The 144,179-nt window shown below is 41.5% G+C and overlaps 2 protein-coding genes and 1 non-coding gene across 17 annotated transcripts; 1 reads left to right on the top strand and 2 right to left on the bottom strand.

The window, feature by feature from the left end:
- Positions 1-18,307: 18,307 nt before the first annotated feature.
- On the bottom strand, positions 18,308-18,414 carry LOC133091556 (U6 spliceosomal RNA). Its single transcript, XR_009700901.1, has one exon. It is a non-coding gene; the product is annotated as a U6 spliceosomal RNA (small nuclear RNA).
- Positions 18,415-75,747: 57,333 nt separating this feature from the next.
- Positions 75,748-133,117, top strand: RUFY1 (RUN and FYVE domain containing 1). 4 transcript variants are annotated; one of them, XM_061190080.1, is made up of 18 exons: positions 75,751-76,042; positions 85,142-85,315; positions 86,707-86,824; positions 91,589-91,690; positions 93,129-93,252; positions 97,967-98,028; positions 101,094-101,159; positions 103,343-103,412; positions 107,318-107,419; positions 108,165-108,281; positions 108,683-108,850; positions 117,787-117,884; positions 123,343-123,462; positions 124,149-124,278; positions 125,973-126,067; positions 129,491-129,539; positions 131,271-131,348; positions 132,452-133,117. In XM_061190080.1, the coding sequence occupies exons 2-18, from the start codon at positions 85,156-85,158 to the stop codon at positions 132,596-132,598; spliced, it is 1,806 nt and encodes a 601-aa protein (XP_061046063.1). In that variant the 5' UTR covers positions 75,751-76,042; positions 85,142-85,155; the 3' UTR covers positions 132,599-133,117. The 4 variants fall into 4 exon arrangements, with proteins under 4 accessions (XP_061046061.1, XP_061046063.1, XP_061046062.1 ...); XM_061190079.1 differs by lacking the exon at positions 75,751-76,042 and adding an exon at positions 84,868-84,884; XM_061190078.1 differs by lacking the exon at positions 132,452-133,117 and having other exon boundaries at positions 75,748-76,042; positions 131,271-131,624.
- A 1,695-nt stretch (positions 133,118-134,812) lies between these two features.
- Positions 134,813-143,955, bottom strand: HNRNPH1 (heterogeneous nuclear ribonucleoprotein H1). Of its 12 annotated transcripts, none has more exons than XM_061190074.1 (14): positions 143,857-143,955; positions 143,243-143,371; positions 141,815-141,970; positions 141,462-141,605; positions 139,837-139,975; positions 138,705-138,883; positions 138,554-138,625; positions 138,365-138,498; positions 138,084-138,219; positions 137,619-137,678; positions 137,468-137,527; positions 136,677-136,769; positions 136,165-136,214; positions 135,479-135,567 (listed from the first exon to the last, which is right to left on the bottom strand). In XM_061190074.1, exons 2-13 carry the CDS (start codon positions 143,337-143,339, stop codon positions 136,165-136,167), a joined length of 1,320 nt encoding a protein of 439 aa, XP_061046057.1. In that variant the 5' UTR covers positions 143,340-143,371; positions 143,857-143,955; the 3' UTR covers positions 135,479-135,567. The 12 variants fall into 12 exon arrangements, with proteins under 12 accessions (XP_061046052.1, XP_061046049.1, XP_061046051.1 ...); XM_061190071.1 differs by having other exon boundaries at positions 137,438-137,527; positions 143,857-143,954; XM_061190073.1 differs by having other exon boundaries at positions 137,438-137,527; positions 138,365-138,477; positions 143,857-143,954.
- Positions 143,956-144,179: the final 224 nt, after the last annotated feature.

Below are 144,179 nucleotides of genomic sequence, written 5' to 3'. Positions count from 1 at the left end.
GCAACTAGAGAAAGCCCTTGCACAGACCCAACACAGCCAAAAATAAATAAATAAATTTATTTTAAAAATTTAAAAAGTTTAAAGAAAATAATGTATATATGTGTATAACTGAGTCACTTGGCATACAGCAGAAATTAACACAACATTGTAAATCAACCATACTTCCATTTTTTTTTTCTTTTTTTTTTTTTTAAACATCTTTATTGAAGTATAATTGCTTTACAATGGTGTGCTAGCTTCTGCTTTACAACAAAGTGAATCAGTTACACATATACATATGTTGCCATATCTCTTCCCTCTTGCATCTCCCTCCCTCCCACCCTCCCTATCCCACCCCTCTAGGTGGTCACAAAGCACCGAGCTGATCTCCCTGTGCTATGCGGCTGCTTCCCACTAGCTATCTATTTTACGTTTGGTAGTGTATATATGTCCATGCCACTCTCTCACTTTGTCCCAGCTTACCCTTCCCCCTCCCCATGTCCTCAAGTCCATTCTCTAGTAGGTCTGTGTCTTTATTCCCATCTTGCCACTAGGTTCTTCATGACCTCTTTTTTTTTTTTTTTTTTTTTTCCCTTAGATTCCATATATATGTGTTAGCATACTGTATTTGTTTTTCTCTTTCTGACTTACTTCACTCTGTATGACAGACTCTAACTCCATCCACCTCATTACAAACACCTCCATTTCATTTCTTTTTATGGCTGAGTAATATTCCATTGTATATATGTGCCACATCTTCTTTATCCATTCATCCGATGATGGACACCTAGGTTGCTTCCATGTCCTGGCTATTGTAAACAGAGCTGCAATGAATATTTTGGTACATGACTCTTTCTGAATTATGGTTTTCTCAGGGTATATGCCCAGTAGTGGGATTGCTGGGTCATATGGTAGTTCTATTTTTAGATTTTTAAGGAACCTCCATACTGTTCTCCATAGTGGCTGTATCAATTTACATTCCCACCAACAGTGCAAGAGTGTTCCCTTTTCTCCACACCCTCTCCAGCATTTATTGTTTCTAGATTTTTTGATGATGGCCATTCTGACCGGTGTGAGATGATACCTCATTGTAGTTTTGATTTGCATTTCTCTAATGATTAATGATGTTGAGCATTCTTTCATGTGTCTGTTGGCAATCTGTATCTCTTCTTTGGAGAAATGTCTATTTAGGTCTTCTGCCCATTTTTGGATTGGGTTGTTTGTTTTTTTGTTATTGAGCTGCATGAGCTGCTTGTAAATCTTGGAGATTAATCCTTTGTCCGTTGCTTCATTTGCAAATATTTTCTCCCATTCTGAGGGTTGTCTTTTGGTCTTGTTTATGGTTTCCTTTGCTGTGCAAAAGCTTTTAAGTTTCATTAGGTCCCATTTGTTTATTTGTGTTTTTATTTCCATTTCTCTAGGACCTGGGTCAAAAAGGATCTTGCTGTGACTTATGTCATACAGTGTTCTGCCTATGTTTTCCTCTAAGAGTTTGATAGTGTCTGGCCTTACACTTAGGTCTTTAATCCATTTTGAGTTTATTTTTGTGTATGGTGTTAGGGAGTGTTCTAATTTCATACTTTTACATGTACCTGTCCAATTTTCCCAGCACCACTTATTGAAGAGGCTGTCTTTTCTCCACTGTATATGCTTGCCTCCTTTATCAAAGATAAGGTGACCATATGTGCGTGGGCTTATCTCTGGGCTTTCTATCCTGTTCCATTGATCTATATTTCTGTTTTTCTGCCAGTACCAAACTGTCTTGATTACTGTAGCTTTGTAATATAGTCTGAAGTCAGGGAGCCTGATTCCTCCAGCTCCATTTTTCATTCTCAAGATTGCTTTGGCTATTCGGGGTCTTTTGTGTTTCCATACAAATTGTGAAATTTTTTGTTCTAGTTCTGTGAAAAATGCCAGTGGTAGTTTGATAGGGATTGCATTGAATCTGTAGATTGCTTTGGGTAGCAGAGTCATTTTCACAATGTTTATTCTTCCAATCCAAGAACATGGTATATCTCTCCATCTATTTGTATCATCTTTAATTTCTTTCATCAGTGTCCTATAATTTTCTGCATACAGGTCTTTTGTCTCCTTAGGTAGGTTTATTCCTAGGTATTTTATTCTTTTTGTTGCAATGGTAAACGGGAGTGTTTTCTTAATTTCACTTTCAGATTTTTCATCGTTAGTATACAGGAATGCAAGAGATTTCTGTGCATTAATTTTGTATCCTGCTACTTTACCAAATTCATTGATTAGCTCTAGTAGTTTTCTGGTAGCATCTTTTGGATTCTCTATGTATAGTATCATGTCATCTGCAAACAGTGACAGCTTTACTTCTTCTTTTCCGATTTGGATTCCTTTTATTTCTTTTTCGTCTCTGATTGCTGTGGCTAACACTTCCAAAACTATGTTGAATAATAGTGGTGAGAGTGGGCAACCTTGTCTTGTTCCTGATCTTAGTGGAAATGGTTTCAGTTTTTCACCATTGAGGACAATGTTGGCTGTGGGTTTGTCATATACGGCCTTTATTATGTTGAGGAAAGTTCCCTCTATGCCTACTTTCTGCAGGACTTTTATCATAAATGGGTGTTGAATTTTGTCGAAAGCTTTCTCTGCATCTATTGAGATGATCATATGGTTTTTCTCCTTCAATTTGTTAATATGATGTATCACGTTGATTGATTTGCGTATATTGAAGAATCCTTGCATTCCTGGAATAAACCCCACTTGATCATGGTGTATGATCCTTTTAATGTGCTGTTGGATTCTGTTTGCTAGTATTTTGTTGAGGATTTTTGCATCTATGTTCATCAGTGATATTGGCCTGTAGTTTTCTTTCTTTGTGACATCTTTGCCTGGTTTTGGTATCAGGGTGATGGTGGCCTCGTAGAATGAGTTGGGGAGTGTTCCTCCCTCTGCAATATTTTGGAAGAGTTTGAGAAGGATAGGTGTTAGCTCTTCTCTAAATGTTTGATAGAATTCGCCTGTGAACCCATCTGGTCCTGGGCTTTTGTTTGTTGGAAGATTTTTAATCACAGTTTCAATTTCAGTGCTTGTGATTGGTCTGTTCATATTTTCTATTTCTTCCTGGTTCAGTCTCGGCAGGTTGTGCATTTCTAAGAATCTGTCCATTTCTTCCAGGTTGTCCATTTTATTAGCATAGAGTTGCTTGTAGTAATCTCTTATGATCGTTTGTATTTCTGCAGTGTCAGTGGTTACTTCTCCTTTTTCATTTCTAATTCTATTAATTTGAGTCTTCTCCTTTTTTCTCTTGATGAGTCTGGCTAATGGTTTATCAATTTTGTTTATCTTCTCAAAGAACCAGCTTTTAGTTTCATTGATTTTTGCTATTGTTTCCTTCATTTCTTTTTCATTTATTTCTGATCTGATCTTTATGATTTCTTTCCTTCTGCTAGCTTTGGGGTTTTTTTGTTCTTCTTTCTCTAATTGCTTCAGGTGCAAGGTTAGGTTGTTTATTCGAGATGTTTCCTGTTTCTTGATGTAGGCTTGTATTGCTATAAACTTCCCTCTTAGAACTGCTTTTGCTGCATCCCATAGGTTTTGGATCGTCGTGTCTCCATTGTCATTTGTTTCTAGGTATTTTTTGATTTCCCCTTTGATTTCTTCAGTGATCACTTCGTTATTAAGTAGTGTATTGTGTAGCCTCCATGTGTTTGTATTTTTTACAGATCTTTTCCTGTAATTGATATCTAGTCTCATAGCGTTGTGGTCGGAAAAGATACTTGATACGATTTCAATTTTTTTAAATTTACCAAGGCTTGATTTGTGACCCAAGATATGATCTATCCTGGAGAATGTTCCATGAGCACTTGAGAAAAATGTGTATTCTGTTGTTTTTGGGTGGAATGTCCTATAAATATCAATTAAGTCCATCTTGTTTAATGTATCATTTAAAGCTTGTGTTTCCTTATTTATTTTCATTTTGGATGATCTGTCCATTGGTGAAAGTGGGGTGTTAAAGTCCCCTACTATGATTGTGTTACTGTCGATTTCCCCTTTTATGGCTGTTAGTATTTGCCTTATGTATTGAGGTGCTCCTATGTTGGGTGCATAAATATTTACAATTGTTATACCTTCCTCTTGGATCGATCCCTTGATCATTATATAGTGTCCGTCTTTGTCTCTTGTAATTGTCTTTATTTTAAAGTCTATTTTGTCTGATATGAGAATTGCTACTCCAGCTTTCTTTTGATTTCCATTTGCATGGAATATCTTTTTCCATCCCCTCACTTTCAGTCTGTATGTGTCTCTAGGTCTGAAGTGGGTCTCTTGTAGACAGCATATATATGGGTCTTGTTTTTGTATCCATTCAGCCAGTCTGTGTCTTTTGGTGGGAGCATTTAATCCATTTACATTTAAGGTAATTATCGATATGTATGTTCCTATTCCCATTTTCTTAAATGTTTTGGGTTTGTTATTGTAGGTGTTTTCCTTCTCTTGTGTTTCTTGCCTAGAGAAGTTCCTTTAGCATTTGTTGTAAAGCTGGTTTGGTGGTGCTGAACTCTCTCAGCTTTTGCTTGTCTGTAAAGGTTTTAATTTCTCCATCAAATCTGAATGAGATCCTTGCTGGGTAGAGTAATCTTGGTTGTAGGTTTTTCTCCTTCATCACTTTAAGTATATCCTGCCACTCCCTTCTGGCTTGCAGCGTTTCTGCTGAAAGATCAGCTGTTAACCTTATGGGGATGCCCTTGTGTGTTATCTGTTGTTTTTCCCTTGCTGCTTTTAATATGTTTTCTTTATATTTAATTTTTGATAGTTTGATTAATATGTGTCTTGGTGTGTTTCTCCTTGGATTTATCCTGTATGGGACTCTCTGTGCTTCCAGGACTTGATTAACTATTTCCTTTCCCATATTAGGGAAGTTTTCAACTATAATCTCTTCAAATATTTTCTCAGTCCCTTTCTTTTTCTCTTCTTCTTCTGGGACCCCTATAATTCGAATGTTGGTGCGTTTAATGTTGTCCCAGAGGTCTCTGAGACTGTCCTCAGTTCTTTTCATTCTTTTTTCTTTATTCTGGTCTGCAGTAGTTATTTCCACCATTTTATCTTCCAGGTCACTTATCCGTTCTTCTGCCTCAGTTATTCTGCTATTGATCCCATCTAGAGTATTTTTAATTTCATTTATTGTGCTTGTCATCGTTTCTTGATTCCTCTTTAGTTCTTCTACGTCCTTGTTAAATGTTTCTTGCATTTTGTCTATTCTATTTCCAAGACTTTGGATCATCCTTACTATCATTATTCTGAATTCTTTTTCAGGTAGACTACCTATTTCCTCTTCATTTGTTAGGTCTGGTGTGTTTTGACCCTGCTCCTTCATCTGCTGTGTGTTTTTCTGTCTTCTCATTTTGCTTATCTTACTGTGTTTGGGGTCTCCTTTTCACAGGCTGCAGGTTCGTAGTTCCCGTTGTTTTTGGTATCTGTCCCCAGTGGCTAAGGTTGGTTCAGTGGGTTGTGTAGGTTTCCTGGTGGAGGGAACTAGTGCCTGTGTTCTGGTGGATGAGGCTGGATGTTGTCTTTCTGGTGGATTCGTCCACGTCTGGTGGTGTGTTTTGGGGTGTCTGTGGCCTTATTATGATTTTAGGCAGCCTCTCTGTTAATGGATGGGGCTGTGTTCCTCTCTTGCTAGTTGTTTGGCATAGGGTGTCCAGCACTGTAGCTTGCTGCTCGTTGAGTGAAGCTGGGTCTTGATGTTGAGATGGAGATCTGTGAGAGATTTTCGCCGTTTGGTATTACGTGGAGCTGGGAGGTCTCTTGTGGACCAGTGTCCTGAAGTTGGCTCTCCCACCTCAGAGGCACAGCCCTGATGCCTGGCTGGAGCACCAAGAGCCTTTCATCCACACGGCTCAGAATAAAAGGGAGAAAAAATGGAAAGAAAGAAAAAAAGAGGATAAAATAAAATAAAATAAAGCAATTATAATAAAAAATAAGAAAAAAAATTATTAAGAGTAAATTTATTAAGAAAAAAAATTTTTTTTAATTTTTAAAAATAGATTTATTAATTTTTTATACTAAAAATAAGAAAAAAATTATTTAGAAAAAATTTATTAAGAAAAAAATTTTTTTAATTTTTTAAAATAAAAAATATGAAAAAACTTGTTAAAAATTTTTTTAAAAATAGAAAATAAGGAAAAAATTATTAAGAAAACATTTATTAGGGGAAAAAAAAATTTTTTAAGCCAAAAAAAAAAAAAAAACGGACGGACCTAACCCTAGGACTAACGGTGAGAGCAAAGCTATACAGACAAAATCTCACCCAGAAGCATACACATCTACACTCACAAAAAAAAGGAAAAGGGGAAAAGTTAATATATCCTGCTCCCAAAGTCCATCTCCTAAATTTGGAATGATTCGTTGTCTATTCAGGTATTCAACAGATGCAGGCACATCAAGTTGTTTGTGGAGCTTTAATCCGCTGCTTCTGAGGCTGCTGGGAGAGATTTCCCTTTCTCTTCTTTGTTCGTACAGCTCCCGGGGTTCAGCTTTGGATTTGGACCCGCCTCTGCATGTAGGTCCCCTGAGGGCGTCTGTTCCCCGCCCAGACAGAACGGGGTTAAAGGAGCAGCTGATTCGGGGGCTCTGGCTCAGTCAGGCTGGGGGGAGGGAGCGGTACGGAGGAGGCGGGGCGAGCCTGCGGCGTCAGAGGCGTCGTGACGTTGCAGCAGCCTGAGGCGCGCCGTGCGCTCTCCCGGGGAAGTTGTCCCCGGATTACGGGAGCCTGGCCGTGGCGGGCTGCACAGGCTCCCCGGAGGGGCGGTGTGGAGAATGACCTGTGCTCGCCCACAGGCTTTTTGGTGGCGGCAGCAGCAGCCTCAGCGTCTCATGCCCGTCTCTGGGGTCCGCGCTGATAGCCGCGGCTCGCGCCCGTCTCTGGAGTTCGTTTAAGTGGCGCTCTGAATCCCCTCTCCTTGCACGCCGCGAAACAAAGAGGCAAGAAAAAGTCTCCTGCCTCTTCGGCAGCTGCAGACTTTTTCTCGTGCACCCTCCCAGCTAGTTGTGGTGCGCTAGACCCTTCAGGCTGTGTTCACGCAGCCAACCCCAGTCCTCTCCCTGGGATCCGACTGAAGCCCGCGCCTCAGCTCCCAGCCCCCGCCCGCCCCGGCGGGTGAGCAGACAAGCCTCTCGGGCTGGTGAGTGCTGCTCGGCGCCGAGCCTCTGTGCGGGAATCTCTCCGTTTTTCCCTCTGCGTCCCTGTTGCTGTGGGATCCGCGCTGATAGCCGCGGCTCACGCCCGTCTCTGGAGCTTGTTTAGGCGGCGCTCTGAATCCCCTCTCCTTGCGCGCCGCGAAACAAAGAGGCAAGAAAAATTCTCTTGCCTCTTTGGCAGCTGCAGTCTTTTTCCCGGACTCCCTCCCGGCTAGCACCGAAGCCCGAGCCCCAGCTCCCAGGCCCCGCCCGCCCCGGCGGCTGAGCAGACAAGCCTCTCGGGCTGGTGAGTGCTGGTCGGCACCGCTCCTCTGTGCGGGAATCTCCGCTTTGCCCTCCGCACCAATGTGGGTGCGCTCTCCTCCGTGGCTCTGAAGCTTCCCCCCTCTGCTACCCGCAGTCTCTGCCCACGAAGGGGCTTCCTAGTGTGTGGAAACCTTTCCTCCTTCACAGCTCCCTCCCACTGGTGCAGGTCCCGTCCCTATTCTTTTGTCTCTGTTATTTCTTTTTTCTTTTGCCCTACCCAAGTACGTGGGGATTTTCTTGCCTTTTGGGAGGTCTGACATCTTCTGCCAGCGTTCAGTGGGTGTTCTGTAGGAGCAGTTCCACGTGTAGATGTATTTCTCATGTATCTGTGGGGAGGAAGGTGATCTCCGCGTCTTACTCTTCCGCCATCTTGCCTCATTCCATACTTCCATTTTAAAAATCAATGTAAAGAAAAGAGTTAAGTAGCTTGACGGTGATCCCCAGCCACAGCTCTCAAAGGAAAAGGAGCATTCATTGAAGGTAGGGAGGACTGTTCAGAGGCTTTTCATTTGTTGGTTTGTTTTCAAATTCCATTTTGAGTTTTTCTGTCATCTTTTCCAATTAAAATAAAATCAAGAAAGCTGTGAAAAGATTAGCACCTTCCACCTGGCTCTCAAATCCACCTCCTTTTCCCCGTGCCTGGCACCTACTGCCCCAGTTCAGCCCTGGCCTCAGCCACACACTCTTCATTCTGGAGTAGTCTTTCTTCTGCTTGCCACCCTCCTGTTCATGTTTTTCACTGGGCCATCATGGCCTTCAAAGAAAATCCAGACACCACAGCCTGTGTGCTCCAGCCCATGCCCACTGCTCTCGTCTTCTGCCACACCAGTGCCCCTCCACTCACTGCCAGCTGCCATCATCACATCAAATGTTCCAAGTTCCCAAACACACCCATTTATAATGCCGTTCCCCAGCCCAGCATGCTCTTCTTACTGCTGAGTGAATTCTTTTTTTATTAACAATTTTTTTGAGATACAATTAATATACCATGAAGTTCACCTTTTTAAAGTATACAATTCAATGGTTTTTAGTGTGTCACAGAGTTATGAACCATCAACAAAATCAATTTTAGAACATTTTCATTACTCTCCCCAAAACCTCCATACCCATTAGCCTTCACCCCCTTTTCCCCTCCAGTCCTAAACAACCAGTAATCTACTTTCTGTCTCTGTAAATTTGCCTCTTCTGAACATTTCATATAAATGGAATCATATAATTGGTCTTTTATGACTGATTTCTTTCACATAACATAATGTTTTCAAGGTTTATCCATGCTGTCACATATATCAGAACTTTATTCCTTTTTATTGCGAAATAATATTCTACGGTATGAGTATACCATATTTTGTTCCATTCATCAGTTGATGGATTTTGGAGTTGTTTCCACTTTGGGGCTATTACGAATAAAACTACTATGAATATTCCTGTACAGGCATACCTCATTTTATTGTACTTCATTTTATTGCCTTCATGGATATTGAAATTTTTACAAATTGAAGGTTTATGGCAACCTGTGTTGAGCAAGTCTATTGGTGCCATTTTTCCAACAGCATTTGCTCACTTCGTGTCTCTGTGTCACATTTTAGTAATTCTCCCAATATGTCAAAATTTTTCATTATTATATTTGTTATGGTGACCTGTGATCAGTGATCTTTGACGTTACTATTGCAAAAAGATTATGATTCACTGAAGGCTCAGATTATGGTTAGCATTTTTTAGTGTTAAAGTATTTTTCAATTAAGGTATAGAAATTGTTTTTTTAATGTAAGGCTATTACACACTTAATAGACTAGAGTATAGTGTTAACATAACTTTTATATGCACTGGGAAACCAAAACATTCATGTGACTCACTATATTATGATATTCAGGAACCGAACCCACAATATCTCCAAGGTATGCCTGTACAAGCTTTTGTGTGACCGTGTCTTTATTTTTGTTGGGTATATACCTAGGAGTGGAATTGTTGGGTCATATTGTAACTCCACGTTTCACCTTTCAAGGAATTGCCATATTGTCTTCCCAAATGACTGTACTGTTTTATGTTCCCACCATCAGTATATGAGGGTTCCAATTTCTCCACATTCTCACCAACACTTGTTGTTATATGACTTTTTTATTCTAGCCAAGCCAAGTATGAAGTGGTTCTCATTGTGTTGTTTTTTTTTTTTTGATAGATCTTTATTGGAGTATAATTGCTTTACAATGTTGTGTTAGTTTCTGCTGTATAACAAAGTGAATCAGCTATATGTATACATATATCCCCATATCCCCTCCCTCTTGAGCCTCCCTCCCACCCTCCCTATCCCACCCCTCTAGGTCGTCGCAAAGCACCGAGCTGATCTCCCTGTGCTATGTTGCTGTTTCCCACTAGCTATCTATTTTACATTGGTAGAGTATATATGTCGATGCTACTCTCATTTCCATGATAGCTAATGATGTTGAACATCTTTTTATGTGTTTATTAGCCACTTGTATATCTTCTTTGAAGAAATGTATATTCTGATCATTTGTCCTTTTTTTTTTTTTTTTTTTTTTTGGCCACGCAGTGCAGCATGCGGGATCTTAGTTCCCCGACCAGGGATCAAACCTGTGCCCCTTGCAGTGGAAGCATGGAGTCCTAACCACTGGACCATCAGGGAATTCCCCATTTGCCCATTTTAATTGGGTTATTTGTCTTTTCTTAGTAAAATGTAAGAGTTCTTCAATATTTTAAATACAGGGCCCTATCATATATACAAATATTTTTACATGTTTGATGGTGTCCTTCACAACACAAAAGTTCTTGACAAAGTACAACTTATCTCTTTTTCCTTTTGCTGCCTGTGCTTTTGTTGTCAATCTGTCTATGTGCTATAGGTCTATTCAGATTTTCGAGTTCCTCCTGAGTCAGTTTTTGCAGTTTGTCTCCTAGAATTTGTTCATTTCATATGTTATCTAATTTATTGACAAATAGCTGTTCGTAGTATTCCTTTATAATCTTTTTATTTCTGTAACGTCGATAGTAATATCCCCTCTTTTGCTTAGTAAAGTCTTATTCATCTTGTAAAATCCAGCTCTTACTTAGTGAGTTCACCACCTTCCCAACACACACACTCACACACCTTCCTGAGTGTTCTTCTGTGTTCACTGCCTACCTCAGTCACACTGTAGCCAGGGCACCTTGTCACTCAGTGTCACAGTCAGCTTGCTTACACATCAGGAGACCATGAGTTCTTCAAAGGATAAGATATCCCCACTCATCTTTGAGTACCCAGCTACCAGGGCAGGGCTGGCTGGACTGTCACTGAACTGGATGAGTCTTTGCTGGCATCAAAGAAGGGGATATCCTTGGCTTTCTCTGGCAGTGCTGAGGACTCAAAGAGTGGGAGTAGAGAAATCAGGTGTGGGGGAAAATGAAGTAAGAACTAGTAAGGGGGCTCCTTTCCAAATGTGAGTGGCTCCCCAAGCCCTCAAAGAACAAATTCTTTGTAGACCATATAAATTAACTGCTAAGGAAGCACAGTGCATGGAAGGCCCTAGGGACAACACTACACTATTAGGTATTCATAAAGTGCCTTTATGCAGCCCTCTTTCTTTCTCCAGAGGTATTTGGCATAAGGGACTTGACAGATAAGGTTTGAAAGTTAAAACCAGTTCCCACTAACACAGTCCCGAGGTCCTTTGGATACTATCACCAGCCATCTGAGTATGTAATAAACACCGGGGTTGAACAAAGCCTGGCATGGCTGCTTCATCAGGGCTGGTGAGATTTTATGGGATCCCTTTGCTAATTAAAATTCACTCTTCCAGACAGCTGTGATCTTTGGTGTCTTATGCACCTGAAAAATATATCTTGACATTTAAGCCACACTCCCTGGGATGGTTCTAGTGGCAGTAATAAGCCCTAAATTCCAATCAGAATGAAAATGCTAAATTCTATGTTGGGGCTTGATTTAAAGGGCAAGGACACCCAGACTCCTAAGGTTTGTCATTAATCCATCACTACCCAGAGGAACAACCCCTCTCCCTGTCCTTGGAATGACAGGGCCAACAACCCAAGGCCACTGCCCACTCCAGAAATTTGAGGCTATTATCACAACATACCACCTTCTTGCTCTGGACAATTTGGGGTGCTTTTAATGGGCAGTTGGAATATAGTTCAGAAACTCACTGGGCCACACAAGGTCAGGAGACTGGGTGAGCAGAGCCCCCAGCCCTGCTCCAGGCTCAGTCCCAAGACCACGGTGACAACTAGCTGCCACCTCTGCCCAGGATCCCAGGGTCCCAAACAGGATCCAAGTGACTGTGGGGGAGGAGGCTCCTCGCTTTCTGCCAGATCTCTGCTCTCAGGCTCTCCTATCCTGGGACCCTGGCCTTTCAGCCACCCACACAGGCCTCCTCCCCAGTCCCTCCCAGGTCCCCAGGAGGGAGCCCACGTGGAAAGGAAACACCGTGAGTGCAATAGTCCTCTTCTGTCTGTGCAGGCCAGGCAGTGCATTCCTGACCAGGAAGGCTTTGAACCCTGTCTGAAATGTGGGCCCCAAGCACACTTTGCCTTCATGCCTTTGCAGTGCTGCTGTTGGACCAAAATGCCCCTCCCCATCTGCCCCTAGACCAGGACTGCACCCCTCACGGTGGCTTCCCTCACCTGCACCCCAGCAACCAAAGAAGATCAACTACCTCCATTCTGGGGTCCCCCACATCTCTGGTGTAGACAGCCCTGACGGGCTAGTCGTGCTCCCATGGTCAGCCGTTGCCTGTCCCCTCATGTAGGGAAGGCAATAATGGCTCACAGGGTAGGGCTGGGGTCAGGAACACAAGGAGAAATCTGCCCTGGAGGTTAGCTAGACCCATCACCTGCCTCTTGGTCACATCAGGCCCAGGGAACAGGAGGAGCTGGGCTGTCTTCTCAGGTGGAAGAGCAGTTTAAGGAAATGCTGTCTTTGTTCTTCCTTCCTCTAGGAGACTGCCAGAGAATGCAGTTTTTACAGGAGACAGAGTCAAAGGATAAAGGGAAGAGTGAGAGAATGAGGCAGAAGACAACCGCAAAGGAAAGGGACACTGGGACAGCAGCCCTGAGACAGTCAGTGATGCTCACTGCAAATAAGCTGCTTCCTGCTCCAAGCTCTGTATCCCATCTGTAACCCATCACCAAGGTTTTTGGTTTGGTTTGGTTAACAATACAAATGTATTACCTATTCACAAAATTAAATTTATCTTAAAAATATGTGTGGAAGCTTGAGGCTGGAACATACCAGGCCGGCCGCCAAAGCCCTTTGTTGCCCTTGGGCCCGGCAGGCATGTCTGGTGAGGGTGAGTGGTCTAGGTATGATTGGAGATGCCCCTGCTGGGTCAACGCCACCAGCTGCAACTAGGGGAAAGCAGGATGAAGTGGTCCAGCTTTTAGGATAGTCGCTGCTGGGCAGCTTCCTACACCCTCTACTTCAGGGATCCCCAACCCCCATACCGGCCCGCAGCCTGTTAGAAACTGGCTGCGCAGCAGGAGGTGAGCGGTGGGCGAGTGAGCGAAGCTTCATCTGCTGCTCTCCATCACTCGCATTACCGCCTGAACCATCATATCCCCCCGCCACCAGGTCCGTGGAAAAATTGTCTTCCACGAAACCGGTCCCTGGTGCCAAAAAGGTTGGGGACCGCTGCTATACTTAATATTCTCTTTAACTCAAGACATTCTGACTCTATCTTGGAGGCTGGTACCAGAAAATCCCACAACAGAAGACTGTGTCTGAGGTGACAGCCCCAGGCTCCACCTTTTCTCTCCTCCATTGCCATGCTTGGGTTGGACCCAAGGCTGTTGGAACTGTGACATTTAAAAGTCCCTTGCAAAATATTTGTTGACTTTATTGTTAACCACCCCATCTTTTTGTTGCCTTAGTAGATTTATTTATTTTCATTGTTTTTTGGAGTATATACAAAGGCAATTGATTTTTGTTTATTGATTATATATCCAGCAGCTTGCTAAACTACCTTATTAATTCCAGTCTTCTGTCAATGGAGGGAGGGGGTCTATTTATACAAGCATATCGTCAGACAATAATTACTATTTGGTTTCCTTTTTCTAATCCTTTATGTTGAATTTCTTTTTCTTCTTTGTCTGCACTGTCTGGGACCTATAGGACAATACTGGATGGAAAGAGCACACTGGGTATCCAATCTTATTCCTGATTGGCTAAGAACTACGTCTAGCATTTCACCCTGGAGTGTAATGTTTGCCATGTAGTATATAGCTTCTTCTATTTCTAATTTGCCAGAAGTTCATTAGGGGTTTTTTTTTTTTAATCTATTTATTTATTTATTTATTTTTGGCTGTGTTGGGTCTTCGTTGCTGTGCGTGGGCTTTTTCTAGTTGCCGAGCGGGGGCTACCCCTCGTTGTGGTGCACGGGCCCCTCACCACCGCGGCCTCTCCTGTTGCGGAGCACGGGCTCTAGGCGTATGGGCTTCAGTAGTTGTGGCTCACGGGCTTAGTTGCTCTGTGGCATGTGGGATCTCCCTGAACCAGGGCTCAAACCCGTGTCCCCTGCATTGGCAGGTGGATTCTTAACCACCGCGCCACCAGAATAGCCCAGGTTTTTTTTTTTTTTAATCATGAGCAGCTTTGAATTTTATCAAATTCTTTGTCTGCATCTATTGAGAATATCATTTGCTATTTTCTCCCTCAGCCTATTAATGTGTTGAATTCACTAGTAGACTTTCTAATTCAACATTGAGTTTCTGGAATATTACAACCTAGACATGCTTATATTTTTATATATATTGCTTTGATTCAGTTTCCTGATATTTTACTTAGAAGGGTTTTGCACCCATGTTCAGGAGTAGATTGGCCTATGATTTACTTTTCTTCTAATTTTGTCTAGTTTTAGTATCTTGGTTATTTTAGTATTAAAATTTGAATTGGAGAGTATTTTTTTCCAGATTTTATATAACCCTGAAATGATCTTCTCCTTCAAAGTTTTCTTAAACTTACCTCAGTCTGTTGTTTCATTACAAAGTATTGTTTACTAATAATTTAGTTTCTCTAAGTATTATTAGGTTTTTTTCTTCCTCCTTGAGCCAGTGTTGTTTAATTGTATTTTCTAGATGTTTTTAGAAAGTTCTGGATTTAAGGGCATCAAATCTTCCATGTTATTTTCCTATTGTCTTTGCTTTATCTTGAGTCTATCTTCTCTTCATTCCTGAAATTTTTGGTGTGCATGTGTGCCTTTTTTTTCCAACTTTATCAGGATATATTTCATATACCATAAAATTCACCATTTAAAGTGTAGAGTTCTGTGGTTTTAGCATATTTACAGAGTTGTGCAACCATCTCCACCATCTAATTTTAGAACATTTTCAATATCATTAAGAGAAACCCCATTCACATCAACAGTCATTCCCCATTCCCACTCCCTCCTTACCACCTGAATTGCCTTTTAATATGTTGAATGTTTACATTGGTTCAAAAGTCAAAAGAACATTAAGTGGTATAAAATAAGTATAAAAATATACACAGAGAATTCTAACTCCCACCCTCTCTTTATAGGTAATCATTTCATTAGTTTTCTATTTATTTTTTCTGTATTTCTTTATGCAAACATAAGGAAATGCAAATATATTTATTCCTGTTTTCCATACTTCCCTTACAGAAAGATAACATAATTTACGCACTATCTTGCACCTTGTTTTTTCACTTAGTAGCTAGAACTGCTGGTACTATGTTGAATAGCAGTGGTGAGAGCAGACATCTTTGCCTTGGTCCTGATCTTAAGGGGAAAGGATCTAATCTTTCACCATTAAGTACAATGTTAGCTACAGGTTTTTTGTAAATGTTCTCTTTCAAGTTGAAGAAGTTCTCCTCTATTCCTAGTTACCTAGGAGTTTTTATCATGAATAGATGTTGAAATGTGTCAAATGCTTTTCTATATCAATTGATACAATCTTGTGATTTTATTGATATAGCAGATTACATTAATTGATTTTTGAATGTTGAACCAACCTTGCATCCTTAGAACAAACTTTATATGATCATGGTGTATAATTGTTTTTATATATTGTTGAAATCTGTTTGCTAATATTTTGTTAAGAATTTTTGAAATATCTTACAATTCTATATGTCAGTTATACCTCAGTTAAACTGAAATTGTAAAATAAAACTAAATTAGCAGAGAAAAAAGAATTTTTGCATCTATATGCATGAGGGATATATACATTATGTCTATACACATGAAGGATATATACACTAGTCTGTAGGTTTTTCTTTTTCTTTTTCTTTTTCGTTTTCTTTTCCATTTTTTTTGGCATTGTCTTTGTTTTTGGTATCAGGGTAATACTGACTTCATTAAATGAGTTGGGAGGTATTCTTTCCTCCTCTGTTTTCTGGAAGAGATTGTGTAAAATTGGTGTTAATTCTTCTTTAAATATTTGATAGAATTCAGGAGTGAAATCATGGTCCTAGAGATTCCCTTTGGGGGAGTTTTTTGATTATGAACTAAATTTTGTTAATAGTGATAGAGCTAATTAACTATTTAATATTGGGTGAGTATGGAATTTGTGTTTTCAAGGAAGCAGTCCATTTCATGTAAGTTGTCAAATGTATGTATTTACAGTTGTTCATAGTATTCCCCTTTCATTCTTTCAATGTCCACAGGGTCTGTTTTATTCCTGATATTAGTAATATGTGTCATCTCTCTTTTTTCTTTGTCAGCCTTGCCAGTGCTTTGTCAATTTTATTGATCATTTCAAAGAACTAGCTTTTTGTTAATTGATTTCCTCTGTTGTTTTTCTCTTTTAAGTTTCACTAATTTCAGATCTTATCACTATTATTTCCTTCATTCTGCTTGCTTTGGATTCTTTTTCTCTTCTTTTTCTAAGTTCTTGAGTGAAAACTTAAACTATTGATCTGAGACTTTCCCTCTTTTCTAATGTAAGCATTTGGTGCTACAAATTTCCTTTTCAGCACTGCTTTAGCAGCATCCCATGAATGTTGATGCTATATTTTCATTTTCAATGTATTTTTTTAATTTGCTTTAAGATTCCCTCTTTAATCCATGGATTATTTACAAGTGTGTTGTTTAGTTTCCAAGTGTTTGGAGATTTTCCTGTTATTTTTCTGTTACTGATCTCTAGTTTGATTCCAGCATAGTTGGAGAACATACTCTGTATGATTTCAGTTATTTTACATTTGTTGAGGTTTATTTTATGACACAAGATATGGTCTATCTTGGTATATAATCTGTGGGTGCTTGAGAAGAACGTGTATTCTGCTGTTGTTGGGTGGAAGGTTATATAAATGTCAATTAGATCTTATTTGTTGATGGTATTACTGAATTCTTCTATATCTTTAATGCTTTTCTGTCTAACTGTTCTATTAATTGTTCAGAAGGGGTGTTGACCTCTCTAACTGTAATTGTGGTGTTGTCTATTCTTTCCATTTTTTCAGTTTTTGGTATGCATGTTTTACAGTTCTGTTATTTGATGCATACACATTTAGGACTGATATGTCTTCTTGACAGATTGGTACTTTTGTTTGGTGGATTGGCTTTATTATCATTATGTGATTTCTCTCTCTGTCCCTGGTAATTTTATTTGCTCTGAACTCTACTTTATTTAATGTAAATATAGCCACTCTTGCTTTTTTTTAAATTAATGTTTGCATGGTATATATTTTTCTACACTTTTACTTTCAACTATATCATTATAGCTGAAGTGAGTTTCTTGTAAATAGATATAGTTGGGTCATGTTTTTTAATCCACTTTGCCAATCTCTGCCTTGTAGTTGGTATATTTAGACCATTTATATTTAATGTAAGTATTTACATGTTAGGGCTTAGGTCTGCCATTTTATTTTTTCTGTTTATTCTCTCTTTTTCATTTCTGTTTTCCTATTCCCATTTTCCTTTGGGTTACCAGGACTTTTTTTGTTTTTTGTTTTTTAGAATTCCATTTTGATATATCTCTGATGTTTTTGAATGTATATTTTTATAGAGCCCTTTGGTGGTTGCTGTAAGTATTACATTATATATACATAATTTATCACAGTCTAATGGTATTGCCATTTTACCAGTTTGAGTGAAAGAAACCTTACCTCCTTTAAAGTTCCTTTACCCTCCACCATTTATAGTTGTCTTAAATGTTACCTCTATATACATTGAGACCCACATTAGACAGTGTTATAATTTTTACTTCAACCATCAAAACTAATTTGGAAAACTCAAGAAGGAAAGTCTATTGTATTTATCTATATTTTTGTTCTTTCCATTGTTCTTGTTTTTCGATGTTCCAAGATTCCATCATTTTTAATTTCCTTTCTGTTTGGGGAACTTCCTTAGCCATTCTTTTATGTTAGGTCTGCTGGCAACAAATTCTCTTAGTTTTCCTTCGTCTGAGAATATCTTGATTATCCCTCTATTCCTGAAGCATATTTTCATTGGGTTGACAGAATTCTGGGTTGACAGGCATTCTTTTTCAGCTCTTGAAAAATATTGTACCACTTTCTTCTAGTCTCCATGGTTTCTGGTGAGAAATCTGCTGTAATTTGAATTGTTTTTCTCCACAGGTAATACATTGTTTCTCTCTAGCTGCTTTCAAGATTTTTTATTTGTCTTTATTTTTCAGATGTTTGACTCTAATGTGTATTGACATGGCTTTCTTCAGGTTTATCTTATTTAGAGTTGTTTCTTACATCTAGATGTATGCTTTTTGCCAAGTATGGGGATTTTTCAGCCATTATTTCTTCAAATACTTTTCAGTCCCATGCCTTCTCCTCTCCTGGGACTCTGATGTTATAGTCCCACATGTCCCTGAAGCTCTGTTCTTTTTTTTCCCTCTGTATTTTCTCTCTGTTATTTCAATTGGGTAATATATGTCATTCTATCTTTTTTTTTTTAATATGGAGCACTTCATGAATTTGCACATCATCCTTGCACAGGGGCCATGCTAATCTTCTCTGTATCATTCCAATTTTAGTATATGTGTTGCTGAAGTGAGCACTATATCATTCTATCTTTAAGTTAACTGATTTAATTGATTCTTTCCCCTATCCTCTCCAATCTGCTATTAAGCCCATCCACTGAGGTTTTTGTTGCTGTTGTTATTGTATATTTTAGTTATAAAATTTTGCACTTAGTTCTCCTTTATATCTTCTATTTCTTTGCTGAGGCTTCCTATTTTCTCATTTGTTTCAAGCATATTCATAATTTGCACACTGCAGCATTTTTATGAAGGCTGCTTTAAATTTCTTGTCAAATAATTCTAACATCCATGTCATCTTGGTGTTGGTGTCTGTTGATTGGCTTTTCTCACTCGTGTTGAGATCTTATTGTTTCTTGGTGTGATGAATGATTTTCTGTTGAAACTTGGATGTTTTGGTGATTATGCTATAGGGCTCTGGATCTTATTTAAATATTGTATTTTAGCAGATTGCCTCTGACACTACTCCAGTGGGGAAGGGAATGCTGCCTCATTAATACCAAGTGGGGTAAAAGTTCAGGTTCTCCACTCAGCCTCCATTGACACCCAGGTTGGAGAAGGGGCTCCTTGTTACTGCTGGGCAGGGATGGGAGTTCAAGCTCCTTACTAAGCCTCCAATGAACCACCCTGCCAGGAGGGCAAGGATTACCTCATTACTGCAACCCACATCTGATAACTTGAGGAGGCGGCCTCATTACTGCTGAGCAATTGTTAAATTCCTGACCCTCCCTCAGGCCTCCTCTGACAACACCCCAACAAGGAGGCAAAGGTGTGCCTTGTTACTGCTGAAATGGAGGTGGAAGTCCAGGCTCCCCATGTGGTCTCCACTGACAAGCAGGGTGTTGGGGTGGCAATGCTTTGTTTTCACCCAACAAGGATAGAAGTCCTGGCTCCTCACTTGGCCTTCTCTGCCATGAAGCTTCTGATGGGGGCATAGATCGAGCTGTCTCATTACAGCCTGGCAAGAATGAAGTCTAGGCTTTCTTCACAGCCTTTAATGATGGAGGTGGGGGTGAGGCCATCATTTTTTTTCTGTGGAGTTTGGCTGAAGTAAGGGGTTATTGTCTAAAAGTTTCTGTCTTGCTAGGCTGTCTCTTTCTGGTCCTTTGGCCACAGAGAGCAGGCTTTGTTTAGTCTTTTAGTCAGTCTGCTTTTATCTCTCCACCTTTCAGAGTCTTCTTACATCTGTTTTATAAATAACTTCCAGGAGTTTTAGTTGTACTTAGCAGGAGGAGTAGGGAAAATTATATCTACTCCATCTTTCCAGAAGCAGACTGGAAGACTGTTTTAATATTGTCAAATGTATTTTACATTCCTACCAGCAATGTACAAGGGTTGCATTTTCTCCATGTCCATACTAACACTTGTTTTCTGTTTTTTCGATCATAGCCATTCTAATAGGTGTAAAGTGATATCTCATTGTGATTTTTATTTGCATTTCCCTTATGATTACTGATATTAAGCATCTTTCCATGTGCTTACTGGTCATTTATATATCTTCTTTGGATAAATGTCTATTCAAGTCTTTTGCTTATTTTTGAATTGGGTTGTTTGGGGGTTTTGTTATTGAAGTTTAGGAGTTCTCCATACGTTCTGGATATCAATCTTTTATCAAACCAGTGCTTGCAAATATTTTCTCCCATCCCATTACTTTTTTACTTTGTTGGTGGTATCCTTTGATGCATAAAAGTTTTTAATTCTGATGAAATCTAATTTGTCCATTTTTTTCTTTTGGTGCCTGTTCCTTTGGTCTCATATCCAAGAAATCATTACCAAATCCAATGTCATGAAAATTCTCCCTATGTTTTCATCTAAGAGTTTTATAGTTGGGAGTTCCCTGGTAGTCTAGTGGTTAGGAATCTTTGCTTTCACTGCTGTGACCCAGGTTCAATTCCTGGTCAGGGAACTGAGATCCCACAAGCCATGCAGCCAAAAAAATAAATAAGAGTTTTATAGTTTTAGTTCTTACATTTAGGTCTTTTATTCATTTTGACTTAATTTTTGCCTATATTAGGTAAGGGTAGAGTTCATTCTTTTTCATGTTGATATCCAATTTTCCCAGCACCATTTCACAACACTACTGAAAAGACTGCCCTTTCCCCAATTGAATGGTCTTGGCAACATCGTCAAAAATAACTTTTTTAAAAGACTGAAATCATGAATTCATAAAAATATAAAATAAATACATTTAAAATATTTAATTTAACTCATTGACTAATGATAAAATCGATAAGATGTTACAACCAGTTTAAAGGAGAATTCAAAGGACAGAGACATACATAGAACATGAAATGAATCTACAAATAGATATAAAATTGACCTTTTTAGGGGTGTATGTATTAGTTTCTTACTGCTGCTATCACAAATTTACTGGCTTAAAACAACAAATTTATTATCTTACAATTCCAGAGGTCAAGAAGTCTAAAATGGGTGGACAGGTCTGTTTCCCTCTGGAGGCTCTAGGGGAGAATCTATTTCCTGCCTTTTCCAGCTTAGGCAGGTTGCCTTCATTCTTTGGCTCATGCCTGTGCATCACTCCAACCTCAGCTTCCATTGTCATGTCTCCTTCTCTAACACTGACCCTACCAGTCAAAAGGACCCTTATGATTACATTGGGCCCTCCTGGATAATTCAGGAGACTCTCCTCATCTCAAGATCATTAACTTATCACATCTGCAAAACCGCTTCGGCTATGGAAAGTAACACATTCACAGGTTACAAGGATTAGGACATGAACATTTGGGGAGGGCATTATTCTGCCTACCAAAATGGGGAGTCAATTGTTCCTTCCATCATAAAGAATTAATTTGCATATGTACAGATTAAAATCATTTGCATTGTTATTGGTTATCTTTAATTTACAAAATTATAAAATAGCACAAAGACAATGAAAGGCGCAGACACAGGAGGTAATAATCCAGAAGGTAGTGCTTAGTTTTCTATCCCACTCCAAAGCATAGTTTTCCATTGAAGATACCCAATAATTCTTTTGGCCCATTTCAAAGTCTTTCACAGTTTGTACTGATTCTCTAATCTGTTTTATCACTTTATTTCTGTTTCAAGTTCTTTCCTCATTGATAACCTCTATATGCCTTTTCATGCTTTCTGCTCTATTCTCCTTTGAGCTCCTTTTAATTTTGTGTTCATTTCTGATTTTGTATTTTCTTCTGCTTCTCTCCTAACTTCTACCAGGCCCTAATGTCCACTGACTATCGGCCCATCTCTTCCTCTTGTCTGGCTTTTTCTTTCCTAAGGTCTTAAATTTCTGCTTTGCTGTCTTTCTTCAAAGCTGCAAATACTTCACTGAGGTATTGTTATTATTATTAATATATGTTTTAAGGTTAGGGTACAATTTTCCCCCTCCTTTAGCAGCATTTTTTCTGATGTATTTTCTTCATCTGCAGAATAATTCTGTTGTCCCTTTTCAGGATTTTTCTTATGGTATTCTTATGAATGTGCTGCAATACCTATTATGTTGCTGATATTTAGGTGAGTTCTATTTTCTTGGACTAGCTATTAGCAGGGGAGTCCTGGGTTTAGTGGGATTGGGGGACATGGCTCCAGGGCTCCCTCCTCTGTGACTACAAAGGACAGTTTCTTTCACCTATATCTCTGCAGAGCCAGGCCACCAGACTAGAAGGGCTCCCCCAAGCTCACAAATACAACTAAACAACACACTCCCAGATAACCAATGGGTCAAAGAAGGAATTGAAAGTAAAATCAGAAAGTACTTTGAGATGAATAAAAAAGAAGACACAACATACCACAACTTATGGTATGCAGCTAAAGCGTGCTTAGAGGGAAATTTATAGCTATTACTACCTATATTAAGAAAGAAGAAAGATCTAAAATCAATAACCTAATGGTTTACATTAAGACACTGGAAAAAGGAGAGCAAACCATCCTAAGGAAGGGTGTCTTCCCAGCCTCTGAGCTCCTTCAGTTCCTTCACCAGCAGCTGCTGTTTCCAAGGGACACTGAGCCTGCCTTCCAGAGATCTACTCTTTCTCCAAAGCAGTTATCCCTAGGTTGGCCACATCTGGGCCTCCTCCAGGCCCATCCACATCTTCTCTCAACCTCCTCCAGCTGATTTTCAATCTTTATCACAGCAGCTTCTCCTCAGGGTGAGGCCTTCTCTTTCTAGGACCTGCTCGTTAGACTCTTCCCCACTCGCCCTGCATCTCTGCCAGTCCTAGTGCTCCACTGTGAGAGCTTTTGGTCACAGTTAAATGCAGTTTGAGGCTTGGAGCTTTCTTCTTGTTCTTGGAGGGACAGTGGTCTTGAAGAAGGATCTTACTTCCCTGTTCAGGGATTGAACCTAGCTGCCAGTCTACCAGGGGCTAGAGGCTAGAAGCAAAGTTCCCTGATTCTTACCCCATTTGAAAGCAAAAATGTTTCAAGGAGACAAAAACTGCAAAACAGGTACAAAGTTTATTATTTAGAGACAGAGCACAACATATGGGAGAGCACACAGAGAAACAGTTTATTTATTTAAAGCAGAAATACACACCCGGAGAGGAGTGCGAGCATCCTGAATGAAGAGTGCCTGAAGAGGTGATTTAAATCACTTATATAGGACAGTTCTTCTGGGTCTTTTTTTACATTTGGCCAATTATCTCATTTCTTTTTTTCACACCTGACTAGTCTTAGGACCCTCCCCAAGATGCCTGCACAACTCTTTTCTAAGATGGATCCCACTGCAGAGGCCTATGGGTGTATGTCCATACATATTATGGGGTGGCACCACCTCCCTTTCTGATCCCCAAGGAGCCTTCCTGCACGTGTGCAGACAGGGAAGTTTTCCTTGACCCCAGGGGTGGGCACCTTATCTCTTTACTTTAGCAGAGCTCAGCTTCTGCCACTAGCTTTGTCCTTGGAGAGTCTGGGTGAGAACAAAGCTTCAGTTTTACTCCACCTGACAAACACCAGCTGTCTGGCCCAGGGCCCCATCTATCTCCTACCTCACTCTGTCTCCTAGATTCACCGAAGGTGGAGCTTTGTTTTGTTATTGGGGGATGGGGGAAAGTTCAGGGTCTCCACTGTTCTGCGTGGTTTTTAGGACAAAATGTGAAGGTCTGAACCCTCAGAATGGGAGAAAATATTCGCAAACGAATGAACGGACAAAGGATTAGTCTCCAAAATATATAAACAGCTCATGCAGCTCAATATTAAAGAAACAAACAACCCAATCCAAAAATGGGCAGAAGACCTAAATAGACATTTCTCCAAAGAAGTTATACAGATTACCAACAAACACATGAAAGAATGCTCAACATCACTAATCATTAGAGAAATGCAAATCAAAACTACAATGAGGTATCACCTCACACCAGTTAGAATGGGCATCATCAGAAAATCTACAAACAACAAATGCTGGAGAGGGTGTGGAGAAAAGGGAACCCTCTTGCACTGTTGGTGGGAATGTAAATTGATACAGCCACTATGGAGAACAGTATGGAGGTTCCTTAAAAAACTAAAAATAGAATTACCATATGATCCAGCAATCCCACTACTGGGCATATACCCAGAGAAAACCATAATCAAAAAGACACATGCACCCCAATGTTCATTGCAGCACTATTTACAATAGCCAGGTCATGGAAGCAACCTAAATGCCCATCGACAGACGAATGGATAAAGAAGATGTGGTACATATATACAATGGAATATTACTCAGCCATAAAAAAGAATAAAATTGAGTCATTTGTTGAGACGTGGATGGATCTAGAGACTGTCATACAGAGTGAAGTAAGTCAGAAAGAGAAAAACAAATATCGTATATTAACACATGTATGTGGAACCTAGAAAAATGGTACAGATGAACTGGTTTGCAGGGCAGAAGTTGAGACACAGATGTAGAGAACAAACGTATGGACACCAAGGGGGGGAAACCACGGTGGGGTGGGGATGGTGGTGTGCTGAATTGGGCAATTGGGATTGACATGTATACACTGATGTGTATAAAATTGATGACTAATTAGAACCTGCAGTATAAAAAAACAAAACAAAACAAAAAAAAACCTGGGCCCTGCAGTGAAAGCGCCAAGTCCTAATCTCTGGACCACCAGAGAATTCCCTATAACCTCTCATTTATTTATGGCAAATCAAGGTTTTTTCTTTTTTTTCTTTTTTTTTAATTTTAAAAGTCCACTAAGTGTATACTCATAAAAGAAATCATTTCTGGAGTAATAAATGTTCTGAACAGCTCAAAATAAATAAATAAAGCTAAAGTGAGCCCCTCCCCCCCAAAAAAAGTGTGAAGGTCTGGAACTAACCTGCTGCCAAACTCCTGCCTGAGCCCCTGCAGGTGTTCCAAGGAGCTTTATCACCACATAACTCAGTCTTGACCACAGCTCATGTGAGAGGGAACAGGGGGCTGTCCCAGCCCATGGTATTGGGGGTACCCTAGGTTACACTAACATGGCTCCCACACCAAGGAACAGAGTCTACTGTCCCCTTGCATGCTCAAGGCCACATTTTTACTGGGATTATTGAGCCAGAGTGCAATACTTCAGTTAAGTTCTGATGCTAACCACCAAGAGCTAACATCAGATTCCACAAGCCTTTCCTTACTTCAGACACAAGCTGGCTACAAATTTGGGGGTTCTCATGACCCCCTCAGTTTCAGTAATTTACTAGAATGACTCAGATCTCAGGAAAGCACTAGACTTATAGTTTTATTATAAAGGATACAAATCAGGATCAGCCAAATGAAGAGACACATAAAACAAGGTCTGGGAGAGGCTCAAATGCAGAGCTTCTATAGCCTTTCCCCTGGAATCAGGACACATCACCCTCCTGTCACATCAAGGTGTTCACCAACCAGGAAGTTCACCTGAACTTCAGTGTCCAGAGTTTTTACTGGGGTTTCATTACATAGGGATGGTTGACTGAATCATTGGCCATGTGATTAAACTCAGTCTCCAGCCCCTCTTCCATCCCCGGAGGTTGGGAGTTTGGGCTAATATCCCATGGCTCAAAGCCCCAATCCCATGGTCTTCCTGGCATGACCAGCTCATCCTGAGTCATCTTTTTTTTTTTAAGTTTTTGTTTGTTTGTTTGTTTTTTATTTTGGCTGCATTGGGTCTTCGTTGCTGCATGCGGGCTTTCTCTAGTTGCGGCAAGCAGGGGCTACTCTTCGTTGCAGTGCCCAGGTTTCTCATTGTGGTGGCTTCTCTTGTTGCAGAGCACAGGCTCTAGGTGTGCAGGCTTCAGTAGTTGCAGAGCGTGGGCTCAGTAGTTGTGGCGCATGAGCTTAGTTGCTCCGCAGCATGTGGGATCTTCCTGGACCAAGGCTCAAACCCATGTCCCCTGCATTGGCAGGCAGATTCTTATCCACTGTGCCACCAGGGAAGTCCCCTGAGTCATCTTATTAGCATAAACTCAGGTGTGGTTCAAGGGACACCATTAATAACAAAGACTCTCCTGTCATTTGGAAATTTTCAAGAGTTTAGAAGCTTCATCCCAGAAACCCAAGACAAAAACCAGACAAGTTCTTTATCATAGAACATAAGGACTACCAGATAAGCATGCCCAAGACAGTGAGAAGCTGAAATCTGTCTTCAGAGCAGTCAAGGGGACCAAGAAAGAAGGCCTGGGAAAGAAAGGATGGCAGACAAGAGAGCTGTGTCCATAAGAAGCTACAAGGGACTTATTCCTCTGGACTCAGAAGAATAGGCAATTCCAGGCCCAGGAAACAGGCTGGTCACTAGGAGAAAATGTCCCTCCTACTTGAACCCCTCTGAGACAACAATGGACTAGCATGTAAGCCAGTGGCTGCCATCTCTGGGCTCCCATGTGATGGGAGGCTAGAAAAGACCCTCCTTCAGGAGAGGAACCAGGTGACCTCTAAGGATCACTGAAACTCACAGGGGCCCAGCACAGTGCCCAGACCTCAATGCACACTCAGTAAACGTTTTGTTAGTCTGTGCTAACCTGCCCCTCCCGCTTTTGGAGTAATGGGGGAGCCACTGTTGTATACAACAGGATGCAGCATCAAAATTGCATTGTCTGCAAAAGCCCCTCTGAGCAGAGCTCACTGGCCATCTATCCTCCTCACACCTCCTCTTGCCATGGTCTGGGTCTACTCTCTTCTTCTCCCACAGTATCAGCCTCTTATCCTCAAATTCCTGTACAAAACCGCAAATAAGGTTCCAGGACAACCTCTACTCAACTATGAACTCACTAAGGTGAACCTTAAGCAAAACACCAAGGACCCTTGGTCTCTGCCCTCAGCAGCACAGAAAGGAAGATTTGACCCCTCCTCCTTCAACACACCTGGGTCTGTTCTTAGTAGGGCCCCCACTGCAAGGGTGGGCTAGGGTGAGGTGTTTCCTCCCACTTTACCAGCCAGACCAGAGACAAATAACACCATCCTCCCAGGGGCTCTTCTGTCTGTCCTTCTGCTGCTCACCCAGCCTGGTTTCTTGGGTACTTGCTCTGGACTTGCTCGCCATGCACAAGCTGATTGGAATTCTGCTCCATGATGCCCCCTCTCTTGGTCCCCTGCCTGTCAAGTCCCCACCTGTGGTATCCTCAGAGTCTGCCCTTCTCTTCCTGTGTCTGTGACTTTCACACTCTCCTTAGGTGCTCCTACCCAGTCCTATGGCTTCGCATCCTCCCCAAATGCTAAAGACCTCTATTTTCTGCCCAGGTCTCTCTCCCATCTGTAGATGGACATACAGGAACTGTTAACTGTGGTTTCCTCTGGGGAGAAGTTCCAGGAGTTTGGGATGGGAGGAACACCCTTTTTACTTTACTCATTCCCTACTACTTGAATACTTCACGATTCTGTGGTTTCCCATCTAAGAAGGTTAGTGTTATGTATCAACTTGGCTAAGCTGTAGTATCCAGTTATTCAACCCAACACTAATTGAGATATTGCTGTGAAAATATTTTGCAGATATGATTCACTTCTACAGTCAAGTGACTTTAAGTAAAGGGGATTATCCTTGATAACCTGGATGGGCCTCATCCAATCGGATGGAAGTCTTTAGAGTAAAACTGAAGTTTCCCTGAGGAAGAAATTCTGCCTGTGGATGCAGTGTCAGCTCCTCCCTGATGGTTGCAGCCTGCCGTTCCTCACAGCCTGCCCTACAGATTTCAGACTTGCCTAGGCAGCTCTACATGTAAGCCTTGCAATAAATCGACCTCTCTCTCTTTCTCTCTCTCTCTCTCTCTTTAATATCTTGCTGATTCTGTTTCTCTGGCAGAACCCTGATACACTGCTTAATACCATTAATTAAACTCAAACTCATTATTCTCGCTCCCTCTGCCCCACCACTGCTCCCACCCAGGTGCCCTCCCACGGTCCTATCCTGATGGACTGCACGGCCTGCCTGGCAGCTCCCCAAGTCAGAAGCCCTGGGGTGTGACCTGACTCCTCCCTCCTGCCCCTCATATACCCAGTCAGCCGGGCAGAGGGAGGGGGTGAGGGAGTGTGGTTCTCTCGAATCTGTGCCCACCCCTCCACCCCTACCCCAACCTCTTTTCCCTCTGGCTCTGGCAGTAGCCGTCTCACTGGACTCCCTGCCCCCATGACAGCTTCACCCTCCCCATCCACCCACCAGCCACAGTGGCCTCTGAGAAACCCACTTTCCCTATTTAAAGACACCTCCCTTGCACAGCATGGAGTCCACACCCCTAAGCCAGTGAGCTCTGCCCACCTCTCACCACACCTCCTACTTCAGCCGCTGCCCGCTTCAGTTCCGTGCCTGGAATGGGCCTCCCTCTCTCACCTCTGCACCTTTTCTTCAACTTTCCCGCCTCCCCAACTGCTCCACGGGTCTAAGCCCAAGTTGTCAGGCCTTGGGCTAACACCTGGCTGGTTGCTTACTTCCCTGAATCCCCAGCAAACTCAGCCCCTGGTGGCAAGGGCTTGGGCTGGCTTCACTCAGTTCCTACTTCAGAGTCAAGAACCACAGTAAGTGCTCAAAAAATGTCTACCCAAGGAGTCATCAAATGGACTAATTTACTCGCTCTTCCCTTCTCTCATTTTCCTTTTACTGGTCATGATACAGAACCAAAGAAATGTGTTTAATTAGTTTAGGGGGTTACCAAAGGGAATTTCATTGTCTCTGTTCATGACCTAACTGCAGATGATTTAGGATGAAGAATATTTTGTCCCTGAAGAAAACTAAATAAATTGCTTTTACTCATATATGGGCTTAAAATGAGTTTAATTTTTTGTTTCCCAGTGGCACTTGATACTAAAATATGTTCCACTCTGTTCAGTGATCCTTCAGTATGTCCAAGGAGAATTTGTGGCTTCAGGGCCACTTCTTTAGGGTCTTAAGCAGTTGAGAAGAGCTTTGTTGTGCTCCATGTCCTGAAGGCCCCTGCTGTTTGTGCCACCATGACTGTTTTGGATGGAACCCACTCCATCTTCATTTCCCAAGCCAAAGTCTTGTCCCTTACCTCAAGCCTTTGTCTCCATCCCCATCATGGAATTCTTTTAAGCGTTAACTCATCAGATAAAGCCTGGTCCACCAGAACTTACCCCGAGGGCAGAGCCCTGAGCCTGGTGTCCTTGCTGGGCAGAGCCCACAGGGTCCCATGCCTGCAGAGCTGGCTGGTCCCGGACACCACAGGGCTGAAAACATAGCAACTGCAGCCTGCCGACATGGAAACCAGAAGCACTTGCTGAAAAAGCGTTGGGGAACTGGGACCTGACTTTGACATCCTTCTCCATTTGAGATCCTTCATTTCCCTTGCATGACCCTGAGTTCCTAGTAATCCTGTGATAATGTGTCCTCACTGGAAAATTATGGACAATGATTGAATTGACATTTCTGTCAGCAAGTAACTGCAACACATACAATCTTCTGAAGTTAAATTTTTTTTTTTTTTGCCTTGCCTTGCCTTGCCTTGCCTTGCCTTGCCTTGCCTTGCCTTGCCTTGCCGCGGGGCCTGAGGGATCCCAGTTCCCTGACCAGAGATCTAACCCAGGCCCCCTGCAGTGGAAGCACGGGGTCCTAACCACTGGACTGCCAGGGAATTCCCTGAAGTTAATTAAATGAAGAGATCCTATGAAACAAAGATGGCCAGACTCTTAATTCTAACAGCCCACGTGCTAATGACATCTGTGAAGAGAACCCCGTGGCCCTTTGGGGGCGACTCTGTTTTTCCTGCCACCCTTTGCTGGAAGCTCAGCCCTCAGAATCGGCCTCACCTCGGAGTTCCAGCCTCCATTCAGAGAGACGTGCTATCTCCCGGTACTTTTCCACCCTCGCATTCTGAATTCCTGCCATTCAATCGCTTAAAGTCGCACTTTTTATAAGCTCAGAACTTTAAGGTTCTCTCACACAGAGACCAGACTTATAAAGGGAGTAACAAAAGAAATTCTAAAGCTCCAGGAACTAAGAGGAGCGAAGAGGGCGGCTACCAACAGCAAAGCAGGTGAGCCAGCTCCGAGCGGAACGAGACAGCCACCTGGCCGGTCCCCGCGGGCCTCCGCAGCCCACTGCCATGGAAACCGCACACAGCCTCGCGGCTTCTCGCACCCTCATGGAGCAGGCGACAGCGTTTGGCAAGGCCACTCGGTGGATAGAAAACAGCTGAGCGAAACCTTGGGAAGCTGGCCTTCTTTTCTCCGGTCTGACACCCTCTCTTCTTATGTCTGGAACGAGGGATTGCCCCATCAGGAGGACCGCCTCTCTCTGGAGGATGGGAAATAATATCAAAAGAAGAGCGGATAAGAAATCCTGATTCAAAGGCACCAGCTGCTCTGTGAGCTTAAAGGGACTCAGTGTTTCGATTATTATGCATTGAATGACAATGATGAGGCCAACCCTTGAGGGGCCAAGTGGGAAAGTGGCCCCTTGCCCCTTCCAGTCAGAAAGCATAATAGAGAAATTACCCCTCCTGACTAATGAATTCTCCCCGAACCCCCTGCATGCGATGTAACAGACAACTGCTAAATAGCAATATTACACATTTCTTACCATAGCAAGCCACAGCAAGTACATGTAAGAATTAAGAATTGCAGTCTTTAGTCTCTTCCCCCGTCCTGAGGCCACTGGAATTAAAATCTGCCTTGACATGGCTCTAACCATCTCCTCCCTCTACTGTGAAACCTTCAATGACTGCCTGTTGCCTGCAGGAAAAATCCAAAGCTTTTGGTGTCTGGCAGCCCAAGTTCTCCACAATCTGTCCCTGAGCTTCCTTCTCACTATTCAGCAGCTTGAACATGGACCCCAGCCACCCTGAACTCCACATCATCCCTTAAATATTCTGAGTTCAACAATTCCTCATCTGGCGTACCACAAAGCAAATATAACACATTGTCTACTTATGAGCAGCTATAAGAAACTTGTACTAAAAGAAACCTGGACAATACTGGAGAACAAAGACAACACTGCAAAGAAAAGGGGAAAAGGTATTATTTGGTACTAGATGACAAGAAAGGATTAGAAATATTCTCACCCAGGAGAAAGAGGTGCTGTCAGACATTGCTGGGAGAGGGGAAGATGTAAAGGGACAGCTCTGAAGGGACAGCTGGCAAAACCTGCCAAAGTATAGATGCAAGTACATTTTAATGCACCAATCCCACTTCCGGAAATCAATTCTGCAATTACCCCTGCACACATACAAATGACAGACACAAGATTATTCATTGGGGTGTTCACTGTAATTGCAAAAGACTGGAAACATCCCAAGTGGCCCTCAATAGGGGGCTGGTTAATGTACTATGATACATCCACCAAGGGGACTACTAAGAGCTGTGAAAGACAACGAGGGAGATCTCTGTGGACTGATATGAAAAGATCTGCAGGGTATTTTGGTAAGTATATTGCATGTCACCCTTGTTAGGAAGGGAAAATTAAAATACGTTTCCATATATTATGCATAAGGAAATATTAGAAGTAGAAATAAGAATCTAATAAAAAATGGTTAGCTAGAGGGAGTGGAAGATGAGGAAAGAGTGGATGGGGATAACTTTTCATGTCATTTTGATTTTTGAACCCTGTAAGGTACCTCCCATTTGAAAATTAAACATTATTTTTAAAGGATTATACCTACACAAACAAAACATTTTTAAATTCAGGAACCACAAAAATGTGTCAAGTTGGGCTGCACTTGCTGATGATCCATGGAATCTACGCATTTTGCGTTTTCTTCCCTTGAGGGAAAGCATTTTGTCCTATTGATCTTTGTGTCTCTCGGTCCAAGCACATAGTAGGCATTCAACAAGTATTTATTGGTTAGATGGCAGTTGTTTTGTGGAAACTGACAGCCACAGATAAAATGCCAAATAAGGGCCATTCACATGATTAGGACTGTTCACTTTATTTAACGAGAATCTCCATAGTGATGAGAGACAAGTGAGAGAAATGGCTCTGTGGTTGCTAACAGCAGCAGCCTGAGGCCAGCAGGCCCTCTGAGGCAAAACCTGGACAGCATTCGAATGAGGGGCTAATCACTGGCTAGAACTTATGCTTTGGGGGGATTTTATTGTAAAGTTTTATTCATTTTAACAGCAAATGCTGAAAATGTTTAAATATGTATTATCCCTTAAAATGTGTAGCTAAAATATAGGAGCTTTGGTTTTCTTGCCATTTTTCCTTTGCTGATTAAAAAAAAAAACAGGAAATGAAATCTGGTTTATATATAATTTGTCACACATGTAATATATCCAACTTTGTAAGCACTCCAAGTTTTCATTAACTCTGCTGAAATATATTTACATTAAGAAATCTCTCAGCCCTAGTGTCGTTAGTTTCAACCTTCCAAACTTAGTTGTTTTGCTAAAAATGCAGATCAGACCCAGATGGAGGACCAAGCACCCCCATTTGACCTCCTTCCTAATCAAAATCCCATAAATGACAGAAAAGACTTGTTTAATTAAAAGAAGCAAAAAAAGGGGGGGGGGAGAAAAGGAAAGGAAAAAGAAATACATAATGGTAACCAAGAATCTCCAAACATTTGAGAAAAATCAACACCATGATTAAAAGATATCAAATATAACATAGAAGAACTACAACCAGTCAATAGGGAAAGTAAAGACATTATAATAACTATAATTTCTATCTTCAGAGAGATAAGAGAGGATATTTTACCCATAAAAATTAATTGCAAATAGTAAAAACTGAAGATTAAGTTCAAAAATAGGGTGTTGGGGCTTCCCTGGTGGCGCAGTGGTTGAGAGTCTGCCTGCCAATGCAGGGGACGCGGGTTCGAGCCCTGGTCTGGGAAGATCCCACATGCTGCGGAGCAACTAGGCCCGTGAGCCACAGTTACTGAGCCTGCGTGTCTGGAGCCTGTGCTCCGCAACAAGAGAGGCCGCGATAGTGAGAGGCCCGCACACCGCGATGAAGAGTGGCCCCCGCTTGCCACAACTGGAGAAAGCCCTCGCACAGAAACAAAGACCCAACACAGCCAAAAATAAATAAATTAATTAAAAAAACAAAAACAAAAAACAAAAAGAAAAGAAAAAAGATTTCCTTTAAAAAAAAAAAAAGAATCCGCCTGCCGATCCTTTTTGACCCACCTCATAGAGAAATGGAAATAAAAACAAAAATAAACAAATGGGACCTAATGAAACTTAGAAGCTTTTGCACAGCAAAGGAAACCATAAACAAGACGAAAAGACAACCCACAGAATGGGAGAAAATATTTGCAAGTGAAGCAACTGACGAAGGATTAATCTCCAAATTTTACAAGCAGCTCATGCAGCTCAATATCAAAAAAACAAACAACCCAATCCAAAAATGGGCAGAAGACCTAAATAGACATTTCTCCAAAGAAGATATATAGATTGCCAACAAACACGTAAAAGGATGCTCAACGTCACTAATCATTAGAGAAATGCAAATCAAAACTACAATGAGGTATCACCTCACACCAGTCAGAATGGCCCTCATCAAAAAATCCAAACAATAAATGCTGGAGAGGGTGTGGAGAAAAGGGAACCCTCTTGCACTGTTGGTGAGAAAGTAAATTGATACAGCCACTATGGAGAAGAGTATGGAGGTTCCTTAGAAAACTAAAAATAGAACTACCATACGACCCAGCAATCCCACTACTGGGCATATACCTTGAGAAAACCATAATTCAAAAAGAGTCATGTACCACAATGTTCATTGCAGCTCTATTTACAATAGCCAGGACATGGAAGCAATCTAAGTGTCCGTCAACAGATGACTGGATAAAGAAGATGTGGCACATATATACAATGGAATATTACTCAGCCATAAAAAGAAACGAAATTGAGTTATTTGTAGTGAGGTGGATGGACCTGGAGTCTGTCATACAGAGTGAAGTCAGAAAGAGAAACATAAATACTGTATGCTAACACATATATATGGAATCTAAAAAAAAAAAACAAAAAATGATTCTGAGGAACCCAGGGGCAGGACAGGAATAAAGACGCAGACGTAGAGAATGGACTTGAGGACACAGGGAGGGGGAAGCATAAGCTAGGACGAAGTGAGAGAGTGGCATGGACATATATACATTATCAAATGTAAAATTGATAGCTAGTGGGAAGCAGCCACATAGCACAGGGAGATCAGCTTGGTGCTTTGTGACCACCTAGAGGGGTGGGATAGAGAGGGTGGGAGGGAGACACAAGAGGGAGGAGATATGGGGATATATGTATATGTATGGCTGATTCACTTTGTTATAAAACAGAAACTAACACACCATTGTAGAGCAATTATACTCCAATAAAGATGTTAAAAAAAAAAAAGAATCCGCCTGCCAATGCAGGGGACATGTGTTTGAGCCCTGGTCCGGGAAGATCCCACATGTCGCAGAGCAACTAAGCCCCGTGCGCCACAACTACTGAGCCTGCACTCTAAAGCCCACAAGCCACAACTACTGAGCCTGCACTCTAAAGCCCGCAAGCCACAACTACTGAGCTCGCATGCTACAACTACTGAAGGCTGCTTGCCTAGAGCCCATGCTCTGCAACAAGAGAAGCCACCACAATGAGAAACCCATGCACTGCAACGAAGAGTAGCCCCTGCTCTCTGCAACTAGAGAAAGCCCGCACACAGCAACGAAGACCCAATGCAGCCAAAAATAAATAAATTAAATAAATAAATTTTGAAAAATAGGCAAACTGAATTATACCTTTAAAAAAAAAAAATAGGGTGTTACCAGAATACCACAGCTCAGAAGAAACTAGTGACATGAAGATCAAACAAAGGAATTCTCCTAAAGCTAAGTTTGAAGGACAAAAAAATAGAAAATATGAGTTAAAAGTCATGAGATATGAACAGTAGACCCAGAAATTCCAGTATGTGTGTAACAGGAGTACCAAAAGGAAAGAACAGGTAAAATGGAAGTGAAGAAATACTCAAAGAAATAATGGGATGATGGGTGACAATTCAACAGCTGAAGAAAGACATCCATCTTCAGACTAATAGGGTTCATTGAGTGCTAAGCAGAGTGAATGAAAAGTAAAATAGAATTTCAAAAATCTAGACATATTGTGGTAAAATTTTGGAACACCAAGGGTGGAAGGAAAATCCTACTAGCTTCCAAAGAGAGAAAATAGGTTATCCCAATAGAATGAAAATCTGCTTGACATCAGATATCTCCATTATCAACCCTGAATGCTAGAAGATGGTAGGGCAATTTCTCTAATAATCTGAAGGAAAAATCATTTTTAACCTAGAATCTAATACCCAGCCAAACTAGCATCCAAGTGGGGATGCTAAATAAAGACATCTTCAAGCATGTGTCAGTTCACACTATTTAAAGCTTGCCCCAAAGAATCAAAGAAAGTGGAAGATATAGAATCCAATAAATAGTGGAGGGGGAAGTAAAGTAAAAACTTAGAGTTGGTGCCCTAGGTTTAACAAAAAGTTAAATTTCAATCTGGAATTAAAATCTCAAATGAGCTCACTGTGGTAGGGAACTGGTTGCAGGGTTAATGGGAGCAGCTAGGAGGGAAAGAAGTGAAATCATTCTCAAAGTTCATATGATACTGACCGACTGCAAGAACAAATCTTTTACAAAGCATCCAATTATAACTGCCATGCTCTGTAAAAATAACTCAATTTTTGATTTTCAATAAATTGTTCTGATTTACTAAATAATTGGGCTAGTAAACCAGGTTTGCTCTTTTAAGCTAATGAACGTGTTTATAAATTTTGTCTTTGAACTCACTCAAGGCCAGAAGTAAGGTGGGGAGTACATCTAAGATATTCGTTTAAATTATCACATATCCTTTTCAGTAAATCAGATCATGCTAGGTGGAGAGCTGCCTGGGATCGAAGAGAGATCATATATGATCAGGAACTGTACAGGAAAAGTTGTATCCTGACAGGTTCTCTTAAAGAGAGTGTTGAATTGCTGAAGTATGAAAAACTTCTAAAATAACTAATATATATTATATATATTACTAATATATCAACATATTAAGGTTAAAAGAAATCTATCCTTTATCCTTTTAAATCCAATAAAGAAGTTTCTTTTAACTTACAACAACAGGAAGCAGGGAGTGGTAAATTGAACTACTGGCCCCAGTTCTTCATCCTCCCTGCATCCACACCCTTGCCACAGTCTCCTTGTGAGTGAGATCCACTTTCCCACCACTTGACTTTGGTCTCAGCCAATGAGATATTAGCAGCTATGACACAAGCAAAAATTTCAAATGTGTTTGAGTGGTCAGGTGTGCCCTCTCTCAGGTGCCTGTGATGAGTATGTCCCTGTTAGTCCCAGGAGGAGGGTGAGAGTCCCAGGAAGAATGAAACGGAGCCACACAAGCCAATTTGCAAACTAATCAGTAGGAAATACTTATTACTGTATGTCATTGACATGTAGGGATGTTTTGTTAAGCAGCTTAACTGTGGCAATAGCTAACTGATACTGAACAGGTGTCAGGTGTCACTGCAGCAGATGTAGGGAGTAATTCCTGAGTCACTGCCTATTAACATGACTTCTCCCACTGTAGATAGAACATTCCACTATGGTAAAAAGTCACCACTTCTAGGAATGTTGTGGTGACAAAGACACTCTCATATGCTGCTGGTGGGAGGGTAAATGGGTTCCTTTTAGAGAGCAATTTGGGCATAGATATCAAGATTCTTAAAAATGCTCACATCTACTGACCCAGTAATTTCACTTTTGAATATTGATCCTAAAGGAGTAATCTTAAATAAGGGAAAAAGCTTTGTGCACAAGGGTAATGTGGTTTATAACAGAAAGAAGCATTTACTGCACATTACTCCACTAAGGTTTTCACATGCATTTTCTTATTCTATGCTCACAACATGCTCCCTGTAGAGGCTCAGAGAGATTGAGTCACTTTCCCTTCAAACCCAGACTGCTGTTTCCAGGGCCCATTGTTCTAACCTCCACGCATACTGCCTAAAACAGCCAAAAGAAAGTATACTATTCACTCACGTTCTGGATTATTATGCAACCATTTAAAAATGCACAATAATTTTGTTCTTTTTGATGCAATGGTAAATGGGATTGTTTCCTTAATTTCTCTTTCTGATAGTTCGTTGTTAGTGTATAGAAACGCAACAAATTTCAGTATATTAATTTTGTAACCTGCAACTTTACCAAATTTATTGATGAGCTCTAGTAGTTTTCTGGTGGCATCTTTAGGATTTTCTGTGTACAGTATCATGTCATCTGCGAAGAGTGAAAGTTTTGCTTCTTCCTTTCCCACTTAGATTCCTTTTCTTTTTCTTCTCTGATTGCTGTGGCTAGGACTTCCAAAACTATGTTGAATAAAAGTGGTGAGAATAGGCATCGTTGTCCTATTCCTGATCTTAGAGGAAATGCTTTCAGCTTTTCACCACTGAGTATGATGTTAGCTGTGGGTTTGTTATCTGTGGCCTTTATTATGTTGAGGTATGTTTCCTCTATGCTCACTTTCTGGAGAGTTTTTATCATAAATGGACTTTGAATTTTGTCAAAATCAAAAGCTTTTTCTGCATCTATTGTGATGATCATATGGTTTTTATTCTTCAATTTGTTAATGTGGTGTACCACATTAATTGATTTGTGGATATTAAAAAATCCTTGCATCCCTGGGAATACCTAAAAATAGACCTACCTAAGGAGGTAAAGGACCTGTACTCGGAAAAGTATAAGACACTGATGAAATAAATTGACACAAACAGATGGAAGGATAAACCATGTTCTTGGATTAGAAGAATTAATATTGTTAAAATGACCATACTACCCAAGGCAATCTACAGATTCAATGCAATTCCTATCAAAATACCAATGGCATTTTTCACAAAACTAGAACAAATAATTTTAAAATCTGTATGGAAGCACAAAAAACCCCGAATAGCCAAAACATCTTGAGAAAGAAGAACAGAGCTAGAGGAATCACACTCCCTGACTTCAGACTATACTACAACACTACAGTAAGCAAAACAGAATGGTACTGGCACAAAAACAGACCCATAGATCAATGGAACAGAATAGAGACCCCAGAAATAAATCCACGCACTTATGGTCAATTAATCTACAACAAAGAAGGCAAAAATATACAATGGAGAAAAGACAGTCTCTTCAATAAGTGGTGCTCGGGACTTCCTTGGTGGTGCAGTGGTTGAGAATCTGCCTGCTAATGCAGGGGACAAGGGTTCGAGCCCTGGTCTGGGAAGATCTCACATGCCGCGGAGCAACTAAGCCCGTGCGCCACAACTACTGAAGCCTGAGCACCTAGAGCCTGTGCTCCGCAACAAGAGAAGCCACCACAATGAGAAGCCCACGCATCGCAATGAAGAGTAGTCCCCGCTCGCCACAACTAGAAAAAGCCCGCATGCAGCAACAAAGACCCAACACAGCCAAAAATAAATAAATAAATTTATCACAAAAAAAAAAAAAAAGGGACTTCCCTGGTGGCACAGTGGTTAACAATCCACGTGCCAATGCAGGGAACACAGGTTTGAGCCCTGGTCCGGGAAGATCCCACATGCTGTGGAGCAACTAAGCCTGTGCATCACAACTACTGAGCCTGCGCTCTAGAGCCTGCGAGCCTCAACTACTGAGCCCACGTGCCACAACTACTGAAGCCCACATGCCTAGAGCCCGTGCTCTGCAACAAGAGAAGCCACCACAATGAGAAGCCCGCACACCGCAAAGAAGAGTAGCCCCTGCTCACCACAACTAGAGAAAGCCTGCGCTCAGCAACAAAGACCCAATGCAGACAAAAAAAAATAAAATATTAAATAAATAAATAAATCTTAAAAAAATGATAAGTGGTGCTGGAAAAACTGGACAGCCACATGTAAAAGAATAAAATTAGAACATTCTCTAACACCATATAAAAAATGAACGCACAATGGATTAAAGACCTAAATATAAGGCCAAATACTATAAAACTCCTAGAAGAAAACATAGGCAGAACACTTTTTGACATAAATTGTAGGAATATTTTTTTGGATCTGTCTCCTAAAGCAAAGGAAATAAAAGCAAAAATAAACAAATGGGACCCAATTAAACTTAAAAGCTTTTGCACAGCAAAGGAAACCACCAACAAAATGAAAAGACAACCTAATGAATGGGAGAAAATATTTGCAAATGATGTGACCTATAAGGGGTTAATATCCAACATATTAACCCCTAATACAACAGCTCATAAAACTCAACATCGGGCTTCCCTGGTGGCGCAGTGGTTGAGAATCTGCCTGCTAATGCAGGGGACACGGGTTCGAGCCCTGGTCTGGGAAGATCCCACATGCCGCGGAGCAACTAGGCCCGTGAGCCACAACTACTGAGCCTGCGCGTCTGGAGCCTGTGCTCTGCAACAACAGAGACTACAATAGTGAGAGGCCCGCGCATCGCGATGAAGAGTGGCCCCCACTTGCCACAACTAGAGGAAGCCCTCGCACAGAAACGAAGACCCAACACAATCAAAAAAAATAAATAAATAAATAAATAAGTAAATAAATAATAATTAAAAAAAAAAAAAACTCAACATCAAAAAAAACAACTGATTTTAAAATGGACAGAAGAACTGAATAGACATTTTTCCAAAGAGGAAATGCAGATGGCCAACAGGCACATGAAAAAATCCTCAACATCGCTAATCATCAGGGAAATGTAAATCAAAACCACAATGATATATCACCTAACACCTGTCAGAATGGCTATCATCAAAAAGACCAAAGATAACAAATGTCGACAAGGATGTGGAGAAAAGGGAACCCTTGTACACTGTTGGTGGGAGTGTAAAGTGGTGCAGCCACTGTGAAAAACACTATGGAGGTTTCTCAAGAAACTAAAAATAGAAATACCATATGACCCAGCAATTCTACTCCTGGGTATATATATGAAAAAAAACACTAATTCAAAAAGATACATGCACCACAATGTTCATAGCAGCATTATTTACAATTGCAAAGATATGGAAGCAACCTAAGTGTCCATCAACAGATGAATGGATCAAGAAGATGTGGCGTATATATACAATGGAATACTACTCAGCCGTTAAAAAGGAGTGAAATATTACCATTTGCAGCAAAATGGATGGACTTGGACGTTCTTATGCTAGGTGAAATAAGTCAGACAGAGAAAGACAAATACTGTATGATATCACTTATATGTGGAATCTAAAAAATACAATAAACTAGTGAATATAACAAAAAAGAAGTAGACTCACAGATATAGAGAACAAATTAGTGGTTACCATTGGGAAGAGGGAAGGGGGGAGGAGCATTACAGGGGATTAAGAGGTACAAACTGTTCTAAAAAGTACACAATCATTTTTTAAATACTTTGAAAATACATTATGATATAAGGCAGTATATTATAGAAAAAATATAGAAAGCAAATTAACTGCCTGAAATCCTTCTTAGAATAAGGCAGAGTTTAAATACACTAATAAGTAAAAAATATATATATAAAATTGAACACATGTGCAAACTAAAACTATAAGATATTACTACACACACACTAAGATGTTCACATTAAAAAGATGTATAGGGGCTTCCCTGGTGGCGCAGTGGTTGAGAATCTGCCTGCCAATGCAGGGGACGCGGGTTCGAGCCCTGGTCTGGGAAGATCCCACATGCCGTGGAGCAACTCGGCCCGTGAGCCACAATTACTGAGCCTGCGCGTCTGGAGCCTGTGCTCCGCAACAAGAGAGGCCGCGATAGTGAGAGCCCCGCGCACCGCGATGAAGAGTGGCCCCCGCTTGCCACAACTAGAGAAAGCCCTCGCACAGAAACGAAGACCCAACACAGCCATACATACATACATACATACATACATAAAAGAATGTAAGCAGACAAGAATCTCATTAAAAATATTTTTTTAAAAAGATGTATAAATTGATACAAGTATTGTGGAAAAGTTTGACAGCTTTTTATACTGTTAAACATTCTCTTACCTTATGACCCAGCAATTCTACCCCTAGGTATTGACCCAAGAGAAATGAAAACATGTGTCCACACAAATCCTGTACAAGAATGTTGATTGCAACTTTATTCCTAATCGAAAAAATTGAAAACAACTCAAATGCTCCTCAACAAGAAAATGGATAAACAAATTGTGGTATATTCATACGATGGAACACTACTTGACAATTTTAAAAAGAAATGATTTACTGATACAAGCAAAAACAAGGAAGAACCTTAAAAACAGTGTTTTGAGCTAAAGGAGTCAGATCCAAAAGAGTACATACTTTATGATACATTAATATGAAGTTCAAACCAGGAAAAAAAAAAAACTAATCTTTTGGAATAGAAATCAGAATAGTGGTTGCTTGGGGAGCAGGATGGGGGCAGGGGGGAGATGGATACACTGGAAAGGGGCTGATGGAAATTTTTCTAGAGTGATGACAATGTTCTGTATCTTGATTGGGGAGTTGGCTACACAGATATATAAATATTTGTCAAAAATCATCTATCTGTACACTTAAGATCTGTGCATTTGACTGAACTATACCTCAATTTAAAAATGTATATGTGTGGAGTTGGATATGGTGTCCGGCTGAAGCTGAGGGACAGACAGGCCCATCTGTGGAGCTGGACAGCCCCCAACACACAGCGGGCTCTCAGCAGACAAAGCTCGGTGCTCTCGTGAAGAGTCTGGGCCCACTTTTCGTGGGGTTCAGGGTCTGGGCCCATCTCTAGATTTTTCTGAGAGCCCAGACGAATCATAGGAAAGAACTTCAACTGGGCTCACAATGACATTGAAACATGTCTGCTGCATGGTAGGGAAGGAGGCTGAAGAAGGCAGGTGAGCAGAGGAAACAACAGGGCATGGGCTGGCGAGCAGAAGTATCAATAGCAGGAGGTCGGCCCTGAACCCTCCTGGGCAGCCCTACCTGGAGTCCCATGGGCCCTGGGGAGGCAGGGTGGAGTCCCCCTTCACTGGCTGCTCTGTTCAAGGAACCTCCTTCCCACCTTGGCTCGCCAAGAGTCTTATGTAACTCTGCAGTTCCAGCAATCTATACCCTCTGAGAGGTGAACGTGGGCCAGGCAGGCTTTTCTCAGCTCTGTCATAGAAGAGAGATGCATGGGAAGGTCCTGGGAGCTGGCTCTGCCACAGGTGCTAAAGAAGTGGACACCATGGGGCCCACACAGAGCCTGAAAATAGCATCAGTGGAGCAGCAGGTCATGGCAGGGGACCCGACCCGGGAGGGCAGAGTGAGCAGAGGCCAGAGGAGCAGGAACAGGGCACCACAAGGCCATGGCCCCCTCACAGGATGGCAGACACCCTCCACACCCCACAGAGGCCAAGAGGGACAAAGGCAGGGGGCCTGAGGGCTGCTGCCTGCAGGTAAAAACACCTGGGGACACGCCTTAGCCAGAACGCACAGGTGACAACCTAGAGGCAACTAGGGTTATTCAAGTAAGACCCATTGAAGGTCATTAAAATACTGAGGGGCATGGCCCGCCTAGGATCCTGGGCTGCAGCTTGAGCAGGTGAAGGCTCCAAGCTGCCTCATGCACATGTCAACATCAACAAGACGGGACTTGGCTGATGCAACCTGGGACTCTGAGCTTATATCCAGAACACCTCAGCTGTGCAGAAATATGTGCAGAAACACTGGGTCAAAACATGGCAAAACATCAATAGCAATTGTCTCTCATTTCTTGGCCATACCCTAGAACCAGTCCACCCCTGTGTGTCTTCCCATGAACAGGAGACCTTCCCAAGTGGCCTCCAAATGGGTAGGCAAGTCACAGCCATCATAGCAAATAACTCATATTAATTTTGCATACGATCTTAATTTGTATATTTTTGTGATTTATTTTGGCATTGTTATGAGTTTGATTCTCAGGGAGTTTTGTTGTTACAACCCTTGTGTCTTTTGTCACAAAACAATGATAATATTTGCTAGACAATATATGGAATTTATTTTTGGTTGGTAATAAAGAATGAAATGTGTATTTTCTAAAAGTGATTTTCCCTTTCTCTGTAATGTGTTGGTACTTTATAAATTTATAATAAAAGAGAAACCTTGAAATGTATCTATGGATGTGTGATTACATATAGAACAGTGACTGTCAAATGTTTTTGCCTCAGGATACATTTATACTCTTAAAAAAATATATTGCAGATCCCCTAAATAACTTTTGTTTATGTGAGTTACATCTATCAATTTTAACTGTATTAGTAAAACTGAGGAGATTTTGAAATATTTATTTATTTATTTTAAAATATCAATAATAAACCCGGTACATGTTAATATAAATAACACTTTTATGAAAAATAACTATGTCTTCTAAAAATGTAGTGAGAAGGGTGGCGTTGTTTTACATTTACAAACCTCTTTAATGTCTGGCTTAGTAGAAGACAGCTGGATTCTCAGATCTGCCTCAGCCTTCAATCTGTTGCAATGTCACACAACATGGAGTCTCTGGAAAATTCCACTGTATACTCCTGGGAGAAACAGTGAAAAAAGGCAAATGGCATCTTAGTGTTATTAGGAAAATAGTTTTGGCCACATTTGAGAACTAATAGAGAGTATAATCACAACTATATAAAAACAGACAAGTAAAAATGCCTGATTAAAAGTGTCATGATGCCACTTGGTGGTATCTCTAATTATTGCAATTCCTGGTTACCACACTTGTGTGTATGCATGGAGTGTATGGAGTGTATGTACGTGTGTGTGGTGGAGTATGTGCATGTGTGTGTTCACATAGGTCATATGTGTGATGTGTATTGTGTGTGCATGTGATACAAGTGTGTGGGTGGGTGGTATGTGATATATGTGAGGTTGTGGCATGTGTGCATGTGTTGCATGTGTGTGGTGTGTGTGCATGTGTTGTATATCTAGGTGTCTGTGTGTGCATGCACGTATGTGGTGTCTGTGTATGCACATGCACCATGTCTATAGTATGCATGTTTGTGGTATGTGTGCCTGCAGTGTGTACTGCTGGGGTGCACGTGTTGTGTGTATGTGGTGTGTGTGCATGTGGTGTGTGTGTTGTGTGTGTACATGGGAGAACAGAATTACTCTTTCACTGTCTTCTGCATGTGTGCCTGGTCCTATGCTAGTTGCTCTACTGTTTAAAAAACTCCTATTAAATTGCCTAGCACGCTCCAGGTAGGTAGGTATAAGCCATCAAGAGACATTCATTGCTGTCCACCAGCTTCGTGAATCAGGCATTATCTCCATTGACAAGGAAGCCTTTTGGAGATAAAGTACTTGCTCAAGGTTCCACACCTAGTGAGTGGTGAGCCCAGGATTCAGACCTAGGTCTTCTGATCAACTAGGAATTTAATCATCTGTACTGATTACCTCTAAGTTATAAAAATCATCTACACAGTATGATCCAAAATGTGCTAAATGGCAAACAAATTTCTGAATGAAAATAGTATGACAGGGGCTTCCCTGGTGGAGCAGTGGTTAAGAATCCGCCTGCCAATGCAGGGAACACGGGTTTGAGCCCTGGTCCGGGAAGATCCCACATGCCGCGGAACAACTAAGCCCATGCGCCACAACTACTGAGCCTGTGCTCCAGAGCCCGTGAGCCACAACTACTGAGCCCGCGTGCCACAACTACTGAAGCCCGCATGCCTAGAGCCCGTGCTCCACAACAAGAGAAGCCATCGCAATGGGAAGCCCGCGTACCACAACGAAGAGTGGCCCCCGCTCACCGCAACTAGAGAAAGCCTGTGCACAGCAACAAAAGACCCAACGCAGCCAAAATAAATAAATAAATAAATAATAAAATAAATAAATTTATTTTAAAAAAAATAGTATGACAGCATCACCTGGGCATTTTCTCTGCTCCATTACCCTTTCCACTGATGTGTGGGCACATATCTAGGCTCTGTGCATAAATGAAAAGACATTAACTAGCACCTACTGGGCACCAACTGTATGCATGATATTTTCACATTCAAGTATAAATATAACAAGTACAAATTCTCAGTCTCAAAGTTACACGTTCAAAACCTAATGCTCTATTTTTCATAATGCAATCTGAATTTCTGATTCCAGTTTCTGTACACCTCATCTAGTCCCCTGAAGGAAAACTCAGTCCCATCTAAGGTTACTCAGACATTTCAGGCAGATTCATCCCACCCTGTCCCCCTTTCCTCAGGTGGAGCCCCGGCTGCAAGGAGATGGATGCCTGGTCCCAGCTCCACCAGCATCCTCCAAGGCAGCACAAGATGGACTGGTATCTGTGCCCACTGCATCCACTGAAGCTCACCCCCAGCCATGGCCACCTGCTGGGGAAGCACTCTTCGTGTTTTGTCACCACTGAGAACGTCCCTGAGGTTCTCTCTCAAGAGACCCAGGCTGTTCAGCTGCTCTCCCTGTCCCCAGCCCTTGGGGTGCTGGAGTGCTGGGACCCTGCAGCCAGCAGGCTTTCCAGGCTCATGGCACTTCTTGCACACACTCACAGCCCACACACAGTCCCGCCAGGCTCCCAGCCAGTGGACTTATCTCTCAGCTCCTACATCAACCTGCAATCTTCCCCACTCAGTTCTTCACACAGAAAAATGTTTAGACAAGAGTCCTTCAGGATTAGCCTAAGCAAATCAAAAAAAAAACAACTTGATTTTCAAATTAGTCTTTCCTCGGTTGTAAGTTCTTTTTTTTTTTTTAATTTATTTTATCTATTTATTTTGGCTGCGTTGGGTCTTCATTGCTGCGCGCAGGCTTTCTCTAGTTGCGGCGAGTGGGGGCTACTCTTCGTTGCGGTGCGGGGGCTTCTCATTGCGGTGGCTTCTCTTGTTGTGGAGCATGGGCTCTAGGCGCCTGGGCTTCAGTAGTTGTGGCACGTGGCTCAGTAGTTGTGGCTCGTGGGCTCTAGAGTACAGGCTCAGTAGTTGTGGCGCATGGGCTTAGTTGCTCCGTGGCATGTGGGATCTTCCCGGACCAGGGCTCGAAACCATGTCCCCTACATTGGCAGGTGGATTCTTAACCACTGCACCACCAGGGAAGCCCGTAAGTTCTTTAAATCCATTTCGAAACTCAGCTGACTTTGTGTTATATCTGGGTCTGAGACCTCAGTGTCCTACCTTTGTTGGGCCAGGAAGAGGCCTGAGAAAGCCCTCAAGGATCACAGTGAGAACAGTGAGGTAAGAACAGTAATTAACATGCACAGGGCTGGCTAGGTGCCAGCTCAACCCAAAACATACACATGGAGAAGTGGAGAAATGGGGAGCCAGACCTTTGTTGGCCAGCTCACTCACCATTCTCTTGTCCCCACACCCCTAAGAAAAGGAAGGACTTGCTTCCATGCCTCATGCCAGCTCCCCAGTGCAGCTGGCCAAGAGCCCCCGATCCTCACTAGTGCAGGTCTGGAGGGGCCCACATTCCTCACATGAGTAGGAGAGTAAAGGCCACAGGGATATAAGCAGCAGTTCTCAACAGAATCCCTGGGGAGCTAGTAAATATGCACATTCCTGGGCCTCGCCCCCAGAGATTTGATTCAGGGGGTCTCCAGCGGACCCTGAGCATCCGCATTCCCAACAAGCTCCCAAGTGATGCTAAAGTCCTGGTCCAGGACCACAGCGAGAGCACTGATACAAAGGACCCAGTGGCTTGAGGGAAGGGGACAGAGGCCCACCATCAGAGCAGGTGGCTCCAGGAGAGGCAGACTTCAGAGAGGAAACAAAAATAGCTTTGAGAGAAACACGAGAAACACTGTAATGAGAACCCTTAAGAAGATAGTTATGTCTATATAGGTAGATAGAGATAGAGACAGAAATTAGATATAGATTTGGAATAGATATATTCCAAAATCTTTGTTTTTTCTTATTGTTTCTTTGTGATATCTTCTTGACTCTCCTTAAGAGTTCTCATTACAATTATTTTTTAGATTTTTATTACAATTTTAACTTTATTTATACATTTTTATATATTTGTATACTTTATATTTTATTTTATTTTATTTTATTTTATTTTATTTATTTATTTTTATTTTTGGCTGTGTTGGGTCTTCGTTTCTGTGCGAGGGCTTCCTCTAGTTGCGGCAAGCAGGGGCCACTCTTCATCACGGTGCGCGGGCCTCTCACTATCGTGGCCCCTCCCGTTGCAGAGCACAGGCTCCAGACGCGCAGGCTCAGTAGTTATGGCTCACAGGCCTAGTTGCTCCGCGGCATGTGGGATCTTCCCAGACCAGGGCGCGAACCCGTGTCCCCTGCATTGGCAGGCAGATTCTCAACCACTGCACCACCAGGGAAGCCCTATATTTTATTTTTAATACAGTTTTTATTCTATATACATACATACATAACATATATACATACATTCAAATTATAAAATTCAGTAGAGGTAATGGAAAATAAAATGGATGCTGCTGGCAACATAATTCATGATCCAAAGGTCGAAAAGAAGAGCTAACATTATCATGATTATCACTCCCTTGCATACACCCCAAACTCCTGCCCCTCCTCACTTCCTTGAACTCTCTTGACGAAATCTTAACCATGTTAAATCCAACTCTCCAGCAGAAGATGGCTGGGAAAATCACAAGCCACATGGACCTGACGGGCTTCACTCCAATTCCAGACCGTGAACCTCAAGAGGCAATTTGTCCTGCCCAGGTCACGTTGCATTTCCCTGGTCTGTCCAATCCCCAGTCTCCAGAGGCTGTTTCACACTTTCCCCTCTCTTCCCAAACCCCCAATATTCTGCCTTTGCCAGCCCCGTTCCACCAGAGTCTGTCCACCTTTTCTACCTTCCACCCACTCCCTGAGATGGACTGTCCAGGCTGCCACCCACAGACAGTCCCTCCTTACCTATTCAAGTGCCCTGTTCCAACAACATTGCTCTCTCTCTGCTACATCATCATTTCTCATTCTTTCATTCTACTAGATCTTCTTCAACAGTATATAAAAATGTTGTTACCTCTCCCAGCTGAAAAGAACCAGCAAAAACACCCTAGTCTTTTTTGTTTGTTTTGTTTTGTTTTTCGGGGTTTTTATTTTGGCCACGCAGCACAGCATGAGGGATCTTAGTTCCCCGACCAAGGATCGAACCCACACCCACTGCAGTGGAAGCGAGGAGTCTTAACCACTGGACCACCAGGGAAGTCCCCAAAACACCCTAGTCTTGAACTTACTTCTGCTGCCAACATCTGTCCCATTTCTTGTCTACACTTGTCTCAAACTCCTTCCCACCCACCATCTCTCTTTAACTCACTTCAACCAGGCTTTTGCACACGGCAGTAATAAATTTCTCTCCTCAAGGTTACAGATCATTTCCACCTAGATCCAATGGCCTGTCCTCATCTTACTGTCCCATCTTGGTCACCCCCTCCTCCTTGTAACATTTTCATCCTTGGGTTCCAGGATACCATCTCCTGGAACTCCTTCCACCCCCTGAACATTTCTTCTCTGTCTCCTTTGCTGGTTCCTCTTCCTCTCCATGACCTTCTTTTCCCTCTATCTACTTGCCTTCCCTGGGGATATCCACATCTCCTCCCACATCTTCCCAGCAAATAGAAAACCATATGGGACTGGTTCTGGCCAATAGACTGAGCAGAAGAGATGGGTCACTTCCCAGCAAAGCCTGGCATACAACTCTCCAGCTGTCTTTTCTCCTGCTGCAGCTGTATAGAGAAATCCTCATGTTGATGTGTGGGACCAAAAAACCAAAGCAGCCTGATCACTGAGTCACTCTATAAGACAGATGTCCTGGAAGTGAGCCCAGACCTGCATCAAGCTTCATATCATTGAGCAATAAACATCTGTGTGTCAGCCACTGGGATTTGGGAGCTATTTGTTACCAAGGCAGAAGCCTAGCCTATCCTGAGCAATAAAGTTACCTCATCCAGTTTTATAGCTTTAAATACTATCTCTATGCCAATAACTCCCAAATTTGTAGATTCAGCCAAATTTGTCTCCTGGATTCTAGAGTCAAATATCCAACTACCTACTCAACATCTCCACTTGGGATGTTAGACTTCTCAAACTTAACATATTCAAAACCAAATTCTTGGGCTTCCCTGGTGGTGCAGTGGTTAAGAATCCGCCTGCCAACACAGGGAACATAGGTTCAAGCCCTGGTCTGGGACAATCCCACATGCCTTTGAACAACTAAGCCCATGTGCCACAACTACTGAGCCTGCACTCTGAAGCCCACGAGCCACAACTACTGAGCCCACGTGCCACAACTACTGAGTCCACGTGCCACAACTACTGAAGCCTGCGCGCCTAGAGCCCGTGCTCCGCAACAAGAGAAGCCACCGCAATGAGAAGCACGCGCACCGCAGTGAAGAGTAACCCCCGCTTGCTGCAACTAGAGAAAGCCCGCGCTCAGCAACAAAGACCCAACGCAGCCAAAAATAAAATAAATAAATTTATTTTTTTTTAATTATTGATTTACTCTCATAGCATTCCTCATTTCAGCTGGTGGCAACTCTACTAACCATTAGAGTCCACTGCTACCAACCTCCACAGCTACCACCCTGATCCCAGCCACTATCACCTATTGTTAAAGAAGCACCTCCTATTAGGTCTCCTGCTTCTACCTTTACAATCTATTCCTATACAATCTATACTTGTACAGTCTATGCCTAATATGTTAGCCAGAGAGATCCTCTGATTTTTTTATGAAACTATACTACAAAGTTTTTTTTACTGAAGTGTAGTTGATTTACAATGTTGTGTTAATTTCTGCTGTACAGCAAAGTGACTCAGTTATACACATATATGCATTCTTTTTTTATATTCTTTTCCATTATGGTTTATCATAGGATATTGAATACAGTTCTTTGTGCTATACAGTAGGACCTTGTTGTTTATCCATTCTATATATAATACCTTACATCTGCTAACCCCAACCTCCCACTCCATCCCTCCCCTAATCTCCTCCCCCTTTTATAATAAGTCAGATCAAGTTATTCTTCTGTCTCAAAACACTACAATGGCTTCCCATTTTAGCCAGAGTAAATGCAAAGTCTTTACTGTGGCCTACAAGACCCTACAGGTTCTGTTACCCATCAGAACCCCCATACCCTCTCTGTATCAGTCACACCAGCATCCTTGCTCTTCATCCAACACACAAGGTACACTCCCTTCTTAGGGCCTTTGCACTAGCTGCCTCATAGAATGTTCTTCCCCCAGGTCCTACAAGGCTCACTCCTTCACCTTGTTTTATTAACTCTCACCTTCTCAAGAGGCCTACGCTGAACACCCCATTTTAAACTGTAGATCATCCCTATATCACCACTCCCAACCATCCTTACCCTCCCCTACTTGTCTCTTTCTTCCTTAGTACTCATCATCTTCAAATATTGAATATATTATGGAATCTACTTCTTTACTTATCATCTGTTTCTTCCCACTAAAATGTAAGTTCCATGACGGCAGGGTTCTCTGTATTGTTCATGATATAACCCAAGTGCCTGAATTTGGGCAAAGAGGAGGTGCTCAAAAATGTTTGTTAAGTAAATACATAAATAAATAACTCCACAAACACAATAAAAGGTAAAGAAATCATTCATGAAAAGAAAAGAAACACGGAGAACAAACAATGAATAATAGTAGTTCCAAAATGAAAGAAAGGAACAGTAGAGAAAATAATAAGATATAATACATGAGAACTTCCCTTATCTGAAAATAAGGCTTGAATTTTTTGATTGAAAATGCCAAGCTAAGTACCAAGCAGAGTTAATTTTTAAAGTCATAAGTATAGACATTTCCTGTAAAATTTTTGAACTATGATTGTCAAAAGAAAATCTTAGGAGTTTCCAGGAAGAAAGAACAGGATACTTGCCAAAGATAATCACGCACTTCCAACATATTTCTCATAAAGTCCACCATAAATATGCCCTTTCTGAGGAAATAACTCAAGAATAGTCTCATGAACATGAAAATTAAATCAGAACAATGACCTCAAGATAGGAGAAGCCAAACTATACAAGAAATATCAGTGAATGATAAATCTAATTAAAAATATAACCTCTTTATGAAATAATTTTACCAAACTGCCCATTAGGAACTGGGTGCTATCTGACCCACCAAACCATAAAATTGGGTGTTCCCAGAAGCATTCCATTATAACATGGAAGTGGTACATACTAGACAGGTCTGAGTGGCTCCAGAAGTCCCAAATAAACTACCTATGGGTCACATCCCACAGGACCTGCCCCTACTGCTTTGCTGCCATGCCTGCAGCTATTCCATGATCTCATGGGGACTCCCTGTGACCATAAAATGAAGAGGAAAAAAGCACAATATGCCAGCACCAGCTTGAAGTGGACAGCCACTCAGGGAAAACTCTGAAAGACAGTAGGGAGGGGAGATCTTCCCAAAGGCAGAATTTCAGACAAGGCATCTGGTGGTCCATGTTGTATGGAAGGAAAGATGGCCTATGATATGGGTCTACAGTGGTTCATGGGCAGTGGCTAACAGACTGGTCAGCTGGTCAGGGACTTGGAATGAAGCAGACTACCTAGAAGACGGCACCCATCCCCTGAAGAGAATGTTCTCATAACCCTTCTATGGATGTCAGTCAGCCTCTTCCCCAGCCGCCCAGTGCTTGTTCATTAGGTCTAGGTACAAAGTGGCCATGGAAGTAAGGTGCAGGCTCTTGTGTAGACTTTCCTTCATAGAGACTGCTCTGGCCACAGCCACTGCTGAGTGCCTACCCTGCCAAAGGCGGATGCAATGATAGCACCACTTCCCAGGGAGACCACTCAGCCCACACCAGGTGATTACACTGGGCACTTCTATCATGGAGGGGACAGAGATTTGTCCTAACAGAGACAGACACATATTTGGGGTATAAATTTGCCTTCCCTGACCACAAGATTCTTGGAGGCTGCCATAATCACGACACCAAAACTAGACAAACAAAGATGTTTTTTAAAAGTAAGAAAGATGGGGCTTCCCTGGTGGCGCAGTGGTTGAGAATCCGCCTGCCAATGCAGGGGACACGGGTTCGAGCCCTGGTCTGGGAAGATCCCACATGCCACGGAGCAACTGGGCCCGTGAGCCACAACTACTGAGCCTGCGCGTCTGGAGCCTGTGCTCCACAACAAGAGAGGCCGCGACAGTGAGAGGCCCACGCACCGCGATGAAGAGTGCCCTCCGCTCGCCGCAACTAGAGAAAGCCCTCGCACAGAAACGAAGACCCAACGCAGCCAAAAATAAATAATAAATAAAAAATTTTTTTTTAAAAAAAGTAAGAAAGATGGACAGAGGGAAGAAAAGAAAGAGAAGAAGGAAGGAGGGAAGGAAGGAAGAAAGGGAAGACAGGGGGAAGGGAGGAAGAAAGGGAAAGGAGGAAAAACAAATCTCCTTACAAACCAAATGCAAAATTTCTAAATAAAATATTAGTAAATAGAATCCAGCATTCTATTAAAAGAATAATAGTAATAACCAAGTGGAACTTATTTCAAGAATATAAGGATGGGGCTTCCCTGGCGGCGCAGTGGTTAAGAATCCACCTGCCAATGCAGGGGACATGGGTTCAAGCCCTGGTCCAGGAAGATCCCACATGCCGTGGAGCAACTAAGCCCGTGCGCCACAACTACTGAGCCTGCATGCCACAACCACTGAAGCTCGCGCGCCTAGAGCCTGTGCTCCGCAACAAGAGAAGCCACCACAATGAGAAGCCCGCGCACCGCAACAAAGAGTAGCCCCCACTCGCCTCAACTAGAAAAAGCCCGTGCACAGCAACAAAGACCCAACGCAGCCAAAAATAAATAAATTTTTTAAAAAGAGGAATATAAGAATGGTTCAACAGTAAAAACTATCTTCTTACCACATTAACAGATCAGTGAGAAAAATTTCATTACTATCTTTTTTTTTTTTTTTTTTTTTTAATTTTATTTATTTATTTATTTATGGCTGTGTTGGGTCTTCGTTTCTGTGCCAGGGCTTCCTCCAGTTGCGGCAAGCGGGGGCCACCCCCCATCGCGGTGCGCGGGCCTCCCACCACCGCGGCCTCTCCCGCTGCAGAGCACAGGCTCCAGACGCGCAGGCTCAGTAATTGTGGCTCACGGACCCAGTTGCTCCGCGGCATGTGGGATCCTCCCAGACCAGGGCCCGAACCCATGTTCCCTGCATCGGCAGGCAGACCCTCAACCACTGCGCCACCAGGGAAGCCCTCATTACTATCTTGATAAACACAGGTTTCTCCTACTATCCAAAAGTAGAGCGTTCCTACGAAACCTTTCATAAAACAAAAAAAGGGGGCAATAAAGCTAGGAAGCGATTACCTTAGGATACATCTTGCTAAAGGACGCACAGAATAAATCGAGATAAAGCACAGATGCTGGGCTTCCCTGGTGGCGCAGTGGTTGGGAATCTGCCTGCCAATGCAGGGGACACGGGTTCGAGCCCTGGTCTGGGAAGATCCCACATGCCGCGGAGCAACTGGGCCCGTGAGCCACAACTGCTGAGCCTGCGCGTCTGGAGCTTGTGCTCCGCAACAAGAGAGGCCGCGACAGTGAGAGGCCCACGCACCGTGATGAAGAGTGGCCACCACTCGCCGCAACTAGAGAAAGCCCTCGCACAGAAACGAAGACCCAACACAGCCAAAAATAAATAAATAAATAAATAAATAATTTTTTTTTAAAAAAAGCACAGATGCTCACAGACATGGTTCACAGCTTCAGCAGCTCCATGCTGAGGTGCTGAGTATCTTTCCCAGGGAGGGAGCTTGGTGGGGCCGTTCTATGCTCAGGGAAGCGGCTGCCTCTATAACAGCTCATCTGGCTGCAAAACAAATGCTGAATGCTATTTTCGATTCTAGCCTGTTTTGTAAAAGCAAAAATCCTCTTCAGATTTCTTTCAGTTCAAAGCAAAAACAGGTCTTTGTAATGCAAGTCTTTGTAAAAGTGAAGTGGTGTAAAGCGGGGGATACCTGTGTCTATAAGGCATTTTATACTGGTTGATCCCATTCCTGATTTTATTTTAAAGTTGAAGAAGAGAAAGAAGCTTGTTTAACTTCATAAAATTAAAAAATGTCTCCCCACAAACCTATAGCAAGAAACAAATGCCATAGCCTGAAGTATTCAATCAGCAAAAGACAAAGATATAAATGTTGGAAAAGAAAAAAAAACTGACAATATTTTGCAAAAGATGTGATTGCCTGCCTAGAAAGTTCAAGAGAATCAATTGGCCAGTGAAGAATTAATAAAAGAATAAAATAGAGAGCTATAATCTCAACATACAAAATATCAATATTTTGCATTTCAAGTAAGTGGAAGAAAGATGGACTATTGAATAAATGTTTTGAATAAATGTGTTTGAATAAATGGCTAACATTTGGGGGAGAAGTTTATATCTTGTATCATATCAGACACAAAAATAAATTTCAGACAGATCAAAATATCGATATAAAGAATAAAACTATAATAGTACTAAAGCAAAATATAGGAGTGTTTAGAATCTTGAGATGGTGGGGCAGGGGGATGGATTTTAAGAAAACCCCAAAGACATAAAATAAAAGAATAATATAAATTCCAGAAACAGAAATCCAAGAAAACTAAGCAGGCAGGATTATCAAAGATATAATCTGAAACCATTCCCAGAAAAGCAGGATACGAGTTTCCAGATTAAAAGTGTCCACTAGATGGAAGAAAGGCCTTTCAAACCATAATTCAAAATCCACTGGGGATGAAATATACAACATCATGACTATAGTTTACACTGCTGTATAGTCTATTTGAAAGCTAAGATAAGAGAGTAGATCCTAAAGTTTTCATCACAAGAAAAAAAATTTTTTTCTCTTTTTTTCTTCTATCTATATGAGATGATGGATGTTAAGTAAACTTATTATTTTGCAATATATGTAAGTCAAGTTATCACACTGTATACCTTAAACTTATACAATGCAGTATGTCAATTATATCTCAATAAAACTGAAATTAAAAAAATAAAATAAAATTGGAATTTTAAAGATAAAGAAAAAATCCAGAGGCCACAATGGCCCTGCTTCCTGCCAACTTGGCAAGCCAAAGCTGCAGACTTGCTCCCAAGAATGGAGAAGGAAGCATGAATACCAGGAACTAACCATCCCCCTCCCCCAAAAAAATCTCTGAGAAAGCTCTGAAAAGACAAAAACTTAAGTAAAGCCAGAAGTTGCAATGAGAAGGCAGGTTGGAGAGAGCTTTTTACTTCATCCCCCAGCCCCCAACCCACCCATTTCCTTGGGACACCACGTCCTCCCTAGAAACCTGTGGTAACTGCCTGGACCATGGGTGCTACAGATCGTGAGGTGGTGTCAGGGCAGTGTAAAACTCTGCTGAGATAAAAGCTGATGGAGAAATACTATTCCACCATAAAAAGGAATGAAAATTTTCCAGCAGTATTGAAACATTATTGATATATAACATTGTATTAGTTTAAGGTGTATAACATAATGGCTTGAAATACGTATATATTGCAAAATGATTGCCACAATCAATTTAGTTAAATTTTGACATGGATGGATCTTGAAAATATGCTTAGTGAAATACGCCAGACACAGAAGAACAAATATTATCTGATTCCACTTACATCAGGTACCTAGAATACGCAAATTCATAGAGACAGAAAGTGGAATAGAGGTTATCAGCGGCTGTGGGGAGGGGGAAAGGGAAACTAGTGTTTAATGGGTACAGAGTTTATGTTGGCCATGATGAAAAAATTTGTGGTATAGATACTGGTGCTGGATATACAACATTGTGAATGTATTTAATTATTTAAGGCCACTGAATTCTATGCTTACAAATGGTTAAAATGATAACTGTTATCACATTATAAAATATTGTGTATATTTTATCACAATAAGAAACATATTGCTAGGAAAAAAAGTTGATGAAGAGAGGTGTAGGCTCACAGGGCATCACTTCTCCACTTTTCCGCTCCAGTCCTCATGGCTAGAGGATTACAACCTATAGAAACTGCCTCTTCTTGGTGCTGCCTTTAAACACGGGGATTCGAAGGTAAAATTCAGAGCTGAGGAGATGCCCGGTGGTGGCAGCAAACAAGGAGTGATCAGTGGTGGTTCTGTGGTATCTCAGAGTCCATCTTGGGGCCCATCCCCTTTCACTCCTTAATCACCAGTCTAGAACCTCACCTTCAGCCAGCCCTTCTTCAATCTCATGGCCAGCTTAAGTGTCCGATACCCTCAAAATAGCTAGACATGCAAGGAGTACAACCAGCTCAAAAGGCACCAACATGTACTAGAGAGAGAGAGAGAGAGATGGATAACATATATCATCTGAAGCAAAAGTGTTAGAGAGGACAAACAGAGACTTTAAATAAGCTTAAGGAAACTTCAGGGGACTATATTAGCAACAGGAAATGAGAACAAAAAGTACTATAAAACATAAGTGGAAATATTAGGTATCAAAAATGTAATAGTAGAAATAAAGATCACAATAGATGGTGTAAATAATACAAGAGGTAGTACTGAAAAGAGAATTGGTCATTTGGAATATCACATGAAGGAGTTCTCCCAGAAGGAAGCTGGAAAGGGTAATGGGTTAGAAAATATTAAAAGGAACAGAAAGAGATTTAGAGGATAGAGGTAGAAATGTCAATATTTAGATGATAACAGACGCACAAAAGAAAGATAAGAAGGAATCAGAAGAAATTCCTGAAAACAAAAATGGATATAAATTTCCCAGAATCAAAGCAAGATGGAAGTTCTTGAATTGAAAAAGTCACAGGGTGACACAGAGGAGATGTAAGGAAAAACACCACGCTAGATACAGTATAATGACATTTAAGCAGATCAAAGACAATGAGAATATTTGAAAACTTCTAAACAAAAGAACAGTTCACCTACTACTGAATAAGAGTCTGATTGACATCAGACTTTTCAATAGAACACTGAGTGACACAAAACGAGCAAGTCAAATTTTTCAAAGTAAAAGAAACTTGAACCTAGCCAAATATCCAGGCAAATTTTCACTCCAATATGAGAGAGTAACAAAAAAAAGAAATCATTTCAGGCAAAGGTCCTCAGAGGTTTTCTCACACAATGATTCCCATCTGAAACAAAATTCTGATTTCCTAAATATGACTCAAAATCCAAAACCAATAAGGACAAAGACGTATATATTTGATTACATTAAAGTATGAATTGCATGGCAAAAACCACCACAAAGTGAAAAGATAAATGAGAAAAAAAATTGAAACTTATAATACAAGGGATTATTATGGTTAATATATGAGGATCTTCTAAATGTTGAAAAGAAAAAATATCAACAACCCAATAGAGAAATGGACAAAAGAACTGAAGAGACAGGTCACAGAAAAAGAAATGGAAATGCCACTCAAATCTATGAAAAAAACTCAACTTAGCTTATAATAAGAGGAGTGCAACTTAAAACTACATTGAGATATAATTTCTCATCCATCACGGTAACAAAAATCTAAAAACTTAACCATACAGCCTATTGGCAAGGTTTTGGGGAAACTGTCACTCTCATATACTTTGGGTAGGAAGCCCACATTTTATAACCCTGTGGAGCAGAAATTGACAATATCTAGCAAAATTACATATACATTTACCCTAATAGAAAAAAATATATCCACACAGACATATTTGGCCCAAAACTTAGAATCTTGAGTTATGGAAAGCCACAACTGGAAGAATTTTTAAGAGAAATAATAAGTCAATAATGCTAGCATACATTCTCAGAAACTGAGAGAACGGTAGGAAGTAATAGAATCAATAATCTTAACACACCTCTCTCGGAAACCAATAAACCCAGCAGATAAAAAAAATAAGCAGAGATATGAAAGACCTGCACAATGCTTTTTAAATGTATATGTGTGTATGTGTCTATAGCCACAATAAACCGAATCTTATAATTTTCAAGCACATTCAGAACATTTATAAGAATTAAACATATGATTGCACCGTAAAGGACACTTTAATAATTCCAAAAATTCCATATCATACCAACTGTGTTCTCCAATTCTAATGGAAATGGAAAGAAAGAAAGAGAGAGAAGAAGGAAGGGAGAGAGAGAAGGAGGAGGAAGGGAGCTGGGAGGGAAAAAATAAAAGGAAAAACAAAGAAAGAAAGAAAGTAAATAATGTATTACTAAATAACTCTTAGCAGAAAGCAAACTAAGAAATATTTAAAACTGAACCATAGAGATGTTAAAATTTGTGGGACTCAACTAACACAGTACTTGAAGGAAAATATATACCTCTAGATACATTTATTGGGAAACAAGTAATGTTAAAAATAAATGAGATGAGCATTCAACTCAAAAAGTTGGAAAAAGAACAATAGACCAAATCCAAAGAAATGAGAGGGGGAATACAATAGAGATAATTGTAGATTAAAAGATAATAGGAAAGATTAGTAAAGGAACAGATATTTATAGCTTATAAAATGCTAATAATTTTTAAACCTAAACAAAATGGATAAATCCAGAGACAAAATTTAAGATACCAAAACTGCACAAGAGGAAAGATAATTTGAATAAATTGGTAATTATTTTTTAATTGAAATGGTCATCAAAGACCTCCTCCAACTCAAGACTAGACCAAAAACAAAAACCTATTTTATATAGGTTTTATAGGTGAGTCCTTCCAAATATTTTATAGGTGAGTCCTTCCAAATTTGCAAGGCAGAACTGGTTCTTCTCTTTATACTAGTTGTTCTAGAACTGCATTTCTAATACAGTAGCTACTAGCCACTTGTGGTTATGGGCCCTTGAAATGTGGCTAGTATGACTGGGGAACTGAATTTTTTAGTTTTATTTCACTTTAATTAATTTTAAGTTCAAACTGAACAACTGATACTCAATTCCATTATAGGAAAACTTTTTTTAATGTTGTTAAGTTCAGCATTTATTAAACTTATTCAGTTGTGGAGTCTTTTTTATTTTTTTTTAATTTACATGAAGTTAATTAAAATTTACTGCTTTTGGTGTACAGTTCTGTGAGTTTTGATACATGCACAGAGCAGTATAACCAACACCACAATTCCGATACAAAACAGTTCTCTTGCCCCAAAACTGTCCCTCATACATCTCCTTTTTAGTTAAACCCTTCCTCCACCCCTCACCTCCGGCAACCACTAATCTGTTCTCTGTTCTCATAGTTTTGCCTTTTCCAGAATGTCCTGTAAGTGGGATAATAAGCATGTAACCTATGGATGTACCTATTAGAAAGCTTTTACAGACGTTTGAAATAACTCAGGTATGTGGATCTACTTTTTCAATTATAAATTTATGAAATCTAAATACAGATCATATATTTCTTATAAAAATATACAAATTAATTACATTTGTTCACACTAGCTTAAACCAACACAAAATTAATGTAAATAAGATATCACACACAATGGCAAAGATATATGTGGATATAAAAATTATTTATAAATTAACCAAGTGGTACAAGTATGTACAAGACCACTCTGAAGGAAATTTAAACACTCTTTTAAAAGACATAAAAGATCATCTGAAGAAGTGAAGAAACACACCGTCTCCGTCATATTAATCTATAAATTTAATGCAATTCCATTATAATTTCAGTTGAATTTATTACAGAACTTAAACTTACTCTGAAATATTTTGATACCAGTAATGGCAGTTTATTCAAACAAAGCTTCCCACCAGGAAAAATTATAATGCAACTTCAAATGTTTCTTAAATCTTCTTTAAAACAATTAAGAGATTCTGATTCCAAGTAAGATAGAGTCAGCACAGCCCTCTCTGTCCCTCCCACTGAATGAAGCTAAAAACTCTGGATACAATCTGTGGGGCGGCTCTCTGAGGGTCTGAAAAATAAGTGGTGATGGACAGATTGAAGAATCCAGAACTCAAGTACAAATGATCTGGAGGTGGATTGCCTGGGGTTCTTGGCCTCCATAGCTCCTGGTCTGGATTCAAAGGCAGCAAAAATCCTGGAACTGGATACTGGGCACCAAGAGAAAGTGCTCCAAGAGAAGCCCTCCCTTTCTTGTCTGAGGAGCAGGAAGGGAATCCCTAATGGAAAGAGAGAATGGAGAGTACGCCCAGGTTGGTTGATTGGTTTTCTATCATGGCCCTGGCCCCAAGTGATTTCAGTCTTGAAGCTGCAGTCCTGTGCTTTTTTATTCCTCTCTCTCCTTCCACTACTTAACCATGAAGACAGACTTCTTCACAGAAAGTGTGCAGAGAAGGGAGACTGCAGTCCTGATATTCTAGCCAGGGGACAAGGAAGGGGGCTCCTAGGAGTGAGAGAGTGTAGAGGAGATTGTGAATAGGGGTCCCCTAAAGTGGTATATGAACTCCTAGGCTCACCCCACAAGGTGCACATGCGTGGATCTGACCCCAAACAGGATACCAAAGGCTTTGAGAACTGAATTACAAGTTAGGTCAGTGACCAGGGCTCAAGTCAGCTATGAAAACTGAACAGATATCAGAACCCACAGAGGGCAGATTGGAACTTGTAGTCTAAACCTAACCAAGTGAATTGCCTGCTAAGAAAAAACAAATCTCCACAAGATTTAAATAATACTCAGAGTCTCATAGGATATTATACTCGAAACACCCAGGATACAATCCAAAATTGTTTAATACACAAAGAACCAGCAAATTGTGATCAATTTTCCAAAAAAAGGGCAATTAACACACCAATTCATGATGACCCAGTTGTTGGAATTATCAGATCTTAAAACAGTTATTATAACCAGGTTCCAAGATGTAAGCGCAAGCATTCTTGAAACAAATAGAAGGCAGACTACCTCAGCAGATAAACAGAAGCTTAAAGAAAAGAAGCCAAGTAAAATTTTTATAACGAAAAAATATAATCACTGAAATGAAAATTTACTGTATGAGCTCAAGAGCAGACTGTAGAAGAAAGTGGAAAGAATCAGTGAACTTAACGACAGACAAATAGATGTTACCCAATCTGAAGAGCAGAAAATAAAAAAAGATTGATATAAATGAACAGAGCCTCAGGGACCTGTGAGACAATAAGACAATACCTAGTGGTCTAAAATCCATGTCATTGGAATTACAGGAGAGGCAAAAGGATGCACTACTGAAAAAATATTTGAATAAATAATGATTGAAAATTTCCCAAATTTGGTGAAAGACCTAAATCTACAGATTCAGGAACCTCAGTGAAGACCCAAGCTGGATAAACCCAAAGAAATCCATGCTCAGAAATATAAAAATCAAACTGCTAAAAATCAAAGACAAAAAATTTTAAAGCAGCCATAAAAAAGACACACAATGTAAAGGGAAACAATTATCCAAATTACTGGAATTTCTCATAGCAGATTTATTTGCAAAAACTGGAAATAATCCAAGTGTCCATCAACATGGTGAATAGGTAAATTTTGGTGTACTCATACAATGGAAAACTGCTCAGCAATAATAAGGAAGGAACTGTTGATGCACACTACAACAAAGATAAATCTCAGAATAATTATGCCGAGTGAAAAAAGCCAGACATAAAAGTGTACGTAGTGTATGATTCCATTTATATATAACTCTAGAAAATGCAAACTACCTATAGTGACAGAAAGCCAGGGCTGGGAGGATTATGCAGGAATGACTGGAGAAAGGGATTATAATGAGGCATGGGGAAAATATGGGGGGGTGATGTTCATTATCTTGATCATGGTGATAGTTTCAAAGGTATTTGCATTATGTCAAAATTTAAAGTAATTACTAATTCATTCATATGGATGAATCTCAAAAATATCATGCTGAGTGAAAGAAGCCACACATAAAAGAATACATGCTGTATGATTCCATTTACACATTCTAGAACAGGAAAAACTGATCTATAGGACCTCCCTGGTGGTGCAGTGGTTAAGAATCTGCCTGCCAATGCAGGGGACACAGGTTTGATCCCTGGTTCAAGAAGATCGCCACTGCAATGAGAAGTCTGCACACTGCAACTAAGAGTAGCCCCCGTTCACTGCAACTAGAGAAAGCCTGCACAGAGCAACGAAGACCCAACACAGCCAAAAAACAAAAACTGATCTATACTAATAAGAAGGAGGAAGAGAGAATGGTTGCCTGCCCCTGGAGTGTGGGGACAGAAATTGACCAGAAAGGGGCATGAAGGTGATGATAATGTTCTTGATACAGGTTTAGGTTACATGAGTATATTCATTTGTCAAAACTTACAGAATGGAAACTCTAGATTGGTGCAATTCACTGTATGCTAAAGTATTTACAAATGAAGTGTCCTGATATCAAAAACTTACTTTAAAATATACTTTTTAAAAAAAGATGAATTGATGGATGAATAAGGGGAAATAAGGATAAATGGATCAACATGTGATAAAGCGATATAGCAAAATGTAAATTCTAGAATCTAGGTAGTTTGAGGGTGTTGATTCTATAATTCTCTCAACTCTTCTGTACATTTGAAATTTTTCATAATAAAATGTTGGGAGGAAACACCAAAAACAAAACTATTTGTGTATCTCAGTCTATACACATATAAGTAAATGCAAAGGAAACAGTCTATATGGACACCCAGAAAGCTTTTAAGAGTGGTTATTGCTGGAGAAGGGAAGGATGGGGGAGACAAAAAGTGGAACTTTTTCTTTTTCGTGTTTTGATTTTTTACAGTGAACATATAGACATGTAACCATGTGTAATTTTTTTAAGAAAAAAATCACCATGTGAGCTTCCCATAAACTCACATTGCAGGTATCATTCTGGTACAGAAGAGCAAATCTAGGGCTAGATGGATGTAGTGGTCCATGCAAGGTTCCCAGAGAGACTGGAGATCAGAAACGAGAACCCGGTCCTGTGATCCTGCAGGTAAAGAGACCTTGATGGAAAGGCCTCAAGTGGGTTCATCACATCTCTCACAGCCCCACTCCTTCACAAGTAGCTGGAGTTAACACTTAACACCAGCATTCCTTCGCTACTATTCACATGGCAGGAGACACACTCGGCCAGGCTCTCCTGAGCTCTGGGTCCACACATCCTACCCCAATCTAGACTGCTCCACCTGGATGACCACACTGAACATTTCTTCTCCCCCACTCCACCACACATCCACTCACCTGGGTCAGAAAGCTGAGCATATCCTTCAATTCTCCCTCCCCCTCACCTCCATGTCTCACCAATATCCAAGTCCTCTAGACCCTCCTTCTCAAACATCTCTGACGTTAGACCGCTTTTTGTAATCCCCACTGTTTCTGTCTCATTTCAGATCTCCTCCTCTCTCACCTGGATGACCATGAATGGTCTTCCACCTGGCCTACCTGTCTTTGATCTCATATGCCCTCAAACCACGCTGCCTGCCATCATACTTTAATTTCTAGAGCACAATCCTGAACAAGTCACTCCCCTGCCTTACAAGCATCACTGTCCCTGTTACTCACAGGATAACATCAGCATCCTCCAAGGTCTGCACTCAGGCATTTTTCCAGACCCACCGTTACCCATTCCATCAGTCAAAGCCCACATCCCATTCTGCACAAGTTGCAGGTCTTAGAGCTATTTCAGGCCTCTGTGCTTTACTCTGACTGCTTCCTCTGCCTACCCCCAGCTCTGATGGAGGTAAGCAACTGCTCGTCTTTCAAGACTCAGGCCATATTAGCTCCCTGTGCATCCTTTTTGGCACTTCCCCACCACCGCCCAAGAGGGTGACCACTGGCTCCTCTGTGGATCAGGAGGTATTGTGCTCTGCTACCCCTTCTAGCAGAGCCCCTCATGGCACTTTTTGCTTGTGTCTGTCTCACTAAGGAAATCATCAGTCTTGGTCACCTCCAGTTCTGGTTCTTCTAGATGCATGATGGGATTGCATTTCCCACCCCCCTGAATTTAGGCATGGCCATGCATCCACTCTCACAGATGAAATATGAGCAGAAGAGCATATGGGTCACTTCTGTGAGGAAGCCTTTAGGAGCAGGTCACTTGGTCACTTTTCTCTCTGTTCCCTTCCTCCTGCGGAGGTAATAAAGGAAGTTCCAGAGTCAGGGGCGCTCAGCCAACTGGGAGAACTCTAAGTGAGAAGAACAGAGGACAACTCTGCCAATCAAGGTGGCTGTGTGATGTAAGCATGAAATAATAATAACCTTTGTTGTTTAAAATCACTAACATATGGGGGTAGTTTGTTCTGAGCACTGGTGATACAGCAGTGAACAAGAGAAATAAGCTTCCCTCGGAGCTACATTCCAGTGAGGGGAGGAAACAATACCAAAAAAAACAATACCAAAAAAACAGGAAAATGTCTGAAAATGTCATAAGTATTAATGTTATGAAGGAAGTAAAACTGCGTGAAGTGACAAAGAAGGACTGGAGGCTGGAAGGGGTATATATTTTAGAGTGATTAGGGACGGTCTCTCTGAAAAGTTGAATTGAGCTTGGATATGAAGGATGATGATCAAAAGTCAGTAAGGCTAAGCCTGGGAGAAAAATCATTCCAAGCAGAGGGAGAAAAGCATATGCAAAGAATAAGCTTGATGTGTTTAAGGAACAAAAAAATCATGTATAACTTAACAAATCCACATATAATGATACAAAATGGGATCAGAAAGATTCTCAAGTATCAGATCACATAGGGCCTTGTAGACTGTGATGGCTACATGGATGGAAAAATGGATATGAATGGATTGAAGGTTGGATGGGAGGATGAATGGATGGATGGATGGGAGGATGGTTATGGATGAATTGGAAGATGGATAAAGATAAATGGGTGGGTAAGAATGGATGGATGGATGCAAACTGTCAAATCCTGGATTGTTAGAAACGCAAATCCATTTTAGACCTCTAGATGGAGCCAAACATTGATATTTGTTACATAGTCGTGTGTGTCTTTCTTTTGGCAAAAATTTTAAAGTATTCATGATATTTCTCACTGGGAAGTAGAAAAGCCTTCACCTCTCCTTAGAGCAGAGCAGAGCTTCCAGACTAGTGAAGCTATTGGGCAATTAGCTGTTCAGAGATGCTGATGCTTTTGGCCCAGGGGTGACCCAGTGAAGTCTGGGGAAGCCCGACTCCCCAAGTGCTACTTCTGTAGCAAAAAGCCCTCCATCCATTTACAATGCTGTGTTGTACAACAAACATTATCATGTTCTAAGTGAGTCATGATATGAAAAAGATTAGGAGGCACAGCCTTAGAGAATGAGAATCTCTCATACTGATAAAGGAGTAAAAAGACCAAAGAGTTTGAGAATACTGGTTCAGGAAATGACCTGGAGGAGCCATCTACCCTAACAAGTAAATATCCATCCTGGACTCTCCATTTTAAAAATAATTTGCATATGGGGGACTTCCCTGGTGGTCCAGTGGTTAAGAATCTGCCTTCCAATGCAGGGGACGGGGGTTCGATCCCTGGTCGGGGAACTAAGATCCCACATGCTGCAGGGCAACTAAGCACGTGCACTGCAACTACTGAGCCCGCGTGCTCTAGAGCCCATGCGTCACAACTAGAGAGCCTGCACACCACAACGAAAGATCCCACATGCCACAGTGAAGATCCTGTATGCTGCAACTAAGACCCGATACAGCCAAATAAATAAAAAAATAATCATTTTTAAAAATAAAAATAATTTGCATATGGAATTAAATGATATCATTCATTCCTTCAAGACACACTTAATAAGCACTCAATCTGTGTCTGCTCTGCCATATAGAAGTGAGTGTTATTGTCAGGTGGTCGCTTTTCTCAAGGAGCTCCCACTAGAGAGGAGCCAGACAGGCAAACCAAGGATTATCATACAGCAGTAAACAAACTGTGCAACTAGCACACAAAATGAAGTTCAGGTTCACTAGGTATACATCATTTAGAAATACTTGCAGCTGCAAGTAAGAGATTTACTGTGGCTTAAACAAATAGAGTTATTTACTTGACTATTCCCTCATGCTTGTCACATTATGATGCCAAAATAGCTGCCATAGCTCCAGGCATCATGTCTACATTCAAGGCAGGAAAAAAAGAGAAAGAAAGTGGATCATCAGCTGATGAATACATAGACAGACATGGTAAATATTATAGGTTTTCCCACTTATCAGGAAAAGCAAAAGCCTTCCCAAAAGCCCCAATACATTAGTTACAGCTCATTGGTCAGAACTATGCCACATGGCACCCCTGGCTACCAGGGAGGTAATAAACATGAGTATCCCGTGTAGGGCTTAGCCTACTAACAAAATCAGCATTCAATTAGCAAAAAAGAAGAGGGAATTGATATTGGGCATGCAATTAACAGTGCATCTATACTTAATAATCAAAGAAATGCAACTTAAGATGAGACATCTTTCTCATTTATCAAATTGGCCCACTTTTCTAAAGGTTGATAAATATCTAGTGTTGGAAAGATGGAGGAAAGTGAACATTTTCATAACTCCTTGGTAGACCTGTACAATCTTCATTTGACAATCGACTGCAAATCAAAATTTTTTTTAATGTTAATATTTTGACCCAAAATTCCATTCCCAGAAAGTTGTCTAGGAGATAAGTACACAAAGATAAAGTGGTATTTAAATATTGAAAATTAGGAAACTATCCACATATCCAACAATAGGGAATTGATAAAATAAATGAAGATACCTCCATGTAAGGGAGCTGGAACTTATGGGGACAGACCCCTCCCCCATATCCTCTGCTTTAGCTCCTCTCTGAAGTACCAGATAATAGTATCTGATGCACATGATGAATATTTCCTGAGTTTTTCAGATGCTAAAGCCACCAGGGAATGGAAGCAATTAATTACTTGATGATCATGAGCACATAGCAGCCCCCAGAACTTCAGAAGCCTAAGGATTGATAACATTAACCACCTTGTTACATCAACCAATCAGAGGATTGTACACGATCTGATCACATACCCTGGGATGCCCCTCCCTCACCTTGCCTTTAAAAATGCTTTGCTGAGGACTTCGCTTGTGGTGCAGTGGCTAAGAATCCACCTGCCAATGCAGGGGGCACTAGTTCGAGCCCTGGTCAGGGAAGATCCCACATGCCGCGGAGCAACTAAGACCATGCGCCACCACTACTAAGGCTGCGCTCTAGAGCCTGGGAGCCACAACTACTGAAGCCCGCGCGCCTAGGGCCCATGCTCTGCAACAAGAGAAGCCACCGCAATGAGAAGCCCGTGCACCGCAACGAAGAGTAGCCCCCGCTCGCCGCAACTAGAAGAAGCCTGCCCTCAGCAACAAAGACCCAGCGCAGCCAAAAATAAATAAATAAAATAAAATTAATTAATTAAAAAAAAATGCTTTGCTGAAACACTTTGAGGAGTTTAGGAGTAACCCATTCTCCTTGCTCAGGCCTGCAATAAACCTTTCTCTGCTCCAAACTCCAACATTTCAGTTTGCTTGGCCTCACTGTGCATCGGGCACACAAACTTTCATTAGATAACATCCATACAATGTTGTGTGATCAATTTTTTTAATTAATTAATTAATTAATTAATTTGGCTACATCAGGTTGCCGGCATGTGGGATCTTTTTTTGTTGCTGCACACGGACTCTTCATTGCAGTGCGGGTGCTTAGTTGTCACGCAGCATATGGGATCTTAGTTCCCCAACCAGGGATCGAACCCGCGCTCCCTGCATTGGAAGGCGGACTCTTAACCACTGGACCACCAGGGAAGTCCCTGTACAATCATTTTTTTAAGTTAGGAATTGATATAAATGTTCAGTGTTAAATATGATAACTTTACCATGGTTATGTAAAACAATATCCCAGTTCTTAAGAAATATATCCTGAAGGATTTAAGTGTAACAGGTCATAATTGTATGTAATATACCCTCAAAAAAGTTCAGGGTAAAAATGTACATGTATAAATACAGATAGACAGCACATGCAAATGATAACGCATATAGAGTGAAATGTTAACCACAGGTGAATCTGGGTAAAGGGTATACAGCTGTACTCTATGCTATCTTTATTCTTTGCAACTTTTCTTAAGATCGAAATTATTTCTAGATAAAAAGGTTTTTTAAGTATTAGGATCTGGAATCTCCTTTAAAGTACATCAAAAAATAAGATGGATTAATGGATGGACACAGGGATAAATACATAGACATGGTAAGTGTTATACGTACTCTATGTTTAAATTTTTTCATAATAAAATGTGGGGCAGGGGAGAGTACTAGGTAAATTTATATGATCTGTTATGGAAAAATGTTACCAAAACAGAAAGTCCATTGTTTTTGAAGTCCCTGGCAGGCGCTTTAAAGCCCACCTTTCTGGCCCTTGGTATTTCCTCCGAAAGCATGAGCTGGGCTGCACTCAAGATTCTCTCCACTGTTCCATGGTGACTGCAAGGTGCCAAGCAGGGAAAGGACAGGTCACTCATTGACATAATGAGGGCTCTCTCCCTTAGGGACACATTATGCAAATTCATTATGCAAATGCTCAGGTTAACTTTTTTATAAGTGAGCTATCTATTTTTAATTAATACAAGATTATTTTCATAAAATAACTGTGATACATAATAAGAAAGTTATATTTGATCTCTGCTCCTGGTTCCCAGCACAGAGCTCTTAAAACTCGTGTAATTTCCTGAATGAAAGAGAGACGGGAGCATCTTTTGTTATTCCTAATAAGCCCCTTTCAAACATACCTGAGTTTATGTTAATGAGGTGACCCTTAGAGGATAAGGGCTGGTTGCCAGAAGAACTAACCCTGTGATTAGAGAGTTGGAACTTTCATGCCCACCCCACCCCCGCCTCCTGGGAGGGGGAAGGAGCTGGAGATTGAGTTCAATCACCTATGGTCAATAATCAATCATGTAATTGAACCTTCATTAAAACCCTAAACAATAGGGTTCACATCAAGGTGCTGACAGAGTAATGCACCCAGAGAGGGCAAGGAAGCTCCAAACCCCTTCCCACATACCTTGCCCTATGCATCTCTTCCATTTGGCTGTTTCTGAGTTATATCTTTACCATAAACAGTAATAGTTAAGTTAGGCATTTTCCTCAGTTCCGTCATTCTAGCAAGTTATGAAACCTGAGGAGGGGGTTGTGGGAACTGCCTATTTATAGCCAGTCAGTCAGAAGTACCTGTGTCACTAAGCAAGGGCTCTTATGCCCACAGCACAGAAAGCCAAACTCCGACAGCAGGTGTTTGCAGCAAAGTAAGGGTTTATTTGCAGGGCATCAAGCATGGGAGTGGGAGACAAGCCTCAGATCCACTCCAACCTGATCTTTGAGTTGGGGGTGTTTTTGAAGGGGAAGAACAAAGAAGCTGGGATTAATCATCGTCTTGTGACATTTCTTAATCGTAAATTCAGGGGTCAGGATGTCTCCAGTTTGAAATTCTCTAGCCAGGTGGTCCATGGCTTGGGGGTCTGTTAGCTCATCTTGCCCTGGAGAAACAACCTGAGTTTGTACATTAATGATGATATCAGTCTTAGGGGGACTCAGTTCACTGGAGGCCTAGATTGGCATCTGAATTGAGGGAACAGTCTTGTAGGACTGAGCCCTTACCCTGTGGGATCTGCACTAACTCTGGGCAGTTAGTGTCAGAAGTATTGTGAGTAGGAAAACTGAGTTTTCCTTTCAGTTGGTTACCCTTTCAACTGCCATACTTTGATGCCATCTCAGCAACAGCACCTACATCCCATTCAGTTTTAACCAACCACCACAACAAGTTCTACAGTTCTAAACTCATCATCTGAGGATATTTTACCCAAGTCCCTGCAGTTACAAGGCCATTCAGAGAAGCAGAAGTCTTGGTAATGTTAAAATATTCACTAATGAGTATATTAATATTATCACTTATAAAATATACTACCACTTATAAAATCCATCCCTACTCAAAGCTCATTTCCTGCTGAACCCCAAAGCATCAAACCTCATGTACTGGGCCAATGGCTAGCCAGTCTCTAGCTGAGTGTCAGATGTCTACAATGCAAATCAATTGTACAGTGAAGCCGTAAATCTGCACACGATGCAAGAATTCACAGAGTAAACAAAAGTGATGCTCAAGTCCCACCCAATCCCACACAAAGCCACTGACACATAAGATCGGCAGAAAAGAAAACCAATGCTGCTGATCCAACAGGAGCTTCAAAACAGAATGGCTGAAAAAAATAGTAAATTTAGAACATATTAAAAGTGAAGAGTGAGCTTAGATGGGCTCAAACATAGAGTAATAATATTGCAAAATAGCTTGTTTTTTCCTATGAGACATCCCACAAAAATATCTAGAAGGACGATAGCATGGTGAATGGGATAATTACTTTTCCACTTTGGGCCAACTAGCTTGAGTACTAGCTACATGAAAAGAGATACAAATAAAATGAAAAGGTAGCCAAAATAAGGTATGGTTTATCTATCACAGGATTAAAGAGGCCTTGAGAAAAAATATGAAGCCTAAATATTTTTGGACCCTCTTTCTGACTCCACTGTGAGTCAGATGTGAAATGAATAAAGCTATATAATGTGATTTTCTTCAGAAAAATTGTGCAAAAAACGTTAGTACTTATTCATTCTTTACTCATTATAAAAATAGCACATGGTTGCAAACACATTCTAAATTTTGATAAATATATGATAAAGTTAACTTATTTTTGTTTTCATTATTCAAAATAAAATCTCAATCAAGCCTTTTGTGAGGATTTTTCAGTTCTTTTGTTTTGTGGCCACACTGTGCGGCTTGCGGGATCTTAGTTCCCCGACCAGGGATTGAACCCGGCTCCTCGGCAGTGAAAGCGCTGAGTCCTAACCACTGGACCACCATGGAACTCCCTAGGATTTTTCAGTCTTTATGAAACATTGGCTTCTATTTCATATGGATTCACTTTTTTATATATCTTTTTACTTTTTATTATGAAAAGTCAGACATTCAGAAAAGTAGAGAGAATACATAATAACTCTCCTACACTCATTACCTAGATTTCAAAACTGTCAAGATCTTGCCATGTTTGCACCAAATATTTTCTTGTGCTGAAGTATTTTAAAGTAAATTACAGACATCATGAGGTGTTACCACTTGATACTCTAAATCAGCTCTAAAAAATAAAGGCGTTTTCGGGCATACCCACAACCCATTATCACATTGAACAAAATTAACAATAATTCCATAATATCTAATATGCAATCCGTATTCAAATGTTCCCAACTGACAAAAAGAAGTCTTTCCAGCAGGTAGTTCCAGTCTCATCAGGGTTGCCTGTTCCACCAGGTCCAGGGGATGCTGCCCCTTCTGGGAGTGTCTCACTGTTTACTACAGGTGCTGTCTCCCTTCTTCCTTTCTCCCCTAGGTTTCCTAAAACCCAGTCACACGAGCTTCATTGCAAGTGCTCAGTGGCCACCTATGGCTCCTGGCCACCATACAGAACAGCACAGATCTAGAACACTTACATCCAAGGGTTCTATCAGACAGTGCTGTTCTAAAAGCTTGTTTTGTTTATAGGTAAACACTTACGGCAGAAGACCATAGCCAATGGTGTGTGCTTCATATTGCATTGTTCAGAAAAATGATTTGACCTTAATTGGCCATTCTTGGTTCCAGGGTACCAACAATGTCCAGATAGTGAAACTCTCCTAGATTATGAAATGCAAGTCAAAGTGTACAAAATATATACATATGAGACAAAATTAGTAAAGTGCTCCTTACTGATAGGCCAACTCACAATCCCAATGAAGCCACGAGGATCCATCTCTTTGGCTACCACTTTGGTCTCAAGCACGTCACCCAAACATCCTGGGATGCTGCATAACTCAATCTCTAGTCCACACCAAGGAGAAAATGAGTAATCTGCAACTGCAGCACATAGACAAGACAAAGCCTCCTGCCACAGGGAAGCAAAGGGAGATTTGAAAGCAGGAAGGTGAAAGGATCAGCCCTGGGTCTTGGAAGTCCTTGGCTGAGGTGTCTAGAACAGATGGAGGAGGTAAAGCTGCAAGGCACAAGGAGGTGTCCTGGAGAGTGACTACAAACCAGGCAAGAATCCACTCAGGCAGTGGTACTGGGCATAGACGGGCAGGGCCTGATTTGAGAGATGGAGTCTGAGAATCCTCCAAAAGATTTTTTTTTTTTCAAAATATTTTTTTTAAGTGAGAGTGATGGCAATGGGCAGAGGAAGGAATCACACTCAGCAGGAGGCAGCAGACCAATGAAATCCAAGACACGAGAAACAAGTCTGAGAAGAGAGGAGAAAAGGACTAGGTCCAACCACACAGAAGGCATTTGTTAAAATGCTCTTCTGGGCATATATCCAGAACAGACAAAAACTCTAATTTGAAAAGATACGTGTACCCCATATTCATAGCAGGACTGTTTACAATAGCCAAGTCATGGAAGCAACCTAAGTGTCCATCAACAGATGAATGGATAAAGAAGATGTGATAGATATATATATATATATATAGATATATATATATATATAGATATATATATATATATGAAATAGAATATTACTCAGCCATAAAAATGAGTGAAATATTGCCGTTTGCAGCAACATGGATGGACCTAGAGATTATCATACTAAGTGAAGTAAGTCAGACAGAGAAAGACAAATATTATACGATACCACTTATATGTGGAATCTAAAAAATAGTACAAATGAACTTATGTACAAACAAATACAGACTCACAGACATAGAAAACAAACTTATGGTTACCACAGGAGAAGCAGGGGGGGAGGGATAAATTAGGAGTATGGGATTAACAGATACACACTACCATATATAAAACAGATAAATAACAATGATTTACTGTATAGCAGAGCGAACTATATTCAATATCTCGATAAGAAAAAGACTTCTGTTATGTTAAACCACGAAGATTTGGGGGTTATTTGTTACTGCAGCATAACCTAGCCCGAAAGAATATTAAAACTACTCCCCCAAAAAAGTTTACGTTTTTATTCCAGCCTCTGATCATTATAAACAAGCTTTTCACCTACATGATTGTCCAGCGACACTGGAAAGTAATGAAGGATCCAGACAGTTCTTCCAGACTACCTAATACCCAGTCTACCCTATTCCAGTAAAGACTAGTAGCATCCCCTCAAACATTGTGAAAATTCAAACAGCAAGCCCACAAATTCCTCAGTCACTCCCCACCCCACTCTCCCCACAAAAATCAACTGGCCTCCAGGGACCAGACAGATCATAAAAACTAGTTAAAGGAGCTAGACCAAGATGCCAGAAGAACCTGGCTTCTAAAAGGGCAGCCATCTACAAACAATAAATGCTGGAGAGAGTGTGGAGAAAAGGGAACCCCCTCCTACACTGTTGGTGGGAATGTAAATTGGTACAGCCACTACGGAGAACAGTATGGAGGTTCCTTAAAAAACTAAAAATAGAGCTATTGGGTTGGCCAAAATGTTCTTTCAGTTTTTTCTGTAAGATGGCTCTAGTAGCACTTAGTTGTCTTTAACTTCATTTGAAACAATCGAACATGTCAAAAGTGGTTTGCGAAGTTTCATGATGGAGATTTCTCACTGGACGATGCTGCACGGTCAGGTAGACCAGTTGAAGTTGACAGCGATCAAATCGAGACATTGAGATCAACATTATACCACGCGGGAGATAGCCTACCTACTCAAAATATCCAAATCAAGCATTGAAAATCATTTGCACCAGCTTGGTTATGTTAATCACTTTGATGTTTGGGTTCCACAGAAGTTAAGTGAAAAAAACCTTCTTGACCATATTTCCACATGCAATTCTCTACTTAAACATAATGAAAAAGTTCTGTTTTTTAAAACAAATTGTGAAGGGCGATGAAAAGTGGATACTGTACAATAATGTGGATTGGAAGAGATCGTGGGGCAAGTGAAATAAACTACCACCAACCACACCAAAGGCCGGTCTTCATCCAAAGAAGGTGATGTTTTGTATATGGTGGGATTGGAAGGGAGTCCTCTATTATAAGCTCCTTCTGGAAAACCAAACGATTAATTCCAACAAGTACTGCTCCCAATTAGACCAACTGAAAGCAGCACTCGACGAAAAGCGTCCAGGATTAGTCAACAGAAAACTCATAATCTTGCATCAGGATAATGGAAGACCACACGTTTCTTTGATGACCAGGCAAAAACTGTCACATCTTGGCTGGGAAGTTCTGATCCATCCGCTGTATTCACCAGACATTGCACCTTCGGATTTACATTTATTTCGGTCTTTACAAAATTCTCTTAATGGAAAAAATTTCAATGCCCTGGAAGACTGTAAACGGTACCTGGAACAGTTCTTTGCTCAAAAAGATAAAAGTTTTGGGAAGATGGAATTACGAAGTTGACTGAAAAATGGCAGAGGGTAGTGGAACAAACGGGTGAATGTGTTGTTCAATAAAGTTCTTGGTGAAAATGAAAAAAGTGTCTTTTATTCTTACTTAAAAACCGAAGGCACTTTTTGGCCAACCCAATTCCATATTATCCAGCAATCCCACTCCTGGGCATATACCTGGAGAAAACCATACTTCAAAAAGATACATGTGCCCCAGTGTTCATTGCAGCACTATTTACAACAGCCAAGACATAGAAGCAACCTAAATGTCCATCAACAGATGAATGGATAAAGAAGATGTGGTACATATATACAGTGGAATATTACTCAGCCATAAAAATAAAATAATGCCATTTGCAGCAAGATGGATGGACCTAGAGATTATCATACTAATTGAAGTAAAACAAAGACAAATATCATATGATATCACTTATATGTGAAATCTTAAAAAATGATACAAATGAGCTTATTTATGATATAGAAACAGACTCACAGACTCAGAAAACAAACTTATGGGGACTTCCCTGGTGGCGCGATGGTTAAGACTCTGCCTGCCAATGCAGGGGACACGGGTTCGACCCCTGGGCCAGGAAGATCCCATATGCCACGGAGCAACTAAGCCCATGAGCCACAACTACTGAGCCGGTGTGCTGCGACTACTGAAGCCCCACGTGCCGAGAGGTGCTCTGCAACAAGAGAAGCCACCGCAATGCGAAGCCCACACACCACAACGAAGAGTATCCTCCATTCGCTGCAACTAGAGAAAGCCCACATGCAGCAACGAAGACCCAATGCAGCCAAAATAAATTAACATATATACACAATACTATATATAAAATAGATAATCAATAAGGACCTACTGTATAGCACAGGGAAGTCTACTCAATACTCTGTAATAACCTAAATTGGAAAAGAATCTGAAAAAGAATACATATATATATAACTAAATCACTTTGTTGTACACTTGAAACTAACACAACATTGCAAATCAACTACACTCTGATAAAAAAATTTTTTTTAATTGAAAAAATAAAAAATTTTTTAAAAAAGGGCAGCCAACATCCAATCCACCAGTTTGTTGCCATCAGAGAATATACTGAGTTGCAAAAGACTTCTTAGGTCTCAAGAGAAGGCCAATATCCAAATTTTAATGTAAAAATTTTTTGATTTCTAAATATCTGCAACTTAAATTCTTTTTTTATTTTTTTTTATTTTTTATTTTTTTGGCTGTGTTGGGTCCTCACTGCTGCGCGCAGGCTTTCTCTAGTTGCTGCGAGCGTCTGGCCCAAGCCACATAGTTGAGTAACAGATAATCATCACAATTATTCACGTCTGCCATGTGCTCCTTATTTAATTGGTTTTATTATTTTTATTATAATCACCATTTAACTAATTACTAGCAGAGTCCGGATCTTCTGATTCCCAGTCCACCACAGTGTGCTCTTTCCTGTCAAGCTGTAGATTTTAGTTATTTTTTTTAAAAAGTCCTGCTTTCCTGCCTCACCTGTCCCACAGTTTCCTTTCCCGCTCTTTTAGGGCTTGTTCTGAAAACTGCTGCAGAAAAATCACTAAGTAGAAGTAAAGCATGAAATGAAAATGAAAAAGAGGAAATAGTGTCACAAAAAAAACTACGGCCATGTGGGCTGTGCCCAAGCCAGGTTGGATGCACGACAACAAAAGGAAAAAGCCCAAGAATAACTTCCACGAAAACAAGTCCTCCCAGGTGATGAGAACGTGGGTGCTTCTTATGATTTGCACTTTCCCGAGCTTTTTTAAAATGAAAGAAAAGAGAGGAGGGCTGTAAAGAGGAAGTCCCGTCGCGAACACGAAAAACTAGCAACAAGGGCGCAAAAGCGCCCGCCCGCGCCGAGTCCGCTGCCTGCCGGGGCCACGTGACAAGACCAAGATGGCCGACGGGGAAGACAGGTGCCGGGCGGGGCAGGAGCCGGGGCCGGAGCCGGGAGAAGAGTTTGAGATCGTGGACCGGAGCCAGCTGCCGGGCCCAGGCGAACTGCGGAGGGCGGCGAAGCCGCGTGCGGCGGCGGAAGGCTGGTCGGCGCCCATCCTGACCCTGGCGCGGAGGGCCACTGGCAACCTGTCGGCGAGCTGCGGTAGCGCGCTGCGCGCGGCCGCTGGGCTGGGCGGTGCGGACGGCGGCGCGGGCGGCGCGGGCGGCGCGGACGGCGGCGCGGCGCGCGCAGGTAGGCTCCGGCCGGGCGCGACCCACGATCTTTCTGTGGGACGGGTGGCCGTATTACGGTGGGAGCCAGGCTGGCAAGGGTGCTTAACCGACTCAGCCGGTTAGACAGGTTGTTAAAAAAACAGCCTGTTAACTCGCCTAACTATTCGTCTGTTTTCTTAATATCGTGTGTCCATGCCAAGATAAATACGTGGGCGTGGGTGGCCTGAGATTGGGGCGACTTCACTTCTAGTTGTGTTCCCCAGGCAGCATTCTTATTCTCACTGGTGAACTTTATACTTTAAAATGTACGAGTTTAAGCTTAGGTAGTCCTTATTAATTTTTAAAGGACTTACTTAAGAAATGAAACCGTACTGTTCTCTGCTTTAAATCTCAAAATGCCATCCTGGCTCACACCTCCAGTTGTTGACGGCGCATCCCGACCCACTGGGGAGTCAAAGCACCAATGCGGAATTAAGGGGGTGAGGGTTCCAGGTGAGCTCTACAACCAACTAGCTGTGTCATGCAGAAAAGTCATCACATTTCCCAGCCTGTTAAATAGGAACTTTGTGGTTCACCCAATGATCTCTTATAGTCCTTTTAAGCCTTTGTCATCTATAATAGAGTTTCAGCAAATGAGTGAGAATGGAAACATTAAATGATTATGATATTTAGAGTGTGACTTAGCCCTGTAAAGCCAAATATTTAGAGCTGTGCCAACCAGTACAGTAGCCACTACCCACATGTGATGTTTAAATGTTAAAAATTCAGTTCCTCAGTCACAACAGCCACATTTGAAGTGCTCAGTAGTCTACACGTGGCTAGTGGCTACTGTATTGGATTGTGCAGTGAGAACATTTTCATCACACAAAGTGCTGTGGGGCAGAGTTCACTAAAGACTGTGGAGTGCTCTCTAAGAAGCATTATATTATAGTGTGCCTTTGAGGTTCCTTTTTTTTTTTTTTAACAAGTACTCTTTTTTAATATTTATTTTATTTATTTTTTTGGCTGCGTCAGGTCTTAGTTGCAGCACTTGAGATCTTCATTGAGGCGCACACGATTCTCTCTAGTTGTGGCGCGCAGACTCCAGGGCGCCTGGGCTTTGTGGTTTGCAGCATGGGGGATCTCTCATTGAGGCATACGGGCTTAGTTGTCCCGCAGCATGTGGGATCTTAGTTCCCCAGCCAGGGATCCAACCAGCGTCCCCTGCCTTGGAAGGCGGATTCTTTACCGCTGGACCACCAGGGAAGTCCCTGCCTTTGAGGTTTCTTGATTCCATCCTGTCCAATGTATATTTGATGTAGAAGTCAGCACTGGCACCAGGATAGTGAATTGTGACAGTTTCATTGGTTAAGAAAGATTAATGAGTAAAGTTTAAAATCTGACTTGAGATAGAAAACAATATTTCTTTGGCGATGGAAAGTAGGACTAGAAGGTAACGAAGGAGCCTGTTTAACTCAGGAATCTAGTTCCCACTAGCTCGCTACCTTTACACACATCAATGGGTGTTTGACTGTATGCCCACCATTGGTGGTCAGTCCTGAGAGTCAAGGCATGGGGTCTTCTGGAGGCTTCTTAGTAAGCAAATAATACATGTTAGCTGTTTGGTGATAAATAAAATGTGCCAGTGCCTAGAACTGTGCCTAGCACAGAATAATAAATATTTGTTGAACAAATGCATATTTGAAAAATACTTGTTTTCTATTTATGGTAATGCTATAAATAATACCCAGCACTTATATTGTGCTTCCTAGGTGCCAGATATTAGTCTTAGGTCTGTACATACATTAGTTCATTTAATCTTCACAATAATCCTGGGTGATCGCTGAACTGGCTTCATGATGTGCAATCAATGCAGGCTTTAATCAGTGTGATTGTGCAGGGCCAGGTACTCAGAAGTGCCCCATGATAGAAATTCTTACTAATTTTATCTTTGAATTTGTATTAAGTGAAGTCTGATGGGACAAAGGAGCATGTGTGGGGGCCTTGGAGCCAGGCTTTTGTGTGGTCCCATCTTCCACTGTCTTCCTGGGACAGGTTCTCGGCCGCTCTGGTCCACTTGAACTGCCCTGGGGCTTCTCCCTACCCCACCCTGACCAAACTGCATGACCAGTGCTGCCCCAGGGAGGGTTGGGGTTATGCTGTCTGACTCTCAGGGCGGGGCCAGGTATGCACTGGCCTGCCCCAGGCTGGCAGCGCCGCAGCACATTAGGCAGGCACTGGGCAGCAGCCTCTCACCCACCCAACCAGGTAGGGACTGCATCCCTGCAGGAAATTGCTGTCACTTAGGGCCATGGGAGGGAGAGGTTGACTTCATGCCTCCGCCCACGTAGCCTGCCCCACGTGGTAGGTACCATTATTATACCCTATTTATAAAGAGGGAAACTGCATTAAAGAGAAGTGATTTGACAAAGTTACTTAGAAATGGCAGAGCCAGGACTTGAACCAAGACAGGCTGCCTCTCAAGCCTGTGCTCTTAGTCACATCACCTCAATGCCTTGATGCCTTTAAATAATTTTATAAGTAAAATGCTGTAATATATACATATGGATTTTTAATTAGTCGATTTAAAGAAAATATTAAGTAAATAACTGCCACTCAAATCTGGCGAAAATTGTGAACATGGCTTACTGAGGGCAGAAGTGTGGGGAACAGCTGGGATGAGCTATGTGGCTGGTCTCCGAGAGTAACCCAGATTTGAAGCCATCAGGTAGGACAGGAGTGGGGATGGGGAAAAGGAACTGAGCCCTGGGTAGCATTCTCTGTAGAGGCCTCAGAAAAGCAGGTCAGGAGAAGATGGCGGCCACCACTCCAGTCAGGGCTGGCTCATTTCATCTCTTTTCCATTGATCTGCTTACAAAAGCAGTGAGAACAGAGATTATTCAGAGAGAGTGGTGAAGGAGCGGAGACTGAATGTGAGCAGCACTCTTGCCAGATAAAATTTTTTTTGGTGATACAGGTTTAAGGAAAATGCTGTGGACTGTCGTGGAATGTGGAACACTTTGAATACTTGTTTTAAAATGTTATCCCACGTGGGGTCTGGTAGCACAACTTGCCACAATGATTGCATTCTCTGTAGTTATCTTGTTTCGTTTTTTGGTATTTTTTCTAAAGGTAATACACATGTTAAAACAAAAACAAAAAGCAAACTGTACTAAAGGACACTCAGTGCAGAATAAGTCCTCCTTCCCAGAAACTGTCCCCAATCCTATTGTATTTCAGAGTGTCTGTGCATGTAACATGTGCTTTCATCTCTATACACACAGTTTTCACACAAACCACAGTATACACACACAGGGTTCTACATTGTGCTTTTTAAAGTAATACCTCCTCCTAAAGCAGTGGTCCCCAACCTTTTTGGCATCAGGGACCGGTTTCATGGAAGACAATTTTTCCACAGACTTGGTCGGGGGGGCAAGGTGGGGGGAATGGTTTCGGGATGATTCAAGCACATTACATTTATTGGGCACTTTATTTCTATTATTATTACATTGTAATATACAATGAAATAATTATACAACTCACCATAATGCAGAATCAGTGGGAGCCCTGAGCTTGTCTTCACTTGCCACTCACTGATAGGGTTTTGATATGAGTCTGCAAGCAATTGATTATGGTCTCTGTGCAGTCAAACCTCTCTGCTAATGATAATCTGTATTTGCAGCCACTCCCCAGTGCTAGCATCACTGCCTCAGATCATCAGGCATTAGATTCTCATAAGGAGCATGCAACCTAGATCCCTCGCATACACAGTTCACCGTAGGGTTCGTGCTCCTATGAGAATCCAATGCCACCGCTGATCTGACAGGAGGCAGGGCTCAGGTGGTAATGCAAGCGACGGGGAGCAGCTGTAAATACAGATGAAACTTCGCTCGCTCACCCGCCACTCACCTCCTGCTGTGTGGGCCACTTCCTAACAGGCCACAGACCAGTACCGGTCTGTGGCCCGGGGGATAGGGACCCCTGTCCTAAAGGATGAATAACAAAACTCACTGAAGAAGTCATTCTTTAATTTTAAAAGTATTTAGATATATATTTGGCATTAGGTAGGTGATATGTATTATGCCTTTCTCTGTTGTCTTCCATGGCAATTTTTTTTTCCATGTGTCAGAGCACCTCTGCACAAGTGATATTGCTCCTTCCAAAATGAAGTACAATGACTTTTTCATTTCACATTGCTGAACTCCTTAAGTTAGCCATTGAGATAAGTGAAAATTCCGGAAAATTAGGAAAGTGTAAAATGGTTTTCTTCTTTGTCAGTACAGGGTAACACCATACTGTATTATAAGATCTTTCAAGACACCAAAGGGCTAATCAAAACTAAAACTCAAATTTATAAAGAATCTAGTTAATTCTCTATAATTCAGAACCCGATCAAAAAAAAAAAAAAGTCTGTAGAATCCACTCCCTGAAGTGAATACTTATTCTCTGCACCAAAGGTATAGAGCAGCCCTTTGAGATGTTTGTGGCTGGTAGTTGCATTTTTTTCTATCCTGCATAGTTTATACTTAAATGCTTTTATAAGCATTTAAAATTTTTTTAGCCAATTACCAGGTTTTCCATAAAAATCCAGATCACCAGCTTCTCCTGAAAACTCCCATCTGGCACATATGATCAATCAGCATTCCTCCAGCAAAAAGGTGGCTGCATGTTCTCTCCAGCTTGTCCTCTCACTGGGTCACTCTTTTATGTTACAGGCCCAGCCCTTCTACAACAGTCAAGGTCGAGATCCCTGATCAGACCATTTACTTGGCAATTCAATAAGTGTAGAATTTTGTGACATTCTATGTGTTGTGTTGAACTATTATTAACAAAGCTTAGAGATGTGAATAGCTTAGCCAAGGTCACAAAGCTAATAAAATTGAGAGATGAAACAGCTTAAAGAGCCTTCCAGCTCCAATTTTCCATGACCCTAAATTGAGCTCAAATGGGAATAGGTGACTAACCCAACCAGGGGATGGATGAGATGGCTGCAGAACACTGCTGTGTTCCCAGGAACGATGGTAGGAGCCACTGCCTTAAGCACTAGTCTTCACATTTTTTGTTCACATGACCCCCTAAAAAAAAAAACTTCAGCTTTTAAAGTTGATACATAAAATTCTTCATCATAATTTTAAAGTTTAGAATACATTTTCTGGTTTATTGTAAAATTGACTTTTTAAAATAAAACCATGATATCATTCTTTTAAGTGTATCAAGTGGTATATAAATACCTTAATGATTTGATAACACTACCATCCATCTTAAAAATAAATAACAAGTTAATTAATATTTGAAAATTTTACATTTTTCCCTTTTATTCCTTGGACTTGAATTTCCAATCCACTTACATATGTTTTAAATTTTTTTATTGGTCATCCTATCATACATCTCAGAAAAAAATATGTAAATTAATTAAAATGTAATAAACTTTTCTTGTGACTAAAGCTGAGTGTATAAAATATTTTTTCTTGGGCCTCCCTGGTGGCGCAGTGGTTAAGACTCCGCCTGCCAATGTAGGCAGCCCTGGTCCGGGAAGATCCCACATGCCACGAGCAACTAAGCCCATGCACCAAAACTACTGAGCCTGTGCTCTAGAGCCCACGAGCCACAACTGCTGAAGCCTGCGGGCCTAGACCCCATGCTCTGCAACAAGAGAAGCCACCGCAATGAGAAGCTCACGCACCGCAACGAAGAATAGCCCCCTCTTGCCACAACTAGAGAAAGCCGGTACTCAGCAACAAAGACCCAATGCAGCCAAAAATAAATAAATAAAATAAATAAATTAAAAAAAATTTTTTTTTCTTCTGGAACGAATTACCATTAGAATTATTAGTAATGCTAAGTTGATTAAAGGAATATAAATATAATTTTATAAGTAATTATACATAAATTTTTCTTGGAATTCTCTTCATGAGCTGGTGTTGGTTTTTTCTTTAGCATGTACTTGTAGATGAATATATATATTTACTGATAAAATGTGATAGGACTCAGAATCAATTTTATTCCTATTTTTTGATTTTTTATAGATGTGATCCTTGAGAAATCTGGCTCATATAAATAAGAAATGGAAATGGATGGGGTTTTTTTTCCCATTGGTAAATTCTACCAAACATTTTTTTAAGTTTTATTGAAGTATAGTTGATTTACAATGTTGTGTTAATTTCTGCTGTACAGCAAAGTGACTCAGGTATGAAATGGACAGTTTTGTTATAGTGATGTTGTTCAAGTCTCTGAACTCCTTCTAAGTTATATGCCCCAAATCACATTGATCTAATGTCCAAAAAAAAATTTTGTTCATTTTTGTTCAAATATTCATTTTGTTCAAATGAAAATCACCTTACTTGCAAAAGGATGCAACCTAGTCACATTAAAGAAATTTCTCTACCTCTGGGAAGTTCCCCAAAAAAGGCTTTATCAAGATTTATCAGATGATAATTATGCCTTGTAATTCTTTCACTTTGTTTAACTCAGAACACTCAAAATGGTTGGGGATATCTAAACATTGCTTATTTCATTACACCTTGCCAGTACAATATTTTTTGACAAAGAGTTAGTTTAGGGAATTCCCTGGCTGTCCAGTGGTTGGGACTGCACACTTCCACTGCAGGGGACACGGGTTTGATCCCTAGTCAGGGAACTAAGTCCCATATGGCCAAAATTAATTAATTAATTAATTTTTAAAAAGTTAGTTTACATGTACTTGAAATCCATTTTCATCAAAAACTTGGAGCTGCAGTTTGGCTTATTTAATTTATTGAACATGTCCATCAAGTTAATGGCACATCCAAGGGATGAGTATTGAGACTGACTGAAAACAATTATATATATTCATATTTGTGGGGGAAATTTTTTTTTAACTCTCTAAATTCAGGATACCCAGCAGAGGGCTGGAGACCAACCCTCTCTCCCAAGACCAAGTTTAACTAAGTTCAACAAAGCAATGAGAGACTGTTTTGGGTGACTTGATTAATCATGTTTTGGGTGACTTGATTAATCATCAAAGGAGGTTTCACCTCCATTTGGTGTGTGAGACTTTCTGCACCCCAGGTCAGTGCATCAAGAGGAAGATATGGGGGCTTCCCTTGTGGCACAGTGGTTAAGAATCCGCCTGCCAATGCAGAGGACACGGGTTCGCGCCCTGGTCCGGGAAGATCCCACATGCTACAGAGCAACTAAGCCCGTGCGCCACAACTACTGAGCCTGCGCTCTAGAGCCCATGAGCCACAACTACTGAAGCCCATGTGCCACAGCTACTGAAGCCCACGTGCCTAGAGCCCATGCTCCGCAACAAGAGAAGGCACTGCAATGAGAAGCCCGCACACCGCAACAAAGAGTAGCCCCCACTCTCAGAAACTAGAGAACCCGCGTCCAGCAGCGAAGACCCAATGCACCCAAAAATTAAATAAATGAATAAATAAATAAGTTTATTTTTTAAAAACGAGTAAGATATGGGACAAGGAGTGAATTGCGGTTCTTCCTTAAAATATCTGGGCCTGCCTAGCCCTCTGTAGGACTTCCTGCATACGTATTCCCATTCGAGCAACACTAGACTTCGTTTTTAGACCGGGGATTGGTATCTTCTTTAAGAATAAATCTTTACAAATTGCTTCTGTGGTTATTGGTCTATTCAGGATTTCTCCCTCTTCTTGATGGGGTTTTACATTTTCTATTCCCTTTGCCTATCATCCATTTCATTAAACTTTTCAAATTTATAAATGTAATACATAGGATTCTCTCAAAATTTAAAACTAATTATACCACTCCCACCCAAATGCTTTACTTAAAGTCCATTTTTCTTTTTCCACATCAAGATGAAAGGTTTAGACCGATTTTTCTTTCCCAGCAGCTGTCCTCTTGGGTTTTGATGAGAATTTAGAATTTTCAGTCCCAGGCTGTCTCTAGTCTCAACCATATTTACTTAATACCTGTATTATAAATTCAGTCATAATATCATTCTTTTCGATTTAGCTACACATATATATGCTCTTTTAACTATTTACATGTCCATATTATTTACTGCCCATGAAATAAAGCAGGTAGACAAAGGATTAATATCCAGAATATACGGACCAATAAAACAAAGGCAAACAAATCAAGAAAGTTAAAAGATTTAACAGGCAATTCATAGAAGGAATACTAGGAGACGAACATGAAAAGCTGCTTAACATCTGTAATGAACAACTGCAAACTAAAACAATAAGATCCCCACCCCACCCCACCCCAATCCATTTAAAAGACCGAACGATGGCGCAGGTGCGGAGAGAGGGGCGCGCTGGCCCGGGGTATTTTTCCTGCCTGGAGTAGCTTATAGTTTGGGGTCTATATTTTTAATTTCTCGAGTGACAGTTTCCTGGGCTTGAGATGACACTTGGTAAGAATTTGTCATGGATATCTGATATTGACTACAAACTTTTACTCTCAAAGTGACAAGGTTAATGGAGTTGAAAAGCAGCTGAGTTCATTTTATTCTAACGGTTTTATTTACAAAAGAAGTGTAAAACTCGTAATTGTCCACTAATTGTGGACGAAAGATGGGTAACAACGAAAATTTGAGTCCATTACTGAGGAACTGATGCTTCCCCGAAGGCTCCGGCTGGCACTATCAGGCAAAACAACCGGCTCAGAAAGCCCTGGGGCCGGTGTGCGGACCAACCCAACCAAGCGCGGAAGCCGCTACCTCCGTCCTGGCTGAAAAGTCAAAATGGCGCCCGTGAGCTCCATGGGCGTGGCCTCGAGCTGGACTCCTCCAATAGGAACGAGAGGGGGTGGAACACTTTCCCAGCAAGCCTTCTAGCTTGGGGCAGGGCTTCCTGGAGTTTGCGCCTTTCCATTAGTCAAAAATGGAATGGGGGCGTGGGAGAAACCGTTCGCGGTGAGTCTTGGTAAGGTCGTCGCCGTAGCAACGCGCTGAGCTACCTGGGAGAGGCCTCTAGAGTCTGACCCACGGCCCCCGCCGCCCACATGGGGCTGTGACCTCCCGGGGTCAGGGCCCGGTTGGCTGCGATCTCCACTTAACCCGCACGTCCGCGCTCCGAGCAGACCGCCTGGCCGGTCTTCCCTCCATTGTTCCGCGTCCAGCTTCCTCACCCCGGGCTACACTCAGTCCACTAACGAAGCTGTCCCCGCTTCTGTCCTCCAGCTTCCAAGTGCCAGATGATGGAGGAGCGTGTCAACCTGATGCACATGATGAAACTCAGCATCAGGGTCTTGCTCCAGTCTGCCCTGAGCCTGGGCCGCAGCCTGGATGCAGACCATGCCCCCTTGCAGCAGTTCTTTGTAGTGATGGAGCACTGCCTCAAACATGGGCTGAAAGGTGAGCCTGAGGGCGGGGTCGGGGGCTTGAAAAATTTGGGCTAGCTGTTTCCCAGCATCATCAATGCCAAACCTTGTTCTGGGTGCTGGTGTTGTTCTTGTGCACACAAGACAAACAGTACACAAGACAAACAAGGTCCCTGCCCACAAGACACGACATTCTAGAGCAGCGCTGTCCAATAGAAATGCCATGCAAGCCACATGTGTAATTTCTAATGTTCTAGTAGACACGTTTAAAAAAAACGAAAAGAAACAGATGAAATTACTTTTAGTAATTTATCCCAATATAGCCAAAATATTATCATTTTGACACATATAATCAGTATAAACCTTACTAATGAGATATTTTGCATTCTTTTTTACACTGAGGCTTAAAGATCCACCGTGTGTTTTACACTTACAGCACATCTCAGTTGCACTGGCTACATTTCAGTAGCACTTGTGGCTAGTGACTACCTTGGACAGCACAGTTCTAGAAGAGGAGACAGACAACAAACTCAGAAGCAAACATAATTACAAAATGCTACAAATTCAGGGACGCAAAATAGGTTAAATGATAGAGAATCAAGGGAAAAACCTTTCAACTAGGGTGAGAGGCAAAGGTCTTTCTGGGGAGGTGAAATGGGAGCTGAGACCTAAAAGAGAGGAAGGAGTCAACCTTGCAAATGTTTGGGGCAAGAGCCTTCCTAGAAAGACAGAACAAAACAGGTGCAAAGTCCTGAGTGGGACCAACCTTGGTTTCAGGAAGACACCTGGTAACTGAGGCATGCTGAGAAGGAGGAGGTGAGGTCAGGGCAGTTGGGATGGGCTGGATCACGTAGGCCTTTATAGGTCAGGTGAGGAGCTGGATTTTATTCTAAGAGTATTTAGAGGATTTTCAGCAAGGGGAAAACAAGATCTAACTTACATTTTTAAAAGAACTTCCAGCTTTGTGGAGGACAGATTAGAAAGGTGGGGAGGTGACGGTATTAGGAGCAGGGAAACCCATTAGGAGATTATTGCAGCAGTTCAGATGAGGGATGGTGGTGATGATTTGAAATCAAGAATTGACTTTGGCATCATGGTGGTGATGATTTGAAATCAAGAATTGACTTTGGCATAGGAGGGAGAAAGGGCAAGGATTTCACAGGTGATCATTTGAGCACTTGTTTTATTTAATGGTCAATAAATACTTGAAAGAAAGAACCTAGTGGGTATATCAGAGAAACCCTTTCATTAGAGAAAGGGAGAGCTCATTTGGTACCTGACCTCTCCCAGTCCCCAAGACTGAATCAGAAGGAGTAAGCAGTGCAGCTCCACAGCATTCATTCAGCTTTTGGGAGAGAGACTGTGGGACCCTGAAGACATTTTGCAACCTGTTCTTATGAATAACACTTCTGTTTTCCCTTTTAGTTAAGAAGAGTTTTATTGGCCAAAATAAATCTTTCTTTGGTCCTTTGGAGCTGGTGGAGAAACTTTGTCCAGAAGCGTCAGATATAGCCACTAGTGTCAGAAATCTGCCAGAATTAAAGTGAGTGAGAAGTAGTTACATCGATTTGATGTTTTAAGAAAACTTCCTTGTATTTATCAATTTCTCTATTCCTTGCTGATAAAGCGTTTTCTAATTTAGAACAAATTGTAGCAAAAGCTACACTCTACTTAGACTTTAGTCCCAGCTCTGCCACTCATTCTCCACATAAGCTTGAGAAAATTTGCCCCTCTCTGAGCCTCAGTTTCCTTTTCTTTAAAATGGGGACAATGATTTCTGCTTGTCATACAAGGTCAAATAGTGAAAAGGTGTTGTCACCCAAAGAGCAGTTACAGGAGGAAAAGGAGTTGTTACACTGCTGGAATTGCTGCTTCAGATGCACCTGGGTGCTTTGTGACCACCTAGAGGGGTGGGATAGGGAGGGTGGGAGGGAGATGCAAGAGGGAGGAGATATGGGGATATATGTATATGTATAGCTGATTCACTTTGTTATAAAGCAGAAACTAACACACCATTATAAAGCAATTATACTCCAATAAAGATGTTAAAAAAAAAAAAAAAGACTCACAGATGCACCTGGGCAGTTTTCTGAATAATATAGTTTGGAACAGATTTTAGATTCCAGGACAAGAGACATTTGTGGAAAGGCTGGCACTAATGAATCGTTTGCTTTATCTGGGTTTGCCCTTGGGATCCCTAAGTATAGGGGTCATATGTTTATCTGCCTAACAGTTTAGGGAACAATTTGGCAATTTTGTGGTTTTTGAGATTATCATTCTCTTAAAGTGCCAGTGTTTTAAAATAGCGTTCTTGTAATTTTACACGCTTTTGTGATGGAGAGCTGTTTTGTTATATAATTTTGACTTGGATTCTTTCCATTTGCATTTGTTTTATGTAATTTCAGGAAGAATACTGAACATCTGAGTCCTGGATGATACTAATAAACTAATAATTGCAGAGGTTTTAAAAAAAAAAAAAACTGAATGGAACACAAAAAGGCGTATCGTGGAATCTGCATTTAGAAAGGGCCCTGGAGATCCTTAGGCCAATGCAAAAGTTTTCCCGGCAGAGTCTTTTACAGGGGACTCAACTGTCCAGCCTCTGTTTGACATTCTCCTGCAGAGCCAGCTTATTCCATTTTCAGATAATAATAATAGCCACCACCATTAACTAAGGGCCTGCCATGTGCCAGGCATTGTGCTAAGGACATTTCATTATCTCATTTTATCCTCCACAAATCCCTGGGAACTAAGCTGTTGGTGTCCCCATCTACAAGTGCAGAAACTGAGACTCAGAGTAGTTAAGTAACTTGCTCAAAGTCCCTCAGCAAGGGAGTGGTGGAACCAGGAAGAAAACACAGGTCTGCTGGCCTCTGAAACCCTCTAAATCCCACTAAACTCCATCGTTGCTGACCCCTGTGCATTCATAGGACTTAAGCCTTCTGTCTTTGTCCCTGGTTCATCCCTCTGGGCCTATACCACCTAAGGTGAAAACCTTTAGCAGGCGACAACCTTTCATATGTTTATTTGGTGACCCCCTCATGAGCCTCCTACGTCTTCTGCCTTGTTTCTTCAGTTCTTTTTTTTTTTTTTTTAATTTATTTATTTATTTTTGGCGGCTTTGGGTCTTCATTGCAGTGTGCGGGCTTCTCACTGCAGTGGCTTCTCTTGTTGCAGAGCATGGGCTCTAGGCACGCAGGCTTCAGTAACTGTGGCTCGCGAGTTCTAGAGCGCAGGCTCAGTAGTTGTGGCACACAGCCTTCGTTGCTCCGTGGCATGTGGGATCTTCCCGGACCAGGGATCGAACCCGTGTCCCCTGCATTGGGAGGCAGATTCTTAACCACTGCGCCACCAGGGAAGTCCCTTCACTTGTTCTTTATGTGGTCCTATTGTCCATTCCCTTCCAGTGAGCTCACTCCCTCAAGAGTACAGCACTAGACTGTGTCCCTGGGCGGCCTGGTTGAATGGAGCAGGGCTCTCCCTCCTCCTGCACTCAGGCTATTTCCACTTAGGCACGGGAGGCATTTTTGAAGTCTCGTTGTGCTAACAAAGAGCTTATTGTCAGCTAAACTCACTGCTTCTGTTCCCTGTGGATGCTAAACAAGTAACTAGCTTAAGTACCAAAATCCTCCCTCTGTCTGCCAAAAAGGAAATACACAGTAGCTCCCTCCTCTTGATGCCTCTGGAGGAGTAGCCTTGTTGGGAGCCATGTGAGAAAAGGCTACTGCTTTGCTCTATAAAGAGCTGCAGTGTTTTTACTATTTCATTAAATAGTAACAAAAGTTCTAAAATTTCTGCAGTATTTTGGAAGTTATGACCAGAATTTTTTTTGAGGGTAGAGACTATTTGCTCTAAGGTGGTTTGAAACTTGCAGGACGAACTTTGCATCCTGAGAGACATCTCTCTAGAGTTTAATGTCCTTTTCTAATTGAGATAAAAATATCTTTTACAGGATGGCCTATCACCCAAAATATTTCATTGTTTTCATGTCATGGTTTATTATTAAACATACTGTTACACACTGAATAAGATTACACTTAAGATTGGCACTTAAACCCAGACAACAGACAAAGCTTGTCTCTCTCTTTTTTGAAAATTAAAAACAACCTTTTTGGGGACTTCCCTGGTGGCGCAGTGGTTAAGAATCCACCTGCCAATGCAGGAAACATGGGTTCGATCCCTGTTCTGGGAAGATCCCACATGCCGCGGAGCAACGAAGCCCGTGCGCCACAACTACTGAAGCGCACATGCCTAGAGCCAGTGCTCTGCAACAAGAGAAGCCACCACAATGAGAAGCACGTGCACCGCAACGAAGAGTAACCCCCCTTCACCGCAACTAAAGAAAGCCCGCGCGCAGCAACAAGGACCCAACACAACCAAAAATAAATAAATTCTAGAAAAACAAAATAACAAAAAAAACAACCTTTTTTTCTTATTACATAACTTTTAATTAAGAAACAAGGCACTTCTGTTAGCTTACTACTCAGAAAAAAAAACTACAATTAATATCTTGGTCAGTATCCTTCTAGATCCTTTCAGTGCATAGTTGGACAGACAAATAGATAAGATTCTATTTTTATTCCCCTCCACCTCCCCCAGTGACCTCATTATTGCACTGCTTCTCATGGAAGACAGTTTGGCACTATCCACGAAAACCACCAATACATCTACCCTTTGACCCAGCAATTCCACTTCTAGGAGTTTTATCTCGTAGATCTAACACATGAAAATGATACATGTACAGAAATACCTGTTGCAGCATTACTTGTAACAGCGGAAGATTAGAAACAGCCTAGATAAAAACCAGCTAAATAAATTATAGTGCAGTCCAATACTGAAACACTCTAAAGCTATGAAAAAATGAAAGAAAAATTCCCTGTGTCTGGAAAGAATTTCAAAATGACAGATATTCAGTGAAATAAGCAAGTTGCAGAACGGCATATATAGCATACTAATTCTTTTGTAAAAAGGAGAGAAAAATAGAATTTATATTTATTTTCATATGCATAAAAATGTTTTGGAAGTGAACCTAAACTAAGAGCAGTATATTGTACAGAGGTGGGGAACTGGGGAAAAAAATCAAGTATTAAATTGTACGTACTGTTTTGTAGCTTTTTTTCCCATTTAATGTTAGATTTTAAACCTTTTGCCATGATAGTCATCCACATCATTTTTGTATAGCTTCTCCCACTTTGCGCTTTTTGGTTGTCTTCAAATTCTCATTATCCCAACGGTGCAGTGGTGACCATCCCCAAACATACGTCTTTGTGTACCTCCTAAATTATTTCCTTATATTACTAGATGTAGAATTTTGATAACCTGCTGTCATTAAATTGCCTGCTAGAAGAATTGTACCAGTTTGCACTCCCACCAAGCAACCCATGTCAGTGTCCATTTTTCCTATCATGCCAACATCAGATATCTTTTTTTTTCCTACTTTATTTCCTTTCTTTTTTACTCTGGCTTTACATCATTTATTGAAGGGAGAAGGGGGGAATCCAGTCTTTTGTATTGATTAAGTTGGGTGCCCTCTGACCCTTTGAGGCTGATATTGATTACAGCAGTACCTCTAATACTCTCTTGGGTGTTACAAATGCAGTTACCCTGCTTTGAACAGGATCTTTTTTTCCTTAAATAATGTTAGGTCTACAATTGGGAGGCCTTTTTTTTTCTTTTAATGTTTAAAACAGATCTTTTCAAAATCACACCTTTGAGATTGGTTGCACAACAATGTGAATGTACCTAACAGTACTGAACAGTACAGTTAAAAATGGGTAAGGTGGTAAACTTTATGTTATGTGTATTTTACCACATCAGAAATAAAATTGTACCTTTGAGCTAATGCCCTAGAAATCTTGTGAGACTTCACCCCTTTAACAACTACGTTCTATATTCGTCTTTTGAAAGAAAATTTATCCATTATACAATCTAACCTGGTATTTCCTGGCTACCTGTGAAATTTTATGAATACATGCAAAGTTTTATCTGATTGTATTTGTTCCAGAAATCAGATGTTTGTGGCTTAAATTTTTTTTTCTATTTTTTTTGGGGGGTGGGTGCAGAATACATGCCCATGATACAGACTTCAAACAGTACCCAAAAGAATGCAGTGAGCCATTTCCTCAGCCTTCCCAGACAGTGCGCTCCCCCAGCCCCCAGGGCAGCTCTATTACAGCGTTCTCTGCATTCACAAGCATGTGTATGCGTGAACATGTGTTTCTCCTTGGCTAAGTTGGTTTTTTTCCCTTTGTTTTTTGTTGTTATTATTGTTATGCCATAATAGTTTGATTCTCTGTTTGAATTCCAGGACAGCTGTGGGAAGGGGCAGAGCTTGGCTTTATCTTGCACTCATGCAGAAGAAACTGGCAGATTATCTGAAAGTGCTTATAGACAATAAACATCTCTTAAGGTATTTCATCACCTATCTTTGCTTAGCTTTTGCTTCGTAATTAGAACACAGTTCTGTAGATCATTCAGAATTAAAACAAGAATGTATAATGTACAGTTTTTATCCAAATTATTATTAAGTGTAACTATTCTGTGGCTTAGTTTTAAAATAGCAGTATTTTATTTTTTGATAGTTTTAAAATAGCAGTATTTTATTTTTTGAGCACTGATGTCTGGAAGTCTTTATGAATGAAGATGTATATTTTCATTTTGAAAAGTCATTTTGAAGATGGTTCTTCAAAAATACCTAAGATTAGGTACCCTGACAGCATACTACATTAAGTTTCAACAAAATGGTATTTGATTGGCTGATAATAGGGGAAAAATAACTTGAAGTAGATTCAGTGGGCAATTTTAAAGTATAAAACCCTGCTTTTTGTAAGAGAACATATCTAGATTACCTGTTTTAGGATTCCACATTCAGTTTGTAAACTTTTATATCTCTTGGCATCAGTAAAGACGAACTGTCTATCTCTGAAATTTATGACTGGGTTCATTTTTTATATTTATAACTCTATAAACAAAAGTAACCATTATAAGAGGAATTTTCTCCAGGATATGAGCATTTACAAGGAACAAATCTCTCCAGAGATAATTCTCTTATCTAACTGAAATAAAAATGTCTTTTACAGTATGGCCTGTCACCCAAAATTTTCCATTGTTTTCAAGTCATGGCTTATTATTGAACATATCTTTTCATGATAAATACTGATTTCAAATAGTTCACGTACTTTGTACTCTTCTTTGAGTACCGTTATACTGAGTAACTCTGAGGTACAGATTTTGTTCTAAACAACTAATTCTTAGGATAATAAGTTCTCATGTACTCACACACACGATGGTAAATTAGCTAATCGCTGGTGACCAGAGCAGTAATGGATGGAGCCTCACTGTAATGGCTGAGGTGACTTGGAGGTAAGGAAGTAAAAGCAGCCAGTGTTGTTCCATGGGACACAGGGAAGAGGGAAGAGTTTTATCCTTGGATGGGTGGTGGGGGAGGCTGTGGGATCCCACTTTATGTTGACATGAATGTAAGTGTAGAAGCAGTTCATAGCAACACAAAAGAAGGAGCCAGGGTGGACAGGAGGGGCAGAGTGATGTTCAGGAACACAGGAGCCAAGAGATGAGAAGGACTGGGGTCCAGGGTCCAAACAGAGGAGCTAACCCTAGACCAGAAGTAGGAGGAGTCCATTTTAAGCCACGGGAAGAGAGGAGAGGCCAGAGAAGAGATAGCAGCACTTAAAGTGGGAGAGGAAATAGAAGGAAGAAGGGAATTCACACAAGGGAGCCTCTGGCTCCTGATGAAGTTGGCAGCCAGGCCATGAGCTAAGAGGTGAAAAGGCAGAGTAGGTCCAAGAGAAGGGTGGTGAAGGTGTTGCTGTTGTATCAATCTCTTTCAGTGAGTTCTATGAGCCTGAGGCATTAATGATGGAGGAAGAAGGGATGGTGATTGTTGGTCTGCTGGTGGGACTCAATGTGCTTGATGCCAACCTCTGTTTAAAAGGAGAAGACTTGGATTCTCAGGTAAAATGGGAATTTTTACTCCAGATCGAATGCCTTGTTTGGGCCAGGGATTTTGCATAGGATCTGCAGACATATGCTGAACCTAAGGAAGGGGCAGATGGCAGGGGGCATCTGGCACAGGGCCGTGCAAGGTCCTGTGCTGGACCAGAGCGGGGAGCAGCTGGCAAAGGTCTTGGGGAAGGGTGAAAAATAGCTTGGGCAAAGGCACAGAGGCACACACAGAGAGCATGGCATGTTTGGGAACGGGAAACAGTTCTCCATGGCTAGAACACAGGATGCTCGATGAGTGAAGTGAAGGTGGAGGCTGGCCCAGTTGTTAGGCCATCAGTGCCATGTTAGAGGCTTTAGTTTTTGTCCCTGGAACTTTGGAACTTAAAAACCTTTGGCGGTATTTAAGCAGTACACTGAAATGATCAGGCCTGGGATTGAGAAAGATCAAGCTAGGAACCATCCAGTTCATGAGTTAGAAGCAGCCAAGAACAGAGAAAGCAAAAACATTGAGCAGACAAGTCTGGAAGCCCCAAGTTGCATGGGGAGTGGGAAAATAGACTCAGGAGAGATTTGGGAAGTCAGATGGTAAAACGGAACACAAATGAAAGTAGGCAGTAAGATGCAGAGTGCCCCATGGGGTGGGACAGCCCTCTTGCCATGGGCTTTCCTCTTGCACGGGAGCTGGTGACCAGGGCTGAGGCCTAAACTCGTGGTGGCAGGGACTGTAAATCAGGACACCCTGCCCCACCCTCACCTCCACCTCTTCAGGGCATCTGTAACTGGGCAGTGGCCCAGGCTTCTTCCCACTACATGTTTGGGCATGAATCTAAAGTTTCCCCAATCCCTCCATGACCAGGTCAGCTTTTTTTTTGGTAACCTCTCCTCTCTTTTTTTTTTTTTTTTTTTTCCCAGTAGTTTTCTTGTTTTTGCCTGTTAAATATTTTTCAAAAAATACAAAGAAGTTTTTTTGAAAAGAAACAAAATATCACATATAATCCCATTACACAGAAAGAGCTAATTCAGTGTTACATTTCAGGATACATCCTTGCAGCACATGAAGAAAGGTGTATGTGTGTATTTATATTTCAGAGACAGATGTTTGGAGTTTTCTTTTTTCATTAAACCAAAATATGATTATTCCAAGCACACCATTTTGCAATTTTTTTATTTAATAATATGTTCCACATAGCTCTTGATGTCAAGAGATATAAACGATTTTAAACAACTGCATAGTAATCCATTTTATGAATGTACCATAATTTATTTAACCAATACTTATTAATGTAAGTTGTTTCCATGTTATAACAATGATATTATAAACATCCTCATACTTCTTTTTACTCATGTCTGTTTATTTTTTTAGGATAAGTTTTGAGGTTGCTGTGTCAGAGTGTACACATTCTGCATGAGTGTTGTGATGATATGTGAGCATTCTTGGTCTTTTTTAATCTGAGAGAAAAACAACTCTTCATCTCAAGTTTATATTTTTGAGAACTAGGAAGATGAAGTATTTTTTTCATGTTTTATTTGCCATTGGTGGTTCACCTGTTCATATCCTTTGCCCATTTTTTTAAGTTTTCCACCTTTTTCCACTCCTTTATTATAGATTAAGGATATTTACCATTTGTCAGAATATTTGTTATAAATTTTTTTTTTCTGCTGTCTCGGGGCTTGTTTTCCCTGTAGACTTTTTTTTTTTTTTTTTTTTTGGCGGTCATATTTAATGTACTTTTCCTTTATACCTTCTAAGGTATTGTGCTTAGAAGGTCCTTCCACGTCTAAAAATTAACCTAATTTTTTAAATCACATGTATATTTTTTACACTTAAATAATCTGCCTGTTATTCATTTTGACATAGTGTGAAGTAGAAGTCTAGATTTCTTATATAAGTACAGTAGTAAACCAGTTTTCTCAATATCATGTATCAAATATTATTTTCCTACTAATTTAAAATTCCACCTTTATCATGTGTTGAAATATCCATTATGCTCTGAGGCTTATTTCTGGACTCTCTATTTAGTCTGTGGATCTTTTTATTTCTGCCAGTAACGTAGTCTTTTAATTACCAAAACCACATAGTGTGTTTTATGCTCTGGCAGTTCACCTCCTGCCTACTTTGTTGTACTTCTTTTTCAGGTATAGTTGAGGCTGTCCATTCTGCCAGATGACCTTGAACATCATTTTGTCAGATTCCAAAATAAAAATTTAATTGGGATTTTTATTAAGTGATAGATGTGATTGAGCCCCCTGGCCTATTCTTATCTTTAATACCTCTCGTATGTCACCATAAAGTATGAGTATTTGCTATTGCACCCTGAGGGATCCTCTTTCTCATGTTTAGGAAGTACTGTTCTATTCTAACTTACTTTATATTTTTATTTAAAAATGAACATTGAATGCTATCAAATACCTTTTTTGGCATCTATTGAGATGTCATATCCATTTTTAACCCATAGTTTTAATTGAATTAATTCTTAGGTTTCCTATTGCGATATCATAAAATAAACCTTACTTGGTCATCGTGCATTATTCTTTTAGTATACTCCTAGATTTAATATGTCTGTGGTTTATTTGGAAATTTTGTATTTCTACTTAAAAGTGACACTGGTCTGAATTTTCCTTTTCTATACTGTCTTTGTCACTTTTCAGTGTCAGGATTGTATGACCTCATAAAATAAACTGGATGATATTCTTTTCTTTCTTGTTTTCCACAACAGTTTATTAGAGCAGGAATTATTTTTCTTTAAAGGTTTGTTAAAACTTGCTGGTATGACAGTTTCAGCTTTATGCAAAAGCTTTATGGTCCTCATGCTTTGACCACTTTAATTTTTTGCATAGCTTTGGTCAATTTATTGGTTTCCTAAGTCTTAGAAAAATTTTTAGTCATTTATATTTTTCCAGAAATCATTTGTTTCATTCAGATCTATTAGTTGCATGAGAGTATTTTCTTACAGCTTTTTTAAATCTCACTTTTCTAAATTGTAATATTGTGCATTTGGTAGAGATTTGTCTACTGTGTTGAGCTCAAAGAACCAGGTCTTGCTTTTACACATCACTTCTGCTTTGAGAGGAGAGCTTTATGTGTTTTCTAGTCCATTAATTTCTACTTTGGATATTCTTTCTCATTCCCTCTATTGTTGCTTTTTTTCCAGTCAAATATATATTTCTTTTTTAATTATTTTTGTATTACAAAAGAAATGCATGCTTGTTGAAAAAAAGTTAAGCAATTACAGAAGCATGTAAAGTGAAAAGTGAAATTCAAGCTCCCCTTCTCCTCTCCCCCTTCAGTCCCACTCTTGTCCCCACAGATAATGGTAAAAATTTGAGGGACTTTTTCTACTTTTCCTATGCATTTATGTATACATAGGTTTTGTTTTTAATTAAATCTTTTCTGGTTTTCTGTTGCAGTGTAACAAATTAACAGTCACATAAATGATTACAGTCCCTCATATTTGAGGGATGGCTGAGCTCAGCACGGTGACTCTTAAGCATGCCTGTGATCACAGGCAGTTGGTGGCTGGGGCTGGAGTGGCTGAAGGCATATGCACTCTCACTCTCTGTCCTCTGGGCTGAGAAGGCTCAGGGAGCTGAGGCTGGAGCAGCAGGGGCTTCTTGGGCATCTCTGTCTACACGTGGTCTCTCCACATGGCCTCCAGCGTGGTGCCTCAAGGTTAGCCAGACTTTTCCCATGGAAGCTCAGAACTTCAAAGGTATATGCCCAAGGGAAAGAGCCAGGAGGAAGCTTGTACTGCCTTTGTTAACCTAGCTGCAGAAGTCACAGCATCCTTTCTGCTGCTTTCTGCTCATAAAGACAGGCCTTACTGGCCACCCAGGTTCAAGGGTCAGGAATATAGATTGGTGGGAGGCGCAACAGAGGAGTTGCAGAAAACATCATGTATAGCTTTGGTTTTAACATAAGTGAGGTTACTATAAGGAGTTAATGCTGTACATAGTATTCTTTGAGTTAAAATTTTATCCTGGAGCTTTCTTCATTTCATTACATATTCATTCCCTGCATTCTTTGTTATGGTTGCATAGGGTTCTGCAGTATGGCTATAACGTGACTGATTTAAATATTTCTCTATTGATGGACCCAATTTTCCTATATTTCAAAGGAATGGCTGCACTTACTCACATTAGAGTGGATGGTGGCAGACTAGGGCTCTCATTCACTCTCTCTGAAGTGCCTTATTTCTGGACAAAGCCCCTGACTTTGAGATGTTGAGGGGTCTTGGAGCCCCTAGTTCACCACAACAGCAGAGAATTTTCCCTGAAATACTGACTGGACCTTTTCACCCCAGTTTGGGGGAAGAAGGAGTCAGAGTTATCAGTTAAGGTCACCACTTTAGAGATCCAGGTCTCTTTTTTTTTTTATTACTTTGTACCCAAAGAACTTTGTTGATCTTTGTCAACAATTTGATTGTTGAATAAATGCAAGAAACAAATCATAACTAGGTGGTAAAACTTCAGAATATTCCCTTAAATTCTGATTTTTAGTAAGTTTTTCTTCTAGAAGGTGATGGGGTTATTTTTCTTTTGGTTTGTTTGTTTGACTGATTGCTGCTTTAAGCTGGTTAACCTAACTGATTGTCAAGTTATCCTAACAATCCTATTGTTTTATCCTGAGATAGGAAGGTAAATACCCTGAATTTTAGACTGTAAGGTTTGTGGAAAGTGCGAAAAGTTATTTTTCATTTAAACTGGTACATTTTATTTCTATCAGGTTGGAGTGATCGATTTTTCTCTCTACATTAAGGATGTGCAGGATCTTGATGGTGGCAGAGAGTAAGTTCTGTATTGTATGCTGTTCTTCACGTTTTTAATGAAATTCTGGCAAAGAATGCTACTTTTTAAAATTGAGGTATAATTAACATATAACATTATATTAGTTTCAAGCATACAACGTAATGATCTGATATTTGTATATATTGCAAAATGATCACCACAATAAGTCTAGTTAACATACATCACCATACATAGTTACAAAAAATTTCTTTTCTTGTGATAAGAATTTTTAGGATCCACTCTCTTAGCAAATTTCAAATATGCAATACAGTATTATTAACTACAGTCACCATGCTGTACATTACATCCTCAGGACTTACTTATTTTATAACTGGAAGTTTGTGCCTTATGGCCCCATTCACCCACTCCCCCACCCCCCCACCTCTGGCAACCACCAGTCCCTGTATCTGTGAGTTTGGTTTTGTGTTTATTTTAGATTCCACATATAAGTAAGATCATAAGGTATTTGTCTTTCACTGTTTTACATATTTCACTTAGCATAATGCCCTCAAAGTCCATTCATGTTGTCAGAAATGGTAGGATTTCCTTCTTTTTTATGGATGAATATAGTATTTTATTATATGAATATACCACATCCATTGATGGACAGTTAGGTTGTTTCCATATCTCGACTGTTATAAATAATGCTGCAATGAACATGGGGGTGCATATACATTTTCAAGTTAGTTTTCATTTTCTTTGGCTAAATACCCAGAAGTGGAATTGCTGGATCATTTAGTAATTCTGTTTTTTAATTTTTTGAGGAATTGCCATACTGTTTTCCATAGTGGCTGCACCAATTTACATTCCCACCAACAGTGCACAAGTGTTCCCTTTTCTCTGCATCCTGGCCTACACTTATTACTTCTTGTCTTTTCGGTGATAGCCATTCTAATGGGTATGACATGATAGCATATTGTGGTTTTTGATTTGCATTTCCCTGATGATTAGTGATGTTGTATCTTTTCATGTAACTATTGACAAAGAATGCTACTTTTGTTTTTGCGGTTTGAATTTTTATTTTTTATTTAGCTATTTTTAATTACAGTGGTAATACATTCCTATTCCCATTGTTTAAGGAATTAGGCTCTGTGGAAGAATAGAGAGTACAAGGCAAATTTCCCCATTAACACTATCCCCTCGTCTCCATCTCAATCTCACTCCCCCTGCTTCTTCAGAGGAAGCTAGGAAGCTACTCATGCATGACTCCTTCCAAGCCTTTCTTTACTGCCTTGCAGGTATATATTTGTTGGTAGTGTAATTTGCTTTATGGTTTGGATGTAAATGGAAAGGTACATTTAAGTTGCCACTAGACTTATTCTTTGATCCTACTGTGTCTTGGATGTCTTTTCATGCCACGTTGTAGCTCTACCTCATCCTTGTTAACAAGAGCATTAAAAGAAGTTATCCTGGAAAAAATAAAGCAAACAATGTATATAACATGCTACCATTTATGTTATAACAAAAAAGACATACAACCATATTTATATGTTGTACTTCCATATACATGGATCATTTCTAGAGAGGCACATCGACCTGAAAACACGGCCGCCTGTGGGGAAGAGGTCAGGAGACAGGCATGGGAGGGAGTTTCACTGTAAACCCTTGCACTGTGTTTGAATATTTTACCACATACATCTGTTACCTGTCTTTCACACGTCTTTGTAATGAGAACTCTTCCTTCTCAGTGCCCTGGCAGTGCACCTTACCAAGGAAGGGACCAGCGGGAATCCCATTAATGCTTCATACACCCACAGTACAAGGATTCACTCACTTGAAATTTAAAATATATTCTTAATGTCAAAAAGAACTGGAAATAAACTGATTATCCACTATTAAAGGAATACAGTCAGCCCTTCAACCTGCAGATGTGGAACCCACAGATATAGAGGGTCAGCTGTGCTATGCCATTTGTATAAGGGACTTGAGCATCTGCAGATTTTGGTATCCACAGAGGTTCTGGAACTAGTCCCCCGTGGATACCTAGGGACATCTGCAATTGAATGAATTGTAGAACATCTGAAGTATTCCACACTGTGTATTATACAGACATGAAAGAAAAGAAATTTGACCTACTGTATAGTAGATTTAGAGGGATTTCCACAGGTATTATTGAGTGAGAAAAGTATAATACTGAGAAGTATATATATCCCATTTTTTAAAACCCCAAAATTCTCTAATATATATTTTATATTTTAATTGCATATACTATATGTAAAAACATACGTAGATATTATGATTATATACACATAGGATACTCAACAAGCTATCAGTATGTGTTACCTGGGAGAGCTATGTAAAGGGCAGAAAGGTAAAAGAAAAAAAATGACTGCACTGACCAGCAAATCCAGCACCTGTGGCATGAACCTGAGTCAGATGATCCCATTTATGTACATATGTATGTAAAGAAATTGGTGGGGGGAGCCGAACTTTAAAATGATGAAGTCTTTTTTGCTTTTTTTATAAAGATGTATGAAGTTTTGTTTTGTTGTGTTTTGTTTTTGCTTTTTGCTTTTTTTTTTTTTGGCCATGCTGCACAGCTTGCAGGATCTTAGTTCCTTGACCAGGGATTGAACCTACCCCCTTGGCAGTGAAAGCGCGGAGTCCTAACCACTGGACCGCCAGAGTTCCCAGAGTCTTTTTTTTTAACCCAGACTAATCAGCTTTGTGTTTTGAAGAGTCTTGTGGTCTTCTTTTCTGAGGCAGCTTCTTTTCCTTCAGTAAAACAAGGGCTGCTTCATCTCCTAACTCGAGAGTCATTTACATGTGGCTTTTGGTGTTTCTACCTTGCATGCCAGTGGCTTTCTCAAATGCTAGGGGAGAGGTGGGAGGAGCGTCTGCAGGGAGGCTACTCTCCAGGCAGCCTGTTTCCAGTGTGTCCCATGTCTTCCCAGCCCGCCTTGCTGGTTCACTCAGGACCGTGCAGGCATTACTAAGCTCTAACCATCTCTTGGTTTCCTGATGACATTGGTACTCCTACAAGGTGACTGACAGGTTGGGGGACAGTTACAAAGTATTAACCCTGAGTAAAAAGAATTTCTCTCTTTTTATGTTCTTTTTAAAAGACATGAAAGAATTACTGATGTCCTTGATCAAAAAAATTATGTGGAAGAACTTAACCGGCACTTAAGGTAGGACTCCCTCCTTTTTCCAGTGTTGCGGTTCATTCTCAGTGCCCGATAATTGCCTCATGGAACCTTTTTGAGTTGCCATATATTTATAACTAACTTTTTTCCAAACCAAGAAAAAAGGTTGTCGTTCAGTGCTCATGTGTACAGACTGTAGAAGTATGATTTCTTGATAGCTTTGGGGAATCCTTTGATCTTTTGTTCTGTGTAGTTATGCAAATTAGAGAGTAATAAATGAAACCTCTCCACCCCTTAGCCCACCGCAACTTAGTTGGAAATCACTGCATGGGAAGCATTATTGCTGCTGGGAATCAACACACATCCCTCCAACGTTCTGGGCAGGAAAAGGGTTGAAAACCACTGGGCTAGACCTTTGAGAGCAATTCAATAGTGACAGCAGGTATCTTTATCTTGAATTTTCATTTTAATTGGAAAGCTGCTCCTGTGTTTCATGAAACACTAGTTGTTGCGGGTGTGGATGGAGAATGGATGGAGATTCTCAGCCTAACGTGTTTAGGAAATATAATTCTCTCTCTGAACCCTCTTTAGAGAGTACACTGTGCACATTAGCAGTTCTCTGCGGGAGCAGCCTGTCTGGCCCCCAAAGCCAATGAAACAGGCAGAGGAGCTAGTGTGTTCTTCAGAACACACCTAGGGTAGGGCTGCTCTGAGCTTTCCTGAGGTGTGACGCTGGCTTTTATTTTGAGAGTGAGATTCTTAATCCATTCTTAGTTTATTGAGAACTTTTATAAGGAATAGATGTTGAATTTTATCAGATGCCTTTTAGCATCCATTAAGTTAATCATGACTTTTATCCCTTAATCTATTGATGTAGTATAGTTTATTAATGGATTTCTTCGTAGGGGTAAACTCTACTTGATCATAGCTTTAATAATTTAATCATTCTCTTAACATGTAACCTAACATAGTTGTTCCATAGTTTCCCCTCTGGCATGGTATCAGGGTTATGCAGCTTCACAAAATGAATCAGGAAGCTTTGCCGTGTTTCTGTGCCTGGGAACACCTTCTAGTTCATGAGCATTATTTGCTCCTTAAAAATTTGAAGCTCAAAGCCTGTATGGAGGCAGTACTTTGCCAGCTTTTCAGTTTTTCCTTAGCTGTTAATTCATCTAGCTTTTCTCCTCGTGAGGATATATCTTTTTTGATAATTTATGTTTTCTAAGGAAAAATAGAAATTTTATTGATATATTCTGAGTTATGTAGCTGGTACAGAATTGAAAATGGCATACTCTTAAAACTTGTAATTCCTTCTATATGTTTTGTTTTGTTGACGTTTTCATTTTGTGTCAATTTGTATTTTTATTTTTCTCCCGCCCAATTCTTGAACCTTGGTTCATTAGCCTTGTCAGGTTTGTTTCTTGGTACCCCCCCTCACCGGCAAAAAGCCCCAGTTTTTGGCAGTAGGGTCTGTTGCCTAAAAGTGCAGGCTCTGGAGCCAGACCACCTGGGTTCATAGGGGTATGAAGTTAAGTGAGTTTTTCAATATAAAGTTATGGTTTCCTCATCTGTAAAACAGATTAACAGTAAGATTTGCCTCACAGAATTGTGGGGAGTTGATGCATTTAAACTGCTTAGAACAAACAGGGCCTGACACATTGTCCAAAAAGAAAACTACTACTATTATTTTTGTGGTTATTATTACTGTTGTTTGTCAAGTCTACATTAGCTTTTTACATATTTTTCGGTATGAAAGTAGTGCATATTACTTAAAGAATATGTGAAAAATGGGACAAAGTATAAAAAAGATTTAAAAATCACCTTTGATCCTACTACCCAAAAGTACCAATATCTTGTTATGAATATTACTTTAGATATATGACTGCCAGCGCGTTTTGGTTCCCATATATTGTGTTGGGGGAAACGCTGTTTTCTTTCCAGTTGGCTAAACAAGAAATGGGTAGCATATTTGGAGAAAACATTGAAAACTTTTCAGTTTAAAAAAAAAAAAAATATATATATATATATATACACACACACACACACACACACACACACACACTCTGCATACATATATATTTAGAATTCTCATCTATGAGTTAATTGGAGGCCCTTTGACTCTCCATTTCACACAGGAAATCTAGGAATCTCTATCCTCATTGTTTACAGATTGGGAAAACAGTCAGCTTTTATAAGTTCACATTTACTTAATATTTTCTTTTTTACAGCTGCACAGTTGGGGATCTTCAAACCAAGATAGAAGGGTTGGAAAAGACTAATTCAAAGCTTCAAGAAGAGGTTTGTAACTTACTGAAATTCTTAAAACAGAATGACCCAAGAAGAGAAATGGTATGGTTGGTATATCTGACCAGAGCTTCTCACTGGTAGGAATGGGAATTGCTAACCTTGGGTTGAGCTGCACAGGACAGACATTCTCAGAATTTCACATCCTCAGAATGTCCGTGTTCTGCCCTGGCCGGGGCTCCCATGAGCCAGTGCAACTGATCATGAGCCAGTTCTAAGTGACTTAGGTTTTATCACCTCACAGTGGTCCAGTAGAAGACAAGTCCTAGCTGGAAAAGCCCTACTCCTTTTGTGAACGTGCTATTCTCTTCCTCTTTTCCCACCTTTCCTGTGATGTAGTGTGTCTCCCTGCTGCCCAGAAGGCACAGGCTCTTTTATGGGGTAAAAGTACCCTCGCCCACCCCTTCCTTGTTTCGGCCTCTCCAGTGTGGTCTTTCTCTGCTTTCTCACTAGGAAGAGAGAGAATGAAAGGACAGGAAGAAGGAGGGCTGAGGCCGAGGAAGAAAGCTTGCTGCCAGCTGCCCGGCAGTCTCCTTGGTGGACACATCTTGTCTCCCGTTAGCAGGAGGGGGGTTGCTCAGCCTTTCTGAGGCTTTCCACAGGTAGCGGTCCCTGGCTGCTCGGCACTCCCCACCAAGTCTCACCAGGAAGGAAGAGGGCTGTGAGGGGGGCCAGAGAGTGACCCCCCCACAGTGTGGAGGCAGGTTACAGCTGAAAGGAGAGTCGCAGAGCACACCTTTGTAATGGAGGATCCAGTTTAAGGCTCACTTTAAACTTCCTGCGCCCTCCTGAGGGGCCAGGCCTGAACAGCTTTCAGGAGAGGAGCTCAGATTTGTAACAGGAGAAAGAAATTCAAAGGTGGGCATCATGGGAGAGACTTCATCGCCCTTAGAGCTGAAGGACTCGAATTCACCTGGGGGGTGGAGTGGGCCTTTGGGCCTCACTTTCCTCATCTCTAAATTGGGTGATAATTCAACACATTTACAATAGTATTGTAAAGATTAAATTAGGTTAATACCACATAAATGTGCCTTGCCCAACACTTAACATGTGGAGGCACTCAAGGAGACCTTAGTTGATTTTATTTTATTTATTTATTTTTTAAATTTTTTTATTTTATTTTATTTATTTTTGTCTGTGTTGGGTCTTCGTTGCTGCACACGGGCTTTCTCCAGTTGCGGCGAGTGGGGGCTACTCTTCGTTGTGATGCAGGGGCTTCTCATTGCAGTGGCTTCTCTTGTTGTGGAGCACGGGCTCTAGGCATGCGGGCTTCAGTAGTTGTGGTGCACGGGCTCAGTAGGTGTGGCTCGCAGGCTCTAGAGTGCAGGCTCAGTAGTTGTGGCGCACGGGCTTAGTTGCTCCACGGCATGTGGGATCTTCCTGGACCAGGGCTCGAACCCATGTCCCCTGCATTGACAGGCGGATTCTTAACCACTGCACCACCAGGGAAGTCCCCTTAGTTCATTTTAGAACAAGCGGATTCACTCTTTGTTCTCCCAGATGAGGTGGCATGCTTTGTTTTTTTTTTATAATTTTTATTGGAGTATAGTTGATTTACAATGTTGTGTCAGTTTCAGGTGCACAGCAAAGCGAATCAACTATACATATACATATATCCATTCTTTTTTAGATTCTTTTCCCATATAGGCCATTACATAGTAATGAGTAGAGTTCCCTGTGCTATACAGTAGGTCCTTACTAGTTATCTGTTTTATATATAGTAGTTTGTATATGTCAATCCCAATCTTCCAATTTATCCCTCCCTGCCCTTTACCCCCTGGTAACCGTAAGTTTGTTTTCTACATCTGTAACTCTATTTCTGTTTTGTAGATAAGTTCATTTATACCCTTTTTTAGATTCCACATATAAGCGATATTGTATGATATTTGTCTTTCTCTGTCTGACTTACTTCACTCAGTCTGACAATCTCTAGGTCAATCCATGTTTCTGCAGATGGCATTATTTCGTTCTTTTTTGTGGCTGAGTAATATTCCACTGTGTATATGTACTACATCTTCTTTATCCATTCCTCTGTTGATGGACATTTAGGTTGCTTCCATGTCCTGGCTACTGTAAATAATGCTGCAGTGAACATTGGGGTACATGTATCTTTTAGAATTATGGTTTTCTCTGGATATGTGCCCAGGAGTGGGATTGCTGGATCATATGGTAGCTCTATTTTTAGTTTTTTAAGGAACCTCCATACTGTTCTCCATAGTGGCTGTACCAATTTACATTCCCACCAACAGTATAGGAGGGTTGCCTTTTCTCCACACCCTCTCCAGCAATTATTGTTTGTAGATTTTTTGATGATGGCCATTCTGACCGGTGTAAGGTGATAACCTCATTGTAGTTTTGATTTGCATTTCTCTAATAATTAGTGATGTTGAGCATCTTTTCATGTGCTTTTTGGCCATCTGTATGTCTTCTTTGGAGAAATGTCTATTTAGATCTTCTGCCCATTTTTCGATTGGGTTGTTTTTTTGATATTGAGCTGCATGAGCTGTTTGTATATTTTGGAGATTAATCCCTGGTCTGTTGCTTCATCTGCAAATATTTTCTCCCATTCTGAGGGGAGGTGGCATGCTTTGAATGAAAGCCTAATTTAGCTTTTGAAACTGAACAACTGGCTTATTTTTCCTTCAAAGGCAAACAGATGTAATAGAAAATGTACTTCAGAGAAAAGTATATCTCTCACTTCAGGATGTGCTCCCTGCGTCTTCAGAGATTAGGATGGGAATTAGCTTATGGTTTTTGCCTGCTTCTTCCCTTGCAGCAACTAGCACCTCGTTTCAAGCCTTAAAGTTTCTTACTTGGGCACAGCAGTTATGTTTAGAAACCCCAGTCCTGGGTTCTGAGTCTGAGTGGACCTAGATGCTGTTGACCAAGAGGAGGTGAGGAGTTCAGTGCTTCAGGGCCCCCCATTAGTGAATGATGCTAAGAGCACAGCCAAGTATCGAGGGCAAATGTCTGGCCTCTTTCTCCTTCTCCAGCCTCACCTTCTCTCTCCAAGCTGGCTCAGAGGCTGGGAAAGGACAGTTTGGTTGGGGTATTTACTCGCCTCTCCTGCTAGCCTCTCCTCAGCAGGTACATGAAGGCACCTGCTCCTATACACTTTTCCCTAAACTACGTTAACTCGTTCAGGGCAAGGAAGATGTTTTCCTGGGGCACGTCTTTAATGGTTTGGTTGTGATTCCTCTCCCAGATTCTTTAATTCTCTCTCTAGTGATAAGATATCCTTTTGCTCATTGGCTAGAAAAACTAAAAATAATGAAGAATCAGGGGGAAAAAAGCTCATAATCCCTTGGCTAAGTGACAGCTGTATATAGAGTCCCCATCTCTTCTTAAGCGTTTTTTGTTTGTTTGTTTTTGTTTTTCTTCTTAAGGATTTTTAACATAGTTAAGTTTTTTTCTTTAAACTAGACGTGAGAACATACTGTATAACCTGCTTTTTTATTTTTATTATATCATAAGTATGTTCTCAAGTCATTAAAAGCTTTTGTAAGTATTTTAATAACTACATATTTCTGTTTTATGCCTTTACTGTGATTTGTTAAACCATTTCTAGTATTGGACATTTAAGCTGTTTCTAATATTTTGTGTCCATAAATCTTTGCCCACATGAAGTAGTATGCTATCATATTTGTAAAAGAAGAATATCTGGGGAGGGCAGAGATGGCTAGGGGCAGGGGTAAGAGAGAGATTTTACTGTTTATGTTTTTATATCTTTGGAATTTTGAACCATGTGAATGTATTACCTATTCAAAACAAGGATAAAAAATAAAATATCACATATGTGAAAATACATTGTCAATTGTGAAGATGCCAAATGTTAGCTTTTAATTTGAACAGTAAGATTCATTTTGATGTTAAGAAATCTAAAACTCTTTCTTAATCAGCTTTCAGCTGCAACAGACCGAATTTGTTCACTTCAAGAAGAACAGCAACAATTAAGAGAACAAAATGAATTAATTCGTGAGAAAAGTGAAAAAAGCGTAGAGGTGAGAAGTAGGCCTTGCAGCTGGGCGGCATGTTCCTCACTCAGACATGTCCATCAGAGATGTCAAGCTCAAAACGTGCAAAGATGCCTTGTTTGACACCAGAAAATCCTGCCGCAGTGCCCTTCCGTGTCACTCTCAGGCCACCTGGATCACTTGGGGTTTCCCAAGTGCACTGCTCCCTTGCTTCTGGGCCTTTGCGAGTGAAAGTTCCTGTTCTCTCTTCAGCTTCTCTCATGAGCCCGGTCCCCTGTGATGCTGCCTCTGGCACCCATCAGTAGGTCTGGACCCTTCTTCTCCCGTGTTTCCATAGCTCTTTGCACCTCCCTCCATTATAGAATCCACTTGCTGTTGTGTAGAATTGCTGGCTTGCAGCTGTCTCACCTGATGACTTGAGAGTAGAGGCCATATCTGATTCATCTCGAAATTCACCCAGTGCTAAAAATGTGCTAGATAAATACTGAATGGGGACCTTTCCCACTCAGAACTAAAACAGACTATTCTGTTTTAAAGAAAATTAAATTGTTTTCTGCACCTACCTTTTCAAAAATCTATTGGCTTGCTCTCATCCTTCATGTTCAAAGATATTTCAAAATACCTTTAAAATTTTAACCTTTCTCTATTATGCTTAAAAAAGTAGAAATTATGCTACTGTTTAAAAATATATATATGTTATATTTTTAAATACTTTGTAGTTAGCTTGCTTCTGTAAGCAAACCATTCCTCTGGTGCTCTTGTTTGATCACAGATAACAAAACAGGATACAAAAGTTGAGCTGGAGACTTACAAGCAGACTCGGCAAGGTCTGGATGAAATGTACAATGATGTGTGGAAGCAGCTGAAGGAGGAGAAGAAAGCCCGTTTGGTGAGTTTGCGAGCCTGAGAGTTATCAGAAAGATTCCTCAGTTTGTTCCTTCTATGTTACTTCTGTCAGCATTTTGCACACACATGCTTCAACCTGCTTTTAAAAACAAGTGAGTTTTTATGCAAATAAAGTTTTTAACGTGTGAAAAAAAAATACTCATGGAGTATCCCTCATTGCCACCTACCCGCTTTCTGTTGACTTGATGCAGAGCCAGTGTTCATTGTAAAATGAGGAAAGGGAAAAACTTAATCTAGTTAACGCTCCAGACAGACTTGTCTACATCTCCCTAACCTATTCTGACCTTCCGTTTGTATTTTCAGCACTGCCCAAGATACAACATCAGTTAAGTTCATTTCTGTGATCTACTTTAATAATATTTTCCTTATTAATATCCTTTTAAGGAACTAGAAAAAGAACTGGAGCTACAAATTGGAATGAAAACCGAAATGGAAATCGCAATGAAGTTACTAGAAAAGGACACCCACGAGAAGCAGGACACTCTAGTTGCCCTGCGCCAGCAGCTGGAGGAAGTCAAAGCAATTAACTTACAGATGTTTCACAAAGTTCAGGTGGGACTTGGCTTTATGTCCACATCACAACCCGGTTTCCTGCTGCTTGTCTACAATGGTAGAGCTTGTCACGTGCTGCCTTTCCAGTCTTGGGTCATTCTTCCTGCAGAAGGAGAGAATAGACACATCTGTGAGGGCCTAGTATTTGCAGACCTGGTCCTAGGCCATCTTACATGTTATTGCATTTATTTTATTTGTTTATTTATTTATTTTTAATTTTTTTTTTTTGGCTGTGTTGGGTCTCCGTTTCTGTGCGAGGGCTTTCTCTAGTTGTGGCAAGCGGGGACCACTCTTCATCGCGGTGCGTGGGCCTCTCACTATCGCGGCCTCTCTTGTTGCGGAGCACGGGCTCCAGATGCGCAGGGTCAGTAATTGTAGCTCACGGGCCCAGCTGCTCCCCGGCATGTGGGATCCTCCCGGACCAGGGCACGAACCCGCGTCCCCTGCATTGGCAGGCAGATTCTCAACCACTGCGCCATCAGGGAAGCCCCGCATTTATTTTATTTGAGTCTCCCGGCAATCCCTGACAAAAGTTTATAAAATGGGGGAAAATATAAGTGACAAGGCAAAATCAAATGGCTAAGTCACATGTCCCTGGTGGCACAGCTAATAAATAGAGCTGAAAACTGAACTGTGTCTCTTGAATCTAAACCTGAACTTTGCCTGTCATACGTTCACTGTCCCTCTGCTGTCTGTTTCTGTCTACTTCAGGTACTAATTGTTTGCCCCAAGAAATGGAGAAGTGGATTAAGGATATTAGTTAGTATTGCCTTTTCAAGCTTTGCCAATAAATTAATCTTGCTGAGTCTCCAAGATCACCTCCCTCGTCATTTCAGAGTGGTCAAGGGGAGCTAGCCCAGAAAGAACCGGTCACGCCAGAGTTTGAAAGACAGCATCTAAACACTGCAACACTTTCTTGCCCAGAAGCTACCCAGAAGGATACCATTCTGTGTCCTCAAAACTTTTCCTTTTTTGAAGTTCTCTTTCCTATTTTATTGCCGAAACAGTCCCACTTCCTTTTGCATAGAGTGGTTTCAGTCTTACTAGTAGTAACATCTATGTCAAAGATAATGTGAGAGCAGACGGTACAAATAAACTGTGCTATTTTGTCCGTCTTTTTTTAAATTATTACATAATTAATATTTTTGTAATTGCAACAATGAAAATTGAAGCAAAAAGAGAAAAGGAAGAAAATAGTTTTATCCTCCCAACAAATTATCTGTTTTAATTTTTTCATGTTTTCTTCTGGTTTTGGTCGGCATATAGACATACTGTTAATACACGTTAGGGGAAACTAAACTACTATAATAGCTTAAAGCATTTCAGACCAGCGGTTTTTCTCCCCACAGTCATTCAGGGATTCAGACTAATGGCAGCTCCAGCTCTCCAGGCCACTTGAGTTGTCACCATTCTTGCCAGCAGAAGTGGGGAGAAGAGCAAAAGTCCAGAGCCAGGGATTTGTTCTCAAACAGTGAGACAGCAGTTGCACCCACCATTTCTTCCGATCACATAGGAAAGGGCTAGTCAGCATGGCCAGGCTTGGCTGCAAGGGGAGCCTGGGGCTGTTGTTTCTGGGCTGCAGGCCAGGTGAAGGGGAAAGTAGGTGTGGGTAGATGTAGTTGTCACTACCACAGTCGACCCCACTGAGCTACTGGCAAGCCCTGCTTCCTCAGAGTCCACAACCCTGGGTGATGGGCAGCACTCTCCCTCAAGCCCACAGGGCCTGTGTTCCAACTAGAAGACTATCTGTCAGTCACGTTAGCCTGTCCTGCCCAGGATGAACTGGTAGAGCAGAAACAGGATAACCATGATGAAAATGCCTATTGGGAAAGAGGAAACAAGGGACACACCTGGCAGTCCCTGGCCCTTGGTGGTCATTGTGTCCTCTGGGCAGGAACCGTGAAGGCTGCCCGGGGTACCGAGGACTCCATGTCTTAGCATGTCTGGCTACCGCTTCTGCCTTCTAGAGAGCATGTCCGCTGACCTCCGTGGCCCCTGAGGCCACCATCTTCAATGGCTCATGGGAAGTGGGCTCTCGTGGAGTGGGCTACACAGCTTTGACGGCCAGCTTCTTGCCAGTGTCAGTCTACTGGCCTGGAGGTTGTATAAGGGATCCAACAGTCAGATATTTTTCAGACCAGACTGGTGGTTTCTTGGACAATCCAGTTCCCTCTGTCACAGCCTCTGATCTGCTTGCATCCACTTTATCCGTGTGTCAGTGACCGTAGTTATGAGTAAACACAGTTCCCACACCTGCTCCGTTTCTTTGCTCTGTCAGTCTTTCTCATGTTAGTGGCCAGTCATCTGGAACAACAGCTTGAGGCATGAGGAAAGCAGCCTACTCTGATCTTCTCTGCAGGATGTCACAGGGCCATATGGCTCACTCTTCAGTCCTCTCTCTTCCTTCTGAGTCCAGAAGCAATTGACTTTTCTAACCTGTGAGGCCCCTACCTTTGGCCTCTGTATCCCTGTCCATCTCTCCCTGCAAACCCCTTGCTTATAGCACCTGTTCACATGGCAAGCCCCACTGCACATCCTAGCATTCTGGAGCCCTGGCACAGTTGCGTGGATTCCATCTTCCAAGTTTGGGCAAGCGACAGTTTGACTAAATGTTTGCCATAACTAACAAGGGTCACAACATCTGCTTTGACAGTGCCAAACCCCTGGCTGCTGAGTCAGCACAGCATACGTTGGGTTACCTGGGGAAGCACCACCCCCAAGTCCGTCTCTGGTGCTGCTGGAATTCTGGCTTCATACCCTTTTCTCCCTCTGAGCTTCAGATGCAGAAGGTTGAGTCAGTCATATCCCTCCATTTGGGGCCCTATAATAAGACACCCCTCCTGTTTTCTTATTTCCTTTTATCCCCCACCCCTACTCCCATCCTCTTTCCTCTAGGCCAACATTCTAAAGTGTTTATCTTTTTATTTATATTTGTCATTCTAAAACATGTTGTATCATTTTGAGGACATGAATTTTAATTTACCTAAGTGGTATTGTGCTGTGGATCTCATTCTATTCCTTACTTTTTCTCCCTCAGTGCTACATTCATCCGCATGTATAGCTGCTGTTGGCTTCTTAGTGCAGTTTAGCTTCCCAGCATTTGTACCCACTGTGTTTTCTTGCCCATTCCCCCGGTGACGGACAAACAGTTTTCCTCTACTGCGCTAGCACAAGCAACACCTTGGCAGCTAGTGTACCCGTCTCCCTCTGAAATCTCTCTGGCAGACATAATTGTAGTGTCCTCCCAGCCAGACACTTCCTTTCTTCCTTTGTGTCCTCGGTTTGCATAAGCCCAGCCACACTGCTTTCCAGAAGGGCTGCACCAACACACGCTCCCTCCAGCTGTGTCCTGTGGTGCCTGTATTGCGAGGGTACAGTTGATTTAATATTCATTTCTCAGTCTAGTGAGCTTGAGCATCCCTTCATGTTGGTTAGCCATTTATGTTTCTTCTTTGTGGCTTGCCTATTCATATTTTTTGTCCTTTTTTCTTTTGGGTCCTATGTTTTCCTTGTTGATTAGTAGTAATTCCATGTATGGTCTAAATATTAGTCCTTTACTGGTTTACAGATTGTAAATATCTTCTCCTAGTCTGTCATCTACTGTCCTTAAGTCCCTATTTTTGATGTAGTCTAATGTGTTGATTTTTCACGTATGGTTTGCAGTTTGGGGGTTTTGTTTTAGAACTCTTTCTCATGCCTAGATGTCAAAGATATTCCACACTAGTTGTCTAAACCTTTCACATTTAGGTTTTTAATGTATCTAGAGTTAACCTTTGTATATGGCCTTACCTAGGGATCCAGTTTTCTTTTTCTCCATATAGTAAGCTGCTTAAAAGCTAATCATACTTTTCTCGTTGGTATGTTGTGCCACCTTTATCATATATCAAGTTCCTACGTAAATGTAACTATCTCTTAGGTCTCTATTCTGCTTGATGGTTTATTTGTCTGTTTTAATTGCCATAGCTTTGTAGTATGTTTTAATGTCTGGTTGGTTCTGTTAGTTTGCTAGGGCTACTATAACAAAGTACCACAAACTGAGTGGCTTTACAAAAATTTGCTGTCTCACAGTACTGGAGGCCAGAAGTTTCAGAGTAAGGTGTTGGCAGGAAAGGTTTCCTCTGAGGGCTGTGAGGAAGTCAGCCCCATCCGTCTCTCCTAGCTTCTGGTGGTTGCTGGCAATATTTGGGGTTCCTTCACTTGGAGAAGTTATCACCTCCATCTCTGCTCTCATCTTCACACAGCTTTCTCCCTGTGTGTGCATGCCTGTGCCCACATTTCCCCTTTGTATAAGGACACCAGTCATATTGGATTAGGAGCCCACCGTACTCCAGTGTGACCTCATCTTAACTAATTATGTCTGCGGTGAGTGACCCTTTTTCCAAATAAGATCCTGGGTGGTACTGCGGGTTAGGACTTCAACATAATGGATTTGGGAGGGACACACTCGACCCATAACATAGGTCAAGACTGCCCACTTTTCCCCCTTTTTTCCCTCTTCTTTTTTTGTTTGACTTATCTATTTGTAAACATTTATCCTTTTTTTCTTTTTTTTTAAATTGTATAATTAATTTACAGTTTTGTGTTTCAGGTGTACAGCAAAGTGATTCTTTTTCAGATTCTTTTCTATTATAGGTTATTACAAAATACTGAATATAGTTCCCTGTGCTATACAGTAGGTCCCTATTTATCTATTTTATATATAATGGTGTGTATCTGTTAATCCCAAATTTCTAATTTATCCCTCCTCACCCCTTTCCCCTTTGGTAACCATAAGAGTCTGTTTCTATGTTGTAAATAAGTTCATTTGTATCATTTTTTTAGATTCTATGTGTGATATATGATATTTGTCTTTGTCTGTCTGACTTCACTTTAGTATGATAATCTCCAAGTCCATCCATATTGCTGCAAATGGCATTATTTCCTTCTTTCTTATGGCTGAATAATATTCCAATGTATATATATACCATATCTTCTTTATCCATTCATCTATTTTTTTTTATTTTTATTTTTGGCCACATTGGGTCTTTGTTGCCGTTCATGGGCTTTCTCTGGTTGCAGCGAGTGGGGGCTACTCTTCGTTGCAGTGCACGGGCTTCCCATTGCAGTGGCTTCTCTTGTTGCGGAGCACGCGCTATAGGCACGCGGGCTTCAGTAGTTGTGGCACGCGAGCTCTAGAGTGCAGGCTCAGTAGTTGTGGCGAATGGACTTAGTTGCTCCGCGGCATGTGGGATCTTCCTGGATCAGGGCTCGAACCTGTGTCCCCTGCATTGACAGGCGGATTCTTAACCACTGCGCCACCAGGGAAGCCCCTATCCATTCATCTGTTGATGGACATTTAGGTTGCTTCCATGTCTCGGTTATTGTAAATAGTATTGCTGTGAACATTGAGGTGCATGTATCTTTTTGAATTAGAGCTTTCGTCTTTTCCAGATACATGCCCAGGAGTGGGACTGCTGGATCATGTGGTAACTCCATTTTTAGTTTTTTAAGGAACCTCCATACTGTCTTCCACAGTGGCTGCACCAATTTACATTCCCACCAACAGTGTAGAATTTATTATTTGCAGACTTTTTGATGATTACCATTCTGACTGGTGTGAGGTGATACTTCATTGTAGTTTTTATTTGCATTTCTCTAATAATTAGCCAAGTTGAGCATCTTTTCATGTGCCTATTGGCCATCTGTATGTTTTCTTTGGAGAAATGTCTATTTAGGTCTTCTGCCCATTTTTTGATTGGGTTGTTTGGGTTTTTTGATATTGAGCTGTATAAGCTGTTTGTATATTTTCAAAATTAATCCCTTGTCAGTCACATCATTTGCAAATGTTTTCTCCCATTCCATAGGTTGTCTTTTCATTTTGTTTATGGTTTCCTTTGCTGTGCAAAAGCTTATAAGTTTAATTAGGTCCCATTTGTTTATTTTTGCTTTTGTTTCCATTACTCTAGGAGACAGATCAAAAAAAATATTGCTCTGATTTATGTCAAAGAGTGCTCTGCCTGTGTTTTCCTCTAGGAGTCTTATAGTATCCAGTATTACATTTAGGTCTTTAATCCATTTCAAGTTTATTTTTGTATATGGTGTTAGAAAATGTTCTAATTTCATTCTTTTACATGTAGCTGTGCACTTTTCCCAGCACCACTTACTGAAGAGACTGTCTTTTCTCCATTGTATATTCTTGCCTCCTTTGCTGTAGATTAATTGACCATAAGTGCATGGGTTTATTTCTGGGCTTTCTATCCTGTTCCATTGATCTATGTGCTGTTTTTCTGCCAGTATCATGCTGTTTTGGTTACTGTAGCTTTGTAGTACAATCTGATTCTTGACAAAAATTTTAGAATAAGGTATAAATTTCCTTTTTAAAAAATCCAGCTGAATTTCTTAAATGGGAATTGCATTGAATTTATAGATTACTCCCTTTTTGTCCTCTTTATTCCATAAGAGTTGCATTTTCTCTAGGTGAACTCCTCAATTCTGTCTAGTTCTTGTTGCTAGTGTGATGGGTGCCTTATTTTGGCTGCATCCCCTAGTGAGGTCTTGCTGATGTAGAGAAGTGCTTTTGTGCTTTATAGGTTGATCTTGTGTTTGACAGCCTTGCTCACCACCTAGTTCTAATAGTTTGTCTATTAATACTGTTGGTTTTAGATGTAATTGATTGATCATATCATAGGCAAATAAAGACAGTTTAATTTCTTCACTCTCAGGTTTTGTACTCCTCATTCTTTTTTGTTTCTTTTAGCATTGGCCAGGACCTCCATGACTACATTAAACAGTAGTAGGAATAGTAAGCAGACTTGTGGTCCTGATCTTAAAAGTAATGCATGTAAAAATTTCTCCATCAAGAATAATGCTTACTAGATGGTTGATGTATAATCTTTACTTAGTTAAGGAAGTTCTTTTCTATTTCTTGTTTGCTCAGATGTTTTCTCATAAATAAATATTGAACCTTATTAAATGTTTTGGGCTTTTTTGCATTTTATCTGTTGTGATAGTCCTGTTCTTTTTCTCCCTTATTTATGTGGCAATTTATACATTTACGTTCCTGGATTCCTGCTTGATTGTGATATATTTAAATATACTCTTAACTCAGTTAGCTAATATGTTATATATAATCTGTGTGTTTATATATGAGACAGACCTCTTTCTTTCCTTTTACTAGCCTTATTTGGCTTCAGAATCATGGTTGGACTGGTACTATAAAATAAGGTTTCCTGTTCTCTTTCTCTGAAATAATGCTTATAAGATAGAAAGTGTCTATTCTCCAAAAGTTCTGAGAACCCACCCATGTTGTAGGATTCATCTGGGCTGGGCTTTTTGGGCAGGGAGACTATGACTACCATTTCTATTTATTGAATGTTTACTGGCTTATTCATATTTTCCATTTCTTCTCAGACCAATTTTAGTATATTTTTATATTTTTTTCCAAAATGTATCTTATTTTGTTTAGGTTTTCAAATGTTTTAGTTCATAGTTGTTTATAACATTCTTTTGCAGAATTTTTAAATCTCTTTTATTCAGCATTTTCTTTTTGCATTTTCTGTCTTCCTTATCCGGTCTTGCCAGAGGTGTGTCTGTTCTCATAATCTTTTCAGAGAACCAGCTTTTTTTCTAATATTCTTTATTGTGTATTGTTACTATTTCTTTTTCATTGATTTCTACTCTCACTTTTATTATTTTCTTTCTTATTTCTTTGAGTTTGCTCTGTGGCTCATTTTCAACTTCTGAAATGCATGCTTAGCTCATCTGTTTTATCTTTTTTAATTTCATTAAACATTTTATTTAAAGTTAAAAATTACCTGCAATTACTGCTTTAGCTATGGCCCTCAAATTTTGACAGAAGTATTTCACCTAAAAAGCATGTTTTTCACATTTGTCATCTCTGAAATCAAGATGCATCTTATAGTCAATGGCATGACATGTTTCAAGTAGCAGTTTTTTCCTTCATAGTGGTATATAAAATTAGGGTGCATCTTCAATATAGTAAAATATTGCAGAGTGTTTTCATTGTCTTTCAGCTCTAAGTATTTCATAATCTCTCTTCTGGTTTTTTTTTTCTTTTTTTTTTAACCTCAATAGTTTTTAGTAATATGCTATTCCATTTCCAGATATGAGGTGTTTAGCTATTCTTTTGTTGCTTATGTCTAGTTTTATTACTTTAAAGCCAGACACTACAGTCTATATATTCTTAAGAATTTATCAGGACTTCTTTCTGTCTTCAGCCTTTCTGTATCCTTGTATTTTAAGAGTGTCTCTTGTAGGCACACAGAAACATGTTGCTCTTTTGCTGCCTCCTAGTCACTCAGCATCTGCCATAGTTAAAAGTCTGGACTCAGAAAGTCACATGGTTGTGAGTAAGAACCCAGCTGCACCATATTTGTGCTCTAACCTGTTCCCAGGTGCTTTCTATTTCTGAGCCTCCCTCTCTTGCTCAGAGAAGTGGAGGCTAACAACGCCCACCATGAGAACTCTGCAAGAGTCAGGTGAACTCATGGATGTGCCTGACACATGAGAAGACTCAGTAACATTGAGTCAGATCTGACTCTGAAGTTCCTTTTCAAAAAGGGGCATGGACTGTTCAAACAGAGGGCTTCAGTATCTCCCTCTCTGCCTTCTTTTTTTCTTTTTTTCTTTTTTTGGCCGGGTGGCTTGCAGAATCTTAATTCCCCAACCAGGGGTTGAACCTGCACCACAGCAGTGAAAACACCGAGTCCTAACCACTGGAACTCCAGGAAATTCCCCCTCTGCCTTTCTTTATGTTGATGACATGGGAGCCTTGGCTCAGTTTGTCTTCCAGGGCTCTGGGGAAGAGCAGCAATTAATGAAACGCTCTTGAACGTGTTATAAAAACAGTACAAGAATAGTTGAACCCACTTGTAATCCAGAGCAGGCAGGGGGGTGAGGGAGAAGCAGAAAATGACCCTCTTTCCTTGCTTTTATAGAATGCGGAGAGCAGTTTACAACAGAAGAATGAAGCCATCACATCTTTTGAAGAAAAAACCAATCGAGTTATGTCCAGCATGAAACAAATGGAAGAAAGGTAAACACTTCCCCCTGGCAGATATTCCCTAGAAGGTGCTGTGCATTATCTGGGCCTGAGGACTTACTCAGAGTCTCTCAAAAGTACAGACAAGTTAGGATGACTGTCCTTCAGGTCTGTAGTCTTGCCCAGCAAGGGGACTGGATTCTCCAGCCTTGCCTAAGCATGTATTCATTTAATCAACCTTAGGGCTACATCACATTGTCCTCTCAGGGGGTCAGAACTATCCAGTGAGCTCAAATTTAAATATCAGGTCAGGACTTCCCTGGTGGTGCAGTGGTTAAGAATCCACCTGCCAATGCAGGGGACACAGGTTCAAGCCCTGGCCCGGGAAGATCCCACATGCCGTGGAGCAACTAAGCCCATGCGCCACAACTACTGAGCCTGCACTCTAGAGCCCGCGAGCCACAACTACTGAGCCTGCGCCCCTAGAGCCTGTGCTCCGCAACAAGAGTAGCCACAACAATGAGAAGCCCGCACACCGCAACAGAGAGTAGCCCCTGCTCGCCACAACTAGAGAAAGCCTGTGCACAGCAACGAAGACCAAACGCAGCCAAAAGAATAAATAAATAAATAAATTTTTAAAAATAAATAAATACATTTAAATAAATAAACAAATATCAGGTCAGAGACTTCCCTGGTGGTCCAGTGGTTAAGACTCTGTGCTTCCACTGCAGTGGGCACAGGTTCAATCCCTGGTTGAGGAAGTAAGATCCCGCATGCCACACCAAAAAATAAAAATTTTTAAAATAAATAAGTAAATGTCAGGTCAGTAGGGGATCAGAATAGGGTCAAAAAATAGACTCGCACAAATACAGGTGGCTGATTTTTTTACAAAAGTGCAAAGGTAGTTCAATGGAGAAAGGATAATCTTTTCAATGAATGATATTGGAACAATTGGATATCCATACACCAAAAAATGAACCTCAATTTAGACCTCACACCTTTATACAAAAGTTGACTCAAAATGGATCATAAATCTACATGTAAAACTTAAAACTATAAACTTTTAGAAGAAAAAATAGGAGAAAATCTTTGTGGCCTTGGGTTAGACAGAGAGCTCTTAGACATGACATAAAAGCACGATCCATAAGAGAAAACTTGATAAATTGGACTTTATCAAAATTTAAAACTTTGTTCTGTGGAAGACACACTTGAGAGAATAAAAAGACAAGTTATAGATTTGGAGAAAATTTGCAAATCACATATCTGACAAAGGACTTATATCCAGAATATATAAAGAACTCTCAGAACTCAACGAACAATCCAATCTAAAATGGACAAAGGACTTCCCTGGTGGTCCAGTGGGTAAGACTCCACGCTCCCAATGCAGGGGGCCTGGTTTCAATCCAGGGATCGGACTGGGGATCCAGGGATCGATTGGTCAACTAGATCCCACATGCATGCCGCAACTAAGAAGCCTGCATGCCACAACTAGGAGCCCGCATGCCGCAGCTAAAAGATCCCGCATGCCACAACTAAGATTCAGTGCAGCCTTAAATAAATAAATAAATACATTTTTTAAATGGACAAAAGACTTAAACAGACCCTTCACCAAACAGGACATATGGATGGCAAATAAGCACATGAAAAGATTGTCAAGGTAGCAGGATACAAGATTAATATACAGAAATATGTTGTATTTCTTTACCCTAACAATGAAATGTCAGAAAGAGAAAGTAAAAAAAAAAAAAAAAAAAAAATGCTGTTGAAAATTGCATCAAAAAAAAACACAAAATACCTAGGAATAAACCTAACCAAGGAGGTGAAAGACTTATACGCAGAGAACTACAAAACATTGATAAAAGAAATCGAAAATCGAAGATGATTCAAAGAAATGTAAAGATATCCTGTGCTCTTGGACTGGAAGAATTAATATAGTTAAAATGACCGTACTACCCAAAGCAATCTACAGATTTAATGTGATCACTATCAAATTACCCATGACATTTTTCACAAAACTATAACATATAATCCTAAAATTTATGTGGAACCACAAAAGACCCTGAATTGCCAAAGCAATCCTGAGGAAAAAGAACAAAGCTGGAGGCATAACCCTTCCAGACTTCAAACGATACTACAAAGCTATAGTAGTCAAAACATCATGGTATTGGCACAAAAACAGACATATGGATCATTGGAATAGAGAGCCCAGAAATAAATCCACACACCTACATCAATTAATCTTTGACAGAGGAGGCAAGGATATACAATGGAGAAAACAGTCTCTTCAGCAAGTGGTGTTGGGAAAGCTGGACGGCCTCATGTAAATCAATGAAGTTAGAACACACCCTCACATCATACACAGAAATAAACTCGAAATGGCTTAAAGACTTAAATATAAGACGTGACACCGTAAAACTCTTAGAAGAGAACATAGGCAAAACATTCTCTGACATAAATTGTAGCAATGGTTTCTTAGGTCAGTCTCCCAAGGCAAAAGAAATAAAAGCAAAAGTAAACAAATGGGACCTAATCAAACTTACAAACTTTTGCACAGCAAAGGAAACCATAAACAAAATGAAAAGACAACCTACAGACTGGGAGAAAATATTTGCAAAATGATGCAACTGACAAGGGCTTAATTTCCAAAACATACAAACACCTCAAATGACTCAATAACAGAGAAGCAACACAATCAAAAAATTGGCAGGAGGGACTTCCCTGGTGGCTCAGTGGTTAAGAATCTGCCTGCCAGGCTTCCCTGGTGGCGCAGTGGTTGAGAATCTGCCTGCCAATGCAGGGGACACGGGTTCGAGCCCTGGTCTGGGAAGATCCCACATGCCGCGGAGCGACTGGGCCCGTGAGCCACACCTACTGAGCCTGTGCGTCTGGAGCCTGTGCTCCGCAACAAGAGAGGCCGCGATAGTGAGAGGCCCGCGCACCACGATGAAGAGTGGCCCCCACTTGCCGCAACTAGAGAAAGCCCTCTCACAGAAACGAAGACCCAACACAGCCATAAATAAATTAATTAATTAATTTAAAAAAAAATAGGCTAAGTTGACAAGCCTTGTTTAAAAAAAAAGAATCTGCCTGCCAATACAAGGGACACGGGTTCGATCCCTGGTCCAGGAAGATCCCACATGCTGCAGAGCAGCTAAGCCCGTGCACCACAACTGCTGAGCCTGTGCTCTAGAGCCTGGGAGCCACAACTACTGAGCCCGTGTGCCACAACTACTGAAGCCCACGCACCTAGAGCCCATGCTCTGCAACAAGAGAAGCTACCACGATGAGAAGCCCGCACACCACAACGAAGAGTAGCCCCCACTCACCGCAACTAGAGAAAGCCCGTGCGCAGCTACAAAGACCCAACACAGCCGTAAATAAATAAATACAATACAATACAATACCAAAAAAAAAAATGGGCAGAAGACCTAAATAAGCATGTCTCCAAAGAAGACATACAGTTGGCCAATAGGCACATGAAAAGATGCTCAACATGGCTAATTATTAGAGAAATGCAAATCGAAACTACAATGAAGTATTACCTCACACCGGTCAGAATGGCCATCATCAAAAGTCTACAAATAAATGCAGGAGCAGGTGTGAAGAAAAGGGAACCCTTGTACACTGTTGGTGGGAATATAAATTGGTGCAGCCACTATGGAAAACAATATGGTGGTTCCTTAAAAAACTAAAAATAGAGTTGCCATGTGATCCAGCAGTCCCACTTCTGGGCATATATCCAGAAAAGATGAAAGCTCTAATTTCAAAAGATATGTGCACCCCAATGTTGATAGCAATACTACTATTTACAATAGCCGAGACATGGAAGCAACCTAAATGTCCATCAGTAGACAAATGGATAAAGAAGATGTGTGATACATATATATACACACACACACACACACACACACACACACACACACACACACACACACTGGAATATTACTCAGCAATAAGAATGAAATAATGCCATTTGCAGCAACATGGATGAACCTAGAGATTATCATACTAAGTGTGCGTGAGTCAGGCAAAGAAAGACAAATACATGATATCACTTACATGTGGAATCTAAAAATGATACAAATGAACTTATTTACAGCACAGAAACAGACTCACAGACTTAGAAAACAAACTTATGGTTACCAAAGGGGAAGGGGAGGAGGGATAAATTGGGAGTACGGTATTAACAGAGGTACGCCACTATATATAAACTAGATAAACAACAGAGATTTACTGTGTAGCACAGGGAACTATATTCAATATCTTGTAATAACCTATAATGGAAAAGAATTGGAAAAAAAAGAATATAGATGTATACATATATATGTATTGTATAACCAAATTACTGTACACCTGAAACTAACACAATATTGTAAATCAACAATACTTGAGTTAAAAAAAAGAAAAAAAGATGTTCAGCATCATTAGCCATTAGGGAAGTGCATGTTAAAATCACAATGAGTTACCACTGCACACCTATTAGAACAGCTACATTTTTTTTTTTTTTTTTTTTTTTTTTTTTTTATGGCTGTGTTGGGTCTTCGTTTCTGTGTGAGGGCTTTCTCTAGTTGCGGCAAGTGGGGGCCACTCTTAATCGCGGTGCGCAGGCCTCTCATTATCGCGGCCTCTTTTGTTGCGGAGCACAGGTTCCAGACGCGAAGGCTCAGTAATTGTGGCTCACGGGCCTAGTTGCTCCGCGGCATGTGGGATCTTCCCAGACCAGGGCTCGAACCCGCGTCCCCTGCATTGGCAGGCAGATTCTCAACCACTGCGCCACCAGGGAAGCCCGAGAACAGCTACATATTTTTTTAATGACAGTACCAGGTGCTGGAGAGGCGACAAAGCAACTGGAACACTCATACATTACCAGTGGGAATGCAGAATGGTACAACCACTTTGGAGAACAGTTTCTTAAAAAGCCAAACATACTCTTACCATGTGACCCAATAATCCCACTCCTGGCTGTTTGCCCAAAAGAAATAAAAACTCATGTTTACATAGAAACCTGTACACAAATGCTTATAGCAGCTCTGTTCATAATTGCCAAAAACTAAAAGCAGCTCAGATATCTTTCATCAAATGAATGGATAAACTGGTACATCTATGCAATGAAATTCTACTCAGCCATGAAAAGGAATGACCACTGATACACACAAAAACTTGATTGATCGCAAAGATATGCTGAAAGAAGCCAGTCTCAAAAGGTTATATGAGGTATAATTTCATGTATATGACATTAGGGGTGGAGAGAAGGTGTGACTCAGAGGAGCAGTGCCAAGGTGTTTTGTGGGGTGATGGAACTATTCTGTATCACCTGGTAGAATGGATTGTGGTAATGGTTACATGAATTTATGCCTGTGCTAAAACTCCAGGAGCTATTCACAAAAAGGAGTCAATTTTACCACATATTAATTTTTAAATGTAAAAGAAAGCCAGCAAGAATATGCAAAAATTATATGGTAAATGTGAGGATTGATCCTTTCCTTACAAAGATTTGGTTCATTTGGTCTAGGTTACAGCACTCAGAGAGGGCGAGGCAGGGGGCCGAGGAGCGGAGCCACAAGCTGCAGCAGGAGCTCGGCGGGAGGAGCAGCGCTCTGCAGCAGCAGCTCTCCCAGCTGCACGAGCAGTGGTAGGAGCCCTGGCGGCAGCAGGTGGCTGAGCGGTGCGGGAAGGACTGCGAAGGCCCTCTCCCAATTGGGGCAGACAGTGTCCCAGTGTCCACTTCAGAGGTGGCCCCTGCAAGGCTAGGATTCAGATGAGAGACGAGATGTCTATTCCCTGTTTCACGAATGAGAAAAACGATTGCAGGGGGTTCAGTGTAGTCCCCAGGGCTACTCAGCTGGTGAGAAGGGCATCAGGATTTAGCTGCAGTTCACTTCCTACCCCTCTGTAGCTTTCTCTTTGCCCCCAACCCCCCAATATCCTCCATTGTCAGCTGGCTCTGGGTTGGAAAAAGCAGGATAAATGTTGCAGAATAAATGTCTCTTTTCCTCAGGTCTCCATCTCAGTAGAGGGTTCTGTGTGTGTGACCCCAAGTGTTAGAGCTCTTTTCCTCCCTCTCCATTCGCCTAACTGTCAAGTGTGTGCCTGTGCCTGCTTTCCGTGACATGTTCCTGGTCTTTCCTATGGAGGTGCAGGTGGCCCTGCGGGAGAGGGAACCTTATTTCCATGCTTCGTTGAAAGGTCTAGATGCTCACGTGGCAATTCACATTCCTGTGAATCCCCCATTTCTTGAGTGGTGGCCTGGGTTGTGGATTGTGGACGTCCATGAAAATCTCTCATTGAGACTAACTCAAGTTCATTTTGTGAAAACAGCTCAAGTCTAGAGAAAGAGCTGAAATCAGAAAAAGAGCAAAGACAGGCTCTTCAGCGAGAATTACAGCATGAGAAAGACACTTCCTCTCTACTCCGAGCAGAGCTACAGCAAGTAGAAGGATTAAAAAAGGTAAGGCAGACTGTCTTGGGGAGAAAAAGAGCTTCTAGCATCTCCAGAAACTCCTGCTCAGGAGCCTCCCATTGGGCAAGTGAGCCACACGCACGACTCATGAATCCGCAGCTGCAGGGCCAGTCCCCACTGTGTGCCAGCCGGCTCCGGGCCTGGGACACTGTTCCCACATCTGCTCTAGGAGGAAAAGGCAAAGACACATCATAATTCAGTGAGCAAACCAGAGAGACTCGGTAATGAGGACAGTGATGAGAGTAAAACAGGAAAATGTCCCCACACTGGCGTGGCGGGTGGCCTGGGAAGAGAGTGACAGTTAAGCAGACGATTGAATGCTGAACAAGGGCCAGCCATGCAGAGCCACCAGGAAGTGTGAGGGTCTGTCGCAGCAAAGGAGCAGAAGGAAGGGCTGTGTGGCTGAGGTGTGATAGCAGAGGAAGGAGGGCTTGAACGGAGGCCTCAGGCAGCCTTCCTGCACCACACCTTCCCTGGAGGAGGATCCCTGCAGCGGGGGCAGTTCGCAGACCTAGATTTTGTCTTGTTGAGCACGGTAATGGGCACCGCTGCAATCTGAGAGAAAGGCCCTTTGATTTCCATTGGAAAGTACCTAGAGCCCCTCATGGGAGAGCCTGCTAGGCCCAGTGTGGGGATTGCTAGGGAGGGGAGAGCTTCCTCAAGAGCCACTCCGGCTCAGAGGTGGGAGGAGAGGACTTCTAGAAAGTTCTGCTGCATGATGGAACATGCCCCCTTTACTTCAGAATACTTTGATCTAAGATTTGAATTACACACACCCCTGCAAAAGAAACAAAACAATGTGTCTAACATCACTGGGAAGCCTCAGCATGCCCTTGTGAGCCTGTGTTAATAGGCTCTGGAGCACAGGGCCCAGGAGCGGCTAAGGGGGCACTGCCACCACTCAGGCCTAAGCCCTGCTGCTGCCCTGGGGTCAGCCCTGAAAACCCAAGTTACTTTTCTGGGTCTTCGTCTCTGCCCTTGCCAGCCTGTGTCCTCAAGGCGTGCTGGCCCCAGATTACAAACAGTCATCAGCATCATCCCCAGCGAGTTTCACTCCATGGCTCGGGGCCCCCAGAAGGGCTTGCCACTCTCGGAGCCATGAAAGAGATCCCAGATCTTGGCCTTCATCAGCCTTGCTCATTCATTCTCAGGAAATTTTGACCAGCCCTTTCCGAAAAACAGTTTATTCCTAAACTAGCTTGCCCTGATGCCAATCTGTCTTTTCATAGAAACTCAGATAGACAAAGCCTTTTTTGCACCGTGAGGGTCTGTTTTGAACGTTTCTTGCCCCATGTCACTGTGTGCACTGCAGAGCCACTCCTGAAGCGCTCACCTTCCAGTTGCCCATTCTGGTGAAACATGAGGGAACCCATGAAATAACCCTGTCTTGAAGAAGGTTAATACAACAAAACTGTTTCTTGCTCTTGAAAAACATTCCAGGGACTTCCCTGGCGGTCCAGTGATTAAGACTTGGCGCTTCCACTGCAGGGGGCACAGGTTCGATCCCTGATCCGGGAACGAAGACCCTGCATGCCTTGTGGCGTGGCCAAAAAAAAAACACAACAGAAAAAAAAAAAAACAAAAAACATTCCAACCTGCTTGTCACTATTATTACTAAACCTTAAAAAAAAAAAAAAAACGACTTTCAAGTCTGTGTCAAGCACCTGGTTTGTTCATTTTAGGAGCTGCGGGAGCTCCAGGACGAGAAGACAGAGTTACAGAAGGTTTGTGACGAGCAGGAACAAGCCCTCCAGGAAATGGGTCTGCACCTCAGCCAGTAAGAACCCCACTCCCTTTGTCTGCCGCCTCCATTAGGGCCACTAGGCCTCCCTCCCCCTGGAGAGTCACACCAGCCTGCCCACTGCATCACTCAAGCCCCAAACCTGTGTCCTCTTGTCAGAGGAGGGAAGACCAGTCGGGGAGGCCTGCCAGCTATTCAAGGGTGACCCCCACCACCAAACCCAGGAAGTCAGGCCCCAGGGACACAGCACCGGTTTGGGTTAATTAATTCATCAAGAATATCCTTTGCTAGTGACTGGAACCCTCATGTTCACAAACTTAGTATCTGTGTCCCAAGGGAACAAGGTGGGTGATGAGAGGGTTGTGTGTTTGGCTCCAGAGGGAGGACTATGGCTTGAGAATGTAAGCCTGCCACAGTGCAAGTATGGTGACCGCTGAACCTCTCTTGAGACTGGATACTCACATCTAGCAGAGTCTGTCTGTCTGTCTCCAATGGGTGATGCTGAAGGAGTGCAGACCCTGCTGGTCTGTCTCCCCTTCGACTTGACAGCTGTCCTTCCTGGTGTGCCAGTCCTGCCAGGTTGCTCTGGACAGTCTGATAGGTCACACTGCAGATTGTGGAACTTGCCCGTTTGTGTGATGATTGCATTTTTTTTTTTTTTTTAACATATTTTCCTGGATCACAAAGAGTAAGTCCTGGAGTTTCTCAAATTATCTTTTATTTATTTTTTATTTATTTATTTATTTATTTATTTATTTATTTATGGCTGTGTTGGGTCTTCGTTTCTGTGCGAGGGCTTTCTCTAGTTGTGGCAAGCGGAGGCCACTCTTCATCGCGGTGCGCAGGCCTCTCACTATCGCGGCCTCTCCTGTTGCGGAGCACAGGCTCCAGACGCGCAGGCTCAGCAATTGTGGCTCACGGGCCCAGTCGCTCCGCGGCATGTGGGATCTTCCCAGACCAGGGCTCAAACCCGTGTCCCCTGCATTGGCAGGCAGACTCCCAACCACTGCGCCATCAGGGAAGCCCCTGATGATTGCATTTTTAAACCCAGTGTGTAGCTTTTTCTCTTCGAGTCAGGACTCTTGGTTGCCAGTGACAGATATCCAACTCACACTGGCTTGCTTAACCAAAAAAAAGTCATCAGGAATCAGTCTCTACCTCTAGCCCTGTCTGTCACTTACCTCACAGGTGGGTCTGGCCCCCACGGGGGCAGTGTGGCACCCAGCAGGGCTGTCTGTCAGAGAAGCGAAAGTTCCTCTTTCCCCATCACTCACACAGAGACCCCAGGTTGACTCACTGCTCCCACCTGAGTCCTGATGCAGGCACAGTGAGCAGCACAGCCCGGGCCCAGGCCCAGTGCAGAAGACACTGTGACCAGAAAAGGTCCAGAGATGGGAACTAACGTGAGGATAAACCAGAAACACACTAAAGTAGTCCACACATGTGCACAACCTTAGGATTCTTCTGTCTGGAAAATTGGAAGGTTTCAAGCAGTGCTCTGGGCTGGCCCACAAAAGTATGAAGAAAAACAAGAAAGGAAAATGTTATGACTCTGGTGGGAATGTGGTCTTTTCAGTAGTTTGACGTGAAGATGCTGCCCATTCGCCATCCTCTCCCACTCACCATATCTTTCTAGATCAGCTCAGGGCTGCTGGTCCCTTGTGCTCTGAGGGCTGCCTGCCACCTCTCAGGCCAAGTGCCCTGTGCTGCTGCCCCCACCGTGGGGAGAGCTCCTGGAGAGTGGGCAAGGCCAGGCGTCAACCCCACACTCAGAGCACAGGCCAGCTCTGAGGGCGTCCCTGAGACTAATGAGAACCAGATGTGGAGGCTGGCGTGGTGCTGGCTTCTTGGATTTGCAGTGGTGTTTAGACAGACGGATAGGGAGGTGTCCTCGGGGTGCCCTCCCTGCTTCTCAGGTGGCTAGCCCCACCTTTTCTCCTGCCTGTCCTCTTCATGTTGGACAGACAGCAAACAGAGTCAGAGACACACTCCTTCCTAGTAGGCCACAGGCCTCAGAAAAGCGGACAGGCTCTGGTCTTGAAAACGCACCCCTGCACTTGGCAGCCTCCCAGCACTGCTGCCTGACCCAGCTTCAGAATGTCCTTCACAGCCGGGTTGTGTAGGTGTTGCCATGTCAGGGATACATACCACGGCAAGGCTGGCGCTTTCTCCCCTCCTCCCTTCTTTTTGCAAGCCAACACCAGATGACAGAGAAGCCTGTTCTCAGATGCCTCCACCAACTACAGGCACAGCCGCCCAGTTTATCTTGGGAACATCTGGATTCTTTTCAAATTGTATTTCCCAGGAAAGTTCTTATATGTTGAGGCTGCCATCTTGACCTTGTCCATCCCAGGCAGCCTCTGGCCCTATCAGCCCACTGGCCTATTTCTGCAGCCAGTCAGGGGACGGAAGGAGCACCTCCAAGCATTCCTGAAGGCCACAGGGTTTTTTCTTTTAAAGGCCTTGATGTTTGGTTTCCTAATCCTTCCCTAGAAGTCTAGCCTGTGTCTCAGAGGCCTGCCTCTCTGGCACTTAGATTAGGCTAATCCAGTGGCACTTTAGGCTAATCTCAGCTTTTAAAAAAAGGCTTTGACAAATACATATGTTTCGTTTTATCTGGTTTAATTCTTCCAGTTTAGACAATGTTCAGTCCTGTCTTTTATGTGGAGAACTAAGGAATTATTCTTGCACTAACAAGAATGGAACAAGGGGACTTCCCTGGTGGCGCAGTTGTTAGGACTCCCAATGCCGGGAGCCCAGGTTCGATCCCTGGTCAATGAACTAGATCCAGTATGCATGCCGCAACTAAGAGTTCGCATGCCACAACTAAGGACCCTGCGAGCTGCAACTAAGGAGCCCACATGCTGCAACTAAGATCCGGTGCAACCAAATAAATAAATAAATATTTTAAAAAAGAATGGAACAAGAACAAACAATCATGCCCCCTGAGCCTGGCCATTCTAGACAGAGCAGGCAGCAGGAAAGGGGCTGGTGAGAGGCCTACAGATTCAGGTTCCTGCCATGGGGGAGCCCACGCCTGATACGGGAGCTCCCCCCTCCCCCACCCCGACTTAAAGCACATGTCACACTCAGGAATAGTTGCCCAGAGAAGCCAGAAACATGGGCTTTTATGAGATAATTCTCAATTTTTAAAAGCTTGCAACTATTTCAAAGTCTTTTTAAATCCTTGCCAATTCAACAGTTTGTTATTAGGCCAGATTCGGTCCACAGGCTCAGCCTCAGACTGCACCAGACATGAGCCAATACAGTGAGATGACTCTGGGATTATAAAAAGGTGGAAAGAAATAATTTTACAAGAACTCATGTTATCACACTCCTCTCTTACAAGTCTTGTTGACTTCACAAAGCCAAAAAGTTTTTGTGGGTTTACTTCGAGTTTGAAAGCCCCTCTAGTGAGGCTATGAATCTCTCTCTTTCTCGCTCTCTTTTTTTTTTAAGGTCAAAGCTGAAGATGGAAGACATCAAAGAAGTAAATAAGGCACTGAAGGTACTGGATTATTAATGTTATTAACATAAGAATCACTACTCGTAGCTATTAGTCAGCTCGTGCTAATATCCTAGTGTGCTCTTAGGTTTTCTCACAAAAATCAGGTGAGAATGTGTGGTTGATTGGTGGTTATTGTCACTTATTTACAGATAAGAAAATGCTGCTCAGAGCCATGTAACTTGGCTGAGATGACGATGCTGCAAGTGGCAGGGCCCAAGCTGGAACCGAGGTCCTCTGGTTCTGGTTTCTCTGCTGTCAGCTGTAGTTTGACATTAGGCCTAGATCATAGGTGCCCTAATGAAGGAAATGAAAAGTGACAGAAAGAGATCCAGGTGTTTTTTTTTTTTAATAGTGAGAGTAAGACCTTTCCCTCCAGGTGAGGGGCCAGAGGCCACACTGGCCCACTAAAGTGCCCTGTGCCATTTCTGGGAACCACTTAAGCCCTGAGCTGGGCCAAGTTTCTGGACCATTTTGGGGAGGGCAGAGTGGCACACACAGCTTAAGGAGAGCAGGAACATGTGGTCCAGGTGACCTCGTGCAGTACCGAGCTGGCCTGCTGGGGCTGAGAGAGTGGAGAGGAGGGGGCAGGAGCTCCTAGCCTTCAGCCTCAGCTCTGCTGTGGCAGCACTGCACAGACACCCTCTTCACAAGGCACCCTCCAGCGTATGCTAGAGCAGAGATCCTAATGTCTCTGACTACCAGGGCACCTCAGGTCAGAAGCAGCAAATTGTCACAGCAACTAACAGCAGCCTGGACTTGTAGTTCACATCAGTTTACTGTATCCTCCCTTGTAGACTGAAAGCTCCTTGGATGTCATTGCTGTGAGCTGTTTATCTTTGTATCCCCTGCACTGCACAGAAGTGTTTGCACAAAATGTCAGCTGACAGTGCCAGAGGGAGGATAAAAATCATAAAATGGGACTCTAGAGCTGCGTGGAACTAGTGGACTCAAGGTTGAAAGCCCTGGGTGCGGTGCTGCAGCTCCCAATCATAAGGTCTCTCTGTGTCATCAGGAAAGTGATGGCCAACAAAAGCCAAGGAGCCATGAAAGTACACAGGGCCCTTGACCCCTGACCACCTCAGTCCCTGAGGCTGAATAAATCGCATATCCTAGTTTTCCCTTAGAAAGACCTCCAAAAAGGCATCTCCCTAAGCCTCAGTTGGCTCCTGGGCAGAATGGAGACATCTGCCTCCCACGATGCCCTGAGGACTGGGGGCTCAGCGTGTTGTGGAGAAGGGCTTCCTGTCTCCACAGCACGTTGCCTTCTGTCTCACAGTGGGGACTGTTGTCACGGATTTTCTAGTCTGGCTGACAGGGTTTGCCCTTCTTCCTCCTGCCAGTTCAGGAGGCACTTTGGATAATGTCTCAGCCAGGGTTGGAGTTAACCAGATCCTGATTCTGGTTACCTCAGCCACAGGGCATTTATTGAAACAGGGTGGGTGAGTCTCAGGTTAACGGAAGGCTGGAGAATCTGGTTTGAGGACTGGGGGCAACCTGTAGAGAACAGGAAGCCAGAGGGCAGGCAGGCTGCAGCACATGAGCTCCAACTGTGGTCAGGGTGGGGGACAGTCCTGTGAGGCCACTTCTAGTGGAGAAGAGGCAGTCCCGCAAAAGCAAACCAGGTGTTATTAGGAAGGGACAGTGGATGCTGGGTTGAAGGATGAACACAGCTAAAGGTTCATCGGGAGCCAAGCCGTAAAGTGGGATTCTGTGGTGTTCTTTCCTCCTCAGGGCCATACTTGGCTGAAAGACGATGAAGCCACACACTGTAAGCAGTGTGAAAAGGAGTTTTCCATTTCCCGGAGAAAGGTATGTGGGGCAGCCCTCCACTCGCTCGCCCAGGGGCTGAGTTCGTGCCCTGCCTGGGCTCTCCTTCCTCTGGTTCTGGAAAAGGCCTGTGGGACTAGGCCCACTGCATTGTGTTCATGCTCACTGGTCTGCTGGCCCATGCAGACGACCTTCCAGCCTGCCCCCTTTCAGGGACCCCAGCCAGTAAGTTACAGGCCTTGTCTCCATCACAGTCCTCTCAATGATTTGGGAGTTGGGGCCGCTTGTTTGCAGAAATGGTCTTAAGTGTGTACATCAACTGAAAATTCTTTGGGAGCAATAGGACCAAAATCTAAGTTAGGCAAAAACAATCTATGGGGAACCTATGGGCAATAAGTCTCAGGACAGTCATCCAGGTGGCACCAAAAGGTAACTGGCAATCTGGGCAGGGCACTTGCCCCGGGTGAATGCCTGTGTAGCCTGCCTTCAGGTTCCAGGAACAGAAGGTCTTGGGCCCAGCCTTTGGTCCAGGGTTGACAGGGCCTTTATTGACCAGTGGGGCAGGATATAGATCTCACACAAAATAGAGAGCCTTCACTAAGGCTCCCAACACTGAATGGCCCAGTTCAAGGTCCATTGTCTAGCCTGACTGGGGGAGTGGGGGGCAGTTGGCAGAAGTGATGTATAGAACCTGGAAGAGCAGGGGACACACAGGTCCTTGTCTTGGTGTCTGCCATGTGCTCAAGGTTCATGGCAGCCCTGTTTACAAAAGCAAGATGCCCTTCTCAGGAGGGGCTGGCTAAAGAAACCTTGGGTCACCACCATGGAATGTAGCAATTGCAGAGAATGAACCCGGGGCTCTTTAAGTAGCACAGACTACCAACTCAGTTAAGAGCTGTCAAGTCCAATAAAACACAAAGAAAAAGAACCTTAACTCACCCCTCCAAAACTCCATGGATTTTACAGGAACATAAATGTAGAAACAAGAGGTCTACAAGAACCCCTTCCAAATTGGTACATGCCTCACTGATACATGAGGGAGGGATTTTAAAGCATTAAACTTTTAAAGCTTGATAAACTAGAGCGGGTGTGCAGACCCAGGTGGCTCAGCGTGTTCTGAGCGTGAGCTCTTTTCCATCCTCTAGCACCACTGCCGAAACTGTGGCCACATCTTCTGCAACACGTGCTCCAGTAATGAGCTGGCCCTGCCCTCCTACCCCAAACCAGTACGTGTGTGCGACAGCTGCCACACCCTGCTGCTTCAGCGCTGCTCCTCCTCCACTGGCTCCTAAGGTGGGGGCATCAGCAGGGCCAGCTTTCTGGACCAGTTGCCAGCCTGTCTTCATGGGCGTGGGCGGCCTCAGAGCAGTGCCAAACTCTTTGGGTCTCGAGGTGGCCAGGGGCTTGGGAGGTTAGTTTCCCAAGAGAACAAGATCCTCGCCTGGGCTGCTGGCACTCTGGAACACAGCACGCGGGACCAGAAGCTGCGCTCCTCTCATTTCCAAATTGTATGGATTCAGCTCCTCTGGATTGAAATTCTTCTCCCTTGACACCACTGGCTTTGGTTCAGATATAACTTCATGATTTTGCTATTGTCATTTTTCAGTTTCCAAAGAATTAACCTATTTTGCAGCAGACCCACTAGTGTAGCAAGTAATCAATTCCCTTCCCTCCCCGCCACCCCAGCATGCTTTCCCTGCTTCACAGTCGAGAAATCTGCTATTTCACACCCTTGTGAATATCCATCATTAGCCCTGCAATAAAATCATTTATTTTTCATAGTCAAGAAATTTGCTGTTTCACACTCTTGTGAATACCCATCATTAGCCCTGCAATAAAATCATTTATTTTTCATTCTGGTGCAGAAAATGAAGGAGCTGTGTCAGCTTCACAGGATGCCCAGAGCAACCCCCATTTCAGGACTAGAGGCCCTTGGTGAGGGCGGCTGCATTCAAGGTGAAGACCTGAGCCTGCTGTGTTCTGGGGTGCAGGCTGCTCTGCCCAGTTGAGCCAAGGACAAGTTGGGCTGTTAAGTCCAACAAGCACAGAGAAAGTACCTGTCACCAAAGCCCAAAAGTTGTTCCCTTATATGTTTGGGTTGGCCAGAAAGTTCGCTCAGGTTTTTCCTAACATCTTACAGAAAAACACTAATCTGTATGGCCAGCCTCCAAAACTGCCCAGCTCCAAGCTGCATTCATTCCAAACTGCAGATTTACACAAGGTTCCAAAGAACCACAATGTTTCTAGAGTTCTTTCAAGTTTCTAATTCTAGTCCCTTTTCTTCCTCCAATAAGGCATGTTTTTCAACAAAGATGTTCCTTGTGAAAAACTAGAGGACCAGGGGAAAGAACTCTCCTTGTGTCCAATTCCCCAGACATGGAGTAACTCAGTAAGATCTCAGGGGCAGCAGCTGAACACCAATGTTCAACAGTGCCTCCCCAGAAAATTATCAAGTACAACACTTCTGTATCCCCAACCCAACTGAAGGTATGCACCCAGCCTTCAGAGAGCGTGTGGCAGGGCAGGCAGACAGCAGGGCCCTTCATGCATACCTTCCACAATGCTGCCATCTACAGTCTGTAAATTAACAACTATCATTCCAAGCAATTTTTCAGACTATACTCACCATACTCACCTCACCCAAGAGGAAACCTTCAGCAGTCACAGCAAGTAAAAATGTACACATGTGGCTTCAAACAGCACAAGCCTATATTCACAGCTCCGATTCTTAATTCTAACCTCAGTACAGCGAACTTTTTCTATTAGAGGGATGATGAATGAGTGGCAATTCCCAAACTAGTGTTAAGTATCTGAAGGGAATCCTAGAACTACACTTGTAAGAACTGCTTACTACTTTCTTAGCAAATGTCATTGAGTTCTTACCTACGATAATGGTTTCAATTACTGATTTAAACGAATCATTTGTTCTCCTAAAGTACAACTTGGTATTCTACTTCAGAAGCTTTGTAAATAAATGGAATAATGTCACTCTTAAGTAGATTTGATCTTGAGGAATGAGGCAAAAATAAAGGTTGAAACGTCAATGTGAAAGTCCTCTATGAGCTAGCTCCTTCTAGAAGATACCCCATATAAGCAAAATTCGAAAGATGCCACCAGACTAGGAAGGGCAGCTCTAGTCAGCCACCCCTTGCCTCTGGCACTTCCTCAGCCATGCTCAAAGGCTTCCATGGACATGCATAGCATGCAGTGAGGAGACTTCTGCCTCCCCCTTGGCTTTGTGCAAGTGCTTAGCAAGTCAAAGGCAATTCAGATCAGATCCTGTGCAGCCAGGCCAGACATACAAGCCCTTCCACGGGGCCCCAGAGCTACATTTACCTTCAGTTGCACTGGAGGGAAGAGAGATCTGAAGACATCTACAAAACGGCCACAACTGCCGAGCCTGTCTGCCACAGCCAGAGACGTGGGCCACTGTTCACCTATGCCCCAGGCAGGAATAGATCACCAAGAAACAGTCCACATGACACTGAAGCACAGACAAGACAAAGTGCAGTTTTTAAAAGGAAGATTTATTCAACAAGTTTCACTTAGCGCAATACACCTAAAAGGAAAATCACAATACAATGAAAAGATTTAAATCAAGGCCTCAGAATTTCATACGAACACCAAGACCAAAATCCTAAAGTATTGGTATTGCGTCTCAAATTTTCCCCATTAACTTAAAAAAAAGCTTAAACTTACGTGCCATAAAGGTTATTAAATGAAACTAGAATTAACAAACATGCCAAATGTTTCACTTTTAATTGTAGACACAGCTATATTGAGTTTTACAAAAAAGCATGTCTTTCAACAATGCATCCAACAGTGTTCAATGTAATGTGGTGTAAGCAACATTTAACATAATTCAACTGCTTTAACCTAAATACACCTACTGCTTAAGTACATCCTACAATATAACTAACGTGAGAAAAGCTGAAAATTATTTAACAGTAATAGTTTACTCAACCTAGTTACATCCTAAATGAATGTTTGTGTTCAAAAATACTGAACCTTAAGTCTTTAAAACAATCCTGATTTCCACTTAGAGTAAGCATAAATCACAAGCTTGTATTGCAAAACTGTTAAAACTTAAGTTTTGTTTTTCTTTTAAAAAATGTTGACCAAGAGTCAGTGATCAGGATCAATTACATTCCCCATCCACCACTCATACTGGACATGCTAGACATCCCTCCCATTCCGTTCACTCCCATAGATGCTCGGCTTCCACTATTGTAGTAGCTGCTGTTCACTGCTCCTTGGCTGCCTGCAAAGAGATCAATTTGACAAGTCAGGATAAGTATCAGATTATCAGTCAACTAAAATATAGCATTCCAAGAAAAAGTTTAAAAAGTATACGAGTACAAATGGCTGCTGTCCAAGTGGCGAGAAGCATGTTTGGGAAAAGGGACTCCCGACGCCAAACAAATCTCAATAAACCCCTTTTCTCTGCAGTACCAACTTGCCAGACTCTTGTGCTACCATTTAATTGGATGCTTCAGGATCAACGTGGAAAATTAAGTTTAAAGGAAAACTAGTGTTTTTCAAAAATTGCAAAATTACTTCATGTTGTTTTTAAAGCTAAACAAAGCATTTAAAAAAAAAAAATTTACCATAAACATTCACAATGTGTCCATCGAATGGCATGTATGAATAGGGAGCACAGGGGCAATCTCTTGCTTTTCCTATTCATGACGGGCAGGAAGTGAGACGACGAAGTTGGACTAAAGGCAACTCACTGTGCCCAAAATGGCAGCCTCCATGGAGTTAAATCAGAGCCATTGACTGCTATAGAAAGTGTTACTACAACATATCAGTATTTGCTATTGGGAATTTAAATTATACTTTTTGAGAAAATATTTACCTATGCAATGTTTGATTGAAAATCACTGGAGTTTTCCTGTAAAACTTGGTCTGCAAAAGGATTTTGTAGGGTAAGACTATAATACCAAAATCACCATTCTTTAGACCAACTGAAAAAATTAATTAATAAAACCAATCCTAGGTTAACTGACTAGTAAATACGGTCCTAAACCCAACCACCATTCTATTATTTAAAATTCTCCCTCCATCTAAAATGGATTTATTGCTAACAAAAAGACAGAAAAAGTGAACAATTTTATTTAATGTTTTAACAAATGGAGGCAGATGTTTTCTGGCTCGACATTTATTCAAAGTTGCAATAATGACTATTTTGAATTCATAGAATACTTCCCCCTCCCAATGATTGATTCTGAAAGTTAAGCTATTTGAACAGTTATATTAGGATCAAGAGCATACATTTAATAACCCAATTTCACCATAAAGGAGCCTGAATATTCCCAACTAAAGAAACCTGCCTGAAACTTACTCAAGTATATAAAAAAACACACTTACCATATCCACTCATGCTGCTCTGGCCACCATAGCCGCCTCCATAACCACCACTCAGCTGCTGGCTGGCTGGGCCGCCATAACTGGACTGGTTTGCTGTTAAGTTAAGAGAACATTAGAACCTTGTTCCTTATGTAATGTGGTACCTGGTGGTACCGGGCTTGTAATTCTAAATCTATTATTTTCCAGTCTTGATCTTACATCACTATATATAACCCTCTGTGCCTCCTTCTGCCTATTGTCTATGACCAGACTACCTTTCTATCCATCATTTGAGCTAGTCAAACAGTTATAAACCACAAGGCCAACAGCATACACATCAGCAGGACTGAATCCACGTTTCCGTAAGTAGAGGCATTTTGACAAGACCTTATGAAAATGCTTAACTGGATTTAGTGGGATTTTCCCCCATAATTCAATATATTAAGGGTAGGTCAATACACAGGTATCACTAAACACCTGATTATGCCCCAAAATTTATTTTGATCCTGTGCTTTTTGCTAAATATTACTTTTAGATTTATACTTCATACTTATACAATTCAACTAGTTTCTTTCTGTAGTCCCCTCCCCCAAAAGTACTTCAAACTAATTTGTTATCTAACAGTTTAACTCACAAGGATTTAAGGCACACATACTATTCAAATCAAAACTTTTCTTTGCCTAAATTATGCTAAACTCCTTATATATAAATTAACTTAACTTATATAATTGACTTATATAGATATAAATGTTTTGGTTTTTAAAAAAACTAACGATATTTACACAAGCCCATGCCTCCCATCATTTGGCTACCATAAGCACCACCGCTTGCTCCTGCTGTAGAATTCAAGAAGAGTTCTACATATCTGTGTTCTGAAATGAGAGAAAAGGCATACAAGGTTAGCTTAAAAAAAGACACTAAAGTGATATTTACACAAACCCATGCCTCCTAGCATTTGGCTACCGTAAGCACCACCGCTTGCTCCTGCTGTAGAATTCAAGAAGAGTTCTACATATCTGTGTTCTGAAATGAGAAAAAAAAAGTTGAAAATGTTTGTTGGTGAAATAAAAGGATAAGCACTTTTAGTTCTTTTAAGTAGATCTGTGAACTATAAATACTTTTAGTAAAAAAAAAAAAAATTCTAGCTGCTTCTTTCAGCTGATTTACTTCATGCAAGTTTCAAAAAGCAATCTTAAACATTCATCTAAATTGCTTTAAGTTTCTCCATCAAGCATATACCTCAGTCAGTGTTCTTATCACAAATTCTTTTTAATCATACTAACTTTAAAAATCCTCCCACTTTTTAAATATCCCATAGAACCCTATTATTGGATTACAGATTTTTCTCATCCTTACTATTCCTTTATCATAATCATTAGTCACACAACTACCTATAAAGAGACCTGAAGATCCTTAAATCACACTTACGCATATTTGCTTTGTCTTTTGACATAGCTGCCACAGCATCTTCATGAGTTGCAAACTCGACATCTGCTTCACCAGTTACTCTGCCATCGGGACCAATTTCAATATGTACTCTCACAGGGTTGAGTGGTGAAAAAAACTAAATATAAGGTATTTCAGAGAATCAAGTCAAATATTGTTACAGAAAACAAAATTTTAACATGCTGCTTCACTTAAGTAGAATAAGAACCATGTTTTTACTGTTATACTGAAATATAAAACTTATGAATTTATCCTACACTTACATTATAAATGTCGTTCTCAGTAGCTCTGTAAGGTAATCCCCGCATGTGTACACAGTGTCCTGTTGTGCTCTGGAAAGTAGAGCCACCATCCCCGTATCTGTGATCTGACATTCCTGAAAAACAATAATTGAGGTCTAAATGAACAAGAGTTAAGTATCCCTCAGATGAGAAATTCAATTCTTACCTTACCTCTTCCAAATCTATCTGACCCAAATCCATAGCCATCATTATAGCCATTATAATCATCATAGCCTCCATAACCTGAAAGGCAAGAAGTACAATCACTAAATGAAAAGTCACATAAAGAACAGACCTCGTAACACCTGCGCAATACACATACCTCCACCATAAGCACCACGCCTCATCCTTTCAAAGCCAGCTCCTCTTCCAATGCTGTTATACCCTCTGCCAGCCCCAGGTCTGTCATAGGGACCTGGCCGCTGCATGGCCATAAGTTTTCGTGGTGGATCATAGTGAGTTCTAACTTCAGCTCGACTGCTCTTAAAGATTTCGATATACCTAAAGCATTGTTCATGAGGAAAGGGAGTGGGGAAGGGAGAGAAAACATTAGTTCATTTCATACAGGTATTCAGTTACACAAGAAAACAATGTAGTCATAGCCATGAAACTGACTAATATTTAAAGCCAGATTTCTTATATTTGTATAGGCAATGACCAGAAATTCACTCAATTTTAAGATTTAATGTAAACTTTATAGAAAAAAAATTCACTCCTCTGAGGCAGAGAGCCCAACCTTAGGGGTAGAGAGGAGTACTGTAAATAAATGTCTTAGGAGGGAAAGAATTCCACTCAACTTTCAACATTTCATGTCTTAAATCCATTGGCATCATGTATAGCAAGTGAGCTAAAAAGCCAGTCTCCACCAACAGTCTAGCCCACACTACACATTTCCTTCTGCCAATAAATACCCCAGCCTATGCTTTTAGTAGGAATCAGCATAGGTAAGCGCATGCTTCAATGAAAAATAGTCACAAGCAAAGAGAATAAAACCTTTTGTGACAATTTCTTGAAAGCTATGCTTATTAATACATATGCAGAAAACATTTATACAGCAAGAAAGTTTGTTGCATTTCAACTTTAAAAACAAGATCAGAAAGTATCACATTTTCTTATGGTAATATTAATTTACTAGGTGGAATTATTACAGCTAAAGCCAGGTTTGCATTAACATTTTTAAAACCATAGTCTCTCAACTCCAGTGACTGAGGTTAATGAGGAATCCTACAAAATTGTAAAGCAGACCAAATTAACTGGGGACAATTTCAAAACCTAAAATTTAATCTGAAAGCACTATGGGACTTTGACATAGGAAAAGTTTGAAAACTGTGGCAAAACATCAAATAATTGGGACTAGGAATCAGATTTTCTTCCTTGATTCTAAGCAGAGAGAATATGGATTTAATTGTTTACCATAAGAAAAGTGACAAATCCAACCAACCATCCATCCCCACCTGTGCCCTATTCTTTCCTTGTGTTTCTTTAGAGCCTTTTCAGCTATTTCCTGTGAAGCAAACTGCACGAAGGCCTCCCCCGTACTCCTCCCCTGGAAGTCCACCGGCAATGTTATCCCATTTGGCACGATTTCCAACCCTTCAACCCAAGGACAAATAACCCCAGTAGGGGGGCAATATTAACATCACAAGCCCAGAAATGATTCTTCTTATAGCTTTAAATACACCAGAATTTTAACTTTAGGTGAACGGTATGCTTTCAACAAGTACTCTTTAAAAATTCATTGCAGTAATATGAAGTTCCATTATAACAAACTATTAAGTCAATTCTTAACACACCCCATGACATGGTATGTAAGAAAAAACTTGCTGAACACAGGATGCATTAAGAATTCAACAATTAAGAACACTCATTTATCTATGCAACTTAATGTTGAAAATTATACAAGAATTTAACAAATTTTCAAGCATTAAAGACAACAGTTTTACTAAATTCAAGATACACCTGTTACCTCATTTCATATTGCAATGTTTTAAAGTTAGTGGAACTTCAGTTTTAAGAAATTACATATTTAAACATTTAATATACAAATTGAAACATTGTTTAGTCATATAATTGACAAACATACAATCTAAACTTTCAACAAACAACTGATCTAACACAGCACAATCATGCACTCTTATGCTCTAATAGTAGTAAGATTCACTTCTGGAAATTCCGTCTATGAAAAATCCTTTCCGTGGAAACATTCCCAAGCTTACAAAAAGGACTTAAAGCACTTTCCTAGAAGATATGAAATTATGTTCATATTTAACGATGTTGACAGATAGCATTCAATTCTCACCAATTTAGACAAAAACAATAAAAACAGACTTGATTGCAAAAATTCTGGCAAAATATTAGGACTTGATATGTATCTAGTTAAGTCAAGATTTTAACACATACTACACTAAACCATGAAAGGATTTCTTGTTCTTAATTCCAGTTTATCACATGAATATTAAGCAACAGTATTTAAAATATATGCTCTAACATTCTGCTAAACATTCAAATACTTTAGGCCCAAAACAATTTCAAAACACTTTCTGTACTTCAGATACTAAGACTACATTCAACCTACACTTATATTAGACTGACTTTCAGTAAGTTTAATTCCCTGGCTAAACCAATTGTTTCCGTAAGTTTTTTTTGTATAAACAGAATGAGATGATTAGAGAATTTCTGGTCCCATGACCCAGTGTCTCTTACAATATAGACACTTGCCATAAATTACAACAACCTAACATACTAATCTAATGTTAAGGGATCTTACCTTTAACTTGAAGTACTTAGCTGTACAGCAATGTGAGGAAAGTAGTTAAGTTGTTGAGGACAATCCTCAAAGATCTACTCTGAACTACAATACTAAATATAGGCAGTTAGCATTTTGGAAGTACTTAATTAATCCACCTTTAAGATGGGCTTAAATTATTTGAAGGTCTCCAGGAAGAAGAAAACATTAATTCATCTGCATATACTCACAACCTGTTTAAATATCTAAGCTAATCAACTTAAGGTCTATTCAATCACATGTTGCCAGAGGCTAGCCAGAACTCACTGCTCAGCAACAAACAGGACTACATACCTGAGAAGAACTGAACAATTTCTTCCTTGCTACATCCAAAGGGGAGTCCTCTAAGCCGTACAAAGCCATCATTGGCCGTGTCAGGACTATTTGGACCAGTATGCTTCAACACCCAATCCATTTCAACGTTGTTTGACTTGAATACTGAAAGAGGTGCTTAGAATTAGTCAACTTTGGAAAGTTAGAAAACCAAGTTCAGACTTCCTGGGTCTTTAGATAATCTAGGTAGAGCTGCCATAAACTCTTAGATGACCATTTCCATGCGGTCAAATACCTAAAATTCAGAAGGGGTAAGATAGATTTCTATTTGTTTAATGTTTTATTTACTGTTACTAGGGCAATGTAAATCAAACCTTCAACATATCTGTGTCCCATAGTTTCTCTGTCTTTTTTCAGGGCCAATTTGACTTCATCTTCTGATTCAAGTTCAACAAAAGCCTCGCCACTCGGTCTGCCTTCTCTGGTGTAGATGAAACGAATACCTTGAGCCCCATTTTGAATTTTGCAGTCTGGAAAGAAAACAACCGTTAATACAGAATTTAAAACTAAAAACCACCTCTGGGTGATGAAATGCCTATACACACCCCCACTACAAAGCAGACATTTGCAAAGCCTAAAATGAGCAAGGTATTACTAACGCCTAGGGTGTCTCTTTCAGTAATTAAGCAGTTTTCCTCTCATGACCAAACTTTCTTATTCCCTAGATATATTCCCAATCCATCAAGAAAATCCAGTATTCAAAGCACTTTCTTAATGAAGTTATCTCCAAGTCCTCACTATTCAAGTGTCCATTAATCATCCTTTTGATAACGCCTCAGTAAACTTTTAACTCTGGACCTTGTGATTTTATGGCATTTTCTGAATAAACGTAGTTTCGAGTTTTGATTTGGGGTATCTGACAGTTTTACCTTACTAGCAGCAACATTACAATTTCTTGCTCGAATCCGAATTGCAGGGCCAATACTCACCTGAAAGGGGATCAATGTTACCAAGCTAAAATGCTCCAAGTTGCACAGCTGAAGCCAAACCCAGTCTTGCCCACTGCAAGGTGGCTTCCAGTGTACTTGGTTCTTGTTTTACAGGTCGTTTTCCGTTACACATGCTAAATTCAGATAGTAAGTCAATACTACAAATATCCTTCCAAAACCTGTAAATTTCTCCCAAATGTATCTTTCAATCTAATCTTACACTAATAATGAGAACAAGGACATTTGGCAGACATTATTCAGGAAACCTACATACTGGGGAAAAAACTACATAGGCAAGAAAACTTTCCTGGGCTTCAGTGTCCTCAACTGTAAAGTGAGCCAGATCAAGAACTATGAAAAAGAGCTCTTCAGTTACAAAATCTTGATTAAGGAAATTAAGAAATGACATTTTATCTTTCCAAAGCAGAATGCCCCTTTTCAAATAAACGCCAAAACTGGAAAGGTGTTATATTTGTTCAGCTGCTGGGCAAAGTTCTCAAGATTGAAGGGGAAATCCCATCTTTCCCCATTTATCCTTTCTAAAAGACATCCACAGAATAACTAGTACTTAAAGAAAAAAAAAAATTCCGCCAGAGAGGCCGCATTCCCCCAAGAGGGCCGGGCGGGCGGGGCTTTCGCAATTTCCATTGCGTAACAGCGGCCGGCCGGGCGCGAGCAGGACAGCGGGAACCGCTGCCGCCCGCGCCCCACCAGGGGGCGCCCTGGGCTCGGCTCACCCCCCACCCCCCACCCCGCCGCCTCCCCGTCCGCCCTGCAGCCCGGGCTGAACTCCCGCCTCCGCTTCAGACTCACCAGAAAAAAACCGCTGCACTTCGTCGGCCGAGCAAGACCAAGGCAAGCCCCGGACCTTCACCACGAATCCCTCGCCGCCTTCGGTGCCCAACATCATCGTCTCTTACGGAGTCCTGGCGTCGAAACAGCCTGCAAGACGAAGATGAGGATCAGACCTAAGAAATGTTAAAATTAATTAGCCCTCCAATCTCGAAACGCCCTGCCGGCCCGCGGCGCCTCCGTATAGGTCGACCCCGTGCGGACGTTCCGACCCAGACGACTCCAACACCGAACGCCCAGTTGGCCAGCGGCCGGGTCCCCGAAGCCGCTCTGCGCACCAGGTACCAGTGCCCCAAGCCGAGGGGGCACCCGGCCTAGCGCCAGCGTGGACGCAAGGAAATGGCGGCGACCGCTTCCGCTCCGCCTCCTCAGACATCTCACACAATAGAGTCGGCGCGGCCTGCAGGCCTCAGCGGCCCTGCCACGACTCGGCGAACCATTCCTGGTGTCTAACGGTACCCCGCACCTTGCTAAAGCCCCCGCAGCCTCTACAGAGACCTTGGGACAAGCAATCCTCGCAAAACTGGCATCGTCGGGGGCCGGTAGGTGGTAAATACGGAACACCAAACACTCACCTGCAAACACAACTTCGGCGCGGCTGAGAAGAAATGGCTAGTGGGCGCCTGCGCAACCTAAATAAGGCCCTTTGAACAAGCTCTGCGCACGCGCAGCTAGGTGCCCGCACCGCCCCCTTGCGTCACACAGAGCTCGGGCGCATGCGTAATATTATGAGCCGGCCCACCTCCCGCCAGTAAATTATTAGACGCATGCGTATTTGGGTCAGCCCCGCCCACCTCCTTAAACCCGCCGGGCTTTTTTGCGCCTGCGCCTTACCGCAATTATGCGAGCCTCAGCGGTTTGAGTTCCATGCGCATGCGTCTTCCTTCAAACCGTTCGC

This window comes from Eubalaena glacialis, chromosome 4 (assembly GCF_028564815.1).
Source record: "Eubalaena glacialis isolate mEubGla1 chromosome 4, mEubGla1.1.hap2.+ XY, whole genome shotgun sequence".
NCBI classification, from domain to species: Eukaryota; Metazoa; Chordata; class Mammalia; order Artiodactyla; family Balaenidae; genus Eubalaena; species Eubalaena glacialis.
This window is presented reverse-complemented; position numbering and strand designations above follow the sequence as displayed.

Excerpts from the sequence above, each read along its gene's own strand:
- HNRNPH1 (XM_061190066.1), bottom strand. The coding sequence starts at position 143,339 with ATGATGTTGGGCACCGAAGGCGGCGAGGGATTCGTGGTGAAGGTCCGG. Across the intron at positions 138,884-139,836 it reads AAGGAAAGAATAGGGCACAG|GTATATCGAAATCTTTAAGA; the intron begins GTGGGGATGGAT and ends ACAATGCTTTAG. Across the intron at positions 137,528-137,618 it reads AGCAAGCGGTGGTGCTTACG|AACACAGATATGTAGAACTC; the intron begins GTAGCCAAATGC and ends CTCTCATTTCAG.
- RUFY1 (XM_061190078.1), top strand. The coding sequence starts at position 75,748 with ATGGCCGACGGGGAAGACAGGTGCCGGGCGGGGCAGGAGCCGGGGCCG. Across the intron at positions 103,413-107,317 it reads ATTCAAAGCTTCAAGAAGAG|CTTTCAGCTGCAACAGACCG; the intron begins GTTTGTAACTTA and ends TTTCTTAATCAG. Across the intron at positions 108,851-117,786 it reads AGATGTTTCACAAAGTTCAG|AATGCGGAGAGCAGTTTACA; the intron begins GTGGGACTTGGC and ends TTGCTTTTATAG.